General features: G+C 38.5%; 2 protein-coding genes across 2 annotated transcripts; one reads left to right on the top strand and one right to left on the bottom strand.

Moving 5' to 3' along the window:
• Window positions 1-56,712: 56,712 nt before the first annotated feature.
• Window positions 56,713-76,819, bottom strand: SPINK1 (serine peptidase inhibitor Kazal type 1). Its single transcript, XM_059919543.1, has 5 exons — window positions 76,786-76,819; window positions 63,668-63,953; window positions 61,928-61,955; window positions 60,338-60,444; window positions 56,713-56,838 (listed from the first exon to the last, which is right to left on the bottom strand). Exons 2-5 carry the CDS (start codon window positions 63,724-63,726, stop codon window positions 56,793-56,795), a joined length of 240 nt encoding a protein of 79 aa, XP_059775526.1. The 5' UTR covers window positions 63,727-63,953; window positions 76,786-76,819; the 3' UTR covers window positions 56,713-56,792.
• A 37,912-nt stretch (window positions 76,820-114,731) lies between these two features.
• SCGB3A2 (secretoglobin family 3A member 2) lies at window positions 114,732-118,107 on the top strand. The gene is made up of 3 exons (XM_059919545.1): window positions 114,732-114,879; window positions 117,364-117,566; window positions 117,963-118,107. Exons 1-3 carry the CDS (start codon window positions 114,825-114,827, stop codon window positions 117,984-117,986), a joined length of 282 nt encoding a protein of 93 aa, XP_059775528.1. The 5' UTR covers window positions 114,732-114,824; the 3' UTR covers window positions 117,987-118,107.
• Window positions 118,108-144,179: the final 26,072 nt, after the last annotated feature.

The following is a 144,179-nucleotide window of genomic DNA, read 5'->3' on the forward strand; positions in this document are numbered from 1 at the left end:
AGAAGACTTAAATAGACATTTCCCCAAAGAAAACACAGACGGCCAACAGGCTCATGAAAAGATACTCAACATTGCTAATTATTAGAGAAAGGCAAAACAAAACCACAATGAATTATTACCAGGACTTCCCTGGTGGTCCAGTGGTAAAGAATCTGCCTTACAACGCAGGGGATGCAGGTTCGATCCCTGGTCAGGGAACTAAGATCCCACATGCCTCGGGGCAACTAAGCCCGCGCAACACAACTGCTGAGCTTGCATGCCTCAACTAGAGAGCCTGCGTGCCACAAACTACAGAGCTCATGCACGCTGGAGCCCACGTGCTCAGGAACCTGCGCGTCACAACTACAGAGCCCATGCATCCCGGAGCCTGCGTGCCATGACCAGAGAAGAGAAAAAAACCCCACATGCCACTAGAGAGAAGCCCGTGCACCACAATGAAGTGCCTGCACACCACAACAAAAGATCCCATGTGCCTCAACAAAGATCCTGCATGTATCTAAGACCCAACACAGCCAAAAATTAATAAAATAAATAAATAAATCTTTAAAAAATGCAATAAATATTACATTAATATTAAAACTAATTATTAAAATTATAAAAAAAGTATTACCTCACACCAGTCAGAATGGCTATCATCAAAAGGCCTACAAATAACAAATGTTGGAGAGGGTGTGGAGAAAAGGGAACCCTCCTACACTGTTGGTGGGAATGTAAATTGGTGCAGCACTATGGAAAACAGTATGGAGGTTCCTTAAAAAACTAAAAATAGAGTTGACATATGATCCAACAATCCCACTCCTGGATATATATCTGGAAAATATGAATTCTAATTCAAAAAGATACATGCACCCCAATGTTCATAGCAGCACTATTTACAATAGCCAAGACATGGAAACAACCCAAGTGCCCATCGATAGATGGGTTGCTTAAGAAGATGTGGCATGTGTATACACAACACACACACACACACACACACACACACACACAATAGAATATTACTCAGCCATAAAAAAGAATGAAATATTGCCATTTGCAGCATCACAGATGGACCAAGAGAATATTATACTTAGTGAAGTTAGTCAGAGAAAGACAAATATAAGATATCACTCATATGTGGAATCTAAAAAAACCACAAATGAATTTATATACAAAACAGAAACAGACTCACACGCATAGAAAACAAACTTTTGGTTACCAAAAGGGAAAGGGAGGGAAGAGGGATAAATCAGGAGTATCAGATTAACAGATACAAACTACTATACATAAAATAAATAAGCAACAAGGATTTACTGTATAGCACAGAACTATATCCAATATCTTGTAATAACCTATAATTGAAAACAATCTATTACATATATTTTTAGATATCTATATCTGAATCACTTTGCTGTACACCTGAAACTAACACAATATTGTAAATCAACCATACTTCAATTGAAACAAGAGAAAGGTCTTGAATAACCAACCTGAGCTTTCATATTAGGAAACTAGGGAGAAAAAGAGCAAAATAAAACCAAAGAACACAAAACAAAAACAAAAAAGTTCTTTTTGGTTTGCTTCTTGTCTTATTAACCAAGTAATATATGTTCATTGGAAAAAACCTAGGAAATCTTATCAACAAAAATTTTTAAATGAAAAATAAAATTCACCTTTCTACCACCTAAACACTTTTTGCATTAAAAAAAATGTTTTTTTAATTTTTTACTAATTATTATTTATTTATTTATTTCCCACACTGCACAGCTTGTGGGATCCTAGTTCCCAGACCAGGGATCAAACCCGAGCTTCTGCCCCCTATTCCCCACTGGCAATGGAAGCTCGGAGCCTTAACTACTGGACCACCAAGGAATTCCCCATATTTTACATTTTTATATTTCCTTCATGTCTTTTTTCCCTATGCATATGTGAACATATTTTCAATAGAAATAGAGTTCTAAAATCTAAGCTTTTCACTAAATATATTCTGTCTTTCCATATCATTAAATCTTTTGTACCTGTAATATTGTTTAAAATGTTTATAGCACATGCCTTCTGCAATGTTCTTTCACCATATCTTCACTATATTCCAACCAGTCAAGGCAAATTTATGCAGTTTTACTTTTTACAGTTATATATTATAAAATTTAAAGGTTAAATTTATGTGCATTTTTGAGCCATCTGCAATTCCATCACCCTTTCTTAAATTCTAGTCTACTCCTTAGATTGTGTTTCTCCTTCCTTTTCTCCCTCTCTCTCCCTACTGCACTTCCCTTGTGGAGACTGTAGGGTAATGGGAGAAATAAGCAAGGTCCCTAAATAACTGTAATCAGTACCACAGGCAAATAAAAGGACTTTGGATTTCAAAAGAGAATTCCTCCATCAGTTTGCAAATATGCCTACACATCTGAAGGCAAAGGAATGAAAAGACCCTTCTGAACACTTTGTTTTTTTTCTTTCAAGAGGAGCAAAGAGAAAAAAAAAGAGGCATATCTTTTTCTCTCTTTTTATAGTTGAAAAAAACAAAAATCAAGAATGGACAGGAGAGGACCTTCAAGGTGGAGGAGAAGTAAGAAGTGATCAGCTTCCTCCCCACAAATACATCAAAAATACATCTACAAGTGGAACAATTCCTACAGAACACCTACTGAACACTGGCAGAAGACCTCAGCTTCCTAAAAGGCAAGAAACTCACCACATACCTTGGTAGGGCAAAAGAAAAAAGAAAAAACAGAGACAAAAGAATAGGGATGGGACCCACACCAGTGGGAGGGAGCTGTGACGGAGGAAAGGTTTCCACACACTAGGAAGCCCCTTCGTGGGCGGAGATGGGGGGTGGTGGAGGGGAAGCTTCAGAGCCACGGAGGAGGGCGCAGCAACAGGGGTGCAGAGGGCAAAGCACAGAGATTCCCGCACAGAGGATCGGTGCCGGCCAGCACTCACCAGCCCGAGAGGCTTGTCTGCTCACCCGCTTGGGCGGGTGAGGGCTGGGAGCTGAGGCTCCGGCTTCGGAGGTCAGACCCAAGGAGAGGACTGGGGTTGGTTGTGTGAACACGGCCTGAAGGGGGCTAGTGCACCACAGCTAGCCGGGAGAGAGTCTGGGAAAACGTCTGGACTTGCCAAAGAAGCAAGAGACCATTGTTTTGGGGTGTGTGAGGAGGCAGGATTCCCACTCCATGTGCCCACAGAAGGCAGAGCACCGCCTAAGTGAGCTCCAGAGACAGGCACGAGCCATGGCTATCAGCCTGGACCCCAGAGACGGGCATGAACTGCTAACGACGCCACCGCTACCACCAAGAATCCTGTGTGCAAGCACAGGTCACTACCCACACTGCCCTGGGAGCCTGTGCAGCACGCCACTGCCAGAGTCCCATGATCCAGGGACAAATTCCCTCAGGAAAACACACGGTGTGCCTCAGGCTGCTGCAATGTCACTCTGGTCTCTGCCACCGCAGGCTCGCCCCACATTCCAATTATGACTACCATACCCCTCCCTCTCCCCAACCTGAGTGAGTAAGAGAGCCCTAATCAGCTGCTGCTTTAACCCTCTCCTGTCTGGGAGGGGAAGAGATGACTGAGGGTGGCCTACACGCAGAGGCGGGGCCAAAACCAAAGCTGAACCCCAGGAGCTGTGTGAACAAAGAAGAGAAAGGGAAATTTCTCCATGCAGCCTCAGGAGCAGCAGATTAAATCCCCACAATCAACTTGAAAAACTCTGCATTTGAAGAATACCTGATTAGACAACAAATGTTCCCAAAATTGAGGCGGTGGACTTTGGGAGCAAATGTAGACAGGGGGTTGCTTTCTGAATCTGATTGGATTGTGGTTTTACGTTTATCTTAGTTTAGATTTAGTGCTTGTTATCATTGGTGGATTTGTTTATTGGTTTGGTTGTTCTCTTCCTTTTTTTAAAATTATTTTTTATTTTTAAAAATTTTATTATTTTTACTTTTTATTTTGTTTTTTAAATTTTATTATTATTTTTTAAATGTTTCTTTTCCTTTTTTCTCTTTTTGTGAGTGAATCTGTATATTTCTTTGTGTGACCTTGTCTGTTTATGTTTGCTTTTACCATTTGTCCTAGGGTTCTCTGTTCGTTTTTTTTTTTTTTAGCTGTTTCTTTTTTTTTTTTTTTTATAAGTGTGTGTGTGTGTGTGTATGTTTCTTTGCGTGATGTTTCTTTGTCTGTTTAGTATTGCTATTACCATTTGGTATGTTTCTTTGTGTGATGTTTCTTTGTCTGTTTAGTATTGCTATTACCATTTGGTTTGGGGTTGTATCTGTTCATTTTTATTTTTTCCTTCATTTTATTCTAAGCTGTGTGGCTGGCAGGGTCTGGCTGCTCTGGCCGGGTGTCGGACCTGAGCCTCTAAGATGGGAGAGCTGAGTCCAGGACACTGGACCACCAGAAACCTCCCGGCCCCATGTAATATAAAGCAGCGACAGCTCCCCCAGAGATCTCCATCTCAACACTAAGACCCAGCCCCACCCAATGGCGAGCAAGCTACAGAGCTGGATGCCCCATGCCAAACAACTAGCAAGACAGGAATACAACCCCACCCATTAGCAGAGAGGCTGCCTAAAGTTATACTAAGTTCACAGACACACCAAAACACACCAACGGACGTGGCCCTGCCCACCAGAAGGACAAGATCCAGCCCCATCCACCAGAACACAGGCACCGGTCCCCCATATGAGCCACTGAACCAACCTCACCCACTGGGGGCAGACACCAAAAATAATGGGAACTACGAACCTGCAGCCTGTGAAAAGGAGACCCCAAACACAGTAAGTTAAACAAAATGAAAAAACACAGAAATATGCAGCAGATGAAGGAGCAAGGTAAAAAACCACTACATCAAACAAATGAAGAGGAAATAGGCAGTCTACCTGAAAAAGAATTCAGAGTAATGATAGTAAAGATGATCCAAAAATCTCAGAAATAGAATGGAGAAACTACAAGAAATGTTTAACAAGGACCTAGAAGAATTGGAGAGCAAACAAACAATGATGAATAACACAATAAATGAAATTAAAAATACTCTAGAAGGAATCAATAGTAGAATAACTGAGGCAGAAGAACAGATAAGTGACCTGGAAGATAAAATAGAGGAAATAACTGCTATAGAGCAGAATAAAGAAAAAAGAATGAAAAAAATTGAGGACAGTCTCAGAGACCTCAGGGACAACATCAAATGCACCAACATTCGAATTATAGGGGTCCCAGAAGAAGAAGAGAAAAATAAAGGGTCTGAGAAAATATTTGAAGAAATTATAGTCGAAAACTTCCCTAACATGGGAAAGCAAATAGTCAATCAAGTCCAGGAAGCACAGAGAGTCCCATACAGGATAAATCCAAGGAGAAACACGCCAAGACACATATTAATCAAACTATCAAAAATTAAATACAAAAAAAAAAATTAAAAACAGCAAGGGAAAAACAACAAATAACATACAGGAAATCCCCAAAGGTTAGCAGCTGAACTTTCAGCAGAAACTCTGCAAGCCAGAAGGGAGTGGCAGGACATATTTAAAGTGATGAAAGAGAAGAACCTACAAACAAGATTACTCTACCCAGCAAGGATCTCATTCAGATTCGACGGAGAAATTAAAACCTTTACAGACAAGCAAAAGCTAAGAGAATTCAGCACCACCAAACCAGCTTTACAACAAATGCTAAAGGAACTTCTCTAGGCAGGAAACTCAAGAGAAGGAAAAGACCTAAAATAACAAATCCAAAACAATTAAGAAAATGGTAATGGGAACATACATATCAATAATTACCTTAAATGTAAATGGATTAAATGTTCCAACCAAAAGACACAGGCTCACTGAATGGATACAAAAACAAGACATGTATATATGCTGTCCACAAGAGACCCACTTCACATGTAGGGACACATACAGACTGAAAGTGAGGGGATGGAAAAAGATATTCCATGCAAATGGAAATCAAAAGAAAGCTGGAGTAGCAATACACATATCAGACAAAATAAACTTTAAAATAAAGACTATTACAAGAGACAAAGAAGGTCACTACATAATGATCAAGAGATCAATCCAAGAAGAAGATATAACAATTGTAAATATTTATGTACGCAACACAGGAGCACCTCGATACATAAGGCAAATGCTAACAGCCATAAAAGGGGAAATCGACAGTAACACAATTATAGCAGGGGACGTTAACACCCCACTTTCACCAATGGACAGATCATCCAAAAGAAAATTAATAAGGAAACACAAGCTTTAAATGACACATTAGACCAGGTGGACTTAATTGATATTTATGGGACATTCCATCCAAAAACAACAGAATACACTTTCTTCTCAAGTGATCATGGAACATTCTCCAGGATAGATCATATCTTGGGTCACAAATCAAGCCTCAGTAAATTTAAGAAAACTGAAATCATATCAAGTGTCTTTTATGACCACAACACTATTGAGATTTGATATCAATTACAGGAAAAAAACTGTAAAAAATACAAACACATGGAGGCTAAACAATACACTACTAAATAACCAAGAGGTCACTGAAGAAATCAAAGAGGAATCAAAAAATACCTAGAAACAAATGGCAATGAAAACACGATGACCCAAAACCTATGGGCTGCAGCAAAAGCAGTTCTAAGAGGGAAGTTTATAGCAATACAATCCTGCCTCAAGAAACAAGAAACATCTCAGATAAACAACCTAACCTTACACCTAAAGCAATTAGAGAAAGAAGAACAAAAAAACCCCAAAGTTAGCAAAAGGAAAGAAATAATAAAGATCAGACCAGAAATAAATGAAAAAGAAATGAAGGAAACAATAGCAAAGATCAACAAAACTAAAAGCTGGTTCTTTGAGAAGATAAACAAAATTGATAAACCATTAGCCAGACTCATCAAGAAAAAGAGGGAGAGGACTCAAATCAACAAAATTAGAAACGAAAAAGGAGAAGTAAAAACTGACACTGCAGAAATACAAAGGATCATGAGAGACTACTATAAGCAACTATATGCTAATAAAATGGACAACCTGGAAGAAATGAACAAATTCTTAGAAAAGTACAACCTTCCGAGACCGAACCAGGAAGAAACAGAAAATATGAACAGACAAATCACAAGTACTGAAATTGAAACTGCAATTAAAAATCTTCCAACAAACAAAAAGTCCAGGAACAGATGGCTTCACAGGCAAATTCTATCAAACATTTAGAGAAGAGCTAACACTTATCCTTCTCAAACTCTTCCAAAATATAGCAGAGGGAGGAACACTCCCAAACTCATTCTACAAGGCCACCATCACCCTGATACCAAAACCAGACAAAGATGTCACAAAGAAAGAAAACTACAGGCCAATATCACTGATGAATATAGATGCAAAAATTCTCAACAAAATACTAGCAAACAGAATCCAACAGCACATTAAAAGGATCATACATCATGATCAAGCGGGGTTTACCCCAGGAGTGCAAGGATTCTTCAATATACACAAAGCAATCAATGTGATACATCATATTAACAAACTGAAGGATAAAAACCATATGATAAACTCAATAGATGCAGAAAAAATTTTCAACAAAATTCAACACCGATTTATGATAAAAACCCTCCAGAAAGTAGGCATAGAGGGAACTTACCTCAACATAGTAATAGCCATATATGACAAACCCACAGCCAACATTGCTCTCAGTGGTAAAAAACTACAACCATTTCCTCTAAGATCAGGAGCAAGACAAGGTTGTCCACTCTCACCACTATTATTCAACATAGTTTTGGAAGTTTTAGCCACAGCAATCAGAGAAGAAAAAGAAGTAAAGGAATCCAAATCGGAAAAGAAGAAGTAAAGCTGTCACTGTTTGCAGATGACATGATACTATACATAGAGAATCCTAAAGATGCCACAAGAAAACTACTAGAGCTAATCAATGAATTTGGTAAAGTAGCAGGATACAAAACTAATGCACAGAAATCTCTTGCATTCCTATACACTAACAACGAAAGATCAGAAAGAGAAATTAAGGAAACACTCCCATTTACCATTGCAACAAAAAGAATAAAATACCTAGCACTAAACCTACCTAAAGAGGCAAAACACCAGTGTGCAGAAAACTATAAGATACTGATGAAAGAAATCGAAGACGATACAAACAGATGGAGAGATATACCATGTTCTTGGATTGGAAGAATCAACATTGTGAAAATGACTATACTACCCAAAGCAATCTACAGATTCAATGCAATCCCTATCAAACTACCAATGGCATTTTTCACAGAACTAGAACAAAAAATTTTACAAGTTGTATGGAAACACAAAAGATCCCGAAAAACCAAAGCGATTTTGAGAAAGAAAAATGGAGCTGGAGGAATCAGGCTCCCTGACTTCAGACTATACTACAGAGCTACAGTAATCAAGACAGGATGGTACTGGCACAAAAACAGAAATACAGATCAATGGAACAGGATAGAAAGCCCACAGATAAAGCCATTCACCTATGGTCACCTTATCTTTGATAAAGGAGGCAAGAATATACAATGGAGAAAAGACAGCATCTTCAGTAAGTGGTGCTGGGAAAACTGGACAGCTACATGTAAAAGAATGAAATTAGAACACTCCCTAACACCATACACAAAAATAAACGCAAAATGGATTAAAGACCTCAATGTAAGGCCAGACACTATAAAACTCTTAGAGGGAAACAGAGGCAGAATATTCTATGACATAAATCACAGCAAGATCCTTTTTGACCCACCTCCTAGAGAAATGGAAATAAAAACAAAAATAAACAAATGGGACCTAATTAAACTTAAAAGCTTTTGCACAGCAAAGGAAACCATAAACAAGACCAAAAGACAACCCTCAGAATGGGAGAAAATAGTTGCAAATGAAACAATGGACAAAGGGTTAATCTCCAAAACATACAAGCAGCTCGTGCAACTCAATATGACAAAAACAAACAACCCAATCCAAAAATGGGCAGAAGACCTAAATAGACATTTCTCCAAAGAAGATATACAGATTGCCAACAAACACATGAAAGGATGCTCAACATCACTAATCATTAGAGAAATGCAAATCAAAACCACAATGAAGTATCACTTCACATTGGTTAGAATGGCCATCATCAAGAAATCTACAAACAATAAATGCTGGAGAGGGTGTGGAGAAAAGGGAACCCTCTTGCACTGTTGGTGGGAATGTAAATTGATACAGCCACTATGGAGAACAGTATGGAGGTTTCTTAAAAAACTAAAAATAGAACTACCATATGACTCAGCAATCCCACTATTGGGCATATACCCTGAGTAAACCATAGTTCAAAAAGAGTCATGCACCACAATGTTCATTGCAGCACTATTTACAATAGCCAGGACATGGAAGCAACCTAAGTGTCCATCGACAGATGAATGGATAAAGAAGATGTGGCACACATATACAATGGAATATTACTCAGCCATAAAAAGAAACGAAATTGAGTTATTTGTAGTGAGGTGGATGGACTTAGAGTCTGTCATACAGAGGGAAGTAATTCAGAAAGAGAAAAAGAAATACCATATGCCAACACATATATATGGAATCTAAAAAAAGAAATGGTTCTGAAGAACCTAGGGGCAAGACAGGAATAAAGACGCAGACGTAGAGAATGGACTTGAGGACATGGGGAGGGGGAAGGGTAAGCTGGGACGAAGTGAGAGAGTGACATTGGCATATATACAGTACCAAATGTAAAACAGATAGCTAGTGGGAAGCAGCCGCATAGCACAGGGAGATCAGCTCAGTGCTTTGTGACCACCTAGAGGGGTGGGATAGGGAGGGTGGGAAGGAGACGCAAGAGGGAGGGGATATGGGGATATATGTATACGTATAGCCGATTCACTTTGCTGTACAGCAGACACTAACACAACGTTGTAAAGCAATTATACTCCAATAAAGATGTTAAAAAAAAAAAAAATGGATAGGACACCTGCTCATGTCATACAGCTTGTTGGTGGCTGAACAAAGATTAAACCCAGGACTTCTGTATCCCAGTTTTGTGCTTTCACACTGTGTCACACAGGCTCACCCTAAAAAAAAATTACAGCCAGGATAAGTGAACTTGGGATCAAGACAAAAACTGTGGGAAAAATACTTGTCTAGTGAAGGGATGCTCTGATTTTACAAGAAACTCTACTGACCTGATGATATACAACAGTAAAACGTTTCCTGAGAAATGGAAGAGAATGAAAAGGACAATCCTGTATCCTTTCCTTGGATATTTTTCTATCAAGCAGAGCTATATTCATACTTGGATTAAAATATCACACATATGGCAAGCTGGCTTCCCCAGTGGGAAATCTAGAAAGTGACTTCCTGAATGCACAAGAGCAAATATTTTGTAGAACAGAGAATGCTCCTGCTTGGGGGTCTGCTTCCATGTGTTCATAATGTTGAGTGGAAACAGTCTTTGAATATAATCTAATACAGCCCCTTAAATAAACTAGGAAACCTCTTAATAATACCTCTGTCAATCAATCATTCACCTTGTGCTTGAATGTAAGCACTTATGGAGGACGCAGGATCTGGGCTGAAGCCAAGAAAAAGTAAAGTCAATACTTTCATTCATTGGACTGACTAATTAGCCCTGCAGTATACCATGTTCTATGCCTTTTTAGATGTATGGCTTGGATTTAATTACTTTTTTGCCAAACTGAACGACAACATCGCATACAGACATACACACACACACACACACACACACACTTATACACAGTGAAAGAGAAAAATGACAAAAAGCCAACATTGCTTTGTTATCTTGGGAAGCATTTATTATGACACAGGACTGATGGAACATGTGATGGACAGTCACAGAGTCAAAAACATATTTACAGCTGGAAGGGTCCTTCTTGTAGAAAACTAGCCCAAGACTTTCCTTTTACTTAAAAGGAAATAAAGAGTTTAAAAGATTTGCTAGGCTTTTACAGGTTTCTGCCTCAGTGGCATTTGACTACACAGAGAGAGAGGGTTTATAGATTATTTAATATAGAGGGTGGAATACTGATAATCACAGCTCAAAAAGGAAAAACACCAAAATGAAGGCAGGTGGATCAGAATCAATACTCTCATTAAATACTCAGTTACCTTTCCCCCTCTGGACTTAACGTTTTCCCTCACTTGCTGGGTTACCTTTTTATGTACTAAATACAGAAAAAATAATCATGAAAGAATCCCTTGACTGTAACTGGAATCAATGTATCTAACACGTTTTCCAATACTTACTGTGCATGTGGCCTCATTACATTCACATGCCAAGAAAGGTTCAAAGGGAAACAAAAAACTGTAGGAAGCCATTCATAATTTCCTCTTCAGGATTTAACAGCCATTCCTTACTCCCGTCTTACACTCTGTTTTCTAATACATCCCAAGTGATAAAACTTCAAGTGTATTAAAATTCAGAGCACAGCAAACTATTCATGCTGCAAAGTGATTAATGTTTACGTTCTTCTGTTTGGCTTTATTTTAAAAATTCACAGTCTGCATTATTCTCTGAAAAAGGGTTTGATTCCATGTCACTATAACATTCCTTTTTAACTCTAAGGCCAGGCAGGTTACAATGCCCCTCCCCCACTTTCAGGTGAGCAAACTCAGTCTTTAATCATCATGAATTTACTCTATTTCTTCATTTATGTGCCTTGACGGATGTTTCTCAGTTTTCTTGTATAGATTTTCACATGTGTGATACCCAATTTGCAAATGTTCTTATGTTCTGATAAAGGCCTCTGTGTCTCTTGGCATAATTTTAGTGCCTAAATGCTTACTGCTTACTGTACCTTTGGAACTGAGTCTTACTCATCTTTGTATGCTCCCCACTGTCTACTCCTCCATACATACACCTTAGAAGAACACATCGTAGGTGTTAGAATTATTTTTAAACATCATTTTCCTTTGCATTAAAATCAGGGCCACAAATTCAAAGAATATTCATTTGCATTTGGTTTGAAGACTATATTAAAGATCTAATTCAAAATGTTTAAATATATCCCTAGTTTCTAATTGAACAGGTTCACCAGGTGATGTTATGAAGAGAAAAATCTAACTTTGGTTAGTAATTCACCTAAGAAATAAGATATCTGAATTATCTTACAACTCATCAATTAGATGGGTTTGGTCAGATAGTGTTAAAATATACGACCTAATGTACAGTATTACAATGTGTAACATAAATCAACAGGAAATAGTCACTAAAAAGTTGTTCACATCCTGTTTTTATTTCTTCAGTACAGATCAAATACAATTCAGCTAAAATAAGACTCTATATCTTGATGGCAAATGTTAAGGTATTCTTTGTTTTTTTGGTTTTTTTTTTTTTTGAGGCTACGACCTTTGGTAGCTGAATGGGAAAGCCATACCATTACAATGTTTGCCAAGTTTTACTGTTAACTCTTGTTTATAGACCTGTTTCCTTTACTACTTATAAGCCTTTTGAGAATAAGGCCCTGATCTTTATCCCATATACCTAGTAATATAAAGACAAGTACTTAGGAAACATTCAGTAAATCATTTGTTAGCTGGTTGAACATTTCTCTGTCTTAGTTTCCTCAACTAAAGTTGTAAGAAGGGGGTACAACAGTACCTACGACCAAGGTGTTATGCTTATAAAGTGTTCAGAACTTCACAGGGCACGCAGCAGGTACTTATTCAGTACTGCTCCCCTGCACAACTCTGGGAAGTGTCATTCACAGTGCTCCCTGGGGCTGTGCAACTCCGGACCCCACCCTCAAAGCATGAACTGCCATTAGCATCAACATCTTTACAACATCATCATTATTATTAGGCTCAAGAATAGAAAGATTTCACTTCATCTGAACTAGAGAGGGCAGCAAAAGTGTAAGCAGGTCCTTCATGATGGAGATAACTGCGCCTACTTCTTAAAGGGAAAAAGGTCAGAATTTTGAAGAATTTGTGTGCATTTTTCTCTCTCATCATTTAATCCTTGTTTGAGGTTTTCCATGAAAATGAATTATGACTGAATCACATGATGTTAAGCTTGGAGTTTTGTCCGATTCTAACAAACACTGTGAACTAAAACCACTAGCGGCTGATGAAAGTAAGATGATGAGTATCCAAGTGAAAATAAAAAATTTTAGTTTTTAGGGCTTCCCTCGTGGCGCAGTGGTTGAGAATCTGCCTGCTAATGCAGGGGACACGGGTTCGAGCCCTGGTCTGGGAAGATCCCATATGCCGTAGAACGGCTAGGCCCGTGAGCCACAATTGCTGAGCCTGCGCGTCTGGAGCCTGTGCTCCGCAACAAGAGAGGCCGCGATGGTGAGAGGCCCACGCACTGCGATGAGGAGTGGCCCCTGCTTGCCACAACTAGAGAAAGCCCTCGCACAGAAACGAAGACCCAACACAGTCATAAATAAAAAAAAAAAAAAAAAAAAAAAAATTTTAGTTTTTAAAGAAATTAATATTTTGGCACACAGAATGTCAATTACATCAACTACATCACTGGGTTTTCAAATCATTTTGTGAAAGGATCTTTTTCTCAAAACTTTAGGAGGACATCCAGTGGGTATCTGTGTGTGTGTGTGTGCTTAGAGAGCCTGGACCCTATCCTCTCAGCCTTTCTCTTCTCTCTATGGCTTACCAGGGACACTGTGGTTGTCTATGGAAACCAATTTGGAACCTATGATCCAGAGAGAGCAAAACTTCCATCTTCCAGAAGCCCTACAGAGTCAACGCAGATAGTTAAACTATTTGGATTTGTGGATGACTTAGAAATTTTGATGACCAAATCGTTCTTTCAAAAATATTCACATTTGCTAAATAAATAAGTAAATTTTATTTTAGTATATTTGGAAATCATAAAAAAGTCAATGAAGAAATTTCTCATTAAGTTACCACCCAGAATTAATTCCTGGTAACATTTTGATTCATACTTAAAAAACAAAACAAACAAACAAACAAAAATATATATATATTCATGTAACTTTTTCCCTTTTCACAAAATTGGGACTAAATTCCACCTTTTGATTTTTGACCTCTTTTTTTCTAACTTAAAAGATATATCTTACATATTTTCCTAAGTCACTGAACCTTTTTCTACAAAATACTGCTTAGAAAGCTTCATTACATTCTATGGTTGGCATAGGTCACAATTAATTTACCATATATACAGGGACAGGCAAATCAAGGTTTCAACCTTTTCTCACCCAAACCTACTCTTGTCAAAACTCCTGCTATTCACTATAAGCAAAAAATTGAAACAAAAAAATCTTAAAGTTGTATGAATTTAGAACCATGGAAACTATAAGAGCACAGAAACTGTGCTCTTCATAGCATCAAGTTTGGGATTTGTGCTGCTCAGTCTATTTTGTAATTGAGGATTTTTTTCCAGAAATGAAATTCCTGCAAAACTGCTCTCTGAATCTCTTTAGAAAAAAAAAAAATATTCATAGCTTACAGAATTGTGGAAAACACAGCATAAAATGTTTTCTGGGGGTTTTATTGCTTTAAAAAAGTAGGAAGGAAAACTAGGTAATTTTCTTTTATTAAAATAACTTTAATACCTATTTAAATGTTTATTTTAAAAAGAGAATCCCAGATTCCATTGTACAAATATACATAACTCACAAATGATCTCCTAAGAGTTATTAAAACACAAAATCTCCAAATGGCTTATTTTAGGACTGGGATTCATTCAGCCCCTTATTTTCTTTCTTCACTGAGGAAACTATGGTTATGTGGACTTTGTTCTTGAATGTCAATTTTAACAGTGTTTCTATCCTTCACTTAGCAAGAATTGGGTCTTCACTAATATTTAATAATAATAATAACATTAAAAATATACTTGCTTTTCTCTTTATTTACTTTAATTTTGGGGAGCACAATCAAGTTTTCACTACAAGAGGGAAGTGGTTTAGCTCATTACCTAAGATGACTTTGGAGTCAGGCAGACTTGAGTTCCGAATCTAGTTCCATCTGTTATCAGTTAGATAATCTTCAGTAAGTATTAAATTGTTGTATGGTAATAAACCTTAGTTGAGCTATGCATAAAACAGGGATACTACTACCTTCTTCAAAGTGTGTTGGTGCATGTATGCAACAACTTTAGGGCACTGCTTGGCATCTAGGAAGGGTACTGAAACAAACATAAAGCAACAATGCAACAACAACTAACATTAATGTCAAATGTGTTTTGAAAGAAATTTCAAAGAGGTTTTTTAACCTGAATTTGGTCCAAAAAGTAGATTAATGTGCCTCATAATCTCTATTTATTAACATAAAGATTATTATATTTTGCTCATCGAATGAAACATCTATCTTTAGAGAAGATAGGATTGAATACTGATTCAAAACCATCCATGTCAACACACATGTTAACAGTTTAGGCCAATTAGCTAGAAGCCATCGTGGTCACATCACAAAAACAAAGACTTCTGCTGAAAACAGTGGTGCTATTTATGTATTCCATCTAAGTGTTACATGTGTTAATATTCTATTTAAATTTGGCCCTTTCTCCTTGTAAAAACAGAAGTTCCTTTTGGACAGGGACCAGGGATAACAATTGGAAGTCTATGAATGCTTTCTATTTTGAGGAACTTCAATTAGGCTTTTGTGGTATTAGTGATGATGGTAATGATACACATGTAGGAGCTATTTATTCATCCCCCCACCCTCCACAACCCCCATCAAAAGTTCCTGGTTTATTTAGTTGTGTCCATATACAGATACACATCCTCCGATTGTATGTGAAAGGAAGAACTTGGTGAGGATAATCAAGTGACCTAAATTCCCTTAGCGCCTGAGTTAGGATTTAGAGTGAAGGTCAGATCATGTCATAATTCTCTGCCTCTGATTCATGTTACTGATGGATCATTTGGTTGTGTGGGGCCACATCTCATAGAACAAATAAATTCTGAAGTAAAGAAACCTCGATTTGAGTTATATACTTTTCACTTAGTGGTTAGGTGATGCTGGATACAGGTAGACAATCTGAACTTTATCCTGAGGGTGATTATAAATGATATAACATAAATTAACATAATGTAATATAATACAATACAACATAATATATAATATCTTCTCTACCTATATGCTTGTGAAATTTAAAGTATCGAAAGTCCTTTGTAACTTATAAAATAAAGTATTGAACACATTAATTCTTGTGAAAAATGCCTTTGCTTACTAATTATGAAAGAAATAAAACAAATAATTGATGGTGCATAGAGGAAACACCTGAAGCTACAAGTTGTCTGGTTGAAACTTAATTGTGATTGCCCCCAAATCAGATCAACAGCATTAAATTTCATATAGATAGTTCATTTTTATCAAATGCTCATCCGCTGGGTTAAATTCATTTCAGGTTCCATATTAATGAAACCTGAGTGTTTCTCTAAAGAACAAAAACGATGCTTAACTGGGAAATAACATGGTATAGTGGAATGAAAATGGGCTAAACGGTGGTCAGAATTCCAACTGTCTCAAGGGCCAAAGAGTTAATGTGAATCCACTGGTGGGGAAGGGGCTTGGGGTGTTGATGTGGCACATGCTGAAAAGCATAATACCCACCCAGAGGAATATCTATCACTCAACTCCAGATGTGTCTACCATGAAGAGATGTGGGCCTAGTGGTGCCAGATTTTCTTATTTCCTAAGAGGAGGGAGATACTCAGATATTTTTTGAAATGTCAAAATTATAAAATTTTGGACCAAAGTGTGTTTTTAAAAATATTGTGCTGGAAACATATAGTTTTGCTTACAAACACTTGACATATGTTTACAAACACTTCCCTGAGCTGGGTCCAGTCCACAAAGCTTCAGGTTTTAACCACTGTGCTATAAAATCAGATAGCTCTTACTTCAATCTTAGCTCTAAACTCACTAACTGAATGGCTTTGGCTAAGAATTTAACCTATCCAAGCTTCATTTTCCTCTTGCAAAGTGGGAAGAACAATGCCTCTGTTTGTGAGGACTGAAAAAATGGACATGGATGAAAACAGTATAATAAATACATAATAGGTACTCAAATAATTTAGCTCTTTTTCTGGAAAACTTTGAAAAGTAAGTTGTAAAAGTAAGTTTTCTTTTTATTCTTTTTATATTCAGACCATGTCACATATTCTTGTTATTAAGAGGGTCAAGACTCTCATTTGTTCCTGGAATAAATTGGTTTACTTGAACTATAAAGGAAACTCGATACTACGGATGTCCTCAATTCTTCTAAAGAATAGAGTCAGCATCAAGTCTGAAAAAAATTTTCAGATTGACCCAAGAGAGAGTGCTTCTTTGCAAAATGACTGTCTCCTGAACAAAATGCTTTTCTACTATTTCATCAGCTACCCTCTGTCATAAAGATCCTTTCGTTAGAAAAACAACATTTGAGGACGTCAAGAATGTGGTTAGCAGTGGCACCACGTGAACTGAGAACAGATCAATTCCGCTTAGATTACAGTTGACTATACAGCCATCAAAGCAAGATGTTTCAAAGCAAGAAGATTATATAAAATAAATTTAGACAGTTAATGTTTTCAAGCCCTACAAATGTTAGTGAAAGTGCAGAAAGCAAATAGCCAGGGACTGGCTAGAAATATTAATCTTGTCTCTTTACTACCTTCCAGGGGTCTTGGCTAAGCCATTTAGGTTTGATTTCAAAAACTGTAAATAGAGTGAAAAGAGAAAAATATAAAATAATACACCACACTTAAAAGAGATTGGACAATGTGTGTAGCTAAACCTGTCCAGATGAGAGCATTCATGTGAATTGGTCATGTTTAAGCACGCATTTAGAGATTGGGCTCTTTTCAATCTATAGAGGAAAAAAACCTGAAGGTCTACAGTGGTAGAAGAATCAATTTCCCTTGTTGCAGGCTGATATTTTCCTCTCTCTTGTTTCAGAGGGTGACACTGAACCCTGTGGAGCCTCGAATGTGGACAATCTAGCTAGGAAGAGAGCGAGATGGCTAAAATGCTCCTTCTATGTAAAATTAACTAGGGGTAAGGGGGTCCTTGTTAATTCATTTTTTAAAAGCTAGGGTTTATTTTTAATGATTGCTAATGTTTCAGGCATCTAGCTCAAAATACTATAAATTCTAAACTTTGTAGGTACTTTTATTAAATGAAGTGCTTTTAAAATAAAACTAAGTCATAATTCAAATGTTCTCCTTACTACAACAAAGAATCATATATTCTCTGAAATACAAATTCCCCTCTATGGTTAATTAGCAACCACTTAAATTCCTACTTAAGAGATGCAGGAGACAAAGACTAAGCCTGTGGAGTAGGAGGAATTCCTTCCTCGGGGTCTAGGTAACCCTAGCAGAGCAGACAACAGAGAAACTCCAGTAATTCCAGAGTTCCCATTTTCACAATTTGAATTATCTAAGAAATTCATAAGAAAGCAAGTTTGGGATCTATAATATCTTTCAAAACACCTAAGTCCCTTTCTCTGTCTCCTCAGTGCCAATTAGCAGAATTACCATCTTGAGGATTCTGTGAATTCAGTGTGTTTATTTTTAATATAAACTCTCCATATTGGTTATTGTTATATATAAAATTATGGTCTTGCTATTCTTTTAATGGCTTGTTGGTAGAATGACACAATATCCTAGACTTTAAAGACCGGGACTCATTTAAAATATGCTGTCTAGCTGTTTTCATCAGTATAATTGCATCTAAAAAAACTATTTTTGTTTTGGAAACTATGTTCAAATTAGGTATATCTGACCTATGAAGAGTTTACAGGCCTTAAATATGGGTCAGTAAGGACTAGAGAAGCCATTCATTTTTGGAAGGTACCTCTCCATTAAATGCTTATTTTTGGAAGGTACCTCTCTCCAAGAAATGCTGCACAAGAAAGAGCCAGATAAGGCATGTGGGTGAGGCACACTTGCTTGGTTTACATTTTCATTGTGGTTATACTGGGTAGCATTTTCCAAGGAAACATTTCCAGTTTGGATCAGAAGGCAGCTTGACAATATCACCCTCTTTTCTGAAGCACATGCTCACAAGGCTTTTTTAGAGTCATACAGACCTCAGCAAAATTTCCTTCTTGAAAATAATACCAATGAATTGTTTTCTGACCAGATAGTGTCAGCTAAACTTAGTCAGATTTCGTTTTCCATCTATATTTTAACTGCAGTTGACTCTAGAATTTCAAGCAGTGCAGTGAGCTATCTTGATTTAGATGCCAAACAAAGAAAGGGAACAAAGACTTTTTCCTCATACTTAAATTTCAATGTATCAGCAGGTCAGGCACCTATAGAGATGGCTGTTCCCAATGATTTGAAGATATTTCTTTGTATTTGCCAAGCATACCCCTTCTCCTCCAGGTCACTAGTTTTATATTTGATTTCAAAAGGTTCATGAAAGCAAGATTTTTCCTCAATTCATCTTCTGAGTAAGGTTATTGTCTCCATTACTGTTTCAGCCTCATTTTTGGATATAGATATGAAGCAATGATTTGTTTATGATTAGAGAATTTAGTAAAGTGGATTTCTAGAATAGCAAAATAGCTTTGAGTGTGTATCATATAATTTGATGCTAATAATAATTAAATTACTAATTTATTTTAATAAGTTATAGTGAATCCAAAGGTATTCCCTTAATGGTCTCATTATTTCTGACTTGCAATTCAGTTTTGAAAGGGAATAAATGGAGCCACAGAAATATTCACAGCCTTTCTTACTTATGTCATAGTATGTAGTGAACAATTTTTAAAGATGGATTTTTTAAATATTGTGATTTGTCATTTAAGAATTTGGCTTTCCTTTATCAACATCCTAAAATCCTGAGAATATCACATATATGAATACAATCCATTTTGTTTTCACAGCCAAAGTACAAGAATGAGAGTCACAGTCTGAAAACCTGCTAGGAAAGCTTGTCTACAATCTTAGGCCAGAGGTCCTTCAGGGGAGCACCCATTTATTCGTTCAGTCAACCACTGTTTATTGAGCACATATGTCGTGCCAAGGCTTTCGTTATTAATTGACAGTTTCATTTTCTGCCCTCACAGAGTTTACAATCTAGTGAAGGGCAGGGAAAATCAAGTGAGCAAATAAATAGCTCTATAATTACAACTTTGATAAATGCTACAAAGGAAACAGAGGGTACGGAGAGTAATAGTGGAGATATACTTAAGGAAACCTCTCCAAGGAGTTATATTTAAAGCTCAAACTTAAAGTATAAGAAGAATCCAACCATTCATATTTTAAAAAGGGAAGAGTCAGATGACTGGGTTTTCATTTAAAAACTATATACCAGTTTAAGAAACATACAGATGCCAAAAATATATCTTAGTTTAGTCTGAGAAGTCATGTGACAGCTAAGGTATGTTGTTTAAATGTTTTTATGAAGAATTTAAGTTGGTCACAGAGGTTAAGACTACAGGATGCCATTACTATACTGAGGAAAAATAACATGAATCTGGAAGAGATTTGTTTTTGTCTTTTTAATTGCCGCTTATGCATGCGCCTGGTGAAATTCCTAGCAATTCAAACAGGGATTTCACTGAGTTGAGCTTAAAACTCATTCATTATCAGCAGACAAGAGATGACCCAGGTTAATTTAATACCCACTGTGAGATGCAGTGGCAGGTCAGAACAACAGATCTCATATTTCCTGAAAAATCATGCTTGACTCACAGCTGCTGTAAATCAAGCAGGAGCTACCTGTATTTAAAAGCAAAGTGTGAAGATCCCAAAGTGGGGAAAGTATCTTGAGTCATCAAGAAAAATACTCACAGAGATTAAAAATTTACTAGAGACATATTTCATTAACATGGAAAGATGGCCACCTTATATAAAATAAAAAAACTATAAAACAATGCTTAGAGTATGGTCCCATTTATGAAATAGTATATCTGAGTGTGTTTATACTGGCAGATAGAAAAAAATCTAGAAGGAAATATTTCAAAGTACTAACAGTAATTATTTCTTGATGGTAGGTTTATGGGTGATTTTCTTATACATTTCTGCTTTATTCTTTTTTTTTCCAACAATTTGGATATATGTTTTAAATGTAAAATAAGAAAGCCTTTAAAAGAAAATTTAATTGTATTGGTGAATATTGATTTAAAGCAGAATGCCTTTAATATGACAGATGTCACTTGTACTGCAAGCTAATTAATTATAAAGGACACTTCACAAATGTGAAATGATAGTTCAGATGGCATGATTTACTCTTTGGCCAGCGCTGAATTACCAAACAGTCGGAAAAGTACGTGCCTACAGTGTTAGCAAAGAAAGGGAGACATCAAAAAACTACAATATTTTGGAAAAAAGTATTTGATTTTTGATACTTCAGAAAAGTATAAAAGTATTTGTCCAGGAAATATCAGAAAGTTGTTAAACTGATGTACACTTATTTATGAGTTAATATCATTTTAATTTTTAAGAACATGTAGGTAGAGGGATGCTTAGGACATACAGGTAGGAGGTATGGACTAAATTTCTTCAAGGTCCAGGACCTATAGAAATTAATTTGGTCCTAACCACAGGAAAAAAACTGTGCTACCCCCCAGCTTTAGGTCATTAAAAATAAAAATAGGGCTTCCCTGGTGGTGCAGTGGTTGAGAATCTGCCTGCCAATGCAGGGGACACGGGTTGGAGCCCTGGTCTGGGAAGATCCCACATGCCGCGGAGCAACTAGGCCCGTGAGCCACAACTACTGAGCCTGCGCGTCTGGAGCCTGTGCTCCGCAACAAGAGAGGCCGCGATAGTGAGAGGCCCGCGCACCGCAATGAAGAGTGGCCCCCGCTTGCCACAACTAGAGAAAGCCCTCGCACAGAAACGAAGACCCAACACAGCCAAAAATAAATAAATTAATTTTAAAAATAAATAAATAAAAAAAATAAAAATAATACTTAGGCATAAAATAAGTGCACGTCGGTCCAACAAAGTTCCAATTTTTCCCCAAATGCTTCATGCTTTTATGAAATATCATGAATCCCAGATTTTCTCCAAAATAATTTTTGTGTCTACCCTTTTTTTTTGGCTGATAACTGAAGAATGCATTTAATCTATGTGGCAATCCAATATGATCAAAGAACAAATCACGGCACCTGAAATATTCAAATAAATGTCCAAATAAAAATGAACTACATTTAATGCAGAGTTTACTATATTTGATATTTTAAAATTCAAATCGGTAAGATAATTTGCTAAATTTTCTAATATGGCAGATTTGAGCTCATGAGAGTTGGAATTAGGGCCCAACTAGGCTATTTACCGAACCCAAAACTTGAACAAGTCTAATTTCCCGAGCCTCTTTCCACTAATTTAAAGTAATTACGATGACACTAGCTTTACTGGCATGACAGAATTTCGGGGAATATAAGATGACAAATAAAGAATGTAAAATGACTTTAAGAACTACAAAAGATTATATTAAGATAAGGCGTAATGATGGTGCTAATTACAAGTATATTGTTTTCGTCATTAACTATTTCATGTGTGTATAGCTTATATACCGCCCACAAGGAAATTCTACTTTCCTAGAAAATGCAGATTGTGCTAGTCATATAAGAGCTCTACAAATAGTTGTTTTTCAATTGATTAATTCGTCATGTCTGAAAACACATTTTCACTTGGTAAAATAACATTTGGGATGTGCAAACAGGGGGAACTGTAACTGACCTCTCAGGGTAACACCCAAGTATACACCTAGTTTATTTATTTCAGTAAAAAACAATTGAGTAATTTACGTTAAAACTTCCAAGATAAATTTTGTTTTCTTTTTGGTTCCAACTATGGAAAACAAAGCATTAATCTTTTTATGAACCTATGAAAAATGTAGAAAACAGTTTTGACTCTCCAGCTATTTTCTAAGTTCCCCTGATGGAGACTTGAAGCATGTACATAAGACTGAAATATGTTCTGAAGTCACTTGAAGAAATAAGGAACATCCTATCACAAAGTGAGAAATTAGATAATATGTGTTTTATCCCAATTAAAACAAGTTTTACAAAAGTTAAATACCAGTCAAAATGTTTAATATTGCAGCAAGAATGGCATTTTCAAAATAGTATTTGAGAAAAAGGTAATTAATTAATTTGCTTGCTGTTAAATAGCATATTTAAATAATCAAATGTATGTATCTTCCATATATTTTGTTTTTTCTGACATCAGATTGATGGCTCTTGAACTATTGATATTTTGTATCTGGACCACACTAAACGCCATCTCATTTTTTAAAATTATTCATACCAAAGGGAATAATGTTAATATGGCTGTTAGGCATCACATTCCATAAAGCTGCTGAGAAAGGAATCTTATGAAGAGGACAACGTTCAGTTCCCTGCATCCTGACAAGATAACATACACGTTTCTCCAAGCATACGGTCAATTGATTTCTTTAAAAATATTCAGATTCTGTAATTTAGAAGCCCATTACAACATGGAGTCTTACTGTTGCAGGTCTAGCAGTACCTGATGTTAAACAACTAAAGCACACTCTTATACGGACAATTTACTCTAGAAAAAGCCAGTGAAGTTCTTCAGAAAGAATTTAGCCTGTTCCAATAAATGCATGTTTATGGCATACTTTTGGAGGTTTTGAAGAAGGATGCACTGCCTTATCTGGTTATCCAGTTGACAGTTCAAATTTGCTATCAGGAAGTTCTACATTTTGTATTTCTAATCTTCATCCTTTCTAATGAAGTTGAAGCCCACTGACCATACTTTAGGCTCCAAAAAATGTCAGTAAGCAATGTCCAGCTCTTTGAAGTAAATGATCATCATCTCTTAGTTTTCACTTCTCCCAATAAAATAATCCTAATTTCCTTATCCTTTCTTAGAGAGTTCAACTTGTAGTCCTTTAAAAACAGTTCACTTTTCTGTGGCCCCTCAGCAAAGGTCATATAATCGTCTCAAGTTGTAGGATCAAAAACTAGTCCATCAGGGTCTGACCACACAGCTGAAACTCACTGCTGAGAGTCAGTTCTATATCCACGACTTAGAGTGATTTGCCTCTGCTCAAACTGTACCAACTTCACCTATAAAACCACATCCCAATGAAAACTCGAAACAAAGGAAATAAAACAAAGCCCAAGGTAACTGTTTTCAATGCATGAAATACAATGCAACTGCAACTACAACGTCTTAATTTTTTCAAGCTTACTGAAATTTTAATTTTTGCCAGTCAAAAGTTACCATTAACGATTCAGGATGCAGAGTGTTATAAAATTTTTGTTATGGCATACAAGCCCAGTACCCCTTTCCCTGCTCTACTTTATGTAGTTGTGATAATAAGGCCTATGGTAGCATGACTTGATGGAGCTGTGAATCTATATAATATATGACATGCCATGAGCACATTAAATCCATTCTTCCTATTAAGTTGCTGAAGAGCCTTCCCATATATAAACCAAACCGGACATTTATTCTCAGAGAAATTAAACTATAAACCTGATTCAAATACATGTAAAGATTGTAAATGAAGGGGAGCAGTGTGTAAAATAAAAGGCAGGATTAGAACAAACGTTTTTTAACATTGTAAAAAATGTTTGCACTGACAATGATATTGTTAGAGAAGAGAGAGATGGATAAAAAATAGTCCATATGATAAATGTAATATTACTAAAACAGTTTTACCTGCAAGGATTTTTCTGGCTTTAATTCAATGAAATTTCCATTATCCTGGGTGGTAATGGAGCCCTGTACCCTACTCATCTCAGGCGTCTTTAGTATCCTGAGTTGCCTTAAAGCTGTGACATAATAAAAGGTCAAGCGGATCCCACTAAGCATTTGTTAACTACAATAGCCCCCCATTTTGCCTGCAAGCCACACATTCTCACCCTAAGCTTTGCTCACTCTCTTGTTTCATTTCATTGTATAAGCAGGCTAATTTGGAGATGGCTAAGGTACTTGGGAATACCTAGATTTTCAAAACAGTCCCACTTTCCTACTTAACCACCTAAAGAAGTAGACCCATAATACAACATTTGAGGGAACTGTAAAATGGTGCCTGGATACTGAAGGAATAAACAGCAAATAGCAGCACTATTAAAAAAATGAATGCATTTCACCTTCCAACTCATCTGTGCTTCCTGGGACACAAGTACAAACATGAAAGGCTTGGGGTAGAATTTCAAGAAAACTGATTTGTTTCAACATTCATTTGGCAAGATGCTAGACACAAAATAATACCACAAGCCACCTCCCTTTCCTATCATTGTAAATTCAGGGCTCTCAAATCAGCCCCCACAAACCCAATTAAAAATAAAGAAAAGAGGCAGGCTATGAATTCACATCCAGTGCTATGATACAGATTGTCCTAATGGGTCACAATGAAACTAAGGGACAATAACAAGAATAAATCTTGCATTAATCCAAATGAAGCCAATGAATAATAATACAAACCAGAAGCATAGTTTCAAAAATATGCAATTACCTCCAAGCATGCAAGGTCATTTATAAGCCATAAAAATGATTGCAAAGCACACTCTGCATATAAATATGTTTCATAAATGCTAAGTAACATGTGTCTGTATGATATGCATATCCATAGGGTATCCATTTGTGTGTTCACAATCAAATCTATGTACTAAAAATGAAACTCTATCTGGCAAATGGTTTCTCGGCAAAAGTACATCAGAATATGAAATAAAATGCTAAATTCTGGGGCTACCTTTTCTTAGCAATGAGGGGAATAAGCAAAATCACCTTATAACTAGGCCGGAAAGCTTAGGAAGCACCAAATGTGTTTTTGAGGAAGGCCCAACCCTATATGTGAGAGCCGCAAATTAAATGATTCCCTTCAATAACATCCATTTCTTGTGAGCTCTTTTTCCACCCCCTGATTCTGTTGCTAAGCTTGGAAGGAAAGGAACCAAGTGGCTCAGTCTGCATTCTGAGCCAGTTCAGGATAAAATCAGAACACCATTTTTTTTTTTTTTTTTTTTAACACAAGCAAATGCCTTCTTACTTCTCTCTTCCTGGCAACCTTCCTCTCTCCCATCCCCATCACTGTCTCCACATCTTCCTCTCCTTCTCTGAGGGAGTCATTGTTCAAGTGCAGGCCACAAACGTATACACAGGTCATTTAATAGCCAGCTAAACCAAGAAGATAACCCCGCTCTCTGCTACTTACCATGCTGAGACCCGGAGAAGCTGTTGAAAGGAGGGAGAGATGCAAACTGAATCCATTTTCCTTGTGACCGAGTCGGACGCAGCCTCCGAACCCAACATCAGCAGCGGCTGCTGGGATTTTTTTCCCCTCACTCTCTGGTTGGCGACGGTGCGAATAGGAACCACCCTTCCAGCCTCACTGGAGTATCAGCAGTCGCGGCGGCAGAAGCAGCAGCATCACCACTAGGCCTCCTCCCTCTCGGAGGATGGGGTGAGCTCAGAAGCAGCCAGGAACTTGCAGCAGATACCTCCTCTGGCTCCTCCTCTCCTGCCCCCTCCTCCAAAGCCCCACCCCTGCTGCGGTAGAGGCTGCCAGCCCTGGCTGCTGCTGGTTGTCATGGCAACGACCAATGGTAAGCCACCAGACTAAGAGGGAGGCGAGATGGGTGAAAGGAGCTGCAGGGGCTGGAGGGGAGTGAATTTGCGCTGCTGCTCTCTGGGATGCGCTTGGTCTCTCCTACCCAGGACTCCAGGTCTTTAAAAATGGGGTAAGGGTGTATAGCCATGGGAAGAGAATAATTTCAATTTTATTGAAATCTAGACTGAATCATACAAAACAGCTTAGTTATTTTTTCATTTTCTATGGTTTTCCAATAAAATGTATTAAATTTGCAATCAGAAAAAATAATAACAAATATGGAGAAAGTTATATAATGTAATAGGAGATTATTATCACTCCAAATATGTTTGTTCTTTATAGCATCTTTTACTCAAAGCCACTCAAGGTTGTTAACAAGGAAAATGGGTGGCTGGGCTTTGCAATTAAAAAAAGAGTCTGTTTGGTTCCTTGGCACTACTCTGCTTGTTCTTCTCAGGTGAGTCATTGTTTTTCCAGCTCCCTCTCTGAAGAGGACCTGGAGTTGTTTGGCACTCCCCTGTGGAAAAGGAAGTTGGAACAGAGGAATCAGAAATTCCTTGAGCAACCACGGCTCTCAGTTGGTGGATAGTTTCAAACCTTTCTGGTGTCAGACTCCTGGAGTGTTCAATATCCTGCAGGAAATTCCATGCTATTTCAAGGATGCCCTTTTGGAGGTCCCAAGCCAGCTGCTGGTCTGGGTGGTGAGTAGGAAAAAAAGGATGTGAAATCAGCAGTGCTGAGTTCTAGATGAATTCTGTTTCTAACTATAAATTATAAATGACACTAGTATTTATCTCAGGCAGTAGTTGTAAAGATTGAATGAGATAATGCACTAAAAGCACTTGGCATGTAGTAAGCATACAATAAATGTTTACTCTTATTGCTATTATTGCTATTTACTCTTATTGCTATTATTAGTAGTGGTGGTAGTACATTGTAGCCACTTCTTGATCCAAGGGATTGAAGGAACAGCGTGGCAATTTCAGACACGGGAAAAAATTAAGGTGAGAAAACACTTAATACATGATAGCTGTGATGATGATGATGATGATGAAGAAGATGATGGTGACAATGACGATGATGACAAAAACAGCGAGGCCCTAAGAGATTAAAAGTTCTCTTAAAATGTGACAATTAAGTACGTTGTAAGCCTTAAAGGAGCTAAATAAGTTTCCCAAATCCACATGGCTAATACATGGCAGAGCCAGAATTAAAACTCTGATGCTTCTAACACAAGCATTTGCTCTCCTAACCATTACATTTTCTGCGACTCCTCCATGCAATGGAGATACTCTTGTTCTTAACCCATAGGGTTATTTACAGATTCAAATAGGATTAGTACAAATTTCAGAGTCAGACAGCCTGGGCTCGATTGACTTTAGATATGATTTGGGACGTGTTAATTAACTTTCCTGAACCTATGTTTCTTCATCTGTGAAATGGAAATAATTGTAGAACCTCATCGTGAGAATCAAATAGGATGATGCATGTAGAGCATGAGCACAATGTCTAGCACAGAGTAAGTGTTCGGTAAGTGCTAGCTATGGTTCTTTGTTACTCATTCTCAAGTAATTAATTTTAAAATGTGAGAGGACATCTTCCTGCTTGGGTTCACACTTAATGCCAGGGCCTTATTCTAGCAAAACTGACGTGAAGGCAATTAGGTGGTTGAGGAAAGGGTTGCAACTCATCCTCCACACTTGGCATTGCCTCCGGGTCCTCTCCAGGGGAGCGCCTGCATCCTGCTCTGTGCAGCTAGGGGTCCCTCCCTCCCCCAGAACCTAGACAGTCAGTCTACACACACTTGCACGTCAGCAGCACGTAAGTGTAGCTGTGTAGCAAAGAGGAATGGGTTGTGGTAGTCTAGCTTTTGTATTCTTCTCTGTATTTCATCTTCTGCTGTCTCCACAAAAATGGTCATGTAAAGTAAGCAGAGAAGAAAGCTGCAGGTGGTAGAAACTCAGACGTGCTTAGGTGATGGGATCCTCCCCACCAGCCTTGTGAGGAAGACTTTCATCTTGAGCACCAAGAGCTGACTTGGTTGGGGTGAGTGATTCTAGTTTCCTCTCCTCCTATCAACACAGAGGCAATAGGAAGGGAAAAGTGTTTGGTGTTCCCTATTTAAACAATTCCCTAATTTAACCATTCAGATAGTACTCTTCCTTTTTTTTTTTTTTTTTTTTTTTTTTTTGGCTATATCCATGCAGCACTGTTACCGTTATTTAATATTTTCCTTTAGATATTTAATTGTGTGGTATTTATTTTTATTTACTTTAATTATTTGTTATTTATTTACTTTAAAAGGAAATTTGTCTCTGGCTTTGGCAAAACATTAATAAAATTAGGCATGGTAAAGAGAATGTTCCCAGAGAAAGGAACTTAATGTAAAACAATATTTTTTTTTTTTTTTAGTTAAAGACTTCAACTTCACTTGTAATAATTTTTAGTTAAAAAAAAGAAAATTTAAAATTTCATTCCTTCTCTCCATTGCCATTTCCTGTTACTGTGCTCTATGTTCCCATGGTATCTATTATCTTTTAATATACTATGTTATTTATTTATGCTTTAAAATTTTTATCTGCTTCTCCCCACTAGAATGTTAGCTATGAAAGGGCAGAGATATTTGTTTGTTTGTTTATTTGTGAACAATACCTGACCCATATTAGATGCTCAATAAATATTTGTCGAATGAACCAGTAAATAAATGAAATATCAAACAACTTCTGCACTGAATCATGGCTAAATAAGTTATTATTATAACATTATTTTTCCAGTTATCTATTTTTGATATTTCTAAAAATTAGAAAGTAATTATAATAATTATCTTTTTAGCATACATGCATATTAGCATAATGTGTATCTATTACATATTTTTAAAGTATATATTTATTAAAATGGAAATGTTTGCCCATGCATATTCAGAGTCACCTAGTATACTGCTGGTAGTCTTTGGGAAACACTGGTTTTGTTCCAAGAGCATCTTCTCCATATGTTAGCATCTACTAACTGTGGCCAGACTGTCTACCCCTCCTGAGATCTCTCCAACTTTGACTTCTGAATTCTACGAGATGTCTGAGAAAGTACAGGGTGTTTGTGGGTGTTGGCTCCAAAAGCAGCATTAAATTTTCAGGAGAAACCACAGCATAAAGGGAGGAAGCTGCAAAGTTTGGGCTCTGGAGACAGACTACCTGGATTGAGCCCACACTTCACCATTTTTTTTTTTCTGAGTGACCTTGGGCAAGTGCTTGATTTCTCTGTACCTCAGTTTCTTTTGAAGATCAAAGTTCATGTGTGCAAAGAGCCAACAAGCATTTGGCATGTAATAAATAAGTAATGTTAGCTAATATTTTTATTAACATAATTTTTAATAACCATGGTTATGCATAGCACATTTTTCTAGGTGTTTACAGAATACTCAGATCACTCCAAGCTAGTCTAAGAACTTGTTGTTATGACTGCAGACCAGCTACCAGCAGACTATGAGGAATTCTGAAAATGTTTATCTCAGAGATAGGCCAATGTCCTGATTTCCCCCCAAAAAGGGACAAAAAGCTAGGGGTCACAGAAGTGACTGTTGTTTATTCCCTGTCTATTCTGTAAGAGGTTATTAACATATTGTCTATTTACAGAAAACATTAAATGTAAGTAGCCAGGATCTTTTTGAGGTCATTAAGGATAAGGATATCATTCTGACCTCACTGCATGTCCTTTATCAATACTCCCAGGAAGCAAGTATATTGGAACTCTCCCATGAACTCTACAGTCCTATGGCCAACCATCTTATGGATGACTCTACATAGCAGGTGGACACTTCTGCCTTTGCTCACCCTGTATCCTCTGGAAGTCCCTTCCCTGCCCTAATTCTTCAACCTTCAAGATTTATCCATCACCTCCTTCAGGGACTCTTCACTGATACCAGGATTAGCATTAGATTAGCATTAGAAATGAGATTCCCATTGTCTTGTCCCTTGTCACATCTTTATTACTATGCTCATGATGTTGAACGGTAAATATATTTTTGTCTTTCACTCCTATTTGATTGAAAGAATATTGAGGTCAGCAGTACCATTCATTCATTTGTTTACTGATACATTAATGCTGTACTAGGTACCAGGGACACAGCTGTGCATAAGATAATGTGAACACTCTTTTCAAAAAAGGAGTTTATAATCTAAAATGAAAGAGACACTACATAATTTCTTAAAATAAATGATGTTGAGGGCTATAACAGAGAACTACAGGAAGCTCTGATAGCATATAAAGAGAGAACATAACTGAGTTTGAGAGCCTAGGAAGACATTCTTGGAGGAATTGTGGAGTAGGGTGCGGGCAGATGGCTTCAGACAAAGAGAAGGAAATGTATGCTGGTCTGAGGTGTGGAAAACAGGCATGTTACTCAGTTTTTGTTTCATGCTAGTACCTAGCACAGTACCTGTGCACATCATGTGCGACATACGTGTTTGTTGAAAGAATCAGCCTCCTTTCCCCCCTAACACATAGACACACAGTTCTTTCCTCTAGGTTCTCCTTCTGTTAATTCATTTGAGGGATTAGAGTTTGTCAATAGTTATGGGGCTGACAGGCTGTGTGGGATGAGAAAGCATGAAGAGAGGCCAAAAGATTCATTGTTGTTCCCACAGTAGAAAAAGAGGTGTAATGCTAACAGTGACCACTGCTCCATTACAGATTTACTAATAAGGTTTACTCGATAAGACAACCTTTGCTCTGATGTTGAAATGAGAAGCAGTTTTTTCCTTTCTGGTTCTGGGCAGCTGTATATTACCCAAAGGCAGACAACACATGTGCTTAGGTTACCAGCAAATCAGGGACACCAACGAAATGGGAAAAGTTCCATTTCAATGAATTTTTCCAAAATTTTGTAATCAGAAAATCTATAAATAATTGGGAGATTGGGATTGACATAGACACACTACTATATATAAAATAGATAACTAATAAGAACCTGCTGTATAGCACAGGGAACTCTACTCAATACTCTGTAATGGCCTATATGGGAAAAGACTCTAAAAAGAAAAGAGTGGATACATGTTATGTATAACTGATTCACTTTGTTGTACACCTGAAACTAACACAACATTGTAAATCAACTATACTCCAATAAAAATTTTTTAAAAAAGAAAATCTGCAAATAAGCTAGTTTAATTTCAGTATATGTAGAAATTTTATTTTAATTTTTGTATAATTTTTACTATGGGAGGCACCGTAATTGTCAGAATTTTTACAGTGCTTAGGAACTCAAAACGTCATTACTTCCAGCACTAAGAGGAGAGAACGCGAATCAGGTAGTACAATAAGCGCGTGTGCACCCCACAGTGAACAAAACAGACTTAGTTCCTGTCCTAGCTGAGCTCAGAGTCTAGTGGATGGGGCAGCCAAAGAATAAGAAAACCAACCACTAAAACAATAGCACATTTTCACAAGTGCCATGAAGCAGTGAACAACTGAAGGGAAGATGAGGACTGGAGATGGAGAGGAATGACTCACTGTGGGGTGACATTTAAGTTGAGAAATGAAGTATGGATTATGCCAGCCCTGTAAGAGCTAAGAAAAGAGAGTTTCCAACGGAGATGATCTCTGAGGAGAGGAAAAGCAAGGGAGGAGAAATATTTTTGAACGTCAGTATAGCTGGATACAGTGACCATGGGGGAAGGTGCCATGAGGGGAAGTTGGGAAGGTGGGTGGGAACCAAAATATGCAGCACCTTGTAGCCCACTGTCAGGCAACTGGAGTTTTTCTTAAATGCAATGAAGAGTCATGAAGAATTTAAACTTGGTTTGAAGCATTGTGGGAAATGAAGTTTTGAAGGGCAAAAGTGGACAAAGTTAGGATGCAGTGGTCACCTAGGCTGGAGATGAGAGTGGCTAGAATTAGGGTGGTGGCAGTGGATAGGGAGAAAATTGGACTCTCTCAAATGAATATATATTAGAGGTGGCATTGTGAGGACTTGCTGATGGACTGAAACCTAGGGTTGAGGAAGGGGTAAATATCAAGGATCACTTTTTTATTTTTTTAAGGATTACTTCTAAGTAGACAACTAACTCTTCCATTTTGAAGAAATGGAAGAGGTTTGGTTTTTACCTTCTGTGGTGAGGAAAGGCCTCAGGGCTCTGGCTCTGAAAAAAGTGTGGGGAAACTTGAAAGGGTTCTAAGTGCCCAACTTTCAGGGGGGTCCCTCCTCCCTCCCTCCCCAGGCCTACTGCCCTTGAGAATTAGGCATTAATGACCAGTTGGTGCATTGGGCAAATCATCACTGAGCTTAGGCAACTGCAGTGGAAGTAGCTTGGCTGGGAAGGGATAGATGAGGCCTGGGAGAACCCCATGATTTTGACTCAGAAAATCCCCAAGCTTTGAGAAGTGGATTTCCAACAAGAAATGGCCTTTCTCTATGCTGAGCCTCCTAAACATTCTAAACCATATTCTCTTCCACAACTAGTTTGACTTCTTCCTGGGTTACAGTCCTGATTCAGCCACCTTCTAATCATAAGACCTGGAAACCTTATCTTCTCTTAGCGCCATTGTTTCATCTATGAAGCCAGGGTGAAAACTGCCTTTGCTTACTGAATGGAGGTTTAAATAAATCATGTTTGTAAAAATCTTAGTCCATGCCTGGCATGTGGAAGGACCTCTATGAGTTCCAGCTGTTCTATTATATTGTCTCCTCCTCCATATCTGAACCTTTCTTATTAAAGCCACTAAAGCCTCAATCTTTTCCTTTCAGCCCCTAAATTTTTGGACAACTTCCCTAGTATTTCCCACCTCAAGACCCCCATATTATTCCTTAGACCCCTCAGTGGCTGAATACTTATTTCCCTCTGACAGGGCAGGTACAGAGGAACTGAAAGGAGAAAAGCGTTGTCTAAAAGTGGAATTTACAGATTTCATGGTCTGTCTCACATATTTATGAGCCAACTTGCCTTAAATATTTACATCCTGCATTTACATTTTATTACTATTTGATTTGTTTCTTATAGTTGATCTGAAGTGTGAAATTGGAAGCCTGGAGCTTGCTAAGACTTTCATGCTAGAGAAATGCACAATGAAGAAACAGGAGTTTCATGGGTTTTTTCCTCCCCCACCAAGGACAAGAGGATTTTGCAAGGAAATCTTTGAGATCTCTTGCATCTGCCCACTGCCTCCCCCGGATATTCTTCCTTAACGTGTTCCCGGCTCTCGCTCATGCTACAAGGGTCTTTCCCGAGGAGTCAGAGACTACCGCCGGGGACCAAGTAGGTTTGATTCTGAATGTGGATAATGGAAGGAAGGCAGGACCAAACCCAGAGAGGGGAGTTAAGTTTCAGGAAAGCAGCTTTCCTCTTTTTAACTCTATTAAACCTCTTTTTTTTTCCCCTAAGTCCAAATTCCTTCTCTTTTCTCAGCATCTATTTCTTCTTCTAATAAATTTCTCAATTCTTAACAAAATCCCAATCCATCTCTCAAGTAAATCTGTAAACTCTTAACTCTTGTTGAAGTATAATTTTCAAAGTGGTAAAATCACGACACAGGCAAATGCAAAATGTACACATCAGTGATTTTACTCATTTATTATTTATTTATTAAATCAGAGGTCCTGTAATATGTTAAAACTGGTCTAAAGTGCATTTGAGAAGCTAAATATTCATAGGCAATAGAAAAATGAAAGGAAAAGAGTGGTTTTTCTTATGCAGTCGACTTGAGTTTCAAGCCTTGAGATGCACATTTTATGCACAGGATTGATCTTTATGACCCTGAATAAACTAAACTAGTGATTGATCTTTTGCCAGTCATAATAGCCAGCTCTTGTATCACCTGATTCAAGAGACAGAATGAATATTAATCTCTTCTCTTGTTCCTGGGAGAGACCTCATCACAGGATGATAAGGGCACAATGGTCTGATACTGAAGTTGGAGAAATGGAATTTCATATCCTTTCTCCTAACCTTTCTTTGTTTTGCCAGATAATTATTTAACCTCATCCACTGACTCACAACATGCCCGAAGTTAAATCTGGAGGTTCTCATTTCATGCAATGTCTTTGTCTCTCACAATATCCTCCCATTTTACAACTCTATTTATGGCAAAGAGATAAGTAACTGAAAATAGAGAACAAAAAAGAAGAATGGATGAGAACAATGCTTTCAGGTAGAATGTGGTGCAGGTGCTTGAACCGGTCTTGACTCATCACAGATGTGATGTGCTCTGTGTGGAAACTGAAAGGTCCCCCCTACTCAACACTTTCGCACTGGGGCCCAAGTATTCCTGCCTGAACAACCCATTTGAAAGAAGGCAGAGAGAATTGTTCTCACCTCACTAAAAAAGCTTTGCATAAAGGGAAAGAGCTTTCTCCTTCCCTAAAGGGTAGAGGTGAGAGTGAATTTTTCCTCACCTTGAAAGGTGCTAAGCCTTCCTGCCTGACAAGGATCCAGGGCATCGGCGGGCAGGGTCAACCACCGTGCGTGGAGGAGAAGAGGGCTGTGCAGGATTGTAGAAGCTCAGCAGACCATGTGTGCAGGGCACCTGGAAGCAAGAAGTTCTACATGTTTATGGGCTCTGATGAAGGCCTGGTCCTGGGAAGCAAAGACCAGAGGCTGCAGCATGGATTCTTGACCTCATATAATAATCCCCTTGCGGTCTTTTAGAGAGCTATTGAAGCAGAGGATGTGGAGGGCAGAAGGGAGTATTTGGCAGGAATGTGACTTTTTAGGGTGAATAGGTGAGGGCTCATTCATTCACCCAGGCAAATCAGGGGTCAGGATATACTGGTTATATAACAAATAGTTTTAGGTTCCTTCTCCAATCTCTCATATCTTCTTTTCAGTTGGATAAACTGAGAGTGAGCTACAGAAATGCAATGCAGCCTAATGCTACAACCCTATCATCTGTCTGACTTTTCATGCGTCACTGTCTCCACATTAGAGTATAGTAGGACAGCGGTAGAAAATACAGACACTTTTATTTGTACAGTTTGCTCATGCCCAAATTTCCTGTTAATCTCACTGTTTGTCTTCATAAAAGAGAGTTTCTTGAAGTCATGAGAAGAGAGGAAATTTTGTTTCACTAGTTTCCCTTGATTTATCTGGAGTGTCTGGCAGAGGACTTCCTAGCCTGGAGTCAGTATGAGAAATCCAGCCCGGGGAAAGGACTTCATGCCTCTCCTTTTCAATAGAACTGTAAAGCCTGTGGACACTACTTCTTTAGTGTCCCCTTCAAATGAAAGCTCCTGTTAGAAAGCTTAACACCATGTAGCCACAGTTCCCTATAGAGTTATTATAGCTGTGCTTCTGGGCAATGCAGAGAGTCAATGAATTTTACACCACAGAGGTCTCCTTAGGGGTCACTCCCAATACCAGGCAAATTTAGATTTTATGTTATAATAAGGAAAACTGGGCCAGGGACTTATCCAGAGTTTTGGGTGTTTTGCCTTCAATATGAGAACAGAGTATCAGTGGTAGAATTCAAGACTGTACTGTTATTAGATCATCCTCTTATCTCCTGAAAGTCCTGATATGTAAGAATGCCATGAGTGGTGAATTTAACCTCTCCTTTCAGGCTACTCTATTGTCCTAGGTGAGGCTTTAAAAGTCATTACATCAGGAGCAAATTAACACTGACAAAGAAAAATGTCCATTCTTTCTATACCTCCAAACAGCTCAATTTCCAAGCCTTCTTTATTTTACCTTTAGTCACTGAATAACTGGAGACCCAGACAGGAGGAACAGGTCACATTGCTTCATGATTATGTCCCCTAGATTCCCAGCCTCTGTAACCAGGAACAATTTTTATTTTTATTTATTTATTTATTTATTTTTATTTATTTATTTTGGCTGCACCACGCAGCATGTGGGATCTTAGTTCCCCCAACCAGGGATCGAATCCACGTCCCCTGCAGTGGAAGCACGGAGTCTTAACCACTGGACCGCCAGGGAAGTCCCAGGAACAATTTTTAAATATAAGAGCAAAAGGAGATGTGGCGTATTGTGTTTCATGCAAATTCCTCTGTAATATTTAAGATTTGTTTGCTTTTCATAATTGAGAGGAGATCTTTATTCTTTTTTTTTTGATACAGTGGAATGACTAATGACTATCTGATTTTAATACATAATTAATAGGATTAAAAAACTTACAGTGAATCAGAGGTGATGGAGCTCCTGATATTTCCTCCATTTTCCCAACCATTTCTATTTTGGCTCTAATACACAATAGCATGAGGATGTCAAAGAGGAAGAACAAAGTGCTTTGAATCATGCAATGTCCTAATTTTCCAGAATTTTCTGGCAACTGTCCTAGGTCTGACTTTATGTGGAGATATGTATGGAGATATTACAGAACAAGAGTAGGTTTATTTCGCATACCTTCCCTGAAGGAAGAGTCATCATGTCCCAAACCTCAGTATGAGATATCAAGCCCAGAAAGGACATTTATGCCTTATTGTGGCCTCTGTGACCTAAATTATATTAAGTCAAAGTCCTGGTCTCTTATAGGTCATAATGACAATCTTTTCTATCTCTTGAACCAAAGCTTGTAAGAGATATTAAATTTAGTTTTTGAGCCTCAGTTTCTCAGATCAACCTAGGTAAGGCTCTATAAATAGGATTTTACAAGCAGATGGTATGAGACAAAGGAAAAGGAACTTCTTTGGCTGCTAACATCTCCTGGGCCTTCCAGATTTCTTTAACCTAAGCTTTAGCTAATACACCACAAAATTCAATGAAGCAATGCTCTCAATCCTCATACTTTCCTCCATTTGGCAGCCTATTTTCAGGTCAGACAGATTCATGTACGAAATAGAGGATGTGAAAATGAAGATGATTGAGACCAAAAATTCCAAGCACACGGTAGTAATTTCTTAGTTCAGAGCCTAGTCTGAGAGACCAAAACTTGAAGAGGAACCCTGATGCAGTTTCCCTCCATCTCCTTTAACAAATATTTGAGTGACGTGTCACCAACACTCCTAGTGTCCTTTTAGTATGGACATCTCCCCTCCACCTCCATCCCTCAATAGAGGAGTGATTCCATGTCTGTCCCTGCAAAACCTCAGTCTCTGTAGCTGTGCATGGGAGCTATAGGTGGACACTAGAATTGTACTTTCCTTTTCCAGTGAAAAGCCTTTAGAATACATCTTACTTAACTCTTCCTCCAGTCTTGGTTTGATTAAAAATTCATCAACAGAACACTGAATTTCACCCCTCCCAGGACCATACCCAGAACTTATTGAGTCTAACCATCAAGACCAGGATCTTTTGAGTCATGCCTTCTGGCAGGACCTCATCTAAACTGTGGGGCAGTCATGGGTATATCCTATATCTTATGCTATTAAACAGTCTGGGATGGGTTTTCACACGTTGGTGAACAAATTTGCTATGGCAGAATCAAGTGGAATAGAGCTTCATGCTAACTCTTTTTATCCTGTTTCTGTTTTCAGTCACTTTCTACTATGGCAAGAATCTTAGCATGGAGGACAGGCCAAAGGGCAGTCCTGGAATGCTTTGCTTTATGTCTTATACTCATCTCCCCAATATTCTTTTCTACTCTTAATTGCCTCTGTGGCCAGTTTTCATGTGTAGCCTTTAAAGTTGAAAGAGAGGATTTTTTCACTGAGACACACGTGAGGACTCCAGAGTTAGCAGTGAGTCTTAATAATCCATGTCTAATATCAGGGACCAGCCTTTGAGTCAGGGCTTCATGTATTTCCTGTAATTTGTGATCACACTTATTATGTCTCCCACACACAAGGGAGCAGGTGGACAGAGATTACTGAGGAATACCTAGCCTGCCTTCTACTGAGAGCTGCAGGCAAAGCACTGAGCTGATCTCCCTATGCTACAGCATATACTTTTAAGTGGCACACTGAGCACTGTCCCTTCCCAGATCTGTGTGAATCATGCCTTTATGACTAGAAAAGACCATTGGAAACTGTCTTATAAAATCAGATTATATTGAAAACAGCTTCTGCTGATGAAGTCATGGAGAAACAGACACTCTCATTGATTACTTGTGTGAATGCAAATTGGTAGTGAGATGGGGGAGAGAGGCAGAGAGAGAATACTTAAACATAGCTGTCAGCTCTGTCTGCTGAGAAGGCCTAGCAGCTATGACACACCAGTATCCAGACCATGAATTCTAAATACCATCCTTCATTAAAAGAAAAGAAACAAGAGCTCGTTGGAGAAATGGTTGATTCCAGGGCGAGGCAGTAAAGTACAAGATGAGCCTGGAACATCTTGCCATGCCAGAAAGTAAAGTGTTCAAAGAATGACAGGGATACTTCAAAATCAAATGAGCCAGCTTGAAAGACTCCCACTAGCAAAATCTGGGAAAGTTTGAGCATCAAAATGAATAATTGTAGTAATGGAATATAATACATAGAATAAAATCAGAATCCCATGAGTCCATACCAACATATATAAACAAATAAACAAAATGGAATAAATAGGGGAGAAGGGAAAGTTCCCTTCTACAGTAGAATGTCAATTAATAACTATAAAAGGAATGATCCATCATTTGGCAAACCATCATTTAGCAAACATCATAGTAATATTTTTAGGCATGAATCATCAATGGATGCTAGAAGTAATGAGTTAAAGTTTGATGAGGAAGTGGACATTCACAGAGCCTCAAACTATCTCTCCACAAGGCCCCTATTAATTACAAAGGGAAAAATTGTAACTTTATAGTGATGAAAAGTTGGTTGACATCTCTTTAATCAAGTGATTAAAGATAACCAAGAGTAGGACAAATAGAACTCACGTGCCTCCTTAACATGATGCATGGGAAAGAACACAACATCCATTCCAAGGAATCTGCCAAACTCATGACATTGCAATTCTAATCCATGAGGAAACAGTGGATAAACCCAGATTGAGGGATGTTCTACAAAATAATTGGTCTGCACGCTTCAAAAATGTCAAAGTAATAAAAGACCAAGTAGGACTGAGAAAATCTTCTCTATTAGAGAAGACTAGAGACATAATTATTAAGTGCTTTGGAATCTTGGATTGGATCCTGGGGAATTGAAACAAAATAAAACAACGTGCCATGAAGGACACTAATGAGATAACTGGCAATATTTCAATAAGGTATATAGATTAGAATTATATCATTGTTAATTTCCTCCTTTTGATAATTGAATTCTTGTTGTGAAAGAAATTGCCCTTGTTTTTAGGAAATACACACAGTATTTAGGGGAAAAAAAACATAATGTCTGCACTTTTCTCTGTAAGTTTTCTCTTTTTCCTCCCCCTTTCCCCTCTTTTCTTTCTCCCCTGCCCTCCCTCCTCCTTCCAGTGTTGCTGCGGTGATGCTCACAGGAATCTCAAACACACAGGATGCAAATGGGAAAGAACCAGTCCCTTCTCCTTCCTACAGTCTTCTAGTCTCCCTCTGGCACCTGCTATTGGCAGAGTTTACTGGCCAAGCAGCAATGGGGTTTGCATAATCCCAGCCCTAATACTGCAAATCAAAGTAGTGAAGAGTGGAACTAAAGCCGAGAGACAATGCTTCCTTGTCTCTTAGCCCTTCAGAGCTTTCTAGGAGGTGCCTTCATGACATACTTCAGGATAAGAGACTCAGCCTTGGAGAGGAAACTTCATGTTTCTTAGGTGGGCAGGATTCTGACCTATGAGTGCTCACATCTCCTCATGTCATTTTCTTTCTTTCTTTTTTTTTTTTTTATAAATTTATTTATTTATTTGTTTTAGCTGTGTTGGGTCTTCATTTCTGTGTGAGGGCTTTCTCTAGCTGCGGCAAGCGGGGGTCACTCTTCATGCGGGCCTCTCTTGTTGCGGAGCACAGGCTCCAGACGCACAGGCTCAGCAGTTGTGGCTCACGGGCCCAGCTGCTCCCCGGCACGTGGGATCCTCCCAGACCAGGGCTCGAACCCGTGTCCCCCGCATTGGCAGGCAGATTCTCAACCACTACACCACCAGGGAAGCCCCATGTCATTTTCTTAAAGGAAACACTTTTATTCCACAGGAAGTAAGCTATATGCTTTATTCCTGTGGTCAGAAATTTCTATAAAATTCTCAGCAAATTTTTCACTAGTGTTGGGACCTTCATTGAGAATCAATTATTATGAGCTCCTTCTCCAGGGAAGAACATTTAGAGATAATCTACCTCTCTCTTCCAGCCTTTATGAGATGTAAGGTCCTTACAATGCATAATGAGTATCTTTCCCTCCCAACAGCATAACTAGATCTCTCTAAATCTGACCTTCAGGGCTACGTTTATTTACTTATTTTTTAAAATATGCCTTTTGGAAGAATATCGTCAAGTTGTAGATCAGTGAACTGTGTGGTATGCTTTCTGTTTAGTACCATAGAATTGGGGGGATGGGATTTTTAAAAAAAATTTATTTAGTTATTTATTTTTTGGCTGCACCACATGGCTTGTGGGATCTTAGTTCCCTGACCAAGGATAGAACCCAGGCCTATGGCAGTGAAAGTGCCCAGTCCTAACTGCTGGACCACCAGGGAACTCCCTGGGGGTGGGCTTTCTATAGCTAGAGTTTGGGAACAAATTCAGTGTTGGAGAATCAAGAGGAATAAAGCTTCATATTGCATCTTCTATTGTGCTTCCTACATTCCCAAGTTTTTTCCCCATTGTTTTAAGCCCTGATATCTAGAGAAGACTGGAAAGAAAAAAAAGGATTCTGTGCCTCAAGTAATGCCCTCATTCCTTGAAATTCTTATCTACTTTACACTCATGCTTAACGGCAGAGAAATGCAGAGTTATGTGACATCGGGGAAGGGCTTGCTTCTTGAAATCCCCTTTAAGCTTGTCAGAGTTATATAGGAGGGTCTTCATGCCCTGATTCTTAGTATGAGAGACCCAGTCTGGGAAGAATACTTTAAGAAACTATATATGTCCAGGTTTCCCATTGCTATATTAAAGGAAGCGAATTGTCCTGTCCGACTCTGAGCCTCAGACACCATCACTGTGGTTGTCATTATCTGCCAAATTTTTATTCAGGCATCATCACTCTGGTGTGGGTGACCATGGTAAGTCAGAGCCTCCTAAATTATACACGGACACTTAGAGTGCATCTAATTCTATCCCTTCCTTCTGGATGGGCTAGTTCTAACTTCTTAGTATGAGTGCAAAGTCTTTCAAATGAAGACCTTGGAGATGCTTTAATAGTCAGAATGATGGGAAGAGATTAGCTGAAATTAGGAGAAATGAATATTCATGTCATATATCCTAAACTATTCTGCATTCTCCCAGACTACTCCACTTGGACTCAAGTCACGGCATATGGTGAACAAGAAAGGGACAAAGGAAGGATCATTCTCTCTCCCAGAGTTTTCTGTACTTTGGTTTCATGGCAGAGGACCACAGGTAGGCATCAGAGGATGCCATCGAATGATGGTTTCAAGCAGCCTTTTCTTATTCTCCAAGAATTATCTAAGAAGGGTCCTTGTGACCCAGAAAAAAAAAAATTCTGAAGAGAGGTCGTCATTTTCTTGCACCCAAAAGTATACGAGCTCTCTAGGGTCTCTGCTCTACTGTCTCTCATAAACGCCTCAACTACTAGACAGTTGCTGTAGGTCATAACCTCCCATGGGCAACAAGGAGAATCAGAAGGCATGCAGTTTCCTGTGAACCTCCAGTACTTGTTCCCATTCCCCCACAGCTCTCAGTCCCAGCATGGATGGAGTCATAGAGAGGTGTAACAGAAGGCTGGGTTTTACTGCACACCCTTTCTTTGTGGTAGGGACTTGGTGTAGGTAGGCATAGAAGGACAATGAAAGAAGATGCTTCATGAAGCCTCTTTGGAGCTCACAAAATTTTTAAACAGTAGGTACCTTTACAGGCATCTATTATCCCCTTCTCTTTCCAGAGATTGGACTAATTTCAAATATGGAGATACCTAAAGGCTTTATATGGGATTATCTTGCTTAAATCTGCCAAGATTTTTGATATGATTAGGAAATCTCTTTTCTTTGCCTCTCAGGGTTCTGGATTAAAGAAGGTTCTAAAAAATCAATGAAATGTCTCTTCTCCTTCAGAGTTTCTTTCCTCTAATTGGTTGACTCCCCCAAGATAATGAAGCCAGCCAACGAATGACTGAATAAAGGAAATGCATACTTAGCTTATAGCAAATGAGTAAAGCAGAAGCTAGAAGAGGTAGGAAATGAAATAGAACCTTCTGTCTCCTCCCTCTGACTCCTGAGGTCCTGCTCTATGACTCTCACCTGATAGGAGTGTTCCTTGAGGTTTTGAACAGCCGAGGGATTATCTTAGTCCTGTACTTGGTCTAGTAACAATTTTCATTGTTGACTAATTTTATGATATACATAATTATTCTTCAAGGAAGTACAGTTCAAATACCCTGTAGAGCCTACTTATGTAAGAGAGTTTAAAAACAGCCAAATTCTGCCTTTTCCATCCTCTTCTCTCACAAATCTCACTGCATTGGCATTGATGTGATTTTCGGCCAGTCCACAATAAAAGGAAATGCCTCAAATATGGTGCAGTAAAGCACATTAGAAATAAATTCCCTGGAATAGGAGACAGTTCCCTGCAATTAAGCATCTGGGAAGGGAAACCCAGGTGAAAAAAGCAGTGGGAGCAAAACTAATCAGAAAGTCAAGGTAAGCAGACATGGCAAGAACAAGTTAAACATGAGGGCACATTTACTGCAGGATCCCGGTAATCATATAGCGAATGTCATACGAATCTTTAGAAAGAAGCCCTTCAGGTGGAATCTCCCATTTGCATTTACAGTAGTCTCATAGGTCAGCGAATCAGTATATCTGATTTTAAAAAGTCTCATGTGCTTCAATATGTAGATCATTCTTGGTTTCAATGCTGAAAGTTAGTAATTTTTTATTTACTTAAAAAACTTCTAAAATACCAGTTTTTACATAGAAGACCTGATTCATTTGTGGTCTAACATTAATACTAAAATAAAGGAGGTCACTTAAATAGCTCTCTCTTGCTCCAATCAGATATATTTTCCATTGACTGCATACTGAGGGACACAGCAACACTAAGTACAGACTCCTTGTGTTACATATGGTGAAATGCAAACCTTGGCCCATCAATCATTCCTTCCCAGTGGCTTTCAGTAAATAAATGCAGTACTCTATCTTAGGAGAATGACTCCATCCGAGTTTTCCCAAAACATCAATAAAAACCCATCTTGTTTGCAACGAGAAGGATATGCTCATTTTAATTAAGTTGATCTCTGGAGACAGATGGACATGTCCTACACTTAGCCTGCCTTGGGCAACAGATACATCCAGGTGAGAACAGTAGGATAAACAGCTAAAGATTAAGATTTAGAAGCTGGGTCAGGTGATGGCCTAGGTTTACTTGGGACTCGGCAGAGAGAATTGAAGAGCTTAGCTGGCATGAAGGGAAAGGAACCCTAAAAATTGTTTTGATATGGATATGATATGGGCATGATCTGAGCCCTGGGAAATCCTACTCTAATGCTTGATTTGGTTTTGCTCTGTTCCTTTACACGTTTTGGCCAATCTTGTCCTCAATGTCCCTTATAGCTGTGTTTCTCCTTCTCTTACACTTAAAGTGCTGTCTCCCATTTCAGGGGAAATAACTGACCCTTGCAAACCTTGCCCACTCAAAGCTAATTTCAAATGATTGTCTTGGAGCATGCTTCAGTGGTTTCTGTAACATGGATGTATCATGGGGGAGAAACTGAAATATACACACCTCTCTACTGTTTGGTTTTTAAGGGGAATTAGGTGGGAATTTGGTGACTATTGAAGGGTAGAAATCAGAACTTGAGGAGGACAGAGGCAGATGTTTCTATCTGATGCCCAACTCACCGTTTTCCTTTTTAAGGAATGAAAATCAAGTGACCCCTGAAATTCCCTTCATTTTGAAAGGATGGGTTGATAATTACACAGCAACCTCATTGGCAGGTGTCAGGGCCACACTGGGAATTATAAATAGCACCAGGTCTTCCCACCTGGGTATTCTATGTTCTAAGAGGAACTTCATGTCAGACAATACAGCACTGTCAAGGACACACAGGTCAGAGTGGAGAGGGCTTTCTCCTTCCTGCTTCTGCTTTCTCCTTCCATCCCTTCTAGGGAAGCTCACAATTTCCTCTCCTGGGACCAAAGTGCAGACCTCTCACTGCTAAAAGGATCCTGTTACAGAGGTGAATTTTCTCTTAGTTCCTTGCCTACCACCTGAAACTGACTTCCAGCCAATGTTATTTTGAGAAAGCTGGTGCTGCCTGGGTGTTAGGGGACTTTGCTGTGTCCCAGCGTCAGTCTCTTTCTGCTCTAGTGACATTCAAATAGAGTATTTCACCCAGCTTCCTTAGGATAAGCCAAATTATCCCTCTTCTCTCTTTCAGAACTTAACATCCTTAATACCAGTGTCTCTCAATTATGTTTGATTGAAAGTACTTTATATCAGGTAAGTAACTTCTGGCTTTGACTTTTTGAATGTCTGAGAGGAAAACTCTGTCTCCCTTTCCAAAATCATCAATAAGCCTCCTCCTTCCTAGTTACTTGTGCAAAAAACCCATTTTTGTTCCCATAGACACAATTTGTAGGGATGGTACACTTCACTGTCTTCCAATAGACCTCCAGTTAAATGTGGTAGAGATAGACAGATAAAGGTAGGAACAAGATATGAGAGAAGTAAAAGCATAAGTTACACTGGAGCAGGGATTTCGGAGAGCATTGGTAGTAGGGATGTGAAACAAGTGACAAATCTAGCACCAGGATGATATCTTTGAGAACAGTGATAATCTTTTCCTTGAAGACAACCCTCCTTGATGCTCAGGTAGGTTTCCCCATGCCTTTACATGTTCCTTTCCCGCTCACCCCTAAGAAACCTTGTTCTCATTGCCATCTACACTGAAAGCAGAAAGGGGGGATAATAGGCATAAAACCCCCAATCCCTCAATCTTACCTCCTTTGAAGGTCTTGCTTTCTTTTCCCATGGACAGTGGCCCTTTCTCCCATCCTCGTATGTGCAGAATTTTATCTACTGAACAGAAGGAACGGCTCATCCAGAGCTCCAAGTAACTTCTGGGAAATAAGACTGCCGTAAATTCCCTCTTTGGGGCAGGTCTACTGGGAGCGAAGAAGACGAGTAAACCTACTATAAATGAAAATAAGGCCATGAAGAAGAGGGAAAGACCATTCACACCTGCACAGACAAACATCATCACAAACTTTTTCATCTGCTCTCCTAAAAACCCATTTGTCCCTCCTATTTGTTCTTCCCACAGAAGCCTTTTCTTCTCCCTCCTTTTCCCCTACTGAGTTAGGCATCTATGCCTCTACGTTTAACCATCTAGTGAGCTAGTTACTTCTTTTGTTAGCTTTCATATGCATATGAATCAGCCATTTTTCTCCTGTTAATCTGTAATATATCAGTTTAATTTGCAGACCCCAGATACTGAATATAATCGGGTAAAGGAAAAGGTGTCCTTCTCCACACATCAATTTTCAAACAGGAATTTTCACCTAATATTAAAGAAGGAAACCCAACTCTTTAAAAATATTGACCACCACCAGATTCATGATATAAAATTAATTTTCGTTTATTTATTGAGTCAGTATACTGAGAATGTGCTGTGTTTGTGTAATACAGAATACAGAGATACTTAGGACTCAATCACTCCCCTTAGGAAACTAAAACAAATAAACATTAGCACACTTTCTTATATTTCAAGGTTGACTGTGGTTACAATAAGAGAGGAACCAACAAATTATTATGGGAATTTGGAAGAGATAGGCTTGGGAGAGCAGGAAAAATTCATGGGAGATTTAACAACTGAGATGGATGACAAATCAGTGGGATCCACCTCAAATCAACTGATCCAAAATATCTGGAGGGTGAGGCTTGGCCAATGAAATTGTAAAGAAGCTCTCCAGGGGATTCTCATGGACTCTAAAGTTTGAGAACTACTACCTTAAGTGATAACACATGTGTGTGTGATGTTTATTAAATAGGTAAAAGTGACAGGTAAAAAAAGAATGCAGAAAGACATTATAGTGGGAAAAATGCCTAGAGTGAAGACAGGAACATGTGAGGTTTTATATTCCTGAGGGGTTATAACCACCAGGCTAAATTAGGACTTTCTTTAGTAGACAATGTGTAGCCATTACAGCTTTTTTTAAAAATCAAAGTACTACTTTATTTTGTGGTCTAGAAGTATTTACTGGTTCAGAAGGAGTTGGCATTGTGCAGTGTATAGAGTAGGAGGATACACTGGAAGGAAGATAGGCTGAATAAACTTGGACAGATAGAGCACCTAGTGAGTTATATTAAACCACATCAGAAGTGATGCTGGGCTTAGAGAGGGCAGTATGTGAGGAAATGGAGAAGAAGGGTTGGATTTGAGAGAGTGTTTTAGGAATGGATTCCATTGTCCAAGTTCTATGGAAAATTTTGTTGGGCCTCACTTTTTAGCTCTACTAGATACAGTTGATTTTTCTGATGAGCATGAGTTGGGGAAGGGGATGTAGTGTTTGGCTATGAAACAGATTTATTGACCTGACTCATATACCTAAGAGTGCTTTGAATGCCTAGAAAATCAAGAAAAGAGGAAAACTTAGAAAACTTTGGGGAGACCGGGGTTTCTGCAGTGGCAGAGATCTTGAAAAGATGTTTGAGAAATTGGCCAAGCACATAAAAGGAGCAAAAAGAGGGGGCACTTAAGAAGAGTTGTATTAAGAAAGAGTTCTCAGAGGTCACACCTGCATTCTGATAAGCCAAGAAAAAATTAGACAGATGGATTGTGTGGGAATAATGTGTGTGTGTGTGTGTGTGTGTGTGTGTGTGTGTGTGTGAATGGTGTGGAGGTTGAACAATAAGGACAACTCAGTCAGAGAAGTAATGCAGAGGCCAGAGAGCATGGTAGGTTCAGGGAACCTGGAGTAATTATTTTTAAAGAAGGGGAGGCTATAAATGCTGTTATAGAAGGCAGAGGCAGTAGCAGTTATAAGTAAGAGATGGACAGGCAGTGTAACATGACAGATAAGCCAAGGAATTCTGTGGTTGTAATAGTTCTAACCCTGAGTGAATGAGAATCTCAGTTTTCTCATTCCTAAAATGAGGATCTCAGGGGTGCCTGTGAGGATTCAATGGGACAATGCAAGGGAAGCATTTAACATAGGGTCTGGCACATAGGATTAATTACTCAATACAGGTTAGCTCCTATTTATTATTCTTCATTAACTTTCACCAGATAGTAATTTACATTGTTATGGTTTGTAAGTTAATTTCCATTAAGTCATTCTTTTGAATATTTTAAAGTTCTCTAGAAATCAAAAAAAACACTTTATTTCAAAAATATAGCTGTAAGTTTTAAAGAAAAGCACATACATTTCAATAAACAAAAGAGTTTAAAAACCCTGATATTTAGCATAAGCAGTTCAAAATATAATAACTTACTTTGAATGTGGCCTTGAAGAATTATAGTCACTATAAAACTTCCTAAATTTTCACTGTCTTTCTCTCTGCTTCCCATTCTTTTTCTATTCAGGTGCTTATCTCTATGTTTCTTTTGTTGTTGTTGTTGTCTTTTTGTTTTATTTTTGTTTTTATAGTACACATGGCTCCTTCTGCTTTTTGCTCCTCTAAATTCCACAGGTATGTATTTTTCTTATTTTCTCAGTAGTTTTCTTTGCGTTTATTTTCTGTATCTAACACAACTGTTTGATGACTCCTAATCTGCCACTTTCTGTTAGTCCTTTTCTTCCTTCAACAGGGAGTAATAAAAAGCCCCCCCAGAATAGTATTAATTTTATTTTACATGCTTTATTCATGACTACACATGCAATAAATAGAATGGTCACCTATTACTATCTAAAAAAATGCATGGCCACAAATAGCAATCCACCAAACCAAGTGTCTTTTGACCTGATCTCCAACAAGCCTTTTTTACTTTTGATGTTTGTTGGCTTTCCAGTGAATGTTGAATGTTGACTTGTTGAAAAGCAAAAACCTATATTATTCCTTTTTCATGAGCATCATTTTATTATCTACATGTTTCATATTATTTAGCTAAAAGTTAGGTACTGCTTAAATAATGAAACAAAAAGAATAAAGTACCTAGGAATAAATCTACCTAAGGAGGTAAAAGACTTGTACTCAGAAAACTATAAGACACTGGCGAAAGAAATCAAAGATGACACAAACAGATGGAGAGATATACCATGCTCCTGGATTGGAAGAATCAATATTGTGAAAATGACTATTCTACCCAAAGCAATCTACATGTTCAATGCAATCCCTATCAAATTACCAATGGCATTTTTCACAGAACTAGAACAAGAAATTTTACAATTTGTATGGAAACACAAAAGACCCCGAATAACCAAAGCAATCTTAAGAAAGAAAAACAGAGCTGGAGGAATCAGCCTCCCTGACTTCAGACTGTACTACAAAGCGACAGTCACCGAAACGGTACTGACACAAAAACAGAAATATAGATCAATGGAACAGGATAGAAAGCCCAGAGATAAACCAACGCACATATGGTCACCTTATCTTTGACAAAGGAGACAAAAATATACAATGGAGAAAACACAGCCTCTTCAATAAATGGTGCTGGGAAAAAAGGATAGCTGCATGTAAAAGAATGAAATTAGAACACACCCTAACACCATACACAAAAATAAACTCAAAATGGATTAAAGGCCTAAATGTAAGGCCAGACACTATAAAACTCTTAGAGGGAAACAGAGGCAGAACACTCTCTGACATAAATCACAGCAAGATCCTTTTTGACCCACCTCCTAGAGTAAGGGAAATAAAAACAAAAATAAACAAATGGGACCTAACGAAACTTAAAAGCTTTTGCCCAGCAAAGGAAACCATATGCAAGACGAAAAGACAACACTCAGAATGGGAGAAAATATTTGCAAATGAAGCAACTGACAAAGGATTAATCTCCAAAATATACAAGTAGCTCATGCAGCTCAATATCACAAAAACAAACAACCCAATCCAAAAATGGGCAGAAGACCTAAATAGACATTTCTCCAAAGAAGACACACAGATGGCCAACAAATACATGAAAAGATGCTCAACATCACTAATCATTAGAGAAATGCAAATCAAAACCACAATGAGGTATCACCTCACACCGGTCAGAATGGCAATCAACAAAAAATCTACAAACAATAAATGCTGGAGAGGGTGTGGAGAAAAGGGAGCCCTCTTGCACTGTTGGTGGGAATGTAAATTGATACAGCCACTATGGAGAGCAGTATGGAGGTTCCTTAAAAAACTAAAAATAGAACTACCATGTGACCCAGCAGTCCCACTACTGGGCATATACCTTTCTGAATCATGGTTCAGAACGATGCATGCACCACAGTGTTCACTGCAGCACTATTTACAATACCAGGACATGGAAGCAACCTAAATGTCCATCAACAGGTGAATGGATAACGAAGATGTGGCACATATATATGGTGGAATATTACTCAGCCATAAAAAGGAACAAAATTGGGTCATTTGTACAGATGTGGATGGACTGTCATACAGAGTGAAGTAAGTCAGAAGGAGAAAAACAAACACTGTATGCTAACGCATATATATGGAATTTAAAAAACAGTACTGATGAACCTAGTGGCAGGGCCAGAATAAAGACGCAGATGTAGAGAATGGATGTGAGGGCACAGCAGGGGAAGGGTAAGCTGGGTTGAAGTGAGAGAGTAGCATTGACATATATACACTAGCGAATGTAAAATAGCTGGCTGGTGGGAAGCAGCAGCATAGCACAGGGAGATCAGCTTGGTGCTTTGTGACCACCTAGAGGGGTGGGATAGGGAGGGTGGGAGGGAGCCTCAAGACGGAGGGGATATGGCGATATATGTATACATATAGCTGATTCATATAGCTGTTGTACAGTAGAAACTAACACAACATTGTAAAGCATTTATACTCCAATAAAGATGTGAAAAAAAAACAAAACAGGACACATGCACCTCAATGTTCACTGCAGCACTATTTACAATAGCCAGGTCATGGAAGCAACTTAAATGCCCATCGACAGACGAATGGATAAAGAAGATGTGGTACCTATACACAATGGAATATTACTCAGCCATAAAAAGGAACGAAATTGGGTCATTTGTAGAGATGTGGATGGACCTAGAGACTCATACAGGGTGAAGTAAGTCAGAAAGAGAAAAACATATATCGTATATTAACATATATGTGGAATCTAGAAAAATGGTACAGATGAACCTGTTTGCAAGGCAGAAATAGAGACAGATGTAGAGGACAAATGTATGGACATCAAGGGGGGAAAAGTGGCGGGAGTGGGATGCATTGGGATACTGGGATTGACATATATACAGTAATATGTATAAAATAGATAACTAATGAGAACCTGCTGTATAGCACAGGGAACCCCACTTCACTATACAGCAGAAACTAATACAACATTGTAAAACAACTATACTCCAATAAAAATTTAAAAAAAAAAACAAAGGAAATTGTTGGCAGTGCTAAGTACTCAGTATAAGTTTTATATTTACTCAGTATAAGTTTTTTTCCCATCCCCATTTTCAATATTTCTCCCCATGCGTCTAGCACCCTCTTGGCAAGAAAACTGTTCAGAGGTCCCTACCTTTGCCCAAATACCCGCAAGTAGGTTCTCCAACCCCCAAGCCCATCAGATGCTTAGCTGGCTTAAAATGCAAATTCCTAGGGATTTCCCTGGCGGTGAAGTGGTTAAGAATCCGGAAAAAAAAAAAATGTAAGAGCTTTGAAATGTAAGAGCTTTGCGCCTTTTTATGTAATTGCTTCCTTTATTATGCAAATACATTTTATTTTTACTTAGTTGGAATAAGTAAAGGCTTTTAGGGGATAAATTGGGCAAGAGAAATGGAAATAAAAGTTTCAATGTTCCTCATGTTCCTATTTCTCAGGAGGCTCATAAACTATTAAAAATCATCATAGTTTTAAAAACTATTTAAAAACTATTAAAAATACTTTTAAAAAATGTTTTATTTCAAACAAGTTTACTTCTTCAATGGGACAAAAATATTTTTTTGTATACTATTTTTGTTTGATAGCTTTATATTTCAAATACCCTGAAACCAGTAAAGGAAATTGTCCTGCATTCCTAATTCCCCAGGGATGAGGAACTAACAGTGGAAGTTGGGTTTACTACCTTATTTTCCACCATGGCCACAAAACCCTTCTCCTTCCACAAAACTTATTCTCAGTCACTACCCTTGAGTTCTTGTTTTGGGGGTGTGGTTTATAACCTTGGAATTTTCTACAGTTAAAAGCAGAGTGATTTTAGTCTAATCTTGTATCCAGTTAAGGAATCTATTCCAGAAGGTAACAATTCAATAATGCAGTGAATTGTTACCTGAAGAAGCAAAGCTCCTCCTATCAGGGAAATGTTCATGTACCAGGAGACCTTTTTAGTGAGCTCGAAGGGTTATGAGATGAACAATAACAACAGCGATAATAATAGTCCTTCTTGAGCACTTACTGTAGAGCAGGCATTGTACTGATTGCCCTAAGAGGGACTTGTTATTATTAACCCTATATTAGAAATGAGAAAACTGAGACTTTGAGAAATCCTCTGCCTCTTTCCAGGACACATGGTTAAATAGTGGTAAAACCAGATTCCAGCCCAGGCACTCTAAATCAGAGCCCCTGATTTTAACCATTATACTATATGCTTTTCTACTGAACCCAAATCAATCTCCCTTTAATCCCTACGCAATTATTCTAAATTCTACCCTTTAGGGCCAACAAGAGCATGTTTATTCCTCTTCCTCATTCATTTATGTAACAAAAAGAATATTAATTGAGCACCTCCTAGATGTTAGGTACTGTCTTCCAGCCTGTAATACAGCAATAAAAAAAGAACAAAGTTTCTGCTTTCATGGTGTTAACATTCTCTCTCTTAAATTGTTTGAAAAGACTCACCAGATTTCTAAGGGTTTTCCTTTCCTCAAACGAAAGTTTCCTACTTCTTTCAACCATCTATCATAGGAAAAAGTTTCAAATTCTTATCTATCATGGTTATCTGTCTCCTCTAAACATATTCCAGTTGTAAATATCTTTTTAAAAAATGAACCAACCAGACATGAACACAGTAATCCACATGCTTTCTGATGGTTCTGTTAAAAATAAGGCAACAGGCCCCAAATGGAGTTGCTTATGCTAAGACCCACGCCACCAAACCAAGACTTAACTGAATTATAGTTTCCATTCCGAGAAATGGAATCTTAAACTAGTAGATCAGAAATCGCCTAATCAGCATTAGTTAAATAATCTGCCTGCTAGACCCCTGCCATCCCCTAAAGGAAAGTGACTTTGCAATAACCAATCTGCTTTTTGTCTAGTAACTTCCTTGTCCCCCCTCCTTTCTGGCTGTAAATGCCATTTTGCACTGACCCTTGGAGCTCCTTCCTGTCTGCTAGTTTGGATGCTGCCCGATTTGAATCAATTTTTGCTCAAACTTAAAATTTTTAATATGCCTCAGTTTGGGCTTCCCTGGTGGCGCAGTGGTTGAGAGCCTGCCTGCCAATGCAGGGGACACGAGTTCGTGCCCTGGTCCGGGAAGATCCCACATGCCGCGGAGCAACCAGGCCCGTGAGCCACAATTACTGAGCCTGCGCGTCTGGAGCTTGTGCTCCGCAACAAGAGAGGCCGCGATAGTGAGAGGCCCGCGCACCGCGATGAAGAGTGGCTCCCGCTCGCCGCAACTGGAGAACGCCCTCGCACAGAAACGAAGACCCAACACAGACAAAAATTAAAAAAAAAAAAAAGCCTCAGTTTATCTTTTCACAGGTCTGGTGACAGAAGAGGGAACCCAAGGAGACCCTCGACAGCCCTCAGGGGGACGAGAAACAGCAGTGAAGGTACCTGCAGAGCCCCTTGAGTCGCGGCTTTCTCGCCGCCTCTGGAGGTGGTGGGTAAATTCACTCCAATCCTCCATCCATGCCTTGTGTGTTAAGAACTTTCAGACTTTGAGCATTTTTTCCCCCTGGCCTGGGTTCTGAAACTGGCCGGAGTTGGGATACAACGGACATAGAGACCGGACTGTTTCCGGTGATGGACGGGACCGACTCCGAAACTAGACCGGGTCCCGGCTCAGACTTGGTCCGACTTACGCTGAACTGGTCCGGAGTGACGCCTCGGGCGAATAAAATTTTGTTTGAAGGCTGAATGAGCAGGTTAAGCTTACCAAAGATAAACATGAATTACAATGGCCGCAGTGGAGAACTTTGAACCTAGACAAGATTATTCATGTATGACGCGCCCTGGAGAAAATGGAGTCTCAGCCAAGCGCTCACCATGAAGGGTAGAGGGAAAACCCACTGGGACACCCCACTCTCTCTGGAACCCACAGACAGGATCCAGGGAAATCCTGCAGGAGCCGGCCAAGGGTAAGAATCCTTACCGAAGTCAGCTGGCCCATCTCTGTTTCTCTCTGTGGTGCCTAGTCGAGAGAGGAAGGTAAAATTTCATTTTGTCCCTTCCTTTCCAAATCCAGACTGGCGGGAAAAACATTTGTGAGATTTTAATCTGTTACCGAACACAAGATCCTGTGCCCAACACACAGGCTAAATAAACCAAAATGTCGGAGTCTGGAGCAGAGGAAGGCTTAATACAGGACCAAGCAAGGAGAATGGGGTGGCTTATGCTCAAAACCCCCCAAACTCCCCGCTGCTTCTCAGGGAGAAATTTTTATAGGTAAAATTTGGGATGAGGGCTATAGGGGGTGTGACTTTCTACAGATTGGTTGTTGGTGAGGTAACAGGGAGGTGCTCCAGGAATCTTGTGCTCAGCCTGAAGTTACCATCCTCCACCTGGATGGGGGCTTTAGTTCCTGCAGAAGAACTCAAAGATACTGTTAAGTATATCCCTTGAGGGGGAATGAGTTCGCGGCTTTAATCACTGCACTATAGTTTCTTGATCGCTCCGCCTTTGTTTCTGCATTCTCTTACTTTCCTGATCACCAACTGTTTGAATGTGCTCTTTGGAACTCAGGGAAGGTCTAGGAGCCTGAAGCCCTCTTCCTGCAAGCAAGAAATGGGGGACAGGGAAAGGATTTGTACCCAGGAGGGCCCCACAGGATCCTGCTCAGTTTCAGATCCTTGAATTGTGTGACTTGTGAATTTGCTTTCAGGTACCATTGGTTGTCCATCCTTTCTTTCCCAGGGGCAGCTATTGCCTCTTGTTTGTCTTATTTTGGGTCCTGAGAACTTGACTTGGCAACAGTTTGGGGGCATGGCCAGGCAGAAATGTGGGTTGCCTAAGTTTATTAACAGGTTGGAAAGAGAGCAGAACCATTAAAGGCAGACAATCTGGGTTTATGTATTGTCTCTGCCTGTAATCTCCAAACCTCTTCTCTCCAGGCCTGTAATATGGTACAATTAGACACGAAAATTTCTAGCATTCAATGTTTAAATCCATTTACTATGTCCAAGTTCCTTAAGCTTAGCGTTGTCCTTGAAATGTCCTCTAGCATCACAGACAAGATGCTGGAAGCCATCTTGCATTCATAACTTACCTGAACTGTGAGGTGGTGGTTTGGCTGAGTCACTTGGTAGACCACAGCATCCCCTAGTGGTCAGATTTAAACCTCAAGTCTTGTATATTCTGAATATCACAAGAAATTAACCTAACCCTTAAGAGTGTCAGGCAACTGTGTTTTGCATGTGTGGCACAGATTTTATTGGCTACCTTTGGTTCAGTGGGTGACGTATTCTCCACCATTTATCAGGGAACCTGATGCATCTCAGGTTCATTTAACCCTCTACCCACTTCTCCATTCTGGGCTGCTTCTTTGTATGAGTTTAGGAATTCAAGCTGCTTCTCCTTCTCTTTGTTTGTGATTATAGATACTTTTCCACTTTTTTTTAATCTTTTTTATTTTTTTATTTTTGGCTGTGTTGGGTCTTCGTTTCTGTGCGAGGGCTTTCTCTAGTTGCAGCAAGCGGGGGTCACTCTCCATCGCGGTGTGCGGGCCTCTCACTGTCGCGGCCTCTCTTGTTGAGGAGCACAGGCTCCAGACACGCAGGCTCAGTAATTGTGGCTCACGGGCCCAGTTGCTCTGCGGCATGTGGGATCTTCCCAGACCAGGGCTCGAACCCGTGTCCCCTGCATTGGCAGGCAGATTCTCAACCACTGCGCCACCAGGGAAGCCCAACTTTTCTACTTTTGAGGCACATCATTATTTCTACCTTATTTGCTGTCCCTGACTATAAACACATAGGCCATTTAATATGAGGATGTTACCTAAAGTTCCTGTGAAAGAAATCGGGAAGGAATAGTCCACCTGGGGTGATTGTGGTTTAGACTAGGAAGCATTAGATTTGGAGTCAGCCCTGAATTAAAAGCCTAACTTTGCCACCTTATTTGCTGGTGATATTAGTCAGGTTACTTAACTTTTCTAAGTTTACTCACAAGATAAGGATAACCTTACAGGGTTATTGTGGCTCATATGTAAAGCAAAGTGAACTACACAGCGGCCTCGTGATCAGTTCATCTGGTCTGTAGTCCCTTCCTTCCATGGCACATCATCTCTTGGGGATGGTTTGGTGGTAAAAGTTAATTCACAATGAGGTCTTAGTTCTTCTTTGGTTATCTCAGCACAAACCTGTCAGACCCAAAGAAGCAGATCTCCAAGTCAAGGCTGAGATATAGTCCTCAGGCTACCAGGGAAAATGGGGAGCTCTACATCACTGCTACTCACCTCAGTAACTAGTAGGGAATGGCCTCTGCTGGGGGAGAATTAAGGCTGAATGCAGAGGCTCCTCCCCTGCATAGTTGAGAAAATGTAGCTTTTTTGGTCTCCTCAATGATTCAGAGCCTCTTTGAAAAAGTCGTGTCTCACCTGAAATCTACATTGTGAGATATATGGAAAATCTTAAGACTAAACTCTGTTTCACCAGACAGGCAGCATTTCAAAATCATATGCCTCTGTACCTAGACCAGTGCCAGGCACAATAGATGCTCAGTTAAATCCCAAGGAACTCTAAAGGAATTATTTCAGTCGGTGAAAGGTGACGGGCAACGTTTCTGGACTGAGAGTTTTCCAACTGTTTCTTAAAATGCTAGTCTAGTCCTCATGGGATTACATGTATTCATGATCGATCATGTCCTGTCACTTAATATCTGCAATCGCATTTCCTGAGACAGAGTCCTCAGAATGTGAGGAAGATGGGGAAGGAAAAAGCATGAAGGAAACCCTGTCCAAAATTACAGGATTGCTGTATTTTGTAAAACTTGGTTTATGCTGAGTTTGCCTCCATCCTCCGTCCCCAGTATAATCAAACGTGCCTTTGAGGAAAAAGCATATGGGAGCAACAGGAAGTGTTTAGATGCATTTTATTCAGCAATCAGGCCAGCCACCGCATCATAGTGTTCTTATGGGATTTCAGAACTTGGTTTTCAGCAAGGCCCAGACTTTTGAATGAGGACAGGAATCCGGTGTTTCCTATAGAAGAGATTGGGGGGAAAAAATCAGCTTAAACTTTGCTGATAAAACGTGACAATGGGAGAAAAACAAGGAAACAAGATCAGCTTTATTTAAAATAGAGAGGTTTGAGATTCATTTCCATTTCTATTTCTCTTATTCATTTACTCATTAACTTATTCATTAACTCCTCAAATATTGATTGAGAACTATAACATACCTTAAGGATACAACAAAAGGGAAAAATGTCCGTCCTTACAGAGTTTACAGATGTAGCAGGGAGTTATAAAAAGCTTCTGAAATTAATCTTTAATCCATTGTTGCTTCTTTTCCTTCTGACGTCATTGTCCTAGCCACCAGGTCTCCATCTTAGCTGGTGCCTGGGCTACTTCAGGACCTTCTAATTGATTGATCCTTTGCCTTAGAACTCTGGGGATTCTCATCTGTGAGATCTTGCAAAAGGAAATTATATCCTTGTCCCATATGATAGCTGCTTTAGTTAGCATCTAGACAGAGCCCACGGATTGGCTTATTTTCCATAGCTGTGCTGTTCACTATCCCATATAACTATTCAAATTTAAATCAGTTAAAGTTAAGTAATATTAAAAATCCAGGCTTTCAGTTATAGTAGCCACATTTTAAGTGCTGGTACCATGGCTAGAGGCCTCCATATTGGACAGCATTTCTGTCATTGCAGAAAGTTCTACAGGAGAATACTAGTCTATAGAGAAGAATTTGCCAGTATAGATTTCCTAAGAAGACATACAGGAATTAGAAAAAAAGTTCTTACTGAATATATCTGCTAAGCACTTAATGATCAAGGAGATGCAAGCCCTTGTTTGTCTACCCATCTCAAAGCTCAACAACTAAGGTCAGAGCCTGGCTGTAGTTAACCATACAATGTATTTGTTTGGGGCTTTTAATGGGCAGTAGAGGAAAGGCAAAATGGTACATTTGAAAATATGTTGCATTTGAAAAAGACACATTTTCCCTCTAGACCTGTTTTCTTATCAGAGAAATATAGGAAGAGAAGTTACATTTTCTGGCATTCAAATGTTGCTCCCATATTTACATAATTTTAAAAGAATAGAAAGAGCAGGTAGAACTGGTAGGTTTTAAAGTCTAAGGAAACAGGGTGTCCCAGCTCTATGCTCATATTTTTCCAATGGTTCACTCTAAATACTGGGCCTTTTGATCTTGGCACTTGGAAATTGCCCAAGTCTCAAGGCTGTTGTGTTGCTTTCTCCTCCCCTTGGATGGAAATATGATGTTTGACCTTAATGTCAAGAACATAGGCCATGAGAAAATTAACACGTGGTTTCAAGTTCCTTTTACAAGTCTTTAATGTGGAAATTTTTTTGGAAAAGCAGAACATCCAATGTTTTGGGCCTAAAACTTCAGGATATTAGATGTTTCTCCCTGGGGACCTATTTCCACAATCCTTGTTAAATACTGAGAATTTTCTGAAATGACTTAAAGCAGACCAAGAAGAGGGTGCACGGTACAAGGAATTAGAGATGCGGAATGCATGCAGTCATTTGAACCTAAATCAAAGTCTTAATACCACATCAGTTCCAAAATAACAGAGTTTTCTGGGTCGCTTGTGGAATCTCTTTTATTTGTTTTGATCATTCTACACCTTTATTTAACCTGGAGCGCTTTTGTGATGCTATGAAAATGCAAAGTCCAGTTTAAATGACACCCTTTTCATGAATCCTTTCTTGACCCTTTCAGTAAGAAGCAATCTGTATTTTTCCTTCACTCCTGTAGCATGTTGCTCACACCTCATTTGATGGCATTTGTCACAAGTTACAAGAAGCTACCTTATTTGTGCTATTTTCTTTTAGTTATATCCACTAGGAAAGCAGAGGACACTGGCACAGTGCTTGGCACGTAAGTGTTCAGCAGCTGAGTAAGACAGAAAATCTGTGGCGAATTTATTTCTCTGAGTACCTGAGTCTAATTCCCATCACCTACCCACCTACAATCAGTTCAGAAACTCCACTGAGGCTAGGTCTCACATCCATAAATAAAGTATTACATAAACTATTACAAAAATATGTTTTTGGTCACCTAATCTATGTAATTCATATTTGCATACTTTAGGGCTTTAGTGAACACAATCATTGCTATCACCAAGAATGAATTTTTTTTTTTTTTTTTTTTTTTTTTTTTTTTTTTTTTTTTTTTTTTTTTTTTTTTTTTTAATTTTTTTTTTTTTTATTTTTTTTTTTTTATTTTTTTTTATTTATTTTTTTTTTTATTTTTTTTTTTTATTTTTTTTTATTTTTTTTTTTATTTTTTTTTTTTTTTTTTTTAATATTTTCTTCATTCATTCTTTTTTTTTTTTTTTTTAATTTATTTTATTATGGCTGTGTTGGGCCTTCGTTTCTGTGCGAGGGCTTTCTCTAGTTGCGGCAAGTGGGGGCCACTCTTCATCGCGGTGCGCGGGCCTCTCATTACCACGGCCTCTCTTGTTGCAGAGCACAGGCTCCAGACGCGCAGGCTCAGCAACTGTGGCTCACGGGCCTAGTTGCTCCGCGGCATGTGGGATCTTCCCAGACCAGGGCTCGAACCCGTATCCCCTACATTGACAGGCAGATTCTCAACCACTGCACCACCAGGGAAGCCCAAGAATGAATTTTTAAGTATAATGGTATTTTGGGTATGTGGTCTTTAAAAAATCCAGACTATCTCTTGTTCGCTATAAAAGGTTGTGTTTTTTTCATAGAAGTGATTTTTTTTTAATTAATTGAAAGAAACATTCAAACACTTTCCTTCCTCTAGCCCACTGTCCTTTCTTTAACACCTTTTATACAGCACCATGTTATTAATTCCTTTCTCACTTCTGTTCAGTTTTTTCTTCATCTTGAAATGCCTCTCTCTCCTTCTTTATGTCCTAGAGAAAACCTCAAACTTTTCCAAATCCTAGCAGGCACAATTAGTTCTTTTTCATTTTGTGCTCTCAGAGCACTTTGCTTATACTACCATTGACCACACCGTGTTAGCGTTGAGCGTAAGCAAACTGGGAGACAAAGCATGTTGGATTTTCTTCTGGATCTCACAAATATTTAGGCTAGTACCTGACTTTATAGTGGAAAGAGCAAGGATTTTGTACCAGATCTGCCACTCATGGCTGGGTGATCTTGAGTAAGTTATTTAAACTAACTGAGTCTCAATTTCTTCATGGGTATAATAAGCTTAGTATTATTTACCTCATGGAGTCATTGTGAATATTAAGTGCCTCGCATGTGCTTGACATAATAAATACTACTTTCTATCATAATACACACACACACATACACACACATGCACACCTCTATATATAATCATAACATATATAATACGGAGAAAAAGAAATCAAGAATTGTTTGGGGGAAAACTAGGTATTTTGTTTCTCTCATGGTGAGATTAATGTTATTGGTATATTCTTTGAGGCTTAAAAGGATAATATATGTAAAAATTTGAAGACTTCTAGCTTAAAACATGTATTTTAAAAGAGATTCAAGTTTGTACTCACTTATTTTCAATACATAACATGCATTCATTAGAATAAGTAACTCCATCTGTCCCACAGACAGGGTTATAAATCTTGGGACATCCACTCACTTCATTTGTACATTTAGCCTAAAAATGGAATGAAACAGAATCATTTCCCATCATTTTTCATTCTTTGAATTTATAGCAAAGTCTCTAAAATCTCCCTGGAGTTGATCGGCTTAAAGATGGAAGCATGATTGTGATTGGGAGAGTGATACTAAGTGTTCCAGGAGGAAGAATCCAAAATTTGGAGTCAGAAAACCTGGTTTTAAGTAAGGCCTCTGCTATCTGCAAGCTGTGTGACATTGGTAAATCTCTTGGTGTCTCTGAACCACAGTCACTTCATTTGCAAAGCGGAAATGATGTTGTTTCCCTACCTATCTCATCATGGCGTTGTGAGGTTTGAATAAAGTGAGTGAGATAATGTTCAAATTTACAATTACTACCTGTGCTGGCTCTCTCAGGTCAGCCACACCTTGGGACATGTTCTTCCTTGCACATGGTAGTCCTGTCATGCTGGTCTTCTCTAAGTCAATTAAAGACACGCGGTGCCCTCTACCCTTGGGGTTTTTGCACAGCCTGTTTTCTCTACTGTCAGTAAGAACTAGTAATTATCAAATGACTTTCACAGGGCAGACACTGTCCTAAGTGCTTTTCACGTATTATTATGTTTAAACTCTACAACTATCCTATGAACTTTTTATTATACTGTTCTTCTGGTAAAGACAGTGAGGCACAAAGAGATTGAATCACCCAAGGCCACACACCTAATAATTACTGGATCCAGGATTTAAACCCAGTCAATCTAGGTCCTGAGCTTTAGCTCTTAACCACTTTACTCTCCTACTTCTCCCTTTGCTAACACTCATTTATCCTTCAGGGCTGAAAATAAATCTCACTGACTTAGCGCACCTTCCCTGATTTAACTAGACTAGGTTTCTAATGGAACCAGAACTTCTTTATAACACATCACCAATGTAGTAATTTATTTACTTATACACTTTTGGTTTGCCATCGGCCTTCCCACTAAATATAAATGTAACGAGAAGAGGGACACTTCTTCCTCTGGTCTCCAAATTTACTGAAATTTACATTATAAGTACAAGAAAAACTGGAAAAGTTAGATAGAGAATATTTTTCTAGAGGAAGAGCCTAGTTTATTATTATTATTTGCTCATTATAAATTAGAGCTCCACCTTGTTGATGAAGAGAACTTTATGCCAACATGGTCAAACTGGCTGTAAGGAGGAAAGGCTGCTTGGAGTGATGTTTAGAAGGTTTCCACTTAAAATCCTTGTCCTACCAGGTAACCCTAGTATATATAAAAACTCCTTCACAGCAAGCATAATATGACTACAGAGAAATTGCCTGTTTATCAGTGAATTTGTCCTTCACCATAAGCGCCTGTGGCGGAACTACAATTACTATCCACATTTAATGGGTTAAGTCTTGCCAGCATTCATACTCCTCATATTAACTTCAGGCTAAATTGAAAGGTGAGTTAGACTATGCTTTGTGTGGAACAAACAGTCTTAGCCCCAGAAATAAAAATTAACAAAATTGTCTTTACCTCTCTTTCCAGGAAGTTAGCTCTAGTACTACCTAAAAAACATAAATCAGACATGTCAAGTTGGGTCATGAATGGGAGAAGCCTGATGTATTCTCATTCAGAATTTTCTGCTTCCATTTAAGTCTGTGACTTCTCTGCTTCCTCTTCCACCACCCACCCCTTCTTATTACCATTTTTTTTCAAGTATATCTCATTGGTGTCCATTCACTCCCTGCCTGCTGAAACCTCAAAAAAATTACGCAAAAATTTGATTAGGATCAAAGTATCTCAATTTGATATTTAAGACAAGTTGACCCATTTCCTTGAAAATAGAAATGATGTACTTACTGCTTCAAATGTGTCAGGCACAGAGCAAATACCTTCTGAACGCTCACTGACATTGTAGTAACAACCAGTTTGTTGATCTCACAGTGATGTAGGAAATACAAGTATCTTTATCTCAGTTTATAGATGAAGATATGGAAAGTTTCTATAACTAGCTGTGAACACTAGCAATAACCAGGTCTTCTGATGAAAAACTAACTTTTGCACTTACATGTAAGTCTTCTTTTGTAAGTAATGTTTTTTTAAAAATGGAGCTCTTTTGACAATTTACCTTCAGTTCCCAAAGAGCTCCTTCTCTCCATTGCATTATACTGACCATTAGTTCAATTCACATTTCTTGAATTTACAGGTAGATACTTAAAATTGCCATGCTTCATTCTCTAGGAAATAGCAGGTCTTGCTGACATCGTGTAGGAGATGGTGATTGTGGGTGAGCTCACTGCAGGGAAGGAGAACTAATTTGATAGTATCCAGAGGAAGAAATGTTGGTGAGATTTGATTTTGATACTAACAATCCCTGAGGTCATCTAAAGGAAGTTCTTCCTACCTAAATGTATTGAAAAGTAGTGAGACACTTAGGGGCTTGGAGAAGAAGTCCCCTGGAATAGTCAGAACCTGATGCGGTGAGAGTCCCACTGAATTTTAGAATCTAGTTGAGTCGAAAATTTAATGAGCAGGTGGTCACCACAGGCCATATGTATTAATTCATATGCATGAGAAGGGGAAAAGGGACCACTGCTCCCATAAATATTTAGCAAATATAACAAATAGTATTGTTCCTTTTCTTCGCAAAGTGCTGATTTGGCTGTCAGTAGGTTTCTTTGCTAGATCTGATAAAAAGTTAAAAGTGTTAACCATCTCCAAAGACAAAAAGGAAGCTGATGCCAATTCCAGGGGTTCAGATCATCTGTCAACATTATTAAGACAGTCTGAAGATATAAACATACCGTCTATTCAAGAGGAATATTTTTTCTAGAAATACTCTGTAGGTCAAAAATAAAAATTTTAATCAAACTCTGCCCTTTATACTGGAATAACTGGAAATCATTGTTACCTATTTATGCAATTCCATGAGAACATAAAATTGTAAATTGGCCTTAAACATTTACAGAGTTAGAAGTGTACTTGATATTGAAATAATCTCTTTTTTTTTCTACCATATCTCTGACAAAGAGTCAGCCTCATCACCTGGGGAAAACCATTTCATGTCTGGGCAGTTCTCACTAGTAAAATTGTTTTCCTGTGTTATGTTAAAATCCTTCTTTCTATATATAATTCTCATCCACTGATCTTATTTCATCTGATTGGGACCCAAAGATCTGTCCAAGAGTAGACTCTAAGTCTAGAAAGTAATGTGGTCAGTAAAGCAACAGGACAAAAAGGTTTTACTTAAATCAGAAAAATATGCAAAGCCACCTACCAGATAAACTCAACAGGACCAAGGCAGTGAGAAGAAAGATGCTGGCTACCTTCATGGCTGGAGTGCTGGCTCCAGAGCTCAGTCAAAAACTGAACTCAACTTACCACTTCTCTCTAGAATCCTGGGGCTGGAAGTTTCATACAGGCAGGATGGTATCCCAGTCTCCACCTCCTGCCCTTTGTCACAGATCTCCTTGGTTATTGATTGACTCCATAGCATAGCCTGGCCCCCAGGTTTGGGGCACAGCACCAGTGTAAGCAAGGTGAGAGGAATGCCGTGGGCCTAAAATGTGCAAGGTAAAGACTGTCAGGAAGAGATGACTAGTGGTTAGTTAGTTGGTTCTTGCCCTAACTTCCTCTGTGACTATGGAGAGGCCCTTCCTTTCTCAAGCCCTGGTTTTCTCATCTGTAAGGTGAACTCCAAGGTCCTTGTACTCTGTAGTTCTGGGTGTATGAACAGGTGTGAGTATCTAAAAAACTCCCTTCATTCTTTCTTCCTTTTCTTCAGCTTTTCCATTTTTTATTCTTTCTCTCTTTTCTCTCTTTTTCTGTCACCCACTCACAAAGCCTAAAGTAGCTGAGAGAGGGACAGGGTAGAGGTAGGGAGGACTCAGTTCCCTAAGGTGTGTGTGTGCTCCAGGGTAGAGTGGGCTCACCAGAGACCCTTACCAGCTCCTTGTCCTTGGACAAGTAGTTCACTTTCACTGAGCTTCAGTATATTCATCTGAGAACAGAAATAATAATAGTACCTACCTCAAAGTGTTGGTCTTTCATTTTAAAATATGCATTGTGTCTGTCATGTGTGGTTTGGGGAGACAATTCTCAATTATCTCTCATGTTTCTGCATGTCTCATGGGTAGAGACACTGCCTGTGTTTCAAACAACTTTTTCAAGAGGGTTTGTATAACAAACAGCCTTGGGAGGTGGAATAGTGTCTCTCTCTGGAGTAAAGGGGAGGTTTGTTTACCGTTGGGTATAATAAGATAGTATCTTTCACCAGGGTGAAGTTTAGGCAGGCATAGTGCCCTTTTTAAAAGATTAGGGATTTGGGGGGACTTCCCTGGTGGTGCAGTGGTTAAAAATCTGCCTGCCAGTGCGGGGGACACGGGTTTGAGCCCTGGTCTGGGAAGATCCCACATGCCGCGGAGCAACTAAGCCCACGCGCCACAACTACTGAGCCTGCGCTCTAGAGCCCGTGAGCCACAACTACTGAAGCCAGTGTGTCTAGAGCCCGTGCTCTGCAACAAGAGAAGCCGCTGCGATGAGAAGCCCGCGCACCGCGACGAAGAGTAGCCCCCACTTGCTGCAACTAGAGAAAGCCCGCACACAGCAATGAAGACCCAATGCAACAAAAAATTTAAAAAAATAATAATAATAAAAATAAATTTTTTAAAGAATAAAAAGATTAGGGATTTTTTTTAAACATCTTTATTGGAGTATAATTGCTTTACAATAGTGTGTTAGTTTCTGCTTTATAACAAAGTGAATCAGTTATACCTATGCATATATCCCCATATCTCTTCCCTCTTGCATCTCCCTCCCTCCCACCCTCCCTATCCCACCCCTCTGGGTGGTCACAAAGCACCAAGCTGATCTCCCTGTGCTATGTGGCTGCTTCCCACTAGCTATCTATTTTACATTTGGTAGTGTATATTGGAAGAATCAACACTGTGAAAATGACTGTACTACCCAAAGCAATCTACAGATTCAATGCAATCCCTATCAAATTACCACTGGCATTTTTCACAGAGCTAGAACAAAACATTTCACAATTTGTATGGAAACACAAAAGACCCCAAATACCAAACCAATCTTGAGAAAGAAAAATGGAGCTGGAGGAATCAGACTCCCTGACTTCAGACTATACTACAAAGCTACAGTAATCAAGAGAGTATGGTACTGGCACAAAAACAGAAATATAGATCAATGGAACAGGATAGAAAGCCCAGAGATAAACCCGCACACATATGGTCACCTTATCTTTGATAAAGGAGGCAAAAATATACAATGGAGAAAAGACAGCCTCTTCAATAAGTGGTGCTGGGAAAACTGGACAGCTACATGTAAAAAAATGAAATTAGAACATTCCCTAACACCATAGCCCAAAATAAGCTCAAAATGGATTAAAGACCTAAATGTAAGGCCAGACACTCTCAAACTCTTAGAGGAAAACATAGGCAGAACACTCTATGACATAAATCACAGCAAGATCCTTTTTGACCCACCTCCTAGAGAAATGGAAATAAAAACAAAAATAAACAAATGGGACCTAATTAAACTTAAAAGCTTTTGCACGGCAAAGGAAACCATAAACAAGACGAAAAGACAACCCTCAGAATGGGAGAAAATAGTTGCAAATGAAGCATTGAACTATAAAGGATTAATCTCCAAAATTTACAAGCAGCTCATGCAGCTCAATATCAAAAAAACAAACAACCCAATCCAAAAATGGGCAGAAGACCTAAATAGACATTTCTCCAAAGAAGATATACAGATTGCCAACAAACACATGAAAGAATGCTCAACATCATTAATCATTAGAGAAATGCAAATCAAAACTACAATGACATATCATCTCACACCGGTCAGAATGGCCATCATCAAAAAATCTACAAACAATAAATGCTGGAGAGGGTGTGGAGAAAAGGGAGCCCTCCTGCACTGTTGGTGGGAATGTAAATTGATACAGCCACTATGGAGAACAGTATGGAGGTTCCTTAAAAAACTAAAAATAGAACTACCATACCACCCAGCAATCCCACTACTGGGCATATACCCTGAGAAAACCATAATTCAAAAGAGTCATGTACCACAATGTTCACTGCAGCTCTATTTACAAGATTAGGGATTTTTAAAAGCTTGGCATCCTTCCCTTGTAACACACTGTGCTTTCTGTGCAGGTACCCTTGGACCTCTTTGTGTCACCCTATGGAGGCTGGGCCTGGGGAACCAGAGCAAATGCTGGCAGTCTGGCTATTGCTATTGAATGATTATATCTCTTTTCTCTGAGTCAGGAGTCTGTGTCTTCTGCCAGCATCTCTTTAACTGTGGCAGGCTAACATGTCAGCTTCCAAGTATAGGGTATAATCTTAGACCCTCCCAGGTTTTGATGTATGTCAATGTATGTACTCATCTATGTGGATGGATCAGTGAGTGAAAATGACAGCCCCTGTCCTCATGGAGCTTCCATTGCATTTAAGTTGGGGGAGACAGGCAATAAAAAAGTAATCAAATAATTATAAAGTATATCAGATTATAATAAATATTATGGAGAAAAAAATAGAGAAGATAAACCTAGAGGTTTGGGGAGGTAGTTATCACAGATTGGTCAGAGAATGCCTTGCTGATTGACATTTGAACAGAAACATGGAAGCGAGGAACTGAATCGTGCAAATATCCAAGAACATGCACTCCAGACAGAGGGAATAGAAAGTGCAAAGTCTCCGAGGCAGAAAGTTGCTGATGTGTTTGAGAAACATCCAAGATGACCGTCTGGCTGGAGCAAAGTGATAAAAACATAGGCAGTAAGATAAAGGAAATAGTGGGGGCCTGGATAATGAAGAGCCATGTAGGCCATAGTAAGGACTTTGGTTTTTAACCAACGGAAAGCCATTGGAGAGTTATGGCAGAAGAATGACATGATATGACATTCCTTCTAAAAGGTTTCTGTTCTCTATGAGAATAAACTTTAAGGCAACGACAGCAGCAAAAAATCCTAATGTTCGGCTATTATAATAGTCCAACCAAGAAATGATGGTGAAAGTGGAAGAAAGAGGTTGATTTTATAGTTGAGGTGAATTAATACATATGAAGCTTTTAGAACAGTTTCTGGCACATGGTAAACATTTAGAAATATTATCCATCACTATTATTTTTATTGGTGTTATTTTTTCAGTATTTAAAATGTTGTTCCATCTAACCAGAAGGCTCCTCTTTACCCTTACACAACAATGAATTCTTCCTAAGTCTTTAAAATTCACTTTGAATGCTGTTTCTTATTGGAAAACTTCCTCAGCTCATTCTGAGTTTCCATGGTATCTCGAACATGCTTGAATATAATACATAATACACTGTTGAAACTGTTTGTGTATATAACTAGCTCCCTCATCTTCCACTGATGCTTCAACCTTTACCATCCTAGATTCCTCCATCTTGTTTAGGTCACCAATTCAGGTTGATTAGTTCCATAAACATTTTTTCAGAGCACTTGACCTCTAATTCTTCAAACTTGATCAAATGCAGTATAATCTCTTTTCTTGGGTTTCATGACTCCACGGTCTCCTACATTTCCTCATACCTTCTTCATCCTCATGTCATCTCCATCCTCTCTTTTGACTCTTCTTCCTCAAATGAGTGAAGACTTGGTTTCTCAAGTATTGGTCCTGGGTCCTAGTCCTTCCTCACTTTTCAATTTCTGTAGGTGAGCTCATTTATCCACATTATTTAAATTATATATATAATTATATATATATTTCTCAAATATGTATCTCTTTCCTATATCTCTCCTCTGATCTTCATATCAAATATTAAGTGCCTTCTTGACAATTTTGGACATCCTATAGGCACTTCAAATTTAATGTTCTATACTACTGTTTTAATCATTTACCACAAGTATCTGTCTCTTCAGTCTCCTCATGGCTTCTTTTCCTTCCAACTGGTTGGGCAAGTCAAAACCTAAGTGTTCTCCTTGATGCCTCCCTCTGCCCTTACCATGCACCATCTTCCATTCTTAATTTGTTACCAAGTTCTCTTCTTGACTCTGTGTCCAAAATAACCTCAATTCTGGACACTTCTCATTACCTTACACTGTCATATCTAAGATGATGCCATCATTTCCACTTTGACTTTCTGAAATTTCCTTCAGGTAGTTCCCCAACAACATCTACCATTATTTCATCCTCAAAGCTATTCACCATAGAACAGTTCCATGATCTTTATAGAGTGTAAATGTGATCATGCCGCTCTCCAGTTTCCCATTGTTCAAAATCCTCAGGGAGGATTGATTTGAATGATATGGCTCCTTTCTATCTCTCTCACTTTATCCCCCACCATTTTCCTTCTTGTTCAATCTGTCAAGCTACATTGGACTTTTCTCTATTCCCTCATAATAGAGGGGGAGAAAAAGCATCCAGCTTTTAACGCTCAAGATTCAGGCTAAATTTTCTCATGGAGCTGCTTTTCTGAGTCTTCCCTAATTCTCTTCTGCATCTAAATTAAGCTTTGCTATTTTATCGTTTCATGATACCCTGTATAGCACTTAACTTTTATTCTATAGCTGTTTGTATGATTATTCTGTAATATCTCTTCACCTTTAGGGAGCAGAGTTGGTTTTTTTGTTTACTGTAGTAGCAGCAAAGTACCTGGAAAATAGTAGGTTCTAAATAAATATTTACTGAAAACATGAATTAAGTAGTACATGTATATACTGATTTTCTTGAAGACCCAGATTTATGCCTTGTTCATTTCTGTGTCTCCAGTGCCTGATATAGAGTAGTCATTCATTGGTTTCTTCAGTCTTTTATTTATTCAACTATTGTTATAATCAAATATTCATAGAGCCCTACTATTTGAAAGCTCTGGTGCCTGAGTGCTAGGAAAATGCATATCATTTCTGCCTTCATGGAGTTTAGGCTAAGCATTTATAGATATAGTTTGAATGAGTAGAGTTTTATTCTTTACTCATTTCAAATCATAATTTTATCTCAAATCATAATTTAAATAGTAGTTTTGTTGCCAATAGGAAGTTTCCAGTAGCCACTGTAAAGGGTGGGGAGCAGTTAATATTTGAGAAAAGGGGTTTTTCTTTGGTTTCACAAGTAGTCTGAGGAGAGGGAATTGGATCTTGGAGCAGGAACTCTTTAGATAATAATAGCAGCAGTGAAATATTCAGATTTAGACCCATCTGATGCCAAAGCCCGGGCTCTTTCCAAAACAGTGATTACTAAACATTTGGACTGGACCTAAAGTAAAAAGTAGATTTTGTGTTATGGCCTAGTATATACATACATATGTATAGACAAGTAAGACTGTTAAGAAATAAAACATAACCTTTTTTTTTTTTTTTAAGTTTCATTTTTTATTTATTTTTATTTATGGCTGTGTTGGGTCTTCGTTTCTGTGCAAGGGCTCTGTCCAGTTGCGGCAAGCGGGGGCCACTCTTCATCGCAGCGCGCGGGCCTCTCACCATCGCGGCCTCTCCCGTTGCGGAGCACAGGCCCCAGACGCGCAGGCTCAGCAATTGTGGCTCACGGGCCCAGCCGCTCCGCAGCACGTGAGATCCTCCCAGACCAGGGCCCGAACCCGTGTCCCCCGCATTGGCAGGCAGACTCTCAACCACTGCGCCACCAGGGAAGCCCAAACATAACCTTTTTATATGCGATAATTTTTGGTACTTTTTATTCTGTCCTATCTCACAGTTCACCAACCCTGACCTGCAATTTGAAAACCTGTTCACTACAGTGATATCCCATGGACCCATGCACTCTTGTTTTCTTTTCTTTTCTTTTAATATGTAAGCTTCTTTTGGGTGAAGACTGTCTTTTATTATTTATTTATTTATTTATTCATTCATTCATTCATTCATTCATTTATTCTGCTGCACCGGGTCTTAGTTGCGGCATGTGGGACCTTTAGTTGTGGCATGTAGGATCTAGTTCCCTGACCAGGGATCAAACCCAGGCCCCCTGCAATGGGAGCACGGAGTCTTAACCACTGGACCACCACGGTAGTCCCCCACTCTTGTTTTCTTAATTGCTGTAAAATTTAGATAAAATTCTAATTAGAAACTCGCCCTAAAATTATGATGGAAAATGACTCTTTGGAGGCAGCAAGTTGAAGAGGACATGAAGAGACAAACCTGGCTCCAATTACAAGCCTGCCATTTCAACTGTGATAGGACTCTGGGAAAATCATTTTCTTCAACTATAAAAATGCACATCATAACATATTTGTTTGGAGTGAGAATAAACCTAGAAAAGTAAATAAATATTGTACAAAAATATTGTCTTCCATCTCCCCTGAAATAATAATTGCCAGCTGGTAATAATATAACTCTTCCTGCTATGGACTGGAATAATGGATAATGCATTTAAGCTTCATATGATTAATGTCTTGACAGAATAAATACTGTTTGCCCTAGGGGATGGGATGGGCATTGGCTGGAACAACTCTGCTACTATGCTAGACTATTAGTCATATTTAATGTGTTTGCATGGCCTAGGCTTGTGTAAATCTCTCCTTCATTTTACCTCTCTGTGTACATATCCATGTATGTATATCATCAGGAACTCAAGCAGATATATTATGACCTACTCTCCTTTGTTTCAAGGACAAATTATTCACCTGAATAAAGAATGATAACAAACCTTAAGAGAACTGTTCTAGTGGTACCGATAATATTGGCTGGAATGGGGATATTGGTTGAGCACCTGTTGATTTTCACATACTGTGCCCACGGTTTGGCTAGTATGAAAAATGATGGAGACTGGAGAGACAGAGCCTCATATATTTAACCTGACATTTGAAGACTTTGACTTAGCTGCATCTTAACTCTTAAATCTTATTTTTCATTATTCATGGACCTGCATGACTTTTCTTACATGATCCCTTCTTTTCCTTCTACTGCTTACTTTCCAAACAAGTACCAGTGATTTTAATTGTACCCATCCTCTAAAGCTTGGCTAAAATATCTGTGGTGCTTGATTCAATTAGTATTGATTCCCCCTCCTCTTTAATCTCTCATGGCAGTTCATAAACCTATCACTTAATAATAATTTTAGGACTTCCCTGGTGGCACAGTGGTTAAGAATCTGCGTGCAATGCAGGGGACATGGTTTGAGCCCTGGTCTGGGAAGATCCCACATGCCACAGAGCAACTAAGCCCATGCGCCACAGCTACTGAGCCTGTGCTCTAGAGCCCACGAGCCACAACTACTGAGCCTGCACGCTGCAACTACTGAAGCCCCCTCACTCTAGGGCCCGCATGCCACAACTAGTGAACCCACATGCTGAAACTACTGAAGCCCGCATGCCTAGAGCCCGTGCTCTGCAACAGGAGAAGCCACCGCAATGAGAAGCCCACGCACCACAATGAAGAGCAGCCCCCGCTCGCCACATCTAGAGAAACCTGCACACAACAACAAAGACCCAACGCAGCCTAAAAGAATTAAATAAATAAAATAAAGTAAAATAAAAATAAAATTAAAAAAATAATATTTAAAAAATTAGATCATCATCATTACTATAATTACAATATAACCACTGCAGCTGAAAAATTTCAAAACTTTTATTCCGGGCACTGTGGGACTTTATTTCCATGATTTAGAAACCCTACGGCATTATTATTCCCATTTACAAGTAAGGAAACAGGCACAGAGATTTCAGTTCCCATGTTTCTGGTCACAGAGATCAATTACTGGCATAAATATATTTGTGTCTCTATATATAGATACCTATATCCACACAGATATCTGTATATACATTTATATATGTGTGTGCACGTATATATGTATATAAAATATATATCTGCACATGAAAAGTAATGAAGACAGCCTAAGAGACCTCTAGGACAACATTAAATGCAACAACATTCACGTTATAGGGGTCCCAGAAGGAGAAGAGAGAGAAAGAACCTGAGAAAATATTTGAAGAAATTATAGTCGAAAACTTCCCTAACATGGGAAAGGAAATAGCCACCCAAGTCCAGGAAGTGCAGAGAGTCCCATACAGGATAAACCCAAGGAGAAACACTCCGAGACACATAGTTATCAAATTGGCAAAAATTACAGACAAAGAAAAATTATTGGAAGCAGCAAGGGAAAAATGACAAATAACATACAAGGGAACTCCCATAAGGTTAACAGCTGATTTCTCAGCTGAAACTCTACAAGCCAGAAGGGAGTGGCATGATATACTTAAAGGGATGAAAGGGAAGAACCTACAACCAAGATTACTCTACCCAGCAAGGATCTCATTCAGATTCGATGGAGAAATCAAAAGCTTTACAGACAGGCAGAAGCTAAGAGAATTCAGCACCACCAAACCAGCTCTACAACAAATGCTAAGGAACTTCTCTAAGTGGGAAACACAAGAGAAGAAAAGGACCTACAAAAACAAACCCAAAACAATTAAGAAAATGGTCATAGGAACATACATATCGATAACTACCTTAAACGTGAATGGATTAAATGCTCCAACCAAAAGACACAGGCTTGCTGAATGGATACAAAAACAAGACCCATATATATGCTGTCTACAAGAGACCCACTTCAGACCTAGGGACACATACAGACTGAAAGTGAGGGGATGGAAAAAGATATTCCATGCAAATGGAAATCAAAAGAAAGCTGGAGTATCAATACTCATATCAGATAAAGTAGACTTTAAAACAAAGATTGTTACAAGAGATAAGGAAGGACACTGCATAATGATCAAGGGATCAATCCAAGAAGAAGATATAACAATTATACATATGTATGCACCCAAAACAGGAGCACCTCAATACATAAGGCAACTGCTAACAGCTATAAAAGAGGAAATCGACAGTAACACAATAATAGTGGGGAACTTTAACACCTCACTTACACCAATGAACAGATCATCCAAGCAGAAAGTTAATAAGGAAACAGAAGCTTTAAATGACACAATAGACCAGATAGATTTAATTTATATTTATAGGACATTCCATCCAAAAACAGCAGATTATATTTTCTTCTCAAGTGCACATGGAACATTCTCCAGGATAGATCACATCTTGGGTCATAAATCAAGCCTCAGTAAATTTAAGAAAATTGAAATCATATCAAGCATCTTTTCTGACCACAGTGCTTTGAGATTAGAAATCAATTACAGGGGAAAAAACGTAAAAAACACAAACACATGGAGGCTAAACAATACGTTACTAAATAAACGAGATCACTGAAGAAATCAAAGAGGAAATCAAAAAATATCTAGAGACAAATGACAATGAAAACACAATGATCCAAAACCTGTGGGATGCAGCAAAAGCAGTTCTAAGAGGGAAGTTTATAGCTATAGAAGCCTACCTCAAGAAACAAGAAAAATCTCAAGTAAACAATCTAACCTTACACCTAAAGGAACTAGAGAAAGAAAAACAAACAAAACCCAAAGTTAGCAGAAGGAAAGAAATCATAAAGAGCAGAGCAGAAATAAATGAAATGGAAACAAAGAAAACAATAGCAAAGATCAATAAAACTAAAAGCTGGTTCTTTGAGAAGATAAACAAAATTGATAAACCTTTAGCCAGACTCATCAAGAAAAAGAGAGAGAGGACTCAAATCAATAAAATTAGAAATGAAAAAGGAGAAGTTACAACAGACACCACAGAAATACAAAGCATCCTAAGAGACTACTACAAGCAACTCTATGCCAATAAAATGGACAACCTGGAAGAAATGGACAAATTCTTAGAAAGGTATAACCTTCCAAGACTAAACCAGGAAGAAACAGAAAATATGAACAGACCAATCACAAGTAATGAAATTGAAACTGTGATTAAAAATCTTCCAACACACAAAAGTCCAGGACCAGATGGCTTCACAGGTGAATTCTATCAAACATTTAGAGAAGAGCTAACACCCATCCTTCTCAAACTCTTCCAAAAAAATTGCAGAGGAAGGAACACTCCCAAACTCATTCTATGAGGCCACCATAACCCTGATACCAAAACCAGACAAAGACACTACAAAAAAAGAAAATTACAGACCAATATCACTGATGAATATAGATGCAAAAATCCTCAACAAAATACTAGCAAACAGAATCCAACAACACATTAAAAGGATCATACACCACCATCAAATGGGATTTATCCCAGGAATGCAAGGATTCTTCAATGTACACAAATCCATCAATGTGATACACCATATTAACAAATTGAAGAATAAAAACCATATGATCATCTCAATAGATGCAGAGAAAGCTTTTGAAAAAATTCAACACCCATTTATGATAAAATCTCTCCAGAAAGTGGGCATAGAGGGAAGTTACCTCAACATAATAAAGGCCATATATGACAAACCCACAGCAAACATCATTCTCAACAGTGAAAAACTGAAAGCATTTCCTCTAAGATCAGGAAGAAGACAAGGATGTCCACTCTCACCACTATTATTCAACATAGTTTTGGAAGTCCTAGCCATGGCAATCAGAGAAGAAAAAGAAATAAAAGGAACACAAATTGGAAAAGAAGTAAAACTGTCACTGTTTGCAGATGACATGATACTATACGTAGAGAATCCTAAAGATGCCACCAGAAAACTGCTAGAGCTAATGAATGAATATGGTAAAGTTGCAGGATACAAAATTAATGCACAGAAATCTCTTGCATTCCTATACACTAATGATGAAAAATCTGAAAGAGAAATTAAGGAAACACTCCCATTTACCATTGCAACAAAAAGATTAAAATACCTAGGAATAAACCTGGCTAAGGAGACAAATGACCTGTATGCAGAAAACTGTAAGACATTGATGAAAGAAATTAAAGATGATACAAACAGAGAGATATACCATGTTCTTGGATTGGAAGAATCAATATTGTGAAAATGACTATACTACCCAAAGCAATCTACAGATTCAATGCAATCCCTATCAAATTACCAATGGCATTTTTTACAGAACTAGAACAAAAAATCTTAAAATATGTATGGAGACACAAAAGACCCCGAATAGCCAAAGCAGTCTTGAGGGAAAAAAACGGAGCTGGAGGAGTAAGACTCCCTGACTTCAGACTATACTACAGAGCTACAGTAATCAAGACAATATGGTACTGGCACAAAAACAGAAATATAGATCAATGGAACAGGATAGAAAGCCCAGAAAAAAATAAATGGCCATTATCAAAAAATCTAGAAATGATAAATGCTGGAAAGAGTGTGGTGAAAAGGGAACCCTCCTGCACTGTTGGTGGGAATGTAAATTGATACAACCACTATGGAGAACAGTATGGAGGTCCCTTAAAAAACTAAAAATAGAACTACCATATGACCCAGCAATCCCACTACTGGGCATATACCCTGAGAAAACCATAATTCAAAAAAGACATGTACCACAATGTTCATTGCAGCACTATTTACATTAGCCAGGACATGGAACCAACCTAAATGTCCATCGACAGATGAATGGATAAAGAAGATGTGGCACATATATACAATGGAATATTACTCAGCCATAAAAAGAAACGGAACTGAGTTATTTGTAGTGAAGTGGATAGACCTAGAGTCTGTCATACAGAGTGAATAAGTCAGAAAGAGAAAAACAAATACCGTATGCTAACACATGTATATGGAATCTAAAAAAAAAAAAAAAAGGTTCTGATGAACCTAAGGGCAGGACAGGAATAAAGATGCAGACATAGCGAATGGACTTGAGGACATGGGGAGGGGGAAGGGTAAGCTGGGACAAAGTGAGAGAGTGGCATGGACATATACACACTACCGAATGTAAAATAGTTAGCTAGTGGGAAGCAGCCGCATAGCACAGGGAGATCAGCTCGGTGCTTTGCGAAGCCCTAGAGTTGTGGGATAGGGAGGGTGGGAGGGTGAAGCAAGAGGGAGGGAATATAAGGATATATATATGCATATGGCTGATTCACTTTGTTGTACAACAGAAACTAACACAGTATTGTGACTTCAATAAAGATCTATCAAAAAAAATAAAGTTAGAAAGTGAACAGAATGTGAGAAAATGGAGACAAAGAGAATGACATCTATTTCAAGAAATTTTGCTCTAAAGACAGTAGGAAATAGAGGCTGTTCCTGAAGGTCGCCATGGGGTCAAAAATTGTCTTAAGATTGGAAACAATGTACTTCAAATATAGACTTCTGAAGACAACTATCAAGCCCATTCTAAACACTCTTTTCTTTTTTTTATTGAAGGATAGTTAATTTACAATGTTGTGTTAGTTTCAGGTATACAGCAAAGTGATTCAATTATACATATATATTTATTCTCTTTCAGATTCTTTTCCATTACATCAATATAAGATATTGAGTATAGTTCCCTGTGCTATACAGTAGGTCCTTGTTTATCTATTTTATATACAGTAGTGTGTATATGTTAATCCCAAACTCCTAATTTATCTCTCCCCTTCTCACCTGCTATCCCCGTTGGTAGCCATAATTTTGTTTTCAACGGCTGTGAGTCTATCTCTTAAACACTCTTTTCTGCAAACTCAAAATTCCTTGTTCCTTTAATCATTTACCAGAGTAGGAAGAAAATAATGTCATAAACCTTCAACAGAGCCTTCCTGTATTCAACACATGAAAGGCAAGTGATAAGTCTTTACCGTTGGAAAGGAAAAAAATCGATTGAGACAATCTTTTTTATATTGTGAAGTATAATTGATATACAATGCTATATTAGTTTCAGGTGTACAACATATTGATTTCACATTTTTATATATTGCAAAATGATCACCACAGTAAGTCTGGTCACCATGTGTCACCACACAAAGTTGCACATATTTTTCCTTGTAATAGAACTTTTAAGATTTACACTCAGCAACTTTCCAGGCAATCATATTTTTGAATAAAAGGACTTCTTATAGAGATCAAAAGGCACTCTGGAACTCAATAAGGAAATTTCTTCCAGCATTGGGAATCCTAGTAGTGTATTTCCAAATAACAGTTATTAAAGACATACCTTTCAGTGTCATGTGAATACGGTCTTCCTTGCTTTGGCTGCCCCTGTGGGTACCCAGCTAGAATAATGGTGCTCTGATAGACAGAAAGAGTTGCTCACTTATTTGTGCAAACCGTGCACTTAGGCATGCTTCTATTATAGAACATTAAACTGCGAATTCTAATTTTTTATTTTTCTTATCTCTTCTACTAGACTAAACTCTTTGAGGTCATGACTTGTTTTTTTCATCTCCAGAGATAAACATGCTGTTTAGTCTAGAGGCACCTGATAAGATGGGGAAAATGATTCACTCTAAGCCTTTGTGGGCATAGTAGACTTTAATAAGTTTGCAAGGTAATGATGGAGGAAATCATATCACACACCAGACAACAAAATACTATAAAGTAACACATAGGTCTTTAGAACCAGTCTTACATGGGAGTCTTTCTTGGCTATTTCCCCCCAAACAGAAGCCAAATCCACAAATGTTTGGTTGCTCCTTCTCTTTCCTTCTCTTTTTACCCCCTCTACTCAAGAACAAAACAACAAGCTTCTAAAAAAGAACCGGATGACACCTAGATCCTTAAGATATCATACCCAACAAATTCCTTTCCCAATGAAGACAGTTCTTCCCCCAAGATAAATTCTGGTGCCAGCTCTTAAAATAATAACATTTTCAGCATGTTATATAATGACCCAAATCCCAGTCTTTGGAGAATGGCAGACCTCATTTCAAATCTCTGCCTGGGGCTTCCCTGGTGGCGCAGTGGTTACGAATCCACCTGCCAATGCAGGGGACACGGGTTCAATCCCTGGTCCAGTAAGATCCCACATGCTGCAGAGCAACTAAGCCTGTGCGCCACAACTACTGAGCCTGCGCTCTAGAGCCCACAAGCCACAACTGTTGAGCCTGCATGCCACAACTACTGAAGCCCGTGTGCCTAGAGCCCATGCTCTGCAACAAGAGAAGCCATGACAATAAGCCCGTGCACCGCAACAAAAAGTAGCCCCCGTTCGCCAAAACTAGAGAAAGCCCGTGCACAGCAACAAAGACCCAACACAGCCAAAAAAAAAAAAAAAAAAAAAAAAAAAATCTCTGCCTGTGTGACTTTGAGCTAAACTTCACATTTATCACCCTCAGTTTTCACAATCTTTTCTCCAAAACCCCTGGTTGCCAGATGAGTTTAGGAATTCAGAGGGTTTTTTTTTTTTAAATTTTAGAAAAGTCATATGATGCATATACTATTCATTATAGAAAGCTCAGTGGTGTCTAGGGCAGCTCTCTCTAGAAAAGCACACTAATAATTCTGCAGCAAAACACATAATATAAAGAAAATAAGTAACCTTAAATTATCTCTTGACAGATTTTGCTGTCAAATGAGTTACAAAATCAAACAAAACTTCTGTATTTCAGAACTCTGTATGGTTTGGAATTATGAATTAAGGACGGTGGACCTATACCTACTTCATGGAGTTGTCATTAGAAATAAAGAGGATAATGTATGTAAAGCTCATGGCTCACACCATGACACTAAAGGCTTAATAAATGGTTACTATTACTACTGCTGCCACAGTAGAGCTTATGATAGATTTGGGATCAACTTCTTGCCCCTTCTCTTTTCTCTGATTGGTAAAATCTTTCTCTAATGTATATTTAATTTATAGGGAACTTCTGAACTACTCTTGCATTAACTTTTTTAAAAAGGGGCAAGCTGTCAGTGTTGAAGACCACCTCCATTAAACCCAGAGCGATCGTGACCACCTCCCACCCATGTTTCCTTGTTGATACAGCCCTGAGTCTCACTTTCCAGCAGCTTTGCTCTTTTCCCAGTCTGGCACTGATTCCTCTCCAGCAATGATTAACTAAATGCTCAAACAGGGGAGAAGGAAACAGTCTAGTTGAGATATGTAAATGTTTACTGGAAGAAAACAAAATGTTTTGGGGATATATGGAAACCAAGAAAAATTCTATGGCTAAAGGTAGAAACATATATTTAGGGACAAAAGATCAATATATAACTAACCACATTTCAAATAAGAAAATGCAAGTTGGTTTGGAACAAGCACAGCAAGAGGGAGAAAATGTGAAGGAAATGAAAATAATTGGAGTAGATTCTGGCTTCTGGTCCTACTATTCTTAAACTAACCTCTAACATTTTATTAATGAATTCATTCTTGCCAATTCAAATGATCTTTTGTTAGTCTTTCTCACATCTCTAGATTTATGGTTTATGTCTCCAGACTGTCTACCTGGCTTCATTCTACCCTGGAGCATTTCCACTGATGTCCTGACATCATTTTCAAACACTTTACCAAATAAATCTGATCATCTTTTCCATCAATCCTCCTTTTCCAAACTTCTCCTAAGCTCTTGAGAGCCATCATCATTTCAAATCTTAGGCTTAAAGCCATCTTTTGTCCCTACTTTTCCATGGCACTCGATCTAATCAACTACAATTTTCCTAGTTCATCTTTGATCCACATCCTTCTTTCTATTCCGATTCTATCACTCTGCACCATGCCTGGATTAGTTCCCTATGTTCTTTCACTTGGGCGCTCCTATATGCTATATGCTATGCACCTAATAGTTCTAAAGGGGCATAGGACCTGGATTTACGACTTGGTTCATCCACTCACCAGCAATGTACTCTCTGTTCTCTATCTCTGTATCACCAGTTTCCTTGGTCCCCTAACACAGTCACCAAGTCATGTTGAACCTACTTTCAAAATCTTCACTCTGTTCTCTGCTGGGACAGTGTCTCTCTAATTCAGACCATTATCAACTCATTGAAGCAGTCTCTGAACTGTTCTCAATACATCCTACTATTTTTTTAAGGAAACCTTTCATTTTAGGATAGTTTCAGATTTATAGAAATATTGAAAAAATAGTACAGAGTCTGTGTATACCCCTCATCTAGTTTTCCGTATTGTTACATTATCTTGGTAGCTTTGTCAAAACTAAGGAACTGACACTGGAACATTTCTATTAACTGAACTTCAGACTTTATTCAGATTTTACTACTTTTTCTACTGCTGTCCTTTTCTTGTCCCAGGATCTCATCCAGGATACAATATCACATTTAATAGTCATGATTCCTTAGTCTCCTCTGATCTGAGACAGTTCCTCAGTTATCCCTTGTTAATCCCCTTGCCTATTCCTGCCCAAGTTTTGTGAAGTACTAGCCATGTATTTTTAGACTGTCTTTCAATTTGGGTTTGTTTGTGTTTTTCTCATTGTCAGACTGGGTTTGTAGATTTTGGGAAAAACACCACAGAGATGATGCGATACCCTTTCTCGGCATACATCTTGGGTACATGCAATTAACATGACTTGCCACTGATGATGTTAAACTTGGTCACCTTGTTCAGGTAGTGTTGGCCAATTTCCTCAACTACAAAGTTACCTTTTCCCTCTTTTCATAGTTTATTATTTGGAACAAAATCATTAAGTGTGGCCTACATCAGGGAGAAAAGAAGTTAAGTTCAATCTTCTTGAAGAGGGAGAATCTATATAAATTATTTTGAATTCCTCTATACGGAATATTTGTCTCTTCTCCCTTATTTGTTTGTTCATGTATCCAATAATTATCAGTATTTTCAGGGAGGGAGAAATTTCCCCCTCTACCCATCTTGAGTTCTTTTGGCTGAACCAGTAATAAAATTGACACAGACAGATTAACAGAAGAAAAAGAAACAAATTTTAATTTGTGTACACGAAGTTCATAGAATTGGAACCTAAGAGGTGGCCAAAGTAGGAAGCTTTTATACTCTTTAGACAAAGAAACAATAAATTTATGAGTAATTGACAGGACAAAGAAACTTCGGTTTTGGGTGCACAATTAATGAAGAATCTAAACAGAGTTTGGACTTGGGGTAGCAAAGTAAAGAAGTAACAAGGTTTGTTTTTACAGGCATCTTGGCCCCAGTTCTCTGCCTCTGGCGATAAGGGTGTCCTTCTACCTCCAGATGCAGGGAGTGCACTTTTCACATGAGATTTATTTCCTGCTTTCAGGGAGACAGAGAGGAGGGTTAGAGTGTCCTTCCTGCATTGGCCATTTCTTAAGTCACCTTAATTCAAAATAATCAATATGATGACTTGCCCTGAACCCCAACAGTCTAGATAGTGATATAAGTAAGTACAAAGCCTCATGAATATTTATTTTATATTTTTAAAATAATCTAATACTAGGCTGTTTATTTTGTTGGTCAAATCATTCCAGCTTTGCCATTGGGAGTGATTTCTACTCGGCTCCTGTAGCCCTATGGCATGCTCTTTTTTTTTTCTTTTTTTTTTTTTTTTTTTTGAGCATTTCCTTAATTTCAGTCACTACAGGATGCTTGAAACTAATCTTGCATTTTCTCTGCCTCAGCCCTAGAATCAGCCATTTTTCTCCTGCCTCTTTTTTAATCCTCTAATCTGTTCTTCGCTTGGAAGCAGAATGATAATGTAACTCCCTTAATTCAAACTTTTCGTTGACTCCTTTTTTACAATTATGATAAAATAAAAATTCCTTGACATGGCATAATCGATCCTTTATGATTTGTCCCCTTTTTATGAACCAATTCGCCCACATCTCAGTTTAGATTTCACTTCTTCTGGGAAGACATTTTTCACCAATGCCCCACTCCCCAAACATGGGTTTAGAAAACCTTTCTGTGTGTTTCCTTAGTGCGCTGACTTCATGGTAGTAGGCTGTGAATAAACTGTGTTGAATGAATAATATCGTAATCTTTACTATGGCAACTAACCACAGTGTCCTCATTTGAAAAATGGGCATGGTGGCTTCTTACAGATTTTTAGTTTGAATGTAATGAAGTAGGTTTGTGAAAATTCTATGTGAATTTTAATCAACTGACAGATATAAATTATGCTAGAAAATAGAGTTGAGGAATGAAATAATGAACTCCCATGAACCCTCTCCCCCCAAACACTCCCCTCCTCTTGACAATACAGATTCTAAGGCAAGAAGTTTACTTGGCAGGAAGCAGGAGGAAAGGAACTGGATATGTAAGACCAAAAAAAAAGAAAAGTGATGCATTATTGGCCTGATTACTGTTGTGGGCAATTGGGGCTCAATCCCCACTGGATGGTCTCTGAGGACATGTATAAAATTGGAAGCCAGAGTATTTATCTATGGAATTCTGGCTCCCATTGCTTAGGGTTGGCTCCAGGAGGTGAACTTCCCTGCATTTGCTTTTAAGCTCCTTAGCGGAGGGAAAAGATTCTGAGGCAGAAATATTGAGAGGCACAACAGAGTTCTAAGGTGAGACACTGTCAGTGTGCACAAAACTGGTCATCGCAGCTGTTCATAATGAAATCAAAGGTGGGCTGAGAGGTTGTGTTGGAAAGCATAAAAATCACTTGCTATGAAAGCATATTCATGGGTCCTCAGTGTGGATAAAGTCATATAAGACTTGGACACATGACACAGAGAATGATGTGTTAAAAGAAAATGAAGAACTGTGTTGAATAATAGTTCTTAGCTTGTATGAATGGTCAGAACAGTGTAGAAATTAATACTTGCCAGAGTTTTTCTTGGAAACATCATTAAAAGAGTTCTTGAGATGAGCCTTGAAAGATACTTAAGATTCGGATTAACAGAGAAAGGAGGAAACATCACTTCAATCTTATTAAGACTCCCTGGGATACGAACATTTGAGTACATTGGTTGACAAAATATGACAGATATTGCACCTACCCTTTTTCAAACTTTTATTACTAATGCCTTGAATTATCAGGCTCCTGTTACACAAGGAAACTTGATTACCAGCTTCTTTTACTGTTGTGAAAATTGCACATCAGCATTCAGAGTGTGATGTGGGTAGATAGAAACTGTGGAGAAGTCCTTAACCTTATATGAGAGCCTTTTTGTTGGGGAGGAAAGAAATTTTCCTCTCCCCGTCTAAGTTCTTTTGTCTGGTCTGAGAATGAAATTGACATGCTACAGATTGAAAGGAGAAAATAGAACAAAATTTAATAATGTGTAGGGGAGCAAAATTTGCCACCCCAAACTGTGTCTCTTTGACCTGAGGATTAATTTAGGCTGATTATTTTTAAGGCTCAAAAGACTCAGGAATACTATTTGACCTTCCCCTGAACTGCCTAAAGAAGGTAGATGGAGGATCTGTTCCAGGAAGGGAGCTATAACATAGATATCTGTAGTAGGAACTATGTGTGTAAAGACAGAGGAACCTAGCAAAGTCTCTGTTAAAATTTCTTTGTGTCCCTTTGTCTCTGTAGGGCCCAGCAAATATTTGTTTACCCAACATTTGCTTTTCCATCATTTGAGCATCTACTGAGTATGGAGAGAATGTGAAAATGAATGAGACATACCTTTACCCAAGTTTTGCTGCCTAAATGAAACATATACAAGAGTAAGGAGTAAAGGAGTAAAACAAAATCCTAGAGACCAGACTGGAATGGATGTTGCCTGGATGCCTGGTCAAAAGTTTGTACTTTACTTTAAAGGGGATTTATTGAAGGTATTTAAGTGGGAGAGTGTTGACTGAAATAAAAATGCACAGCATGAGAACTGTGAGTTTCAGTTTTATTCAGGGATCTTACTGAGAAATATAGCCTGGGAGACAGCTTCTCAGATAGCTCTGAGGAACTGTTCTAAAGAGGTCAGGGAGGAGCTAGGATATATAGGAGTTTTTGCTGAAAAAAAAATGTAGTTGAGCATTAAAAGATTACTGCTAATCATTAAAACAGACATCTCGAGTTAATAATTTTAGTGCTTTTCTATGTATGGTAAGATGCAAGAGTCTGAGGTCATTGAACTTCTTTCTTAGATATGCATCTTTACTATCTAGGGGCCCCTCTAGCCAAAGCACCGTATGCTTCCTGTTTTTTCCAACTGGAATTCCCCTCAGAGTGCAATGTTTCTAGGCAACTGCAATGGGTTGTGACTTTGTCACAGGAGATGATGAGGACCATCTTTGTTCCCTTTGTTTGGAGCTTGCTCTCTTTTGGTCATAAATTTGACCAAGGTTTGGGAGGCATTTTGTGACTGATTTGTCCCACAGTACTATTGAAGGCTCATTCCTAGTTCAGGTAAGGATTTTGTTGATAGGCCATTCATGTGCTATATCTAGATTAGGCTCTGTTAATAACCTATAAATTCTCTGGATCATATGTCTTACTTGTCTACCATGATCCAGGACATGTTTTCCCTTGTTGCTTCTTCCTGTAACTAGAGTTACACTATACAATTAATTTTTTTTTCTTTTTCTTTGTGGCCATACCACACGGCATGTGGGATCTTAGTTCCCTGACCAGGGATCAAACCCGAGCCCCCTGCAGTGGAAGCGCAGAGTCCTAACCACTGGACTGCCCAGGGAAGTCCCGTATACAATTAATTTTATGTAGAGCTATATATGTGATCAATTGCCTCAAGATGTTTAGCCAACATTAATTTTATCAGAGACTTGGTTACACATGCAAAAAACAACAATTTTATAAAATAGATAGGATATGAGTAATATAGCTAATAACACTAATAAGGTCATAAGTAGGGATTTAAGCTACGAGCTTCTGGAATTAAACTCTTTAGAAGATGACCAATATTAGGAAGTGGATCACTTAAGGCAGAAATCTGATTTTTCATGTGTGTCATTAAATGTTTTATATTAGAGGATTCATCTGGTATAAAAACACAGCATTCAGTTTGAATTATGGTGCAGGGGTCTCCTTGAGATGCCGGAAGGATATTGAGGGCTCTGTGATTTTTTAACACCACTTTTCTCATCAAAGTGACCTCAGAATTCAGTAGGCTGATAGCCTGATCACTATTGTTTTAAGGCCTGTTGGGTGAATTTTGTTAAGGCTTCGATGTGGGCAATTACATCTTCCAATTTTACTGAAGGCACAAAAATAGGTGCTAAATGGTCATACCAATGGAATACAGATCTCTTGGTCCATCAGGCTGGTACTAATGGTAAATTTGCTGGAGTCATATCTAAATTGCTATGCATGTGGCCTTGAGACCAAGGGAATCCTAGGGTACATCTTCCTTTTCATCCTGGAGGAAGCCAAGACCACAAATTGATGCTGAAAACCATTGAGTTCCATTAGGTGTGACCTCATATATTCCCGGTTGCCTGACCCAGTCTGTTCCATACCAATCTCTCTCTTTACGGGAAATGATATGTTGGCATTTTTCATAAGGCACCCAACCTAATTTTCTAGCATTATTAGGCTGATAATCTTCGTATGATTTAATTGTTCCCAACACGGGGGAGCCTTAAACTTAACTGACCATAGCTTCGTGTTAGCCATATAGATCCATCCCATAACTGAGGGTGGGTCCCTCCTAATAACTGATTAGCTATATTCTTTGACTGAAAGTTAGCTTGTTGTTCTGATTGAACTTGAGTAACTTAAAAGAAAATTATTATTTATGGCCATGGTCGGAGCAAGTATGATTGATTGGCCAAATGAGGGGATCTATTTAGCAATATCAATAGCTGCCTTAACAGAACTACAACTTCTTTCTTCTAAAATAAATTTTATAAAGATCATCCAATCAGAGCCTTAGAGAGAAGAAATCCACCAAGGTAAATCAGAAGTACTGGATGTAGGTAATTTACTACAAACCTCACAATTGGATTGATTTCTAAAATTTTCATAGGATTGAACCCATGATAGAAAAACATTTGATTCATATGCAAAAGTCCAAGAAATCAAGAAAACACTCTGAATAGTCATACAGGTCATGTCTGGCATCTTGGGATAGCCATCTACTGCTAATGTCATCTTCTTCTCATCCTGATATGGGTGTCATTTCTCCCCTGTTTGAGCGTTGTTTTAAGATGAGTTCAAGATCAGCAGTCCTCTCTATAGACCAATCCAGTGCAGGAGTCCTTTTTAAGTGAAAAATATGAATCCATGAGTTAATTCCCTTCAGTTTTGTTGCTCATGAGCTAGTTAAGAGTACCTGATAAAGGGTCCTTTTAACTAGTTGGAAGACAGTCCTTTAAGTGATGCTTTTTCCAGTGCACATAATCTCCTGGTTGCAGGTCACAGAGCATCTGATCTTCATCCAAAGATAGATTAAAGTGATAAGCTTCAGGAACAAGCTTAGAATGTCCTTTTAATAATTCAATTAAACTTTACAATAATGCAACATAGTAACAAGGAGCCATCTAGGAAGTGAGACTTAGGCTAAATACAAAGACAATTAAAACTAGAACTTAATATCCACTGAAACACAATTTTCTCTTTAAATTTACCTCATTACCTTCATTTCTACCAAATATGGTCAACTTGAGACTTAATTTGTTTGCAAAATAATTCTGGCTTTTAATAAACTTTGTCTGATTATTTACATAAGTGTAATTGATCATATGGGCTCTTTTACTTTTTTGTTTGTTTTGTTTTTGTTTGTTTTTTGTTTTGTTTTGTTTTGGCGGAGTCTTAACCACTGGACTGCCAGGGAAGTCCTGACATAGGCCCTTTTAAATTGGCTTTGCTGGAACTTTTCATAAGGAATCTCAGATTGAACTTTTAAAAGATCTCTCAAGACCTGGAGAGCCATGCCAAGGACTTGTCTTCAGATTTCACCTACAATCTCTACAGATTTGTGTTGGCTCCTCTCTTCTCGAGGTTCTCAAAATATTTTGAGGTTCCTGTACCTGTCAGAAAGTGACCTTTTTTATTTACCTCGTAAGGTTTCTGGGAACCCTGTAAGCAAGGTACCAGGTTGTTTTTCCAAGGAGCTTTATGGCTCCATAAAGTTCACCTTAGTTATTTAAAGCTGTCTGGTCTTAACCTGATTCTATGCACATTCTCAAATATGACATTCCAGTCAAAGCCATGGTAATATGACCAGTGTTTCCAATTATGTCCTATTATAGGAAAAACAGATTCTCATTAAACTTATGCAAATAATTATATTGTCTTGAAAATAAGAATCTTATTGAGTGTCTAGATTGCAGAGGGATCAGTTAGAGAGAAAAGATAACTGTTTCAATTCTGCTCACAGAGGTGTAACTTACCAAATTGCTGTAACCCATAATTAGCTGAAGGGGAAAGGTTTCCTTGTATCTGGAAAACAAAGATTAAAGCCAGTAGTATTTCAGGAAAAAAGTCATAAAAATTATCATTCAGCCCTATGTAACTAATTCTTTTTGATCTTGACTTCTGTTAGTAGTTTTATGAAGCCATCCGGTTTTCCATTAGAATTCTTTAATTTATTACCCAGTTCAGGGGTATGATCTGAAAGTTATCAGAAACCTGTGCTTGTCAAGAAGTCCTTTCTATGATTCTTCTTGAAGATGAAGAATTTTTGCAAAAGCATCATAGTAAAACAATGTGTCTATAAATGACAAAAGACTCAAAAAGTCACAGTTAAAGGCCTGATTACAATGTAATTGTCAAAGAAATTTGGTTATTTTTGTGACATACAATATTAAAATATTAACTAGAATTATGACTGATAACATTATACCATGACACATTCAATTATTAGAAATTCCATATAATTTCTAGAACATTTATATTGTTGACATTTACTCATACAATATAACCTAAGAAGTTTTATCACCACTCATTTGACAATAATTTCCATGTAATTTACCATACTAAATAAGCCTAATTAGTTTAATGTCTCTCTGATATGTTCCAGGGGCTCTCTGAATCATGTCAAAGTTAGCTAGAGGTCAAAAGAACTTCATTTAGAATTTGACTTAAGGAAATTTATCAAAGATACCAAAAGGTTTTAAAACACTTGATCAAATAAGATCATAGGTCACTGTGAAACGATACTTATTCATTTAGCTTAGTGACAATAAAAGACTTCAAAGGCAAATACAGAGCCGTTGCAACAGATTACTTAAACGGTAAAGAAATTTTATAGTCTGTTATCAAAAGCAGATCACTAATACAACATTGTAAATCAACTATACTTCAATAAAAAGGGAAAAAAAATCAGATAAAGAGTCCAAGAAAACTTTGTCCTCTTAACAGGGAGAAAAACCAGTTCTAACTTTGTACCACCTTACTGTTAATATTAAAATTCATTCCAATCTTAGCCAGTTCTGATCACATATAAAACTCCTTTCTCAGGGTTTCTTTTCCACAAAACTTCTACAGATTTTCTCTTCACCTTCAGATTCCATCCTTTTCTCTTTTTCTCTTTTTTTAACTTCTTTTTAGGACAAAATCACCTACTTTTCCCTTAACAAAATGCACTTCCATTCCTTATACCTTCTTTCTTTTGCATGCAATGATGTTTTCCCTATTAATTTTTACTAGTTTTAATTTCATATTTTAATTAGAATACTTAACCTTTAAAAACCTAATTTCTAGTAGAAACTAAGAAATAAGAAATTATAAACTGTGCTTTACATTAGCATTCTGTAGAATGACAATCTTATAAATGCTATTTATAATTTCTAAAACTGTGCTTTCTTACAGAAAATGTCTCAATGTGGCACCAAACATATTTATTAATAGTCCTAAAAATTTTTAGTTTTTCTGTAAAAGGAAGCCTATGTTCAGTAATGTTTCAGTATCTTATTTTATTTGGGAATAATAATAATTCAATCACCTTCCATCATTTCTATCTACATTGTCACAAATGGCAGGATTTCCTTCTTTCTCATGGCTGAATAATATCTATCTATTATTTATCCATGGGTAATATCCATTCATTTATTATTGATGGATACTTAGGTTGTTTCCACGTCTTGGCTATTGTGAATGACATGGCAATGAACATGGGGGTATAGATATCTCTTCAAGATTCTAGTTTTCATTTCCTTGGATATATATCCAGAAGTGGGATTGCTGATCATATGGTGGTTCTGTTTTTAAATTTTTGAAAAACCTCCATACTGTTTTCCATAGTGGCTGCACCAATTTACATTCTCATCAGCAGTTCACCAGGCTTCCCTTATTTCCACATCCTTGCCAACACTTGCTATCTCTTGTCCTTTTGATCATAGCCATTCTAACAGGTGTGAGGTCATATCTCATTGTGGTTTTGTTTGCATTTCCCTGATGATTATTAATGTTGAACACCTTTTCATGCACATGTCGGCCATTTGGATGTCTTCTTTGGAAAAATGTCTATTCAGATCCTTTGCCCATTTTTAAATTGGATTTTTAGTTTTTTTGCTATTGAGTTGAAAAAAAAATGTCTTGAGAAATTTTGACCCGGAAAAAAGACTTAACGGTAACATAAACTTCAAGAGGTTAAGGACTGCATCACTTTCCCTCCTGTTGTACTCCCCTAATGCCAAGTACAGCATCTGATAGGGTAGTAGGTAAAATTTCTTTTCTGAATGAATTGAGTAAATAAGTAATAATTTAAAACATATAAGAATGATATGAAGGGGTATAAGATATATCTGAAGGGTTATTGAGTAAAATAGGAAACCATTTTCCTTTGTGGCACCAGAAGGTAGAAGTAGGAACAATAAGTAAAAGAAGACAGATTATTAGGCACATATTTTAAAGTACTTGTCAATAGTCAGTACTGTCCAAATATGTAATGAACTGCCTGAGTTATTTGGGAGGGCATGGGTGGCCACAGGACAGAAGTAATTTTACAGAGGGATGGGACATTGAATTAAGGTCTTAAGGTTCTTTCCAACAGGATACCTCCCCTTAAGCTGATGGAAACATGCAGAGAAAGAGATGTACCTAGAAATGTAAAAAAAATTTTTTTGGCATTTAAAAAATATTTGATTTTATATTGCAGTATAGTTGATGTACAATGTTGGGTTAGTTTCAGGTGTACAGCAAAGTGACTTATTTATACATAAACATTTATCTACTCTTTTCCAGATTCTTTTCCTATATAGGTTATTATAGAGTATTGAGTAGAGTTCCCTGTGCTATACAGTAGGTCCTTGTTGAAATGTAAAATTTGAAAGGTTTTGGAGTTTCTTTATATGTATTCAACTTCCATTCTCATTTGGCTTCTCCCCTAAATTTGGGCTTTATCAGAGTTGAGGGGAGAATGGTCCTCAGGCACTGGTGGTCTCTGAAGCTGGTAAAGTACCTGATTCAGATATTATCAAAATTAAATCATCACATATAGTGAGTTTAGGAAAATGTCTACCTCTGCAGGTATGTGGTTACTAGGTAGAAGGACTGAAAAGGCAGCTTGCATTACTGGTAATTCTTTAGTTTAGAAGCCAAAAGTAATTCTTCTTCAGTCAATAATAATGGCAAAACCAAAAATAATGGCAAAACCAAAAATAATAATGGCAAAACCAAAAATAATATATAAAACCAGTAGCAATAAAAATCTATGATAAATAATAAAAATAAATAATGAAAAGAACTCATGTGTACCAAGAACTGTGCCATATTCCATAGAACTCATTTGATGCTACAAAACACATTAGGGACTATTATTATCCCCATTTAACGGATAAGAAAACTAAGGTTATGTGGGTTATGAATCCTACTTGCCACACTTGAGGCCACACTGTTAGAAGTGGTAGTTAGAAGCAGATCCTAATAAATACACAGTCACATTATTACACACACTAGAAGCCATCTTCTACACCTACATGCTCCATTAAAACTGGTGGAAATGAAATATTTGTGTGTGTCTCTGGAAAGTAGGTTATGCCTTAAACACGTGAGCAAGTTGTTCCTTTTTTATATTAGAAAGGATTAAGGAGGAAATCGTTAAAGAACAGTATGTTGACTCTTAGGTTGGAATTTGAGCACTCAAGGAAGTCCCTTGGTGAAACCCTACATTGTCCACACAGTTCAGGTTACAGACTGTGGCCAATTAAGAGTCTTAAAATCCCATAAGTCATGTGCTGAACTTTACATTAAGAATTTAACAAACACTGACTGCTAATACAATGTTTACCAAAGGAAATATTTTTTTCTAAAGTTGACAGGAAAGATCCAATATTTGAAAACATTTTAAAAAACAGTTTTTAATTTTAAACTGTAAAGCATGCTCATGATAAAATTTGGTAAAAGAAAAGCTGTATAAAAAGGAAATTTTGTTGTTAGAAAAGACCTCCTTTCTAAGCCCTCATGGATCACATAACTTCTATGTATTTGTTCTGACTCAGGCTTTTGGAGATGCATGGTCTAAGCCCTCTATCTTTTCCTTATGATAGCCCATCATGTAACTGAAGGCAACGACACACTATCCCACATCCTTGCCAGGCTGGATCTTCTTTTCTACAGTCTAAATGTGGTAATAATGAAAATGTGTTGAATTGAGGATTTGGGCTTTAAAGGAACAGGGACCCACTCAAGAGAAAATGTCATTCATTACAAGGGATTCAAAGTGGTGCTAGAAAGCCATCAGAAGCTGCGATTGCTTTAGGGATCAGCTCCTCTTTCCCCTCTTGTGGGTCACAGGGTTGCCATCTTTTAAGGCAACCCTGCTTCCTCTCTGCTCTACTCTTTCTCTCTGACAGTAACTTCTCTATATCTTTTATCTTTCTTAAAGTTTCTGCTTCCTTATAATTTCACCTTGCCATGACCTGTCTTGACTCAAAGCAGTTGTTAGGTTTCAGCTTCTATCACCTACTACTTCATTTTCTTGGATTAACACTTTCATGTTTCTAAGATGAAAATTCTTACCTAGCTCAGTGTGTGTGTGTGTATGTGTGTGTGTGTACTAGGTCATACCATAGTTCCTAGTTCTCAGGCCAGCCTGTAGCTTGTCCGCTCTGGAGCTACTGCTTGGTCCCGGGGTAAATCCATTAGAGCCTCTGGATTGGGATCTTGTGATAACCCTCATGGTCATTGAGTAAATAGGCACTATGGGAGAGGCAGCTTCCTTCCATCAGCACAGCAGGCATCCCTAGGCTCAGCCTATCCAGCGGAATCATAACCCCCTACGTTTCCTTAAAGATATTTAAGTACAAAATGTTCTCAAATACACATGACTCAGTAATACTCACCAAGACTGTGAGGCTCTACTTTTCCAATTTTAAAGAATAAAAGCAGCTAAAATGGAGTATTGGGCCCAAAGCCAGTGCTGTTAACAAGAGTTGTCTAGCACTGTGGTCTATTTGATCTTAAGACAAGCGTTCTTTCTTCTATATCAGAGGTTCTCAAACTTTGACACACATCAGAATCACTTGGAGGGCTTATGAAACCACACGTTGTTGGGCTGCAGGCAGAGTTTCTGATACAATCAGTGGGTTTAAGAGCGAGCCAGAGAATTTGGTGACAAGTTTCTAGAGAAATCCTCGATGTTGATCTGAGGATTATACTTTCAGAATCACCGTCGTATGTAAGTGGCTTCACCTGCGTCTCTCACTGATAAGCAATTGTAAGATGCAATTTTTTTGGTTGCCCAGTGAGCTGGTGACAGGAGAGCATAATTCTACTTATCTTCTTCGTAGTTATTTGAGACCTCATAACTTTTTGTCTTCCCTGGAAGAGAGGGTGGGAATAGACCCAGTCGTTTATAAGGCTGGGTCAGGGCCATGGGTACCTCCCTGAATCTCATTTTGATTTACCAATCTGATCAAACACCTACATCTGTGTAGGTCACACAGATTTGAGGAGAGTCATAGACCACTGGAAAAACAGCTGCATGATGAGCCCCGAGTTTTGCTCATTGGGTAGCAGGAAGAGACTTAGAATGAGGTGCAGATGTTCTGGATTCCAATCCCGACTACCAGTTTATGGTATGACATTAGGACCATTCGAATAAACCGAAACCTGTTTACTTCTCTGCATAATAGAGATATTAAGACTTGCCAAGTTCCTATACTTTGTGGATATTACATGAAATATATATATTTATTTCAAATATACATATTTTATAGTTTACAAAAAGAACTTTGTAAACTGTAAAACCAAATCCATAATAATGATTATGATGATGGAGATGATAGTGTTGGCCTTTGAACACTCCTACTCTGCTCTGTAAATAGAGGTGTTGAAGACAAGTTAGAGTGAAAAAGGAAATGCAGAATTCACACCCATTAGGAGTGCTATTAAAAAAAAAAGAAAGAAGATAACAAGTATTGGCCAGGATGTGGAAAGATTGGTTCCCCTGCTCATTACTGGTAGGAATGTAAAATGGTGCAGACTCTGTGGAAAACAGTATAAAGTCTCCTCAAAAAAATTAAACATAGAATTACTACATGATACAGCAATTCTACTTCTGAGTAATACTCAAAAGAACTGAAAGTGGGGACTCACAGATATTGGTACACCTAATACAATATTTGTATTGTGAATCATAACAACATTATTCACAATAGCAAAAAGATGAAAAGAACCTAAATTTCCATTGAAAAATGAACGAATAAGCAAAAGGTAGTATATATATTCAACAGAGTATTATTTGGCCTTAAAAAGGAAGGAAAATTTTTTTTTTAACATCTTTATTGGAGTATAATTGCTTTACAATGGTGTGCTAGTTTCTGCTGTATAACAAAGTGAATCAGCTGTACATATACATATATCCGCATATCTCCTCCCTCTTGCCTCTCCCTCCCAACCTCCCTATCCCACCCCTCTAGGTGGACACAAAGCACCGAGCTGATCTCCCTTGGAAATTCTGATACATGCTAAAACATGGATGAGCCTTGATGGCATTATGCTAAGTGAAATAAACCAGTCACAAAAGGATAAGTATTGTATGATTCCATTTACATGAACCTAGAGTAGTCAGATTCATGGAGACAGAAAGTAGAATGGTGGCTGCCAGGGGCTGGGGGGAGGAAGGAAATGGGGAATTACTGTACGGGTACAAGTTTTAATTTGGGATGATTAAAAAGTTCTGAAGATGGATGGTGATGATGGTTGCCCAGCAGTGTATGTACTTAATGCCACTGAACTGTAGAGTTAAAAATGGTTAAAACAGTAAATTTTATGTTATGTATATATTGCCACAAGGAAATTCAAGGAGTTGGTGAATTCTGAGCAACTGTGAGAGTTTAGGGAATAACCTGGTTACTCTTGTTGAATTAGGAAAAGTTTATTCTTGAAATGCTATAGGCATGTCAGCCTTGCTGTCTAGGGCTTATGAAATGGCAAGTCTCATTTGGGAAGATTTGGGCGGGACAGCTGATCTTAGAGGATTTTGCTAGAAGAAAAGCTGATAGGAACTTAGAAATTAGCAGTTGCCACCAGCAGTTACCTGTCACAAGGCATCTATGGCTCTTGGCCGTCTGCCTTCTCAGACACTACTCACTCTTTTGAGAGACCTCCAGTCTTCTTGATCCCAAAGGAAAAGCTCAGAAGGAGTGTTGGGTCAGGGGAGGCAGGTACCATTGTACATATGTAGAATGTTAGAGCTGGAAGGAGGCTTGGGATCATGAAACACAGCACCCCTCATTTAAAATCCTCTGCTCAGAAAGTATGCCTTGCCAAAGGTTACACAGCTACTGTTAAGCAGAGCAGGGATTAGAGGCCATATGCCCTGTCTCTTAAGTTCTTTCCATGGCATCAGGCTGCCTCATGAGTGCACAATACCTCAATTATCCAGTTCTTGACTCAGAGGCGCACTAAGATAGAAATTATCAACATTTTTCCTACTGTGTTGTCTATTCTGATGCCTTTTTTCTAACCATCACCACAGGTGCACCCCACCCCACTGCAGACCACATTGCAGCTAGAGTAAATTTCCCAAAACATGGTTCTTATCATACCATTTACATCTAAAAACTTTTTATGTCTCCTTATGGACTCTAGGAAAACTGTGTGAACTTCTCAATAAGACATTCAAAATTCAAAATCTGGCACTTAATAATTAAACTCCAATGTATGCTCACACTGGAAATATATACAACTGAAAAAAGGATAATGACGAAACTGCATGTTTAGAAAAAAGCTCTAGGTTATATTGGAAGTAGAGGGAAAAAGAGATGCATGCCATCATTTGGGTATGAAAGAGAGGGAATAAAATAACTTATTTATATTTTCTCTTATTTACATAAATAAATGCTCAAAGGATAAATAAGACATGTTTTCGTATCATTCAAACCATGTGTATGTGATAATTTTGAAAAAATAAAATAAAATCTGGTCCTTGACTAGTACTCATTCTCTCTTATCATTCTCTACCAAAACCTTGAACTCCTACAATTTTAGAATTTTCAGTGTTTCTAACAATCTCAAATCTCTCATGAAGTTGACTTCCATTCCAGTGCGTATCTTCTACCCCACTGTTTTTTAACCTATTAAGTTCCTATGGCATTTTTTATATCTTGCTTAGATACACCTCTTTTGTGAAGCCTTTCTTGCCTCCGCAGATGGAATTTAGTCCTCTCTTCCCTGGGTCCTTCAGCCCTTTGGTATGTCCACTATCATTCTCCCTCTGCATTCAAGAAATCAAACATCTACATACCAGACAGGAAGTTACTGAAGGCAAGGACCCCCACCTCCAGCCCCTGCCACAGTGCTTGCCATGGTGCACAGTGTCACGGCTCATAGCACTGGCTTTATCTGATGACTCTTTTGCAAAAGATATTTGTTATTAAGCATGTATTTGTCACCATTAAAATTCTGTTTCCTAAAATTCATTGAAATACACATGGCCTTTCAATGCTGGTTATCTCTTTTAATATTTTAATTTTTCAACCTTTGTTGAAAAAATATTTAGGGAGGGTGGGAGGGAGACTCAAGAGGGAGGAGATAAATGGGGATATATGTTTATGTATAGCTGATTCACTTTGTTATACAGCAGAAACTAACACACTATTGTAAAGCAACTATACTCCAATAAAGATGTTTAAAAAATTAACTAGCCTTTGTTCTTATTTACTATACAGAGTTGTATGAGTTTATTTTTCTCTTTCTTTGATGATGAAACACTAGCCTGTTGTTTAGAACCAGGACCAGGGTGAGGGGAGTGAGGTCATCATCAAATCATCAAGTGCAAAGTTTGATCTTGTCTTCATTTAAAATTTTATATTTTGTTCATCATGGACATTTTTGCATTAATTTTTTTTTAAAAAATTTTTATTTATTTATTTATTTATGGCTGTGTTGGGTCTTCGTTTCTGTGTGAGGGCTTTCTCTAGTTGCGGCAAGTGGGGGCCACTCTTCATCGCGGTGCGTGGGCCTCTCATTATCGCGGCCTCTCTTGTTGCGGAGCACAGGCTCCAGACGCGCAGGCTCAGTAATTGTGGCTCACGGGCCTAGTTGCTCCGCGGCATGTGGGATCTTCCCAGACCAGGGCTCGAACCCGTGTCCCCTGCATTGGCAGGCAGATTCTCAACCACTGCGCCACCAGGGAAGCCCTGCATTAATTTTGATTTGTAAAAAAATTATTGCATCAGGGTATTATTTATCTTGAAGCTGAATTTTTCAGTGTTCCCCTAAATTTTGCACCTGAGGTGAGTATCTTACTAGTTTCACCCTAGTACCAACACTGCTAGTGCTGTGATTACCAAATACCATTATTTTAGTTGTTCAGGGGTTTCTGGCACAAATCTGACTGAATGTAGGGTCCCATTAGTACTTGAGTTTCTGATGGTATTTTCATGGAAGCTTATTGAGATAGTGTAGCTGGAATTTTCTCTGCCTTACTTGTTTCTTCCTGTCATACCATCTGCCCTCACCCACTTCTATGTTCCTAGGTTTTGTCCATTCCTCTAGGTCTGGCCTAAATTCCCACTCTCCATGAAGACTTTCTCAGACATTTCCAGTGTTCCTCATCTTCCCACCCCGGGGCCACTTATGCTAATTCTCATCCCAGCACTCAGGATTTAGTTCTATCTCTGCAACTTTGAATTACAAATATTCAAAATGTTTATCTAGATTGTAACTTGTGTTTGAATTATGCTCAAGATTGACTATGCAATTGGTTATCATTGATTTCCTTGAAAGCAATTTTCTGTGGGAAAACCTATAAGCATAATTTTGCTTTTCTCTCTTTTGTAGGAACATCATTCCAAGCTCCACCTCCTTTTTAGTTGTTATTAGTGGTGCTGCCTGTAGCAGATCTCCTATTGTCCTCTGAGAAATGTCCTTTTTTGCTCTGATCAAGAGCTCTGGTATTCTCTTCTGGTTTTTTCTTAGCAATAAATTAACTCTGAATTGGGTATAAACTGGGAACAGCTGTCATGATTTGCTGGTTAGTTCATTTAATTTTGACCAGGAACTCATCTCCTTAGTCTCTGAAATCATGTATCATGAAATCATGCAAATCTTTATCCTTTAAGATTTTATAATTCCTGGCATAGGCTCTAACCTTGGGATTATTATTCATCCATGTGCATCATCCCTGACACGACAATGTTCTCATTGAAATGGCAAATATTTTCCATCTTACCTCCTGCCTGCCTCTTAAGGAATTAGGTCCTCTTTTTAGTATTTGATCTATTTTTTCCCCTCTAGGTCTTTCCTCTGTATGGGTTTAACCAAAGAAAAAATGAACATCTGAACCACTTAGCACTTAAGGAGAGGATTTATTATTTATAACCCAAAGGGAATTTGTTACATCATGTATATCGTAAGTGTTAAGCAGGGAAGGGCTCTTGTTTTCTTTTGGCCTTGGTGGACTATTAGGTGCTCCCAAAATCATGCCCGATGAAGACATAGAAACGTGGGATGAAGCAGCTGTTGTAAAGGCCATAAACCAGGCGAGGGGGCTTATGAGTAAGGCCACCTGGTACAGGTCCCCTCTGTTCTCTTGGGAGGAGGCAAAGTCCAGCCACAGGGACACTTGCAAGGATAACCCGCAGAGGAAGAGGGCAATCACTATGACGGCAAGGACCCAGAAGGGTCGGCTGGACCTGGTCATCTGGCTTTGTCTTAATTCAAGGCCGCAAGGATGAGCAGCAGATGATTACGGCCAGGGGGAGAATGAAGCCAAGGACAAAATGGCCAGAGATCAGCATTTGGTACTGCGGAATGATGATCTCCCTCCACAGCTGGTAACGCCCCTGAATTTCATTCCACGGGTCATATTGGTTGAAGTAATAGGTGACCCCTTCTACCAGAACTGTTTTCTTGAAGACCAAGTAGGGGACACAGAAGGAGACTGCCAAAAGTCAACCTCCCAAAGCCCCCAAACTGCTTTAGCTGTTATGAGGTGGTTTGGGGGACCAGGTTGGCCAGAAGATCACAACACAATAGTCCATAGAGATGAGGATCAGAAGGAAGACACTGGCTGGAAAGTTAAGGATAGACATGGTGCTATTTAGCTTACAGAGCATCAGCCAGAGGGCTAGTGGTAGTGCAGAGCCACACGGCGAACTGGAGACGCAGCGAGAGGATGATGGTGAGGTCAGCCACGGTCAGGTTGAGGTGGTACTGTGTTGACTGTGCAGGTCATGTAGAAACCAGCCACCCAGATGACAAGGCCATTGCCATACAAGCCTAGGAGGAAAGTCACTGAGTAGGCTATCATTGGAAAAGATGGCAAGAGCAGACTTGACTATTAATGCCTCCAGGTTTTTGCTTATGCTGTTCTTGCTGCCTAGAATGACTCCCCCACACCCTTTTCTATTGGTGAATTCTTGCACACTCATATTCTAGTGGACTGAGTTGCTTCTTCCTCTGATTGTTCATAGTACGTGGTATATGCTTAATTTCAGCAATAATGCCTATGTATAAAATCATTGTCTCAGTATATGTCTTAGAAATCACATCTTATTTTACTTTTACCATCTAATATCTTAGGCAAAAGATTTAATCTCTCTGAGTGTTATATTCCTCCTCTTTAACATGGATAAATAGTATTCATACCTTATAGCATTGTTGCTAAGCTCTAAAGGGATAATCCTGTGAAATACTTGGAAATATATGTGATACATCAAAAATACTTGATGATGTTGGTTATTATTATTTTTGTTGATGTTATTTTTGTTGTCCTTATTATTTTTCATTTGGTTTATACTAGCCATTCCCTAAGCATTTGAAGAAAGCAACTTGAGGACATGTAATAGGGTTTGTCTGTCTAAAATCCTAGAATTCTTTTAGGGTAAGAGCCCAGGATAAGAACATTTTTTACTTATCAGGAACTTGAAGTTTGGTGGCTATTTGTCCAGATAATTGAAACTTTTAGGAAATGTAACCTTATCCTTGATGGAATTTCTGTCTAATATTTTTAAACAAATAGTTTTTAAAAGACCAATAAAAGAGTGCATAAGCATAGTCGAGTTTGATATTATTTATAACAGTAATAGCTCATGTTTATGGAATACGAGGTAGAGGGCACCTTTAACCTCTCTGTTGTCCTGTACTTTGGTGTCAGAAGCATGCAATAACAGCACATGAAATAGAGACTAAGGAAACAATAGAAAAGATCAAAGAAACTAAAAGTTATTTCTTTGAAAAGATAAACGAAATTGATAAACCTTTAGCCAGACTCATCAAGAAAAAAAGGGGGAGGGCCCAAATCAATAAAATCAGAAATGAAAAAAGAGAAGTCACAACTGACACCACAGAAATACAAAAGACCGTAAGAGACTATTATAGGAGACTACTATATGCCAATAAAATGGACAACCTAGAAAAAATGGACAAATTATTAGAAAGGTACAATCTCCCAAGACTGAACCAGGAATAAATAGAAAACATGAATAGACCAATTGCAAGTTCTGAAATTCAATCTGTGATTTAAAAACTCCCAACAAACAAAAGTCCAGGACCAGATGGCTTCACAGGTGAATTCTACCAAACATTTAGAAAAGAGTTAACACCTATCCTTCTGAAATATTCCAAAAAATGCAGAGGAAAGAACACTTCTGAACTCATTCTATGAGGCCACCATCACCCTGATACCAAAACCAGACAAAGATACCACAGAACAAGAAAATTACAGGCCAATGTTACTGATGAACATAGATGCAAAAATACTCAACAAAACAGTAGCAAACCAAACCCAACAATATATTAAATGGATCAAACACCATGATCAAGTGGGATTTATCCCAGAGATGCAAGGATTCTTCAATATCTGCAAATCAATCATGTGATATACCACATTAACAAACAAGAATAAAAGCCATATGATCATCTCAATAGATGCAGAAAAAGCGTTTGATAAAATTAAACACCAATTTATGATAAACACTCTCCAGAAAGTGGGCATAGAGGGAACAAAGTTCAACATAACAAAGGCTATACATGACAAAGCCACAACTGACATCACACTCAACAGTCAAAAGCTGAAAGCATTTCCTCTAAGATCGGGAACAAGACAAGGATGCCCACTCTTGCCACTTTTATTCAACATAGTATTGGAAGTTCTAGCCACAGCAATCAAAGAAGAAAAAGAAATAAAAGGGATCTAAATTGGAAAAAAAGTAAAACTGTCACTTTGCAGATGAGATGATAATATACATAGAAAATCCTAAAGGTGCTACCAGAAAAGTACTAGAACTAATCAATGAATTTGGTCAAGTTGCAGGATACAAAATTAATACACAAAAATCTGTTGCATTTCTACATACTAACAATGAAAGATTAGAAAGAGAAATTAAGGAAACAATCCCATTTACCATTGCATGAAAAAGGAATAAAGTACCTAGGAATAAACCGATGTAAGGAGACAAAAGACTTGTTCTCCAAAAACAATAAGATGCTGATGAAAGAAATTGAAGATGACACAAACAGATGGAAAGATATACATGTTCTTGGATAGGAAGAATCAATATTGTTAAAATGACTATACTACCCAAGGCAATCTACAGATTCAATGCAATCCCTATCAAATTACCAATGGTGTTTTTCACAGAACTAGAACAAAGAGTTTTAAAATTTGTACTCCTGCTTTCTTTTGATAAGTGTTAGCATGGGATACCCCCCACCCCCCACCATTTACTTTAAATCTATAAGTGTCTTTATATTTAAAGAGGTTTGGTTTTTTTTTGTAAACAACATATAATTAGGTCATGTTTTTTGCTCTACTATGAAAATTTATGTCTTTTAATTGGTGCATTTAGGCCACTGATATTCAAAGTGATAATTGATATTGTTGGATTAATATCTACCATGTTCATTACGATTTTTTATTTATTTCTATTTGGTCTTCCACTGTTTTTCTGCCTTTTGGGGTTTTAATTGAGCATTTTATATGATTCTATTTTCTCTCATTTCTTAGCATATTAGTTATATTTCTTTTTTTTTTTTAACTTTTTTTAGTGACTGCCCTAGAGATTGCAGTATACATTTATGACTAATCTAAGTCCACTTTTACATAGCATCATACCACTTCATGGGTAGTGTAAATAACTTATAATAACAAAGTAATCCTAATTCCTCCCTCCTATGTCTTGTATCATTGCTGTCATTCATTTCACTTTCATATATATGCATAAATATGTAAGAATACATAAATATATATATACATAACATATATAAGCAAATACATTGTTGCCATTATTATTTTTGACAAACCGTTGTTTGTTAGATAATTAAGAATAAGAACAATAAAATTTTAATTTTACCTTTATCTATTCCTTTTCTGATGCTCTTCCTTACTTTATGTAGATCCAGGTTTCTGACCTATATTATTTTCTTTCCCTCTAAAGGACTCTTTAAAAAACATTTGTTACAAGGCATGTCTACTGGCCACAAATTCTCTCAATTTTTATTTGTCTGAGAAAGTCTTTATGAAGGGTAAAAGTCACTCATGAAGGATAATTTCACAGAGTATAGAATCCTAGGTTGATGGGTTTTTTCTCTCAACACTTTAAATGTTTTGGTCGACTCTTCTCACTTATGTGGTTTCTGAGAAGTCAGATGTAATTCTGTCTTTGTTCTTCTCTAAGTAAGGTTTTTTTTTTTTTCCCCTCTGGCTTCTTTCAGAATTTTTTCTTTGTCTTTAGTTTTCTGTAATTTGAAAATGATATGCCTGGGTATCGTTTTTTGGCATTCACCCTGATTGGTGTTCTCTGAGGTTTCCGGATCTGTGGTTTGGTGTCTGACAATAATTTGGGGACATTCTCAGTCATTATTGTTTCGAGTATCTCTTCTGTTCCTTTCTCTTTCTTCTCTTTCTGGGATTCCCATTACATGTATGTTACACCTTTTGTAGTTGTCCTAGAGTCCTTGGATATTCTGTGTTGTTGTTTTCAGTCTTTGTTCTCTTTGATGTTCAGTTTTCAAGGATGGTATTGATATAACCATTAGCTCAAAGACTCTTTCCTCAGTTAAGTGCAGTCTACTACTAAGACCATCAAAGGCATTCTTCTGTCTGTGACAGTGTTTGTTCATTTTCATCTCTAGCATTTCTTTTTGGTTCTTTCTTAGGATTTCGATCTCTCTGCTTACATTGCCCATCTGTTCTTGCATGCTGTCTACTTTATCCATTAGCAAGAGTATATTAATCATATTTGTTTTAAATTCCTAGTCTCATAATTCCAACATCCCTGCCGTGTTGAATTCTGATACTTGCTCTCTCTGTCTCTTCAAATTGTGTTTTTTGCTTTTTGGCCTGCCTTGTAATTTTTTTTTTTTTTTTCTTACAGCTGGATATGATGTACTGGGTAAAAGGAACTGCTGTAAACAGGCCTTTAGTAATGTGGTGGTGAGGTTTTGGGGGAGGGAAAGTAACATTTTGTCCTATGATCAGGTCTCAGTCTTAGTGAGCCTGTGCCTCTGGATTGTGAACTTCATGCGTGTTTCTCAGTTTTTTTCTCCCTGCTAAGGAGGGACAGGGCTAGAGTGGGCTGGAGTTGGGTGTTTCCCTTCCCCAGATCAGTTAGGCTCCGATGATACTCCAGCTGGTTAGGTTCTGGTTAACTAGTTTTCCCTGATGGCAGGCCTTGTTAAGAACAAAGTGCTCTGGTATATTTCAAATTGATTCCTTTTCCTCCTTCCTCTGCCAGAAGCCCAAGAGATTTTTCTCTGATATTTACTCTGGGAATCTTGTTGAGCTCTTGGAGATAGATCTCATAATATTGTGCCCCTCCCCACCCATGACTGAGTCCCTCTGGAGTTTTTAACTCCCAGAGTTGTCCATGCTGAGCTTCCAGCATTTCGTCAATTATAGTTCAGGTTTTCCTACCCCAGCACTAGATCCCCAGGTGGTTTCCACTCATGAGTCTGCTTCGCTAAGCCGTGACTCCTTGTAATCACCTGGCTTTCTCTCCAGTCTTGGGGCAGTTTACCTGGTGTCCTCATGGGTGTTACGGATCCAAGATGAGTTGTTGATTTTTTTAGTCTTTTGAGATTTTTACTTGTTGTTAGAACAGAGCAGTGACTTTGACGCTCCTTATATGTGGAACCAGAAAACAGCTCTAGCCTTTCTAAATGCTTTCTACTATTATTGATGACAATATCTTGGAAGTCCTGGATTTGGCACCCATAGACTAGGGAATGCAGAGAGGATTGAATATTAATGCAGCCTGTGTTCACCAGAATGCCTTCTTATTTATCCAGGTTCTGGAATGACAGAAAGATCCTGAAGGTGTCCCCCTACACTGCTAAATATTTAGGGGTGCTGTAAAAATCTCTGAGGATTAGAGGCTCTCAGGGCTTCCAGGGACATTAGTCACTTTGCTTACTCTGCCATCACTCTGCACACCTTCCCCCTCTCCCCAACCGTAGACACCCACACATATCCCCCAAATCCACTATAATATAGTTTCCAAACCTTCTGCTACAGTTGAGACAGTGTTTCTTTTAGCTTATCATTTGAGAAATAAAACAAGAAGCAAAAACAATAATTCCCCCACCCTCCTTTTTAAATTTGCAATTCATTACTGCTCTGTAGCACAAGCCCTGACATAAAGGAGGTATTCACTAACCCATTGTCTGTTGTTTTGCTTTGCTTTGTTTTGTAGCAAACTGTAACACAATCTCTGAACTGGCCACAAGGGGGCACTTGTGAACTGTTTTGAAAATTGATTTGTGTTCAACATCCAATTTCACAAACCCTCACAGTTTCCCATGGTTTGGACTTACTCCTCCTTGGAAGAAATAAAATGTACATTTGTGGAGCTTCTAGAGCAGGGAGGCATATCAGACATAATCTAATTCAGCTTCTCAACCTGAAAGCCCCAGATGGCAGGACCTGTGATAGTGTTACTCTTTTAAATATTGGTGAGGCACTGTGAGTTATTTTAAATATTTTTAAAAAAGAAATATTTTAAGCATTTAAATTGGTGTTGGGCACCAAGTAGTTTTCCTTTTGACTTTAAATTATTATAACTTTACTGGGGCTTCCCTGGCAATCCAGTGGTTAAGACTATGTGCTTCCAATGCAGGGTGTGTGGGTTCGATCCCTGGTCAGGGAACTAAGATCCCACATGCCACGTGGTGTGGCAAAAAAAAAAAAAAAAAAAAAAAAAGAATTATTATAACTTTACTCATTTGATAGTCAAAACCTTAAAAAATTTGAGACCCATAGGGAAAAATATTTGTGCATCAGCATTCACTGAGTTGGAGACTTCTGCTTGTGATAGAGTCTGAGAAATGGTGGTGAGGAAGCTTCACTAATTTTAAAGTGGTTTATTGCAATCTTGAGCACTTTCTTCTTGAATTAAGCTTCAGGTTAAGGAAGCTGTTGGAATCTATGATCATAGACTTGGAAAGGGTAATAAAGAGGATATAATCTATCCTTTTATCTATTATAAGAACCTTTTCTACAGTAAATGTGACATTAGCTAACCTCTATTTTGGGGTTTCAATACTGATTCACTAAACTGTACATTCCTGTAGTTTCTAATCGCATTTCAAAAGAACTCTCAAATTCTATTTTACATCCAAGTCTATTCTTCCTTCATCGTGACAGGTCCCCAAGTATTTGAACAATATTTTAAGGTCTCCTTGATTCGTCTTATCTCCTGGCTGATGTTCCCACATTCATTAACTGTCTCTCATATGATCTTTCAAAAGCCTGGACACCCTCTTAATATGGGTTTGTTGTGGATTAAATATGGATACGTGTTCTTTGCAATTCTTCCTACCAAGAAGTAGAGTGTGTTTCCTCTCTGCTCAGATCTGGACTGGTCCTATGGCTTGATTGGAATAACAGAATGTAATGTAAAAGATGCTGTGTATCTTCTGAGGCTAATCATTAGAACATCTACAGTTTTAATTTTCATGTCTTTCAATATGAACTCATGGACCACAAAGGCCTCTTGCAGACAGCTTGCTGCTGAGCTCCTGGCCAAAGCCAACTACAAATGCCAGTGTTTTGTATATCAGGACATCCCAGTGCACTAGTAAACAGAACGCTGCAGAAGAATGCAGTCATTTCAAAGAATTATGAAAATAATGAACTGCGGTTGTTTTAAGCCACTAAGTTTTGGAATAATTTGTTATGCAGCTTTAAATAACTAATAGGTCCAGGTTGCAAATGGCTTCAAAGTATTAGACTCAGATCTAAATATGTTGACTGTGACTAATAACCAGTAACGAAATAAAGTTTTTTTCTTCTTTGATTTTGATACCCCAGTTTTACAGTTCTGGTAGATTTTTATAGCTGTATTTTCAGAGCCTGTGGAGTTTGAAATGATTTCTGAGATCAGAACACTTTTTGCTCATATTGATGTTAAAAAAAAAAAGATCATTGAAATTAGTTCTGTCTTATTTCTCAGTTCCCTCTTTTGCCAATCAAAGAATGAGTCCTGAATTTTTTTCTAGATTTGATGGAACAATAACCATTATTTTATTATTGTAATACCTACGTGTAAACCAAGGACCTGAACATGCACCATCTCAATTAGTCCATACAACCATATATGCTTAATATATGATCTTCCTTTATAGGTTAATGAGCTGAGATTCAGAAAGGTGAATGATTTGCTATGGGAATTAAATGAAAGAGATTCATTAAAACTTCTCTGACCCTAGTCAAATGTTCTTTCTGTTTCATCATCAATGTAAGTGAACGAAGCTGGCAAACTGACGCCTGAACACAGGATAAGAACAGAACAACTTTTTTTCTCTGGAGAACTGATTTAACTAAGAGAGGCGAGGGCATCCCTGGGGTTTGGCCTGGCATAGGGAGTCAGGGCCCAAGTAGAGTAAGAAGGACATTTACTGAGGGGACACCGAATAGCAAGAGAGTCAAAGCCCTTGCAGTGAGAAGAGGGCATTTACATATACCTACATATGTATACATATCCTTTCTAGCTCTGTCCACTGAGAGGGCCTTGAAGCAGGACATCCTGGTTGAAATGAGTAACCTAGTACCTGGATGACTCCACAATATTACTTTTCTTCTAAAAAGAACTAAGGGTCACTTCTTGGAAAAAGAGTTTATTTGGGCTGGGGCAGAGAATATTGAAGATGAGCCTGGATCATCTTGTAGTACCAGAAAGCAAGCACAAAGAATGACAGGGAAACACCAAAAGGCAAAGAGGCCAGCTTGCAGGGGCTTTCACTGGCAATATTTGAGACATTTTGGTTATCAAATATAATATTACTGTAATGGATGATACCCCATTTAATAAAGTAGGAAACCCTGAGTCCCTTCTGGTATTTAAGCAGAAATTGAACGTTTGCTTAGGAATGGGATATTTACATAGTTTCAAAGTAACTTCCCACAAAACAATTGTTAATTAAACAGGAAAATGAGCAAAATGGAGAAGTCTGGCAGACTTCACCTTAATCATGGGATCAAGATGAGTAGTATAAATCAGTAAGGGGAAGAATCATGTACCAACTGATAGGATACACTGAGAACACAACCTGGCTTCTTGCATAGCTGGAACCTGGCAATGAGGAAGCATCAGATGAAGCCAAACTGAGCAACATTCTACAAAAAAACTGGCCTGTGGTCTTCAAAAATTTCATGAAAGTCAAGGCAAGGCTGAGCAACTCTTCCAGGTTGAAGAAGACTAAACAGACATAATGGCAAAGTGTAATACATGATTCTGAACCGCATCTTTTTGCTACAAAGGACAGTATTCAGATAGTTGGTGAAACTTGAATTAGGTATAATTCAGTAGGTGGTAGTAAAGTATCAATGTTAAGTTCCTGATTATGGTCATGTAAGAGGGTGTCGTTGCACATAGTACCCACCAGTATTCCTTGAGTGACGGAGCATTGGGTCAGCAATTCAGTTTCAAATGGTTCCAAAAAAAATTCTTTGTATTGTATTCAGATCTCTTCTGTGTAAGTGTGAAGTTGTCTCAAATTTAAAACTTTATACCAAAAAACCTCCATTATTACTTTACTGGATACAGTGATTATCCATTCCCCTCCTTCTGTTCTATAAAGCAAGCCAAAAGAAATACAGAATTCTTTAAAGAGAAAATTCTAAATAAAAAATCCCCAAATATCATTCAAAATTAAATCATGGAGAAGTGGTGTTGATGAACTTGTTGGTAATGGTGGCTGCTGTGAGGTTACGGTTAGGAAGCTGGAAAACAAAACGTAGAGAGGGATGGGCTTCCCTGGTGGCGCAGTGGTTGAGAATCTGCCTGCCAATGCAGGGGACACGGGTTCGAGCCCTGGTCTGGGAAGAGCCCACATGCCACGGAGCAACTAAGCCCGTGAGCCACAATTACTGAGCCTGCGCGTCTGGAGCCTGTGCTCCGCAACAAGAGAGGCCGCGATGGTGAGAGGCCCGCGCACCGCGATGAAGAGTGGTCCCCACTTGCCGCAACTAGAGAAAGCCCTCGCACAGAAACGAAGACTCAACACAGTCATAAATAAATAAATAAAGAACGTGAATTTCTTTAAAAAAAAAAAAAAGCAAACTGGGCTATTCATTTCAAAAAAAAAAAAGTAGAGAGGGAAATAATGGCAATCATCATCATCATTATCATATCTAACAAATTGATTGCTCATCCTGAGGCTTGCCAGGGGCCCACTCATCTTAGTAAAAAGGCCTAGCCCTCCCTGTACTTCTGGTCAAGAGTCATAGTGTAAACATTTGGAAAGGGGGAAACGATTTATAGCAGAGGCACTGAGTGAGGACCTGCAACTTGGCAAAGTACGCCATGAACTTCTCATGTTCTTCTTTGAGTCACACCCACAGGGTGAATGTGCAGTTTGGCTGTTTCTTGGAAGGGTGTTAAGCTCACATATTCAAGAGCAGGCAAGGCCGAGGCCGTCACTGATTTAGTTGCTAAAGATACAATGAGCCACTTTTAGATTTAGTCAGTTTATCACTTTACATAGACAGCAAAGAGGAGAATAGACCAAAAGTGTCAGCTCCCTATCATCTTTGTCGCATACATTAAAAAGGATGACAATGAAACAGAAGGGGTTGGATGACTCCAAGGTCGATTGTGGGGAGCTATTTCTAGACTGCAGCTGAGAGGCTTAGGTTTTAATATTCTGCATTTCTGTTCCAAGGGCGGTTAGGGCAGAAAGTCCCACACCTCATAGGACCTGGGAGGCAATGTCTTATGACAGCTTCCCTGGAGAGATGTGAAGGCACGTGGGAGATGGCTCATAGCAGCTACTGTAGTCCTCGCATCCTCTCGGGTTCCAGGAGGATCGCAAGGTGTTCCCCCAAGACTCAGATAAACAATGGTTCGACCCTTCACATATGTGGATCCCTGCAAGGTTACCAGGTAATATGGTAAATAAAGTCATTCCCCTATAAAGGGCAGTTGAAAGGTAGGACTTAGAACATGATCATGTCATGGAGAATGTCTGCTAGGCACTGAAGAGCTGCCCTCTGGGAGGGCTGACATCCTCGCTGGAAGGAAGTTATAGCAGATGCTATTTTGGCCCCCTAACTAGATAGTGACATTAGCTGTGAATGTGGGACTGTGCCATGGTTTGGGAGTATGGGGTCATTTGGGTCCAGACTCCTCCTCACTGAACGGCCTTTCTGCTTCCCTTACACTAATGTGCTTTATAAACCCCTATGACCAGGTTTGACCCTGCTCAAGAACCCATATTTCTCACTATGGATCAAGTCTTGCCAGATGAAGTGGTAGTCTCATTCAGGCCACCAGAGTTTAGTTTTTTATAGCCATACCTTCTCATTAACTCATCTGATGCAATTCATTGATTGTTTGATTGTAAACTAAACATTTGTTTGAAATTTGCATGGTCAGGCATGTGGATGAACAGTGCTGGACAGAGAAAGATAAAAGAGACTTTTTCCACACATCTTCCTTTTTAGCTTACTTGTCTCAATTAGTTTCTTAAAATAAAACATTACAAATTCTACTTTTAGCTCTCATATTCTCTTCTTATCCAAATCTTCGAATTCAAGAACCACTTGAAGTCATCTTTGAAAAATCCAGCCTGGGCAAATCAATTTTCTCCTTTTTTGAGGCTTCCTAGATTTGTACTTTGGTTTGGTCTTGATTTATGCGTCACTTCCTGTGTTTCACCCTCATGGGCTCATGGTCCATTTGGATTTCCCTGCAGTGCCTCTACAGGGGCTAAAAGTTAGTCTTAAACAACAGTGGACTGATTTTTCACTAAATAGGATTCAATCAATAGGGAAGAGAGCCAGGAACAGGTTATTTTTATTTCATTTTATTTTTTTTTTTGCTTTTCTCCAAACTCTATAAGGTTGGTATGCAAAGCTGTGACATTTGATTGTTACATGCTTGTGTTTTCAAGACAAATTTTGAGACTATATCCTGTTTTATTTAGGTTTCACTTTGTCACTTTGACCATCCAATTTACAGAAAGTAGAAGAGAAGATAATGAGCTCTACTTTGATGTCTCCAGTGTGACTTCCCAATAATTGTCTCTTTTCAGCTAGAAGAAAGAGTGTGAGATGAAATCTCAGGCTGATTCTTTTCTTTTTCTGGTTTGTGTCTTTTTTTTTTTTTTTTTTTTCTGGTTTGTGTCTTGAATCTACATTCAGCTGGCTTCTTTAGAACTGTCATTCTCCTCACAGAGACAAAAAGGACACGGTATATCTTTCCATCTGTTTGTGTCATCTTCAATTTCTTTCATCAGCATCTTATTGTTTTTGGAGTACAGGTCTTCTGCCTCCTTAGGTAAGTTTATTCCTAGGTATTTTATTCTTTTTCATGCAGTGGTAAGTGGGATTGTTTCCTTAGTTTCTCTTTCTGATCTTTCGTTGTTAGTGCATAGGAATGCAACCTAATTTTGTATCCTGCAACTTGACTGAATTCATTGATGAGCTCTAGTAGTTTTTCTGGTGGTGTCTTTAGGATTTTCTATGTATAGTGTCATGTCATCTGCAAACAGTGACAGTTTTACTTCCTCTTTTCCAATTTGGATTCCTTTTATTTCTTTTTCCTTTCTGATTGCCATGGCTAGGACTTCTAAAACTATGTTGAATAAGAGTGGTAAGAGTGGGCATCTTTTTCTCGTTCCTGATCTTAGAGGAAATGCTTTCAGTTTTTCACCATTGAGTATGATGTTAGCTGTGGGTTTGTCATATATGGCCGTTATTATGTTGGACTTACTGACTTGCTTCTAACAGTTTCCTTTAATATAATTAAGATGAGGCAAGAGTCATGCTGGCTTTCTTCCTGCTGTATTCCCAGAATCTACCACAGAGGCAGATCCACCAAACATGCTCAATAAATACTTGTTGAATGGCTAATTGAACTTCCACTCTCGCTTATTAATTTAATCTCCACAAAAAATTCATTTGAAAAACACTTTGAAAATTAATTTAGAAACACTGGTATTCATTTCCTTTTCATTTCTTTTCATGAATTAATTTATTAACAAATGCTTACTGGAAAAGCATATTAGTTAAGTGTTTAAAGGTAAAGAAATACAAATCAGAAGAAAGGACTCAAATTCTGGCCACATTATATATTATCTAAGTGACCTTGGCAATTAATTCATTGCTTCCAGCTTCAGACCTCTCGTTTATAAAATGGGATAAAAGCTCTTATCTTCAGGGGCTTTATGAGAATGAAATGGATACCATATGCAAAGTGTAGGGCCTGGCACTGATTGGTGGTTCTTAATAATATTATCAAGTGTGTAGGATTCTGTGTTAGGATCCAAACGTGAACAAGACAAAGCTGCTTGAGATGTTTACAAATTAGTCCTGGGAAAGAAAACATTAATACAAATAATATCAGTATCAGTAGCATAACAACGGCACAAGAAGAGCATAGAAGGCTGTTTTAAAATATGTTTTATTATTATTCAGGTCATCAGATCAGGAGATAACTGCCATTGAAAAGATAGCTTGTTATACTGACAGATTCCCAAGAAAAGTGTCATGCCACACCACAGGGCAGTAAGGGCACATGGGAAGCACTGGGTTTGTCAGGAGGGTGGGGCAGGTGAGTGGACAGGAGCGTTTACTCAAACTTCCCAGCAGTTTTCCATGGGAAGGGATGGGGAGACAGGGTAAGCAGGTTTAGGATAGGCTAGTTTGAATAATTTCAGTGGGCTCTGGGGTGTAGGGACTGTCCCTAGTTGTCTGGTAGCTGCCTGGGCCCGGGGGTGATTGAGGCAGGTGGGCAGTGGCCCAGTCGGGGACAAGGGCTTCCTGAAGGAGGTGGTTGGCAGTGTGGGATCTGGATTGGTTGGTTTGCATATGAAAGGTACACTCCCAGGTGAGCCATTTGCTATCTCTAGGAATTAGCTAGCCCTGGGAGGGGCAGTCCCTCCAAGGTCAGCAAGCCTCCGAAATGTCAAAGCATCAGAAATATGGAATAAAAAGACATGACTAATACATGGGCTCAGAATGCAGGAAGCATGGGAGTAGCCAAGTCTGAGTCTCTTTTCAGGTCTGACTGTACCCCCAATCCTCTTGTTCTTTACAATCAGAGCACCCTATTAGCTTCTTCATAGGACTTACTACTAGTTCTTTATTTGTTTACCTGTTTATTGTCTGTTTATCCCATACACTGTCAGCTCCACGAAAGCAAGAAATTTGCTTGCCTCATTTACTACTCCAGTCTTAGTTCCTGACAGTGTCAGGCACAGAGTAGATGCTCAATAACTATTTGTTGAACAAAAGAAATGAAAACAGTAGTGCTTGAAGGTTATGTGATGTCTGTCTGTTCACGTGCACATATTACTGTTCATATATGTGTAAGCATGTGGACATTTGTGTTTGTAAGTGTGACAGAGAGAGAGAGAGTGTGTGTGTGTGTGTGTGTGTGTGTGTGTGTGTGTGTTTTGCATGGAGGAGGTTCTAGCCTTTAGTCTAAGCCATCCATGTTTACTACCAGGTTTTGGTCAAGACAATGTCTGGTCGACTATTAGACGGGCCCACCAGAAATCTATTAGCACTTCCTGGGAAAGAACTGAGGTCTGAGGAACTTCCTGGGAAAGAACTCACCTCCAGGACCAGCAGACAAGCTGGAGACAGTGCCACACACTTCAGAGGTAGAAAGGGAGAAGCATCCGTGTGTGTGTATTGCTCTATTTCTCTTGGATTGGTCCAGCCCCTTGTGGACTCATAACTTGGCAGTTGCGAGAGAGAGGCTATGTTTCCAAACAGAAATATCTGTTTTTTGCCAAAAGCTCTACTATATTTTAGTATGCTGTGTTAGTCAGAACCCAGCCAGAAAGTCAAAACCATGCCAGGTGATCAAACAGGAAAAATTTATCTTGAAGGATAATTCACAAGATGCTAGAAAGGCAGTTAAAGCAACCGGGGGAAAGGCGAGTCAACTCTGAGATTAGAAAGTTCAGGAAGCTGCTACTGCTTCTTGGCCGGGAGGGATAGGGAGAGCAGGTTGGGCCCAGGCTGGGGCTGCACTGTGGAAGCAGGAACGATGGTGGGACTGCCTGGTGTGTGGGGGACCGCAGATGAAAGGGCCTTTCTGGAAGGAGCTGGAGCCATGGAGAAGCGGCCTTCACTGCCCGAGATGTCTCCTGAAGCAGGGAGAGGGAGAAGCACCCTGATTTCTCCCTTTCTCTCCCCTCCAGTCTTTTCCCAGTGCCTCCCATTAGCCGATCCTAACCAGAACGCAATTGGCCAGGAAGTCTGGAAACCACAGTTTGAAAAACTGAGCCTCCTATAGTGCAGGGCGGGGGGGGGGGGGGGGGGGGACGTGCACGGAGAGGATGTGAGAGCAAAATGGAAACAACCAGCAGAGATGAGGGCAGTACAGTTTTCGTATCCTGTAGAAAGGTCATAACATAAAAATAAAGGACGGCATCAACTCGCCACCGCTTTACCACACACAACTTTGGCCCTGTGAGAGTTCTGGAACATCAACATCCCTGGCTAGGTGATAGCTCCCCAGGAAAAACTGAAGCCGTCTCTGGCAGAGAAAGCAGTAGAAGGGGCAGGATTGCGTATGTGTGGCAGTAATACATGATCTCCTCCATGCAGTTTATAATGTAGCAGAAAAATTAAGAAATGGCAGTTATAACTCGGTAATGCACAGAAATGAATAGCAGGTGACACTTGTTAGGTGTTAATCTTGGTTTGGTACAGTTATATCCTGGGTCTACATAACTACATTAAATCCTCATAACGATACCACACCCTCAAGTGGGGCCCCAACTCCTGGCCTTGCACCTAGAGGGGACTATGCCTTGATGTATCTTCCTCACAATGTTCTAAGTACCCCTTCAGTGGCAGGGGCTGGCTGGGGCCAGCAATGTCACTTGGTCAGGGAGCTCCAAGCTGGGACTGGGATCCACCTGGACCCTGGATCTTATTTCTCCCCTTCAAGTTTCATTCTTTCTCTCTTTCCTGTACCAGATACCGCAAGGAACTCTAGGACTTGGGCTTACAGATAGGGTCATCCTAGGGCCCCATGGCTGAGTCCTGGTTGCAGGAGGGCAGCCTTGCAAACAGATTGTTCCTGTGGCCAGCACAGTATTTCTTTTGCATGATTACAAGGGACTGGACTGCCAGAAGGGTTCTGACATGCATATTTTGGTGACCCAAGTTGTTTATATGGATGGGGTCTTGTAAAAAAAATTTTTTTCTCAGGGTCACACACCTTTGAGACCATCTTGCTGTTAGCTGTTAAATGTCCCATTTTAGATGAGGAGAACAATACTATAGAATAAAATACGTCAAATCTAAGGTTACACAAAGAGTAAATATTGAATCCCAGGTTTTTAAAAAGGCATTTTGATCTTCGATCCTGAGCTATATGAGAACACAGAGAAGGCATGACCCTGGGTGTTCCCCAAATAAGTGGGAGACACTAGAAATGGTAGAAGATCTTGCCATGTAGATGTGTGAGCAGGGATGGGGTGGGTGGAGGTAAATTCCAGAGAAACATGGCACTAAATGCCAGTAAGCTGAGTCTGTATTATTTCAGGACTGAAGGGGCGTCGGGATTACTCCTACAACTGGCGAGCTCATCAGTTAATGTGTTTCTCCAAACTTTAAATGAATAGAAAACTGGAGGAAAGCAACAGAATTTTCACTCTCTTTAATCCCAATATGAAACCTTCCCTTCTTTTCAGAGTTCTTCCAGGAGAAGGACTTCTAGAGCTCTTTGCTTCCCACCCGCAACTCTGTGTAAGAGCTTATGCAAGAGATCCTTGAGAGTGTTTTAAGTTAGGGCTTTGTTTCACATGGGAACATGAGAGAAAGCGGAAAAAACCTCCAATTTGTTTAGTGAGAAAACATGACCTCCATGCTTTTCTCCCCTGGGGCGAGTCAAGGGGTCATGACTGAAATTCAGGTCCCTGTTTGGTGTATAAATATGTGTGTGTGCAAAAGCCACTGCCACACTTGGTACAGCAAGGGGAACCACTGGCTCGGTGGACTCATTAGGTTTTCCAGTTTAATTTTAAACTCCAGGGAAATATCACAGATAACGTACAATGAAGCTGGTCACTGTGTTCCTGCTGGTGACCATCAGCATTTGCAGTTACTCTGGTAAGTAAGCTGGGAACATATGATATTTCTGTATTTTTCTGTTAACAGGAACACAGCTGGTAAGCCTAGGCTCCCAGTGGAATATGGTGGAGGGAGTTTTAGAGCCACAGAATAGTAAGATCAGAAGGGACTTCAGATGTCCCCTGCTCCCAGCTCCAAGCTCTAACCCAATACAAGTACTATCCCTGGTGTATCCTACAAAGAAGTTAACCAGCTCCCACAGAAGTTCAACAAACGCACTTCAGTATTGAACTTCGGCCACCATTAATCTTCCTTAATTTTGGATTAAGATCTGATTTTGTGACTTCTTTCTTTTATGTTTCTGAAACCATATGGAGTCATTCTTGCTATCACCTCTAATCAGTTTGCAGCGTTGGTTCTCTTGAGACATAGCTATGTTTATCTGTTCACACAATCAGTGGGTATTTGTTGAATAGTTATAAGCCGTTGGTCACTGGATAGGCATTCGAAGATTCAGACCTGAATCAGACATAAATATTGTTCTCAAGGTTCTTATAGTCTGGCAAGGGAGAGAAGACTTCTACAGAAGTCACTGCCGTACTAGACCAGTCATTAATGCACAATGACAATACAGATAGAGCTCTGTGGGAGAGCTGAGGGGTGAACAGTTCCATTTCTAGGTAGGGTATAGAGGCTGATTTCTTGGAGGAGAATGGGAACTGATCCTTTCTTTTTGGAGGGAGTCATTTTAACTATAGGAAGAGATATTTGGGTGCATCTGCAAAATCCATCATAATGGCCACTGCTCATTTGGAGAACAAAAAGCTTTGAGGGTCTCCCCTCTGGAATATGTAAGTACATACAGAGAAGACAGTCACCAAAGTGTTGAAAATAAGAAGTACAGAGATTAATCATGAGAAACTGTGATACCCATGCCTACATTGGCAACTTTGGCTTGTGAATTTTTTTTGAATTTTTGAACTAATTTGTAACTTCACCAGTTTTGGCTATTTTGTTGTCCTTTGGTGTCTAAGGACACATGGGAAGAGGTGGCAGCAGAAAGATGGGTGGAGGGGAAATAAATATCCCCCTTCTGGGGGAGAGTTTTGGAGGGAAAGTGGGTGGTAGAAGATGAAGGGGAAATAGCTGCACAAGCTCCATTTTTATGATTTGAATGGGAAAATAAAAAGTATTACAAAGAGAATGAAGTACTGGCAGGGTCTTAGCCAGCAGGAGGATGTGTGTCTCATGTGTGTGCTTCTGCATATGTGTATTTATACATACGCAAATGTGTTTTGTAAAAATATGTATCATAAGCATTTTCCTCATTCTCTAACCTCTTCTATGTGAAAGTTATCTTTCTAAAGCTGAAGATATAAAATGCAAATTATTCCATATAAGAGCCTTGATAGCTCCTCATTACCCTTGGGGAAAAAGAGTCTCAAACTCATCTGTATGACATTCAAGGCTTTGAAAATCCGCCCCACCCAAGTTGCAGCCTAACCTTCTTTATTCCTCCTCAGCACACCCCACTGGAATTCTGAAGAAGACTCACCATCCTGTGTATGCACTTTCACCTTAATATCTCAATGCCTTGGTTAATTTTTTTCCTCTTTAAAATGCTACTCCCCTTCTTTACCTGTGATCCTGACATTTGCCTCAAGACACATCTCCTGCAACATCTATTCTTGGAAGATTCCTGTAGCGTTCTCCTACGTTAGAATTAATCATCACTTCTTTTGTGTTTCCATAGAGCTTTGTCCATAATATTAGCATAGCACATGCTGCTCTGTGGCATACACAAATCTTTTTTGTCCACCAGATTGTGTGGGTTCTCTGAGTGGAATATCTTGTTTTATTCGTCTGTGTATCTGCACCAACTGGCATAGAGTCTCTGTTCACTTATGTTTGTAGCATTGAGTTGGACTGGTTGGGAGCAGTTTCCTGGGCTGTGGTTGGGTCCATTCATGTCTCCAAGTGGAGGTTCATTATGGCATCTTCCCTTTGGTTTCAAACTTGTGGGCTGTGGAGACAGCCACACGCAAACTATACTCCCATCTAGTCAATCACCAGTATCTTTTGAGTGCTTACTATATGCCAGGGTCTGTGCTAGGCATAGGGTATGGTAGTGAATAAAACTCAAATTTCTTATTCTCATGGATCCTACATTCTAGTGAGAGGATGAAGGCAAAGTAAAGAAATGAATAAAGATTTAATACTTTAAGTAGTGGTAAGAAAAAATAAAGATAGAGGGTGACGGGTGATACCATTTTAGATACATCTCTGAGAATGTAACATCTGAGGAGAGACCAAACAAGTAAGGAAGAAAGGCATGTAGTTATCTGGGGAAAGAAAGTTCTAGAGAGATGGAATGGGAGGGGCAAAGGTCCGGAAGCAGATGTTTTCATGAGAAATCAAGATGAGTAGGGCTGGAATGGAGCCATTGATGGAGAGAGTGGAAGGTGGTGAGGTCATAGGAACTGGAAGTGCCTTGTTTTACTTGGGATCTCTTTTGCTCTGCAGCTACCGCCTTCTTCATCAACAGTTTGCCACTTCCTGTCAACAAGGTTTTACCTTTACCTCTGGACAACGATCTCCCCCTCATGGACCCACTTAAGCTTCTTCTGAAAACTCTGGGCATTTCTGTTGAGCACCTTGTGGAAGGGCTAAGGAAGTGTGTGAGTGAGCTGGGACCAGAGGCCTCTGAGGCCGTGAAGAAACTGCTGGTAACTGCAGCTTGTGGGGCTAACTCATCAAAGGGCAGGGCTTAGTCACCCTGAGTGCTCACCCTCTCCACCCCACTTCCACCCCACCTTGTTCTCATTTGTGAACCTGTATTTCCCCCTTGCTTACTGTACTCATACACATTTTGCATGTCCTTGAATCTCAAGGAAAGTGCAGTATCCACACTTCTAGAAGGAATTTTTGAATGAGAGAGATGTATGCTAGTTGTGAAATGTATGCCACTTCCCAGCTTTGTGATTCTGGATGGGACTTACCCACTCTGAGCTTTTGTTTCTTTGTAAGTAAAATGGTAGCGAAATAGGGTAGTGACTATTTTTGGTGATGTGCTAATGATATGTAGCTGCTCTTATTTTTAATATTGCCTTTTTGACTTTCAGGAGGCACTCTCACATTTGGTGTGACAGCAGAAAAAAGCAAGAGTGGAGGAGGGAAGGAGATGATGCTCTCCTCCTCCCTGGCTGAAACTCCTTCCATCCTAAAATTCAGTGACCCCTGAAAAGAATGAATAAAGCAATGAACAGACTTCAGTTTGTCCTATTTTTATTTGGGGAGCTCTATTCAGAAGGGCCTAACTAGATAATTTTTTCCTTGGGTTATAAACTCTAGAGAGCCTGTTGTTATAAAGACAACTCGCATTTTCAGTAAGGCGTAATGATTTTTTCCTTCTCCTTATCTCTAACTTGAATGTCTCCATTTTCTTCAACTGTTGTTTATCTGACAATGTTTCCAGATGCTTTACGTTCCTATTCCCCTACTTCTAAGGAATTTTTTTTTTTTAAGCCTTAAAATAAAAGCACTTTATTTGATTATAATTCTGCAGTTTGCCTTGGATTCACCTGGGTAGTTCTTCCACTGGTGTTACCTGGTGACACTCTGATAGTTTGGATAGAGTAGATGCTCCAAAACATGAAAAGATGCTCAACATCACTAATTATTAGAGAAATGCAAATCACAGCTACAATGAGATATCACCTCACACTGGTCAGAATGGCCATCATCACAAAATCTACAAACAATAAATGCTGGAGAGGGTGTGAAGAAAAGGGAAGTTTTACAAGCTTCATTTGTTTGGAGTCTACATCACCAGAATGTGAGGTTTGATTAAGTTAGCAGTTATATTAGTGCCACCCCATAGCTTCACAGACCCTTCCACCAAGTTAGGCCTCTGCTACGTCATTCTCTGGCAAATGGTTCTGAACTATCCTTTCCTTTCCTCAACGCTACCGTGCACTATGATTCCAGAATCATCTTTTCCAAGACATAATTCTGGCTCTATACGACCACCTATAAAATAGATTTCAAGCTCCTTAGTATGGCATACAAGGTCTTTCATGATCTGGCCTTACTTTACATGTCTAGTCTCATCAATGTTCCTTTCTTCACATGTGCTCCAGCCCCAGCCATGCTGAAGAGATAACTAAATCTCTTTGCTGCTAACACTCTTATGCCTTAATGAAAAAACTCAAGCTTCTTCCCACCTGCAATGTCTGCCCCAGTCTGCCTCCAGACTTGGGCTTGTGCCAATCTTGGGGCTATTTGCCCTTAGATCCATTCCCCATGCTTTCCATGCTCTGCTCCATATTAGGGGGAGGGAGGGGACATGATGCTGACCCTTGCAGGTGGTTCCCAGGTCAGTTTCTCAGGTTCCCATGTCAGTTGATATTTGGGCTGCATTCTGCCCCAGAAGGCCCAGGCAGGAGATGGGAGGTGGGAAAAGGGGAAAGGCCAGAGTGTGGCCTCCCCTCTCTCTCTCTCTCTCTCTCTCTATTTGGGAGAAGTCTCTGGAAGTGCCTGCACTATGTCTGAGCCACCAGGTCCTGCTGGATAAGTTTATATTTGTTTCAGCTTTTGGCAGGTGACTCCAGTCCCTGGACTCTTGTTACACCATCTCTTCTTTTTCTCTCCAGCTGAAGTTCATACTGGCTTCCTGCTGTTATCAGTTTCTAAGCTGCCTCACCATCACCTATTTGATTTTTTTAGGTCTTCTATCATCTACTGAGTCAATTCTGTGCATTACATTCCCTCTGTTCTAAGCATATAAATAGTTTCTGTTTCCTGGTTGGTTCCTGACTAATATAGTATTAACTTCATCTCCTCTGTGAAGATTACCTTGATTCCTGCTATTTCTTTTTATTTATTTATTTATTTTTATTAGAGTATAGTTGCTTTACACTGCTGTGTCAGTTTCTGCTGTAGAGCAAAGTGAATCCGCCATATGTACACATATACCTCCTCTACTTTGGATTTCCTTCCCATTTAGGTCACCACAGAGCACCGAGTAGAGTTCCCAGTGCTATACAGTAGGTTCTCATTAGTTATCTATTTTATACATAGTAGTGTAAACATGTCAATCCCAATCTCCTAGTTCATCCCACTGAACCCCCTTTCCCCCTTGGTATCCATACATTTGTTCTCTACATCTGTGTCTCTATTTCTGCTGTGCAAATAAGATCATTTATACCATTTTTCTAGATTCCACATATATGCGTTAATATACGATATTGGTTTTTCTCTTTCTGACTTACTTCACTCTGTATGACACTCTCTAGGCCCATCCATGTCTCTGCAAATGACACAATTTCATTCTTTTTTATGACCATTGTATATACATTCCACATCTTCTTTATCCATTCCTCGGTTGATGGACTTTTAGGTTGCTTTCATGTCCTGGCTATTGTTAATAGTGCTGCAATGAACATTGGGGTGCATGTGTCTTTTTGAATTATGGTTTTCTCAGGGTATATGCCCAGTAGTGGGATTGCTTGGTTGTATGGTAGTTCTATTTTTAGTTTTTTAAGGAACCTCCATACTGTTCTCCATAGTGGCTGTATCTATTTACATTCCCACCAACAGTGTTAGAGGGTTCCCTTTTCTTCACACCCTCTCCAGCATTTGTTGTTTGTAGATTTTGTGATGATGGCCAATCTGACCGGTGTGAGTTGATACCTCATTGTAGTTTTGATTTACATTTCTCTGATAATTAGTTATGTTGATCTTTTCATGTGTTTGTTGGTCATCTGTATGTCTTCTTTGGAGAAATGTCCATTTAGGTCTTCTGAAAATTTTTTGATTGGATTGTTTGGTTTTTTTTTTTATATTGAACTGCATGAGCTGTTTGTGTATTTTGGAGATTAATCCTTTTTCAGTTGTTTCGTTTGCAAATATTTTCTCCCATTCTGAGGATTGTCGTTTTGTCTTGTTTATTGTTTCCTTTGCTGTGCAAAATCTTTTAAGTTTCATTCGGTCCCATTTCTTTATTTTTGTTTATATCTTCATTACTCTAGGAGGTGGATCAAAAAAGATCTTGCTGTGATTTATGTCATAGAGTGTTCTGCCTATGTTTTCCTCTAAGAATTTTATAGCGTCTGACCTTACATTTAGGCCTTTAATCCATTTTGAGTTTATTTTTCTGTATGGTGTTAAAGAGTATTCTAACTTCATTCTTTTACATGTAGCTGTCCAGTTTTCCCAGCACCACTTATTGAAGAGGCTGTCTTTTCTCTATTGTATATTCTTTTTTTTTTTTTATTTAAAAACTGTATTTATTTTTATTTTATTTAGTTTGTATTTTTTTTCCAATTCATGAACACAGGATGTCTTTTCATTTATTTATGTCTTCTTGAATTTCTTTCAATTATGTTTTGTAGTTTTCAGTGTGCAAGCGGAAAACTTGCATTTTCTTGTTTTTTTTTTGTTTTCCCACACACACACACTGTATTTTTCTATTGTATATTCTTGCCTGCTTTGTCATAGATTAGGTGACCATCAGTATGTGGGTTTATCTCTGGGCTTTCTATCCTGTTCCATTGATCTATATTTCTGTTTTTGTGCTACTACCATACTGTCTTGATTACTGTAGCTTTGTAGTATAGTCCGAAGTCAGTCTAATTCCTCCAACTCTGTTTTTCTTTCTTGAGATTGCTTTGGCTATTTGGGGTTTTTTGTGTTTCTGTGCAAATTGTAAAATTTTTTGGTTCTAATTTTGTGAAAAATGCCATTGGTAATTTGATATGGATTACACTGAATCTGTAATTGCCTTGGGTAATATAGTCATTTTCACAATATTGATTCTTCCAATCCAAGAACATGGTATATCTCTCCATCTGTTTGTGTCAGCTTTGATTTCTTTCATCAGTATCTTATAGTTTTCTGCGTACAGGTCTTTTGCTTCCTTAGGTAGGTTTAGTCCTAGGTATTTTATTCTCTTTGTTGCAATGGTGAATGGGATTGTTTCCTTAATTTCTCTTTCTCATTTTTCTCTTTGTTAGTGTATAGGAATGCAAGAGATTTCTGTGTATTAATTTTGTATCCTGCAACTTTACTCAATTCATTGATGATCTTTAGTATAGTAGTTTTCTGGTGGCATCTTTAAGATTTTCTATGTATAGTATAATGTCATGTGCAAACAGTGACAGTTTTACTTCTTCTTTTCCAATTTGGATTCCTTTTATTTCTTTTTATTCTCCGATTGCCGTGGCTAGGACTTCCAAAACTATGTTGAATAAGAGTGGCAAGAGTGGACACCCTTGTCTTGTTCCTGATCTTAGAGGAAGTGCTTTCAGTTTTTTACCATTGAGAATGATGTTTGCTGTGGGTTTGTCATATATGGCCTTTATTATGTTGAGGTAGTTTCCTTCTATGCCCATTTTCAGAGAGTTTCTATCATAAATGGGTGTTGAATTTTGTCAAAAGCTTTTTCAGCATCTACTGAGATGTTCATATGGCTTTTATTCTTCAATGTGTTAATACAGCATATCACATTGATTGATTTGCATATATTGAAGAATCCTGGCATTCCTGGGATAAATCCCACTTGATCATGGTGTATGATCCCATTAATGTGTTGTTGGATTTGGTTGGCTAGTATTTTGTTGAGGATTTTTGCATCTATGTTCATCAGTGATATTGGCCTGTAATTTTCTTTTTTTGTGGTATCTTTGTCTGGTTTTGGTATCAGGGTGATAATGGCCTTTTAGAATGAACTTGGGAGGTTCCTCCTTCTGCAATTTTTTGGAAGAGTTTGAGAAGGATAGGTGTTAGCTCTTCCCTAAATATTTAATAGAGTTCGCCAGTGAAGCCATCTGGTCCTGGACTTTTGTTTGTTGGAAGATTTTTAATTGCAGTTTCAATTTCATTACTTGTGATTGGTCTGTTCATATTTTCTATTTCTTCCTGATTCAGTCTTGGAAGGTTGTACTTTTCTAAGAATCTGTCCATTTCTTCCAGGTTGTCATTTTATTGGCATATAGTTGCTTGTAGTAATCACTTATGATTCTTTGTATTTCTTCAGTGTCAGTTGTTACTTCTCCTTTTTCATTTCTAATTTTATTGATTTCAGTCCTCTCCCTTTTTTTCTTGATGAGTCTGGCTAAAAGTTTATCAATTTTGTTTATCTTCTCAAAGAACCAGCTTTTAGTTTCATTGATCTTTGCTATTGTCTTCTTCTTTTCTATTTCACTTATTTCTCCTCTGATCTTCATGATTTCTTTCCTTCTACTAACTTTGGGGTTTTTGTTGTTGTTGTTGTGCTTCTTTCTCTAGTTGCTTTAGGTGTAAGATTAGGTTGTTTATTTGAGTTTTTTCTTGTTTCTTGAGGTAAGATTATATTGCTATAAACTTCCCTCTTAGAACTGCTTTTGCTGCATCCCATAGGTTTTGGGTCCTCGTGTTTTCATTATCATTTGTTCCTAGTTATTTTTGATATCCTCTTTGATTTCTTGGTTATTTAGTAGCGTATTGTTTAGCCTCCACGTGCTTGCGTTTTTTAGTTTTTTTTTTGCTGTAATTGATTTCTAATCTCATATGTTGTAGTCAGAAAAGATGCTTGATACAATTTCAATTTTCTTAAATTTACTGAGGCTTTTTTTGTGACCCAAGATGTGATCTATCCTGGAGAATGTTCCGTGTACACTTGAAAAAAAGTATATTCTGATGTTTTCAGATGGAATGTCCTATAAATATCAATTAAGTCTATCTGGTCTAATGTGTCATTTAAAGCTTGTGTTTCTTATTAATTTTCTGTCTAAATGATCTATCAATTGGTGTAAGTGGAGTGTTATAGTCCCCCACTATTATGGTGTTACTGTCAGTTTCCCGTTTTATGGCTGTTAGTATTTGCCTTATGTATTGGAGTGTGTGTTGGTGTGTAAATATTTACAAATGTTATATCTTCTTCTTGGAATGATCCCTTGATCATTATGTAGTGACCTTCTTTGTCTCTTGTAATAGTCTTTATTTTAAAGTCTATTTTGTCTGATATGAGTATTGCTACTCCAGCTTTCTTTTGATTTGCATTTGCGTGGAATATCTTTTTCCATCCCCTCACTTTCAGTCTGTATGTGTCCCTAGGTCTGAAGTGGGTCTCTTGTAGACAGCATATATATGGGTCTTGTTTTTGTATCCATTCAGGCAGTCTGTGTCTTTTGATTGGAGCATTTAATCCATTTACATTTAAGGTAATTATCGATATGTATGTTCCTATTACCATTTTCTGAATTGTTTTGAGTTTGTTTTTGTAGGTCTTTTTGTTCTCCTGTGTTTCCTGCCTACAGAAGTTCCTTTAGCATTTGGTGTAGAGCTGAATTCTCTTAGCTTTTGCTTGTCTGTAAAGCTTTTGATTTCTCTGTCGAATCTGAATGAGATCCTTGCTGGGTAGAGTAATCTTGGTTGTAGGTTTTTCCCTTTCATCACTTTAAATATATCCTCCCTTCTGGCATGCAGAATTTCTGCTGAAAAATCAGCTGATAACCTTATGGGGATTCCCTTGTATGTTTTTTGTTACTTTTCCCTTGCTGCTTTAAAATTTTCTTTTGTATTTAATTTTTGATAGTTTGCTTAATATGTGTCTTGGCATGTTTCTCCTTGGATTTATCCTGTATGGGACTCTCTGCCCTTCCTGGACTTGACTGACTATTCCCTTTCCCATATTAGGGAAGTTTTCAACTATAACCTCTTCAAATATTTTCTCAGACCCTTTCTCTTTCTCTTCTTCTTCTGGGACCATTATAATTCAAATGTTGTTGTGTTTAATGTTGTCCCAGAGCTGTCTGAGTCTGTCCTCATTTCTTTTTATTCTTTTTTCTTTATTCTCTATGGCAGTTATTTCCACCATTCTATCTTGCAGCTCATTTATCCATTCTTCAGCCTCAGTTATTCTGCTATTGATTCCTTCTAGTGTATTTTTCATTTCAGTTATTGTGTTGTTCATCACTGATTGTTTGTTTTTTACTTCTTCTAGGTCCTAGTTAAACATTTCTTGTATCTTCTCGATCCTGCCTCCATTCTATTTCTGACATCTTGGATCATCTTTACTATCAGTACTCTGAATTCTTTTCCAGGTAGATTGCATATTTCCTTTTCATTTATTTGGTCTTGTGGGTTTTTACCTTGCTTTTTCATCTGCAATATATTTCTGTGTCATCTCATTTTGTCTAACTTACTGTGTTTGTTGTCTCCTTTCTGCAGGCTGCAGGGTTGTAGTTCTTCTTGCTTCTGTTGTCTGTCCCCTGGTAAGTGAGGTTGGTCCAGGGGCTGGTGTAGGCTTCCTGGTGAGAGGGACTAGTGCCTGTGCTCTGGTGGGTGGAGCTGAGTCTTTTCCCTCTGATGGGCAGGGGTGCATCATGTGGTGTGTTTTGGGGTGTCTGTGAACTTAGTACAGCTTTAGGCAGCCTGTCTGCTGATGGGTGGGGCTGTGTTCCTGTCTTGCTGGTTGTTTAGTGTGAGGTGTCCAGCGCTGGAGCCTGCAGGCAGTTGGGTGGAGGTGGGTCTTTGTGTCAAGATGGATACTTCCAGAGAGCACATGCCGATTAATATTCCCTAGGCCAGGGAATTCTCTGGTGGTCCAGCGTCCTGGATTCAGCACTCCCACCCCAGCGGCCCAAGCCTGACCCTTTGCTGGGGAACCAAGCCACACAGCGCAGCCAGAAAAAAAAGAAAAAAAAAAAAAGAAAACAAAACAAACAAAACCCAAGACAAAGAGCAAAAACAAAAACAAACAGCAACAATGATAACAACACACAAAAAAGAAGGAAAACAAACAGACAAACCAAACCCAAGATAAATGATAAAACAAAACCAACCAAACAGGAACAAAGAAACAGACAAAAAAAAAGAAAACAAGAGAAGAAACAAAGAACTCAAAGATGAAAACAATCAATAAAGCCTAAACTAACAAAAACAAAAAAAGAAAAACAAAACAAAAACAGAGCAACTAAAAAAAGCAAAGAAAACATAAAACAAACACACAAAAATGATCCAAAAAAACCAAAGAGCAAAAACAAGAAAAAACACACAAAACAACAAAAAAGTAAAGTAAAAATAGAAAAAATAGATATTAAAAAATAAAAAGTAAAAATAATAAGAACAACAACAACAACAGAACAAAATGAAACAAACAAAAAAAGAATAATAGTAATAAGAATATTTTCCTGGGACTCTTTCTCAGTGACCTTGCTCCCACAGTGAGCCACAGCCAACCCCTGCCTCTCCAAGAGGCCCCCCCGTACTTCTAGCTAGGTCTCTGGACCTGCTGTGGGCACTATGGGGCCAGCTCAGACTCTGACCTGGCCCAACTCCTGTGTGTACTTGCCCCCAGAGTCCACTGCTGCTAAAGCTAGACTGTTCTTAGTTGTGGGAACACTCATTGTCTATTCAGATATTCCACAGACACAGGATTTACCAAGCCAATCACAGGGACTTAATCTACAGCTTGTGCAGCTGTATGGAGAGATTTCTCTTCCTCTTACTTAGTCACACTGCCCCTGGGGCTCAGCTTTGGTTTTGGTCCCACCTCTGCATGTGCACCACCCTCAGGCATCTGCTCCCCACCCAGGCGAGAGAGAGCGAAAGCAGCAGCTGATTGGGGCACACTTACTCACTCAGGCTGGGGAGGGGTATGGTGATGACAACTGGGGTGTGTGTGAAGTGGCAGAGACCAGCAGGCAGTTGCAACAGACTGGGGCATGCTCACTCTGGTGGGAGTCCCTTCCAGTGCCTGCAGAGTCAGGGGCTGGCTTGTGAGGGTAGTGGCGGCCCTGCCCCTTATGCGCAACAATGGCATCTTGTTTCCTAGGCAGACCATTCTTCCTCTAGGGGCACTCCTGGCCGCAGAGTCACTCCCATTCCCTCTCTTGTATCCGTGCAGCCAACATCAGTCCTCTCCCTGGATCCACTCTCTTAATCCCATGCTTAATCACTCAGCCCCTGCCAGCATTGGCAGATTACCATCTCAGGCAGGGGTGTCCAGAGCTGATTGCCAAGGAGGCTTTGGCATGGGTAGCACTCAGGACCCCAGAGCCTACATGGGCAGAGGAGGCCTTGGCTTGAGGGGTGGGTGAGCCTGCTCAGATGGCTGCCCCTCCCAGTACCCATGGAGGCTGAAGCCGGCAGGTGGGGAAGGGGGTTGCAGTTGTGGCCCTGCCCCTTGCGCGCCACTCAACAATGACGCCTTGCTTCTATGGTGTCCCAGGCTTCCTCTGCAGACTTTCCTGGTTGTGGAGCTCCTTAGTCCTGTCTCTTCAGGCTGTCTTTTCACAGCCAACAGCTGTCCCCTCACTGGGTCCACGCTTCAAACCTCACTTTCCAGCACCCAGCCCCTCTCTGCAACAGGAGACACGCAACTCAGGCTGGGGTGCTCAGGGCTGTAACACAGACCGTGTGCACAGTTCTTACTTTCTCCTGCCTTCCACAGACTGTCTGCTGTGTTCCCCTTTGATCCCCCAAAGGTCTCTTTCTGTCCCAGCTAATTTCCCCATGGTGCAGGGGTTTTTCTGAGTGCAGGAATCTCTCCTCACCTTCAATTTCCCGCCATGGTTGCTGGTCCCTTTTTTAATTCCTCTTTTCTTTTTTTCTTTCATCCTACTTGGCGAGGGGATTTTTCTTGTCCTTTTAGGTGTCCAAAGTCTTCTGCTAACGTTCAGTAGGTGTTCTGTGAGAATTGTTCCATTTGTAGATGGATTCTTGATGTACTTGTGAGGAGAGACAAATTCTGCAACCTCCTATCCCACCACCTTGACTCCTCCTCCTGCCATTTCTTAACCCCCGTGTTTTTTACAGCTAAAATTGTTGAACCTTGTGAAACTTCCTGTTTTCCTTTCTCACTTTGCCTGCGTCTACTAAGAACAGACTGGGTTGACCAGTTGTATTAATATATAACTCCAAATCTCAGGGGCTTACATCCACAACATTTAAATTTTTTTCTCATACTATATGGCCATCTTGGGTTGGCTATAGCTGTCCCCATGTTGTCTGAATTCTGTGACCCAGAACTGATGGAACAGTCTTTGTCTGGAGCATTTCTGATCATCATGGCTCATGAGGAAAGAGAACTTAGTGAACCATATGCTAATTTTTAAAGCTTCTTCTTGGAAGTGACCCTGTCCTGTTTCATTGACCAAAGCAAGTCACAAGACCATGCCTGACTTATTTAGGAAGGACATATACATTTCTACAAATGGAAGGGTGCCAAATATGGGTTAACATAATGTAATTTACCATATTACTTGACTACTTCCAAGTAACTGCTACCTGCCATATCTCCACTCTACTTGTAATTTTCTGCTCTGCTGGATTTTCTTTCCTTCCACTTCTAGTATCCTTCTTACTATTTGACCATTATTTTTCAGTTTCTTTAAAATGGCCCTCATTATCCTGACTTTCTCTGAATGTTGATGCCTCCAAAAATTGTAAACTTGATTCCTCTTCTCTTTTCACTTTACATATAGCCTTCACTGGGGGTTTTCATGTGTTCCTGTAGCTGTCAATATAATCTCCATGTTAAGAACTCTAAAATCTATTGCTGCAACCTGTATTTTTCCTTTGAAGAGAAGAGATTCAATTACCCATAAATCACTTCCAACAGATGCTGTTTTTTAAAGTTCAACTCAACAGACATTTATCTGGACTTCTTGTCTGTCTTTCAAAATACACTCTGATGTTCTAATTTCCTATCTCAATATATAGCACTATTTTCCTTGTTGTGTGGGTCAGAAACTTGGGAATCATTCTAAGTATTCCCTCTTCTCAGCCTTATTTTCTAATTGGTAAGAAAGCCCTGTTAATTATAAGCCTTTTCCATATCTATCATATACATATTTTCATTATCCCTACAGCTGCTGCTTTTCCCAAAACCTTGTCATTCCTCTCCAGACGACTGTGTTAATCTCCCAAATGGCCTCTGTATTCCCAAAGCTGATCTTTTCCAATCTGTCAGCTGCACAAAAGGGAAAGTGATTTCTTAAAATACAAGTCACTCCCTAGCTTCAAACTCATTGAAAGTTTTTTAGTGCTGATTGAAAAAAAGTCAGACACTATTTTAAACCAACAAACATATTCAAAACACAGATTTAGACATACTTATTTTCATACTTATTTCAAAATCTCCTTTCTCAACTGTGAAATCAAATAGGAACTTGAACTTATTTATGTCTGTATTCTCAGCACATATAGCACAGAGCTTGTAGGTAGTCAGCACTGGGTTGTGTTTTTGAATAGATGGATATCTTTCTGTTAGGTTTTATCTTGTTGGGTTGACCCTTTGTTCTCTCCCATCAGTCATATTATTAAGCTATTCATTACTATTTCTCCTAGCTTGCTGTGTTTTGCATATTTGAGAGGATGATTATGCCTTCATTCAAGGTGCTAAATGGAGAAGTCTGGGGAAAGAGTTCTGTGTCACGAAGTTTTGAGTAATAAATGTAAGATAGCAGTCTATTGGGTCTGGAGGTTTTTTTTCTGGGTGTGTATCAAAGGGAATGACTTAGTTAAGAAGGAATTAGAAGACAGACTATGTTTAGGAACATAGGCAGAACCTGATGATTTTGGCAGAAGTTGATACAATTTATTATGAAAATGACAACACCAAAAGCTGCCAAAGATATAGAAAAATTGGATCACTAGTACATTGCTGGTGTGAATGTAAAATGGTACAGCTACTCTGGAAAAATATTTTGACAGTTTCTCAAAAAACTAAACATGGAACTACCATACAACCCAGCAATTGTACTCCCAGACATTTATCCAGAGAAATAAAATTTATATTTATGCAAAAACCAGTACACAAATGTTCATAGCAGTTTTATTTGTGATAGTCAAAACCTGGAAACTACCCAGTTGTCCTCCAATGGATGAATGGTTAAACAAACTGCTGTACATCTATCTATAGGACTGGAATACTATCATCAATAACCTGAGAATAAACTATTGATACACACAATAGCCTGGATGAATCTTCAGAGACTTATGCTAAGTGAAAAAAGTCAATTCCCAAAAGTTAAATACTGTATGATTCCATTTATATAAACATAAACATTCTCAAAATGACAAAATTACAGAAAAGGAAAACAAATTTGTGAGTTCCAGGGGCTAAGAAGGGGATGGGAGTAGGAGGGACGTGAGTGTGCTATATAAGGGCCCCATGAGAAATTTTTATGGCAGTGGAAATGCTTTGTATCATGTATGTATTGATGTCAATATACTGGTTTTGATATTGTAGCATCGTTTTGCAAGATGTTGCCATTTGGAGAAACTTAGTAGAGAATATGCAGTTCTTGCAACTGCACGTGACTCTATGATTATCAAAAAATACAAAGTTTAGTTAAAAATATTGTGGAGATAATCAGAATATAGAAATATATATTATATGCAATTTAATTAATATAAGTTATACTTCTGTATATGATATATATTTATATATTTTCATATATGTATAATTATATGTGTGTATAATTACATATGTAACTTTAATTCCTTTCTTTCATAAGTTCAACCAACTAGAAGAAACCCGTTCACAGTTTTATGTGATTTTTCAAAACATTTTCTGCACATTTAAAAGCATTCCTATATGAATAAGCCACACTGTATTTAAACTGACATCTATGTGAATACTTAAATCATTTCTAGTATATTTTTGTTATTATAAAGAGTTCTACAGTAAACATCCATATATTTGCATGTAGTTTTCTATTTATCTCTTCAGAAAAATCTTGGAAGTAGAAATACAATGCCGAGAATTCTTTAGTGTTTAAAATTTTGGTAGCTACTGACAAAGTTCCATGTAAAAGAGCAGTTGGGATCTGAGGTTATTGAGGTCAGAGAAGGTCCATTACCAAAGATGGATTAGGGACCAAAGACAATGCTTGGGGGATGATTGTTCTGCCTGAGAAAGCAATAAATCTCTTTTCGGCTTGATGTGTTGGAAGGTCTGGAGATGCAATACCTGAATCATATTATTTCTGGCCTCCATGTTTAAGTCAAGTAATACAAACAAACAGATAAAGTAAAACTTATTTGCTGCATTTTTTTAAATTTTGGAAAGGAGCCAGCTTAAAAGCTTGTAGCCTTTTGAAGTAGATTAAAGACAGCAGGAGACACTCATAGGTTGTTAACAACATCAAAGGAGACATTTTATTTATATATCTATTCAAGATATATAGTAAGAAATATCAGCACCTTCTATTTATTAAATTTTTCACTGGGAAACACAACTAAATGAAAATTATCTGATGTTCCTCCTTTCTAGTAACTACCTCTGGCTTTATTTTTAATTTTTTTTAATTTTAAAAAAATTTATTTCTTTTATTTATTTATTTTTGGCTGTGTTGGGTCTTCGTTGCTGTGCGTGGGCTTTCTCTAGTTGTGGCGAGCGGGGGCTACTCTTTGTTGAGGTGCGCAGGCTTCTCATTGCGGTGGCTTCTCTTGTTGCAGAGTACAGGCTCTAGGCGCGCGGGCTTCAGTAGTTGTGGCACACGGGCTCAGTAGTTGTGGCTCACGGGTTTAGTTGCTCCACGGCATGTGGTATCTTCCCAGACCAGGACTCGAACCTGTGTCCTCTGCACTGGCAGGCGGATTCTTAACCACTGCACCACTAGGGAAACCCCTACCTCTGGCTTTATTTTGAGCATCTTTAAAAAGCATTCTTTGCTCTGCCACTAGCTAGGTGGGTCTTTTTCTAATGAGAACTTTTTTCGTGATTAAATAATAGTAACCACTAATATGACTAATATGACTAATAGTAACCACTAATATGACTAATAGTTGGTTATTAAATATGTTCTCTCTATATTTTTAATTCCACAAGTGGTGATTGAATATTAATCACCGTATCTGTGCCAAAAATTGAGCATACAGTGGTAAACAAAATGAACATGGCCCCACAGATTTTACAGTCTAAAGAAAGACACAGAAACTGTGTGAGTAAACACAGGTAGGTAGATCATTACAAATTATGATCAGAACAATAAAAAAAAAAATAAGATTTTAAGAATGGTAACAGTGACAAGAGGTTCCCTGTTTTATTTTGAGTGGCTAAGGAAGTCCCTCTTTGGAAATGTCATTTAAGTTGGGACTTGAGCTTGTGAAGAAACCATCTTGGCCAAAGAATATTCTGGGTTGAGTTTCCTGAATGTGCAAATATCCTAAGAGTCATGGGCAGTTTTGTATCCAGTATCCCAATCTCCATCAATGGCACCACCACAGGTCCAATTATATTAGTCAGACAACTGGGAGTCATTTTTGAAACCATGACACATCATATCCAACTCATCACCTTGTCCTATCAACCTCACCTCCTAATATTCTCTTGAATCCTCCCACATGGTTCCATCTGCACTGATACTCCCTCATCCAAGTCTCTCTCTTCTCTTGTAAGAGCTTCCTAGAAGGTTTCCTTCTTCTACTCTGAACCCCTCAGTCTGGTCCTCACAGCAGCCAAGTGATCTTTTCAAAATGCAACAATGATCATTCTCATTCTAATGCCTAAAACCCTTTGGTGGCTTTCCATTGTTTTTGGAGTTAAGAATGAAATCCTGATTAAGCCTGTGAGTGCTGTAGGCCTAGCACTTGCTTTTCTCCCTTGCTCTCATTTGTTTCCCAGCCACCTTGACCTTCTGGCGTGAGGATGCCTGATACAGGGATTTTTTTTTTTTTTTTTAAACATCTTTATTGAAGTATAATTGCCTTACAATGGCGTGTTAGCTTCTGCTTTATAACAAAGTGAATCAGTTATACATATACAATACGTTCCCATTTCTCTTCCCTCTTGCATCTCCCTCCCTCCCACCCTCCCCATCCCACCCCTCTAGGTGGTCACAAAGCACCGAGCTGATCTCCCTGTGCTATGCGGCTGCTTCCCACTAGCTATCTATTTTACATTTGGTAGTGTATATATGTCCATGACACTCTCTTACCCTGTCACATCTCACCCCACCCCCTCCCCATATCCTCAAGTCCATTCTCTAGTAGGTCTGTGTCTTTATTCCCGTCTTGCCACTAGGTTCTTCATGGCCTTTTTTTTTTTTTTCCTTAGATTCCGTATATATGTGTTAGCATACTGTATTTGTTTTTCTCTTTCTGACTTATTTCACTCTTGATACAGGGATTTTGCAAAGGCTGTTCACTCATAAGTAGTTCCTCTTCATTTGCTTCTGCTGATTTTTTTCTCATTACCTCCTTGTCATTTTTTTTTTTTTTTTTCCAGATCACAGCTCAGGTCTCACTGACTTAGGAAACCCTCCTCCCTGTCCAGCTGAAATATATTTGTTAGAGGCTCTAGTAGAATCATGTTCCTTCCTTCCTGAGTATGTCTCTCAAAAATAATTACATACTTATATATGATTATGTGATCATTATTTGTCTCTCCCACTTGTTTGCAAGCTCCAAGAGGGTAGAATCTAGTACCTAGCAAAGAGCATGGGGCATAGTAATATTCAGTAGGTATTTTATGATTAAATGATTGAGTAACACGAATTAATATACACCTCTTAGATGATCCATTTTCTAGATACTCTAGAAGGAATTTTATTTAAAGAAAGGATAGGGGACTGCATTATCCTAGTATTAGTCTCGTATTAGTCTGGCTTTAAATTAACACTATATTCTCCACCCACATTGGTAAGAGGATTACACTGAAAAGCTAGAAATCCCCCTGATTTCCCTCACATATTACCTGGGGCTAGAGGTATATCAATCATGTGTATTGGCTTTCTCAAGGTAGCTCAGGACCCACATAAGCCATAAGACATGATGTTGTCAAGTGTTGTCTCAATGTCTGAGACAGGACTGAGAACATGGTAAGGAGAAAATTAGTACTTCAAAGTCAATCTCAAAATTCTAGAAAATGCAAGTTAATCTATAGTATCAAAAAGCAAATCAGTAGTTGACTATGGCTAGAACAGGGAGTGGTGAAAGGGAGGAATGAATTACAAATGACAAGAGAAAACTTTGGGGGGTAATGCATATATTCATTATCTTGATTGTGGTGGTGGTTTTGTGGGTATATGCATATGTAAAAACTCTTCAAATTGTGTACTTTAAATATGTGCAGTTTATTATACATCAATTATGCCTCAGTAAAGTTATAAAAAGTTACTCATACACTGTGAGATACAGATCTAAGCTAATTTTTGTCAATACAATGTCAATTTGGGCCTTTAAGAGGATTGCTACATTTTGAAGATTTTTTGACAATATCAATCATAATTTTTAAAAATGTCCTCTGTCATTTCTAATTCTATTGATTTGAGTCTTCTCCCTTTCTCTCTTGATGAGCCTGGCTAATGGTTTATCAATTTTTTTTATCTTCTCAAAGAACCATCTTTTAGTTTTATTGATCTTTGCTATCATTTCCTTCATTTCTTTTTCATTTATTTCTGGTCTGACCTTTATTATTTCTTTCTTTCTGCTAACTTTGGGATTCTTTTGTTCTTCTTTCTCTAATTGCTTTAGGTGTAAGGTTAGGTTGTTTATTTGAGATGTTTCTTATTTCTTGAGGTAGGATTGTATTGCTATAAACTTCCCTCTTAGAACTGCTTTTGCTGCATCCCACAGGTTTTGGGTTGTCGTGTATTCATTGTCATTTGTTTCTAGGTATTTTTTGATTTCCTCTTTGGTTTCTTCAGTGATCTCTTGGTTATTTAGTAGTGCATTGTTTAGCCTCCATGTGTTTGCATTTTTTACAGATTTTTTCCTGTAATTGTTATCTAGTCTCATAGCATTGTGGTCGGAAAAGATACTTGGGTGGGATAGGGAGGGTGGGAGGAAGACACAAGAGGGAGGAGATATGGGGGATATATGTGTATGTATAGCTGATTCACTTTGTTATAAAGCAGAAATTAACACACCATTGTAAAGCAATTATACTCCAATAAAGATGTTTAAAATAAATAAATAAAAAATAAAATAAAATACAACTACCCCCCCAAAATAATAATAATAATAAAAATGTCCTTTGATCTAGCAATTCAGTTTTTAGAAGTCTTTTATAAAGAAATAAAAAATAAGTGCATGTGTTTATACGTATAAGGATGGTTATGGCAACATCCTATAAGAGCTGAAAAAGTAGAAAAAATTGTATTATGAATGCCCATCAATAGGGAAATTATAATGTTTTAAATTTTGAGCTATCAGGTAGCCTTTAAAAGATTTGTATCTACTTATCTAAAGTAAATAAAATGAGATATTGTTAAATAAGAAGGGCAAACTGCAGAATAGAGGGCACACACAGATCTCCCTATACATTTGTATGTATATTTGGATGGACAGGAGAATGGAGTCAATATTGGTTGCTAGAAAGGCTGATTTGGGGATAATGGTGTTTGAGTGGGAGGTGATTAACTTTTAAAATGTATACATTTTCCCACTTTCCCCATCATTTTTCCCCTTAGGGTAAGCATATGCTACTTTAATCATTTTTGAAGAGGAATTTTAAATAAAACATCTTGTCAATTAATACACATTAGACAGTAAGTTCCCCTCCCTCTCAAAATAAAAACAAAAACAACAGAAGGAAATTCTATCACAAACTTAAAAAGCAGTGAAGTAAAAACCAAGGGCTTTAGGCTCACACAGAATTTTCTTCAAGTTCAGGCTCCAGCGGTAGTGATGTGAGTGATCTTGGGATGTTTCCTTAAACTTTCAGGTTCTCAATTGCATTATTTCAAAAGGGAATGCTAATATCTAATTTTTGCACTTCAAGTGAGGATTAAATGAGGCAACATTTCTGAAGGTCCAAGTATGGGTAATGTCCCAACAATATCTATTGTTTTACCAACTTAGCTAGCTTTTGAAGAGCCACCACTGAATGTCAAGCATTGTCACAGTCTGAGCTTTAATTTAAGTTGTCCCCTGTGGTTGAATTACCCTTCCTCCACTTTCTCTGTGTCTCCAAATCCTTTCTCATCTATCAAGATACAGCTCGAATATTATTACCACTGAGAAGTCTTCCCAGAGTTTCCAAGGGAGCATTAATGGCTGTCCCGGTTTGTATGCTACTGTGTCTGTGCCTCTGTTACACAAGATCATGCTGAGTGTGGTTACTTGATTATGTGCTCATATCTTCTGCATCAAGGTTGTGCGCTATTTGAAGGCAAGAACCACAGAATGTCCAACTTTGCATCCTTACTATCCTGTCCTTAAGTAGAAATATTATGATTTTAATTTCTTTGCTTAACACAGAGCACAATAAATATTTATTGACTAGTTATTCTCTGACAGATACTGTTCTAATTGCTCACTATATTTCCATGAATATTGAACAAAAGAGGTAAAATTATTGCCTCATAGAGCTTATAGTCTATTAGGGGTGCAGAAAAAGGAACAAAATAAATGAAGAAGTTTTAAATTGTGTTAAAAGATGAGCACTATGGAGGAAAATACAGCAGCCCAAAGGGATAAGAAATGGTGGGCCCAGAAAGTGCAATTTTAAGCAGAGTACCCAACAAAGGTCTCACTGAAAAGGTGATCTCAAAGATAAGATTTAAAGAACTGAGGGAGCAAGCCAGCAAGCCAGTGGCTGTCTTGGGGAAGGGTATTTTAGGCAAAAAATAGAATAAATGCAAGGCTCTGAGGAAAAAACATTCCTGGAGTGTTAGAGAACAGCAAGGATCCCAGATGGCTACAGTGGAGGTAGCAAAAGAATGAGTGGTAGTAGAAGAAATGTGATGTGGGTAGCTCAGGGAGGTTCTCAGCCACCATTGTAAGAAAATTTTAAAATTTAGCTTTTGTTCAGAATGAGATGGGAAGTAGCAGAAGGAACTTATACAATTTGAATTATATTTTAATAGAAGTACTCTTTCTGCTCAGCATCTCTGTAAAGTGCAGGAGGTAAATTCCCTCAAGTGCTGATGTCATGGTAGGGACTTTGGGATTGGGGACAGAGCGATGCAGTGGACTGTGTCCTCAGGGTGTCACAGGACAGCAGAGTTGTGCTGGAGGTTAGACCAACCTCCCACTCAGCCTCCATCAGCTCTCATATCTTAGGTATGATGTCAATTACCTTCCCTGAGCCTCAGTTTCCTCACCTGTCATGTGAAGAAAATAATGCTTGACCAGGTTACTTCAATTGTACTGCAATTAAAGGTTACAGTGAGATAATAGTGTGAAGGGACCATAAAAACAAAACAAAACAAAACAAAAACACCATGAAGGTGTGAGAGATTCATCTTCAAAAACAGGTGTTCCTGCTGGCTGCAGAGAGGGGTCTTATTGGAGGGTGGGAAGAGAAGTAACATGCATTGTAAAGAAATTGGGAAGGGCTTCCCTGGTGGTGCAGTGGTTGAGAATCTGCCTGCCGGTGCAGGGAACACGGGTTCGGGCCCTGGTCTGGGAGGATCCCACATGCCGCGGAGCGGCTGGGCCCGTGAGCCACAACTGCTGAGCCTGTGCGTCTGTAGCCTGTGCTCTGCAACGGGAGAGGCCGTGATAGTGAGAGGCCCGTGCACCGCGATGAAGAGTGGCCCCCGCTTGCTGCAACTAGAGGAAGCCCTCGCACAGAAACGAAGACCCAACACAGCCAAAAATAATTAATTAATTAATTAATTAATTAATTAAAAAAAAAGAAATTGGGAAATCTTCAAAATCTCTATAGGTTGCTGGAGATCTTAGACAGGTATTTCTTTGTAGTGCGCAAAATCCAGTACTGATTCGGTACCTGCTTTTTTTGTTGTTGTTGCTTGTTTTGTTGTGTTGTGTTTTGCTATTTTACCAACATGAAAGAGAGATTTCAAATTGTACAACAAACAGGTGAAGATAAAGACAAAGCTCTGATAGGGCATGTCTCTCTCACATAGGGAGTACACCGATTCTTTTACTTATAGTAAATATATTTCCCAAGCACAAGTTAGGCACTCAGAATATGAAGAAGGATTCTTGGGTCACATTTGTTGGGAAGAAGCAGTCTGCATGTCAGATGCTGAATATCATAGAAATCTTAGGTAACTTTGATTAAGAGGATGTGATGTTTAAATTTAGCACAGTATTGAAATGATCAACAAAAAGAAAAGGTAACCTATGGAATAGGAGACAATATGTGCAAATCACATATCTGGTAAGGAATTAAGTTCCAAAATATATAAGGAGCTCATACTGATCAATAGCAAAAGCAAATATTTTTTTAAAAAAATAGGAAAAAGACCTAAAAAAACCTGAATAGACATTTTTCCAAAGAAGACATAAAAATGGCTGACAGGTATATGAAAAGGTGCTCAACATCACTAATCACTAGGAAAATACAAAACAAGGTCATGATGAGATATGACCTCACACCTGTTACAATGGCTATGATCAAAATACGAGAGATAACAAGTGCTGACAAGGGTGTGGAGAAAAGGGAACACTTGTGCACTGTTGGTGGGAATGTAAATTGGTGTAGCCATAAAGAAAAACAGTATGGAGGTTCCTCAAAAAAATAAAAATAGAACTACCATATGATCCAGCAATCCTACTTCTGGTTATATATCCAAGGGAAATAAAAACACTATCTCGAAGAGATATCTGTACCTCCACATTCATTGCAGCATTAATTACAATAAACAAGACATGGAAACAACCTATGTCTGTCAATGGATGAATGTGGTATATATATATATATAATGGAATGTTGTTCAACCTTAAAAAAGAAGGAAATCCTGCCACTTGCAACAATATAGATGAATTATGAGGATGTTATGCTAAGTGAAGTAAGTTAGACAAAGAAAGCCAAATATTGTATGACCTCATTTATATATGAAATCTTAAAAAATAAATGGAAGTCATTGAAGTCGAGAGTAGATTGGTGGTTGCCAGGGGCAGAGGAGATGGTGGGAGAAATGGGTGAAGCTGGCCAAAGGTTTCAAACTTCCAGTTATAAGATCAATAAGTTGGAGATCTAATATACAACATGGTGACTGTAGTTAATAATACTGTATTGTGTACTTGACAGTTGCTAACAAAGTAGATCTTAAAAGTTCTCACTACAAAACAAAAAAACAAAAAGGTAACCATGTGAGGTGATGGATGTGTTAACTAACCTTGTTGTGGGAATCATTTTGCAATATATATGTATATCAAATCATCACGTTGTACGTCTTAAATTTCCACAATGTTATATGTCTATTATATTTCAATGAAGTTGGGGATAAAAAGAAACTGGAGGTCTCTGGAAAATTAGAGGGTGGATTATCTAAATTTATTGTAGAAAGTAATATATATTTTTCAATATTTAGTACAAATTCGCTCTTTGTTTAGCTATCTGCATTATTAAAGGTTCTTTGTGTTGCATGCAAACCTATCCTGGCTTAGTATAAATAGGAAGACAACAAACAAAAGATTTTTTGGATTGACACAGCAGACGCAGAGGAGGTTGACTCGGATGTCTGGTGGGGTGGAGCAGATACAGACTATGCAGATGGGATCCATGTGGCTGACAGGGTCTTGGTGCTCTGGCCGAGTGTCAGGCCTGAGCCTCTGAGGTGGGAGAGCCGAGTTCAGGACATTGGTCCACCAGAGACCTCCTGGCCCCATGTAATATCAAATGGTGAAAGTTGTTCCAGAGAGCTCCATCTCAATGCTAAGACCCAGCTACACTCAACGATCAGCAAGCTACAGTGCTGGACACCCTATGCCAAACAACTAGCAAGACAGGAACACAACCACACCCATTAGTAGAGAAGCTGTCTAAAATCATAATAAGGTCACAAACACCCCAAAACACACCACTGGGTGCGGTCCTGCTCACCAAAAAGACAAGATCCAGCCTCATCCTCCAGAACAAAGGCACCAGTCCCTTCCACCAGGAAACCAACACAACCCACTGAACCAACCTTAACCCCTGGGGGCAGACACCAAAAACAACAGGAACTATGAACCTGCAGCCTGTGAAAAGGAGACCCCAAACACAGTAAGTTAAGCAAAATGAGAAGACAGAGAAATACACAGCAGATGAAGGAGCAAGGTAAAAACCCACCAGACCAAACAAATGAAGAGGAAATAGGCAGTCTACCTAAAAAAGAATTGAGTAATGAGAGTAAAGATAATCCAAAACCTTGGAAATAGAATGGAGAAAATACAAGAAACAATTAACAAGGACCTAGAAGAACTAAAGAGAAAACAAACAATGATGAACAGCACAATAAATGAAATTGAAAATTCTCTAGAAGGGATCAATAGCAGAATAACTGAGGCAGAGAACAGAGAAGTGACCTAGAAGATAAAATAATGGAAATAACTACCACAGAGTAGAATAAAGAAAAAAAAAATGAAAAGAATTGAGGACAGTCTCAGAGACATCTGGGACAACATTAAAAGCACCAACATTCGAATAATAGGGGTCTCAGAAGAAGAAGAGAAAGAAAAAGGGACTGAGAAAATATTTGAAGAGATTTTAGTTGAAAACTTCCCTAATATGGGAAAGGAAAGAGTCAATCAAGTCCAGGAAGCACAGAGAGTCCCATACAGGATAAATCCAAGGAGAAACATGCCAAAACACATATTAAGCAAACTATCAAAAATTAAATACAAAGAAAAAATATTAAAAGCAGCAAGGGAAAAGCAACAAATCACATACAAGGGAATCCCCATAAGGTTAACAGCTGATCTTTCAGCAGAAACTCTGCAAGCCAGAAGGGACTGGCAGGACATATTTAAAGTGATGAAAGGGAAAAACCTACAACCAAGATTACTCTACCGAACAAGGATGTCATTCAGATTCGACGGAAAAATTAAAACCTTTACAGACAAGCAAACGCTAAGAGGATCCAGCACCACCAAGCCAGCTTTACAACAAATGCTAAAGGAACTTCTCTAGGCAGGAAATACTAGAGAAGGAAAAGACCTACAATAACAAACCCAAAACAATTAAGAAAATGGTAATAGGAACATACATATCGATAACTACCTTAAATGTAAATGGATTAAATGCTCCAACCAAAAGACATAGACTGCCTGAATGGATACAAAAACAAGACCCATATATATGCTGTCTACAAGAGACCCACTTCAGACCTAGGGACACATACAGACTGAAAGTGAGGGGTTGGAAAAAGATATTCCGTGCAAATGGAAATCAAAAGAAAGCAGGAGTAACAATTCTCATTATCAGACAAAATAGACTTTACAATAAAGACTATTACAGGAGGCAAAGAGGGACACTACATAATGATCAAGGGATCAATCCAAGAAGAAGATATAACAGTTGTAAATATTTATGCACCCAACATAGGATCACCTCAATGCCTAAGGTAAATGCTAACAGCCATAAAATGAGAAATCGACAGTACCACAATAATAGGAGGGGACTTTAACACCCCACTTTAACCAATGGACAGATCATCCAAAATGCAAATAAATAAGGAAACACAAGCCTTAAATGATATATTAAACAAGATGGACTTAATTGATATTTATAGGACATTTCATCCAAAAAGAACAGAATACACTTTCTTCTCAAGTGCTCATGGAACATTCTCTAGGATAGAACATATCTTGGGTAACAAATCAAGCTTTACTAAATTTAAGAAAATTGAAATCGTACCAAGTACATTTTCCAACCACAGCACTATGAGACTAGATATCAATTACAGGAAAAAATCTGTAACAAATACAAACACATGGAGGCTAAACAATACACTACTAAATAACCAAGAGATCACTAAGGAAATCAAAGAGGTAATCAAAAAATACCTAGAAACAAATGACAATGAAAACACGGCGACCCAAAACCCATGGGATGCAGCCAAAGCAGTTCTAAGGGGGAAGTTTATAGCAATACAATCCTACCTCAAGAAACAAGAAACATCTCAAATAAAAAAACTAACCTTACACCTAAATCAGTTTGAGGAAGAAGAACAAAAAACCCCCAAAGTTAGCAGAAGGAAAGAAATCATAAAGATCAGATCAGAAATAAATGAAAAAGAAATGAAGGAAATGATAGCAAAGACCAATATAACTAAAAGCTGTGTCTAGAGAAGTTAACAAAATTGATAAAGCATTAGCCAGACTCATCAAGAAAAATAGGGAGAAGATTCAAATCAATAGAATTAGAAATGAAAATGGAGAAGTAACAACTGACACTGCAGAAATACAAAGGATCATGAGAGATTACCACAAGCAACTCTATACCAATAAAATGGACAACCTGGAAGAAATGGAAAAATTCTTAGAAAAGCACAACCTTCCACAACTGAACCAGGAAGAAACAGAAATATAAAGACAAATTACAAGCACTGAAATTGAAACTGTGATTAAAAATCTTCCAACAAACAAAAGCCCAGGACCCGATGGCTTCACAGGCGAATTCTATGAAACATTTAGAGAAGAGCTAACACCTATCCTTCTCAAACTCTTCCAAAATATAGCAGAGGGAGGAACACTCCCAAACTCATTCTACAAGGCCACCATCCACTGATAACAAAATCAGACAATGATGTCACAAAAAAAGAAAACTACAGGCCAATGTCACTGATGAACATAGATGCAAAAATCCTCAACAAAATACTTGCAAACAGAATCCACAACACATTAAAAGGTTCATACACCATGATCAAGTGGGGTTTATCCCAGGAATGCAAGGATTCTTCAATATATGCAAATCAATCAATGTGATACACCATATTAACAAATAGAAGGATAAAAACCATATGATAATCTCAACAGATGCAGAAAAACCTTTTGACAAAATTCAACACCTATTTATGATAAAAATCCTCCAGAAAGTAGACATAGAGAGAACTTACCTCAACATAATAAAGGCCATATATGACAAACCCACAGCCAACATCATTCTCAATGGTGAACAACTGAAACCATTTCCACTAAGATCAGGAACAAGACAAGGTTGCCCCGTCTCACCACTATTATTCAACATAGTTTTGGAAGTTTTAGCCACAGCAATCAGAGAAGAAAAAGAAATAAAAGGACTACAAATCAGAAAAGAAAAAGTAAAACTGTCACTGTTTGCAAATGACATGATACTATACATAGAGAATCCTAAATATGCTACCAGAAAACTACTAGAGCTAATCAGTGAATTTGGTAAAGTAGCAGGATACAAAATTAATGCACAGAAATCTTTTGCATTCCTATACGTTAATGATGAAAAATCTGAAAGAGAAATTAAGGAAACACTCCCATTTACCATTGCCAGAAAAAGAATAAAATACCTAGGAATAAACCTACTTAAGAAGACAAAAGACCTTTATGCAGAAAACCATAGGACACTGATGAAAGAAATTAAAGATGATACAAACAGATGGAGAGATACACCATGTTCTTGGATTGGAAGAATCAACATTGTGAAAATGACTCTACTACCCAAAGCAATCTACAGATTCAATGTAATCCCTATGAAACTACCAATGGCATTTTTCACAGAGCTAGAACAAAAAATTGCGCAATTTGTATGGAAACACAAAAGACCCCCAAAAACGAAAGCAATCTTGGGAAAGAAAAACGGAGCTGGAGGAATCAGGCTCTCTGACTTCAGACTATACTTCAAAGCTACAGTAATCATGACAGTATGGTACTGGCACAAAATCAGAAATATAGATCAATGGAACAGGATAGAAAGCCCAGAGATAAAGCCGCGCACATATGGTCACCTTATCTTTGATAAAGGAGGCAAGAATATACAATGGAGAAAAGACAGCCTCTTCAATAAGTGGTGCTGAGAAAACTGGACAGGTACATGTAAAAGAATGAAATTAGAACACTCCCTAACACCATACCCCAAAATAAACTCAAAATGGATTAAAGACCTAAATGTAAGGCCATACACTATAAAACTCTTAGAGGAAAACATATGCAGAACACTCTATGACATAAATCACAGCAAGATCCTTTTTGACCCACCTCCTGGAGAAATGGAAATGAAAACAAAAATAAACAAATGGGACCTAATGAAACATAAGCTTTTGCACAGCAGAGGAAACCATAAACAAGACAAAGAGACAACCCTCAGAATGGGAGAATATATTTGCAAATGAAGCAACTGACAAAGGATTAATCTCCAAAATATGCAAGCAACTCATGCAGCTTAATATCAAAAAAAAACAAATAACTCAATCCTAATATGGGCAGAAGACCTAAACAGACATTTCTCCAAAGAAGATATACAGATTGCCAACAAACACATGAAAGGATGCTCAACATCATTAATCATTAGAGAAATGCAAATCAAAACTACAATGAGCTATCACCTCACACCAGTCAGAATGGCCATCATCAAAAAATCGGCAAACAATAAATGCTGGAGAGGGTGTGGAGAAAAGGGAACCCTCTTGCACTGTTGGTAGAATGTAAATTGATACAGCCACTATGGAGAACAGTATGGAGGTTCCTTAAAAAACTAA

This window comes from Balaenoptera ricei, chromosome 3 (genome assembly GCF_028023285.1).
Source record: "Balaenoptera ricei isolate mBalRic1 chromosome 3, mBalRic1.hap2, whole genome shotgun sequence".
Lineage (NCBI taxonomy): Eukaryota > Metazoa > Chordata > Mammalia > Artiodactyla > Balaenopteridae > Balaenoptera > Balaenoptera ricei.

Coding starts and splice junctions, on each gene's coding strand:
- SPINK1 (XM_059919543.1), bottom strand. CDS start 63,726: ATGAAGGTAGCCAGCATCTTTCTTCTCACTGCCTTGGTCCTGTTGAGT. Junction 61,956..63,667: donor CTGTTGAGTTTATCTGGTAG/GTGGCTTTGCAT, acceptor TTTTTTAGGTAG/TACTAGAGCTAACTTCCTGG. Junction 60,445..61,927: donor CTAACTTCCTGGAAAGAGAG/GTAAAGACAATT, acceptor TTCCATTTTTAG/GCTAAATGTACAAATGAAGT.
- SCGB3A2 (XM_059919545.1), top strand. CDS start 114,825: ATGAAGCTGGTCACTGTGTTCCTGCTGGTGACCATCAGCATTTGCAGT. Junction 114,880..117,363: donor CAGCATTTGCAGTTACTCTG/GTAAGTAAGCTG, acceptor TTTGCTCTGCAG/CTACCGCCTTCTTCATCAAC. Junction 117,567..117,962: donor AGGCCGTGAAGAAACTGCTG/GTAACTGCAGCT, acceptor TTTGACTTTCAG/GAGGCACTCTCACATTTGGT.